General features: G+C 44.3%; 2 protein-coding genes and 1 long non-coding RNA gene across 3 annotated transcripts; all 3 read left to right on the forward strand.

Annotated features, from left to right (window-relative positions):
- Positions 1-2,132: 2,132 nt before the first annotated feature.
- Positions 2,133-5,579, forward strand: LOC115945648 (uncharacterized). Its single transcript, XR_004079935.2, has 3 exons — positions 2,133-2,756; positions 4,193-4,355; positions 4,674-5,579. It is a non-coding gene; the product is annotated as an uncharacterized lncRNA (long non-coding RNA).
- A 1,051-nt stretch (positions 5,580-6,630) lies between these two features.
- SMARCC1 (SWI/SNF related BAF chromatin remodeling complex subunit C1) lies at positions 6,631-94,452 on the forward strand. Its single transcript, XM_013127737.3, has 28 exons — positions 6,631-6,895; positions 14,549-14,668; positions 20,080-20,165; positions 23,772-23,853; positions 24,885-24,977; positions 28,101-28,170; positions 29,416-29,485; positions 31,019-31,094; positions 32,874-32,999; positions 33,686-33,804; positions 34,983-35,107; positions 35,898-35,957; positions 36,597-36,634; positions 37,732-37,853; positions 38,590-38,661; positions 42,968-43,081; positions 43,824-43,977; positions 44,284-44,397; positions 46,608-46,667; positions 50,836-51,094; positions 51,734-51,895; positions 62,158-62,213; positions 64,001-64,115; positions 64,993-65,147; positions 70,625-70,759; positions 76,276-76,534; positions 90,653-90,829; positions 92,452-94,452. The coding sequence occupies exons 1-28, from the start codon at positions 6,632-6,634 to the stop codon at positions 92,535-92,537; spliced, it is 3,369 nt and encodes a 1,122-aa protein (XP_012983191.3). The 5' UTR covers position 6,631; the 3' UTR covers positions 92,538-94,452.
- A 7,762-nt stretch (positions 94,453-102,214) lies between these two features.
- CSPG5 (chondroitin sulfate proteoglycan 5) lies at positions 102,215-109,857 on the forward strand. The gene is made up of 6 exons (XM_034063321.1): positions 102,215-102,325; positions 103,870-104,281; positions 104,372-105,118; positions 106,238-106,426; positions 107,216-107,288; positions 109,359-109,857. Exons 1-6 carry the CDS (start codon positions 102,262-102,264, stop codon positions 109,524-109,526), a joined length of 1,653 nt encoding a protein of 550 aa, XP_033919212.1. The 5' UTR covers positions 102,215-102,261; the 3' UTR covers positions 109,527-109,857.
- The last annotated feature ends 5,811 nt before the right edge of the window (positions 109,858-115,668 follow it).

The following is a 115,668-nucleotide window of genomic DNA, read 5'->3' on the forward strand; positions in this document are numbered from 1 at the left end:
CTTCTGCACTGGTTTGTGATAGTCAAAATAATGATACCTGATCACTTTCAATATATTGTGTTACATAGTTGAAGAATTGGATTGACCACTCTCTCCTGGGCACAGAGTTGCAAATTAAGGCTGGATATCTGTAGATTTTGCAAGGGGAAACAACTCATTTGCCCTGGATCCACCACAAACTCTTAATCACTTTTGAATAGTGAAATTGTTCCCAAATCTCTGACAGATTGGTTTCAGTGTTAAACAATAAGCACAAGCAAACTGTTGCTTTCTAGATCTCATCATGCAGAGTGCCAGTGGGTGATGGAGAGAGTAGCCATCACTTGCTGTTGCACGTGGTTGCAGGCTCAAATCTCTGATTTGGAATATCAAATAAGACAGCAGACGGATGTCTACAAGAAACATTGTGCTGCCAAGATAATTTTAGCCATCTGTTTTCTGTCTTGGGAGGTTCTCTGCAACCTATTAACTGTTTGGGTTTTTTTCTTTAGGAGAATGGTATTTTCTCTGTAGAAAAAAAAGGGTTATGGTGGAAAATGGGTCAAATGAAAACTTATGTTTATTTCTATGTGACTAGATTTCCTGGAAAAAAAAAGAGAAAGCCTTCCATCTCCAAAATGTGAAATGTGTTTTGGGGTTTCTTCTTTTAAGTCTCTCACTTCACTGCAGAATTCCCTGGAAACACTTGAGTTAATACTTTCAAAGTGCTTCTGAATGTTTGAAACAACTCTCATGTTCCAATTTGAAATTATTTTAATTGGTTGGGCTTTCAGTGTAAACTGCAGAACTTGTTCCCCTGGACTTTAGGGGGAAAAAGAGCAGAAGGTGTAAGTAGTTTTACTCAGCTTGAGTATTGTCCTTCCTCCTGCCCTTTCTCTGGAAGGAAAACTGTTTTACTTATTGTCCTTACTGCACATGTGTCTATTCTGTCTGGATAATGGCATTTCTTTTGCATTGGCTTTTATAAATCAAATAAGTTGGATGACTTCTTGGATAAATTTAAAACTTATTATTCATTTGGAGTGTAACATGCCTCTGACAAAGACAAAGAGCACTGCCTATATAGCTTTACTCCTTGCACACTTTTGCAGGTGATCCTGTAGGAGCTCGGTGAGGAAAGCCTTAATTTATCATCTATGACTGGTAGTGAGAGGGTCAATTAGACCTGCTTTGGGGGAGGGGGCTTAGACTAGGTGACCTCCAGGTTTACTTTCTAATCTAAATTGCTCTTTGATTCTACTGTAATCGTTCTGAAGGGCCTAAGGCTTTCCTAACAGTAGTCTCTCATGTAGCATAACAAGGTAAAGGAGAATGCTACCTTTCAGATGCTTTGAATCTTTTCTAAGTAACTGAAATTTGTCTAAGCTGTATTTCTGTATTTGTTTAACCAAATTAGCTTATGATTACCTTTAATGCACTGTTACGTTACTCAAGCAGTTATGTTTATACAGACATGAATGCCAATGTATGTAATAAGTTAATTGTTCTGCATACAATTTTCTTCCATTCACAAGAATGTGCATAATTATACCACAGGTGCTATATAGCACAGACTATATGTAGTCATTCATATATAGTTATTCATACAGTGAATTCATGATGTTATTCACACAGTGAATAACATTAGGTTTTCCTCTAAGGAATGCTAACTTTACAGCTCCTTTCTACCAATCTCTTTTACTGAAGAGACATTGTGAGAAACTATTAAGCTGTACTATTAGGAGTACAGAGATTGTCAAGAGAAATAGGATGTGGACGGTGCTCTGTGTGTGCCACGAGGCATATGCTGGTAAGGATGAAGAGGATTTGTGCCTGAAGCAGAAGAAACTGAGCTGCAGTGGCTGGCTCTCTGTCCCCACTATCAAAATGGATATAAACTGAAAGAAGGTAGATTTAGATGAGATATCAGGAAGAAATTCTTCCGTGTGAAGGTGGTGAGACACTGGCACAAGTTGCCCAGAGAAGCTGTGGCTGCCCCATCCCTGGCAGTGCTCAAGGCCAGGTTGGATGGGGCTTGGAGCAACCTGGTCTAGTGGAAGGTGTCCCTGCCACAGGGGATGGGGCAGGGGATGCCCCTGCCACTGGAACTGGATGGGCTTTAAGGTCCCTTCCAACCCAAACCATTCTGTGATTCAGTGATTCTGTGAAAGAATGTCTGCTGATGTTTTTCAGTTTAACAACTATCTTTTTTGGTATGGGAAGTAAATTACTTTGTTATTATCAGATGATAAATTGAACTCTTTGTTGGAGAAAAAACGTGTTATTTGTGGCTACAACATGCACATTAGCTTCAAGACTTTCTGCTCATAATTGACGAAAATGTAGCTGTTAAGAACCTGCAGTGTCTGTTTCTGTGGAGAATTAAATATTGAGAAATCGACATACTCCTTGGGAGAGGATGTAGCAAAGACTTAAAACACTATGAGGACAAAAAATCTGGTGAGAGCTAGCTGCTGGCCTAAGCTTTAAAGGAGTCTTTGGGCTTTGCAGCCACAGTAATAAACTCAGAATCACAACTTGCTATTCTTGCTCTGAGAGTTATTTTTTATTTGGTTATAGTTTGAATGCTGGCTTCTTTAGCAGAAGTTCTCTGATCCATGTGAATGTTGAAGAGGGATTTGGCAAACATAAACCCATTGGGAAGCCGTGTTGCTGTGTTGGACAGAACCCGCATTGCTGCGAGAATCCACCCAGTTTGCAGGTGCAAGAAGCGCAAGCATGTCCAAGCTACCTCTGTGTCTCACATCAGCAGGAAGGTAAGTGAATGCTTTGCCATGTGGTTCCTGAACTAGGCTGTGTCTTCATTTAGAATGTGTGGGCTTATTTTAGGATAATGTTGGACTTGGCTTTTAGGACAGTGCTTTTCTGAGCACTTTCTAATATTCATGTAGAATTTCAGAAGAAATTCCCAGATGTGTCACAGAAGTCATGAGATCTCTACATAACTGTGGTTTAGAAATGGATTCTAGATTTCCATTCTTAAAAAACAGGCAACTGGGAGGTTTTTGAGTATGTACCTCAGAAAACCACTGTGCACCTCAGACTTCAGTGTGCGCAACCACCTTCTGTGACTTACCTTTTGGAGTAGATTTTCTTGGAATTATCCAGGGAAAATAACCCACTTACTCTCCTCCACAAAAAAAGCAATCCCAACCCACAGCAGTACATAACTTCTGGGGGGTTAGGACCTGCCAGGCTGGTGTGGGATTCAGTGCAGCAGGGTTGTGGTTATTTGAAGGCTGAGCTGCCAAGCCTGATGAGATCGGTGCTCCTTGCAGTACTTAGCTGTCAGCCACTTGGTGATTAAAAGAGGTTTAATACATCAATTTTGACAAAGAACATGTGTGGTAACATCCATCAGTTAACATGTGGTACTTACACTGCTAGTATCTTGCTTGTTTGGAGCCTTTTCCTCAAATACTGATTTCCAAGTAGCAGGTGATTTAACAAGCTGCAGTTTTAAAACAAAAAGATTAAAAGTAGTGCTGCATTTCCCGGACTGATCTTTTCTTTCACCAGAGTGCAAAGCCTGTATGATTTAAGCCTGCTGAGGCTGTAGGTAAAAGTGTTATTAATGCTCCCTCTTCTGGTTTGACTGATGGTATGGAACCTGATTTACTTGCGAAGGGGCACTGGGTGTCTCCCAGGGACAGTGCAGAGAAATATGTTTGAACAAAGACATGTGGGCTATTGTGGTTGCAGTTTGCACTTGGAACAGGCAAGTGAGAAAAAGGGAAATCTAAGACAATACTGATCAGAAGGCCAAGAGCTGCTGGTGGTGGATTACTCACCAAGAGTTTGTGTCAAGCCAACGCTATCCTGGTCTGCATCACCAGCAGGATGGCAAAATCATCTGGGTTCAGCAGAACAGTAGCACAGCATGTCACAGTCCTGTTAAAAAAATCGTTTCATAGTAAGCTCAGGCTCTTCTGTTGAGAGCTTTGTTAACTGTAGTACTTGATACTTTTCCCAAACATTTTTACTCTTAGTAAATTTGACAGAACTTATTGCTACAGAAACTGTTTTCAGTTCATTTGCTGTGCCTCCTGTACCTTTCTACCCAGTGCTAGTTCTGTGTCCAGTGGCGCATGTGTTCTGTTTGCATGGGTAAAAGCTGAATTCTTCTCTGCCACTCCCTCAGCAGGGCTGTGTCTGTGTCTGCTCTGGTTTTGGAGAGTTTTGAATTTTTCAGATCCCTGCCTCTGTCAGAGGTGAAATTGTCTGATGTTTTAACAAGTAAATGATCAGGAGAGTGGAGAAAAGGACTGACACGTCATGCCGTTAATAATCCTTGCTTCTGGAGGAAGGCCACAACAGCACAGTCCAGCTGTGGAGGAATGTGGGTGTACCTCCAGGTAGTTTCAGCTGGAGCAGTTTTGCCTCTAGTAGCTTGTGTTTGGTTTTGTCTTATTTCTTTTAGCAAGGTTTTACTCTTGCTCTCTTCAGTCTCAGGATGAGTGAAATGGACTGTAATTGCCCAAGAAGCTATGAAGATCTTCGAAGATATGATAGCAGAGAAAGGGATCTAATTAAAGCGCGAGTTGGGCAATATTATCTTATGCCACTGCAGAAAGGGGATAAAGCTTAAGTTTTTCATTGTACAGTGATTTTATTTTTATTTGGATTTCTTGTTATATGTAACTGACTGTGCTCCAAATACTACTTTGCTTTAGGTGCTCAACCAAGCAGACAGCTGATGGAAGCGGCAGCCTCAGCCAGCATCCTCAGTTCCTGGATTTAACTGCCTTAACAACCTGTGAGTGCACTCTTCTGCTGGCTTGTGCAGCCAAGACTTGCAATGGTTTGTAGTCCCCCTGTGTACACAACAGGACCACAGTCCTTTCTGGCAGTGCTTTCACAGTGGTGCTTTCTGGCAGTGGAGGTACCAGATCTTCTTTGGAAATGCTTCATGAAGCTAAAGAGGTGAGGTTATACTGTCACAAATGTCAGCTGCGTTGAGCTTCCCACTGCTTGGTAGTTCATCTTGTGTGCTTGCTGAGACTTGGGCTGCCTAAGGATTTGGAGTGGGAGAAATTATTCTTTATGTCATAGCTTAAATCATTCTAAGCCGGTATTGACCCAGAATTTGAGCTTATTTCTAGTAGGTGGGACTGAGTCACTTACATGACAATGAATAGTTTCAGGCAGATTTTTTTGCCCTTTATTTTTGTATTTTGAACGATTGGATTTGTAAATAAAGCATTAGCAGAGACTCTGTCAAAGCTCAGTGCTTTTAAAAAAGGAGATGTGGGGAAAATTGCTTCATAATGACTCATCCCATTGGCATAGATGTGAATTATGAAATAAGGAAGAAAACTACTGAGTGTACCCAGTAGTGAAGACTGGGTGCAGATTTGTTGTATTTTAAAGCACTTGATTTTTAAACTGTAAGTCTGTATATACCAGTGAGTTGTCTCCATCTGAGCCTCTGTTGCCTCCTCTTAGCCTATCATCTGCATCCTGCATTGCCACAGGTTGGGCTGCTTCTGAATTTCCTTGATGATACATGAGAAAAATCTGGTTTACTACCATGTATATCCAGCTCCTCTCCACCTGCATAATGTATGTCATATTAAAAAGGAAATCTAGGTCAGATCAGATCTTGTCTTGGTATATAAAGGGTAGCCACAAAGAATGGGAGACTCCCTTTTTACAAGGAGTCCCATTGAAAAGATGGGAGGTGATGGGCAGAAGTTATTCCTGGGGAATTTTGGTTGGACACCATGAGAACCATAAGCTACGGGAATAATCTCTCCAGGGAAGGGGTGACTCCCCAGCATTGGACACTGTTAAGACTGGGCTAGACAGGATGCTGGGCCATTGAGCCTGCATCATACTTCGCCTAGAAAAGTTGGATCAGATGCCCCTTAAAGTCCCTTCCAACGTGGGATTCTATGAGACATTCAGTCTCCACAGCCCAGAACCACCAGGAGTGCTTGCCTACCTCAGCCTGGTCCTGTCGCACAGGTAGTGAAGGCTGAACCACAGAGGAAGATGCAGAGATAACAAGCACCCAAACACTCATCAGTGCACTGCTTGTGAAACAGGAGAAGGATTTGAAAAATTACCACACGGTGAGCTTGCTGTGGATAGCCCGGGCTGCCGTGACCAGCCGGGGGGAGAGGGTGTCTAGTCCCTGTCTAGGGCACTGACAGCCCTTGTTTGGGTTCTCAGCACACCGGGAACCCGCCTCCGCCAGTACCAATGGCGGTGACCATGTGTTTTCGGGGCGTAGCATACCGGGAACCCGCCCTCACGCCCAGCACCCAGCGCGCAAGCGCAGAAGCCGATAGGAGGAGGTGCGAGCCGCGCTGGAGGGAGAGGCTTGGGCTCGCGCCCGCGCATGCGCAAGAAGTGGGAGCGCACTTTCGCCCCCTCAGCACAAAGACCGGTAGCGCATGCGCCAAGATGGCGGCGGTGCCGCGTGGGGGAGGGGCGGCGGGGGTCAGGACCTGAGGGTGGTGGGGCGCGGATTCCCGGCGCCGCCGCGGGTTGTGGGGGGCTGTACCGTGAAGGAAAGGGGGGAAACGGAGCGCACGGCACCCGCCGCCGGTGTCGGCTTGTCGGTAGCGGGCGGGGGGAGCAGGTACCCGAGCATGCCTGAAGGGGCGGAGCGAACGGCTCCCAACGCATGCGCGGCGTGAGGCGGGTGGGAGGTGCAGGGCCGCAGTGGCGGCGCTCGGCGAGGGTAACAATGGCAGCGGCAGTAGCGGCGGGCGGAGGGACAGGGCCCGGGGCAGCGGCCACTGTGGCAGTGAGCGGAGGCCCCGCGATGGCGGCGCTGTCGGTGGCGCGGCGGAAGGACGGAGGCCCCACAGGGAAGTTCTGGGAGAGCCCGGAGACCGTGTCCCAGCTCGACTCGGTCCGCGTCTGGCTGGGGAAGCACTACAAGAAGGTGCGGCCCGGTGCAAGGGAGGGGATTTGCCCGGTCGGGGAGCGAGGGGACTTACCGCCGCGAGGGGAAACCGGCGGTTCACCCGTACCTTCTTGCGGGACTGGGTGGGGGGAGGCCCGGTACCACCGCTGGCCTTTGTCAGCCGCGGCCTCGCCGCCGCGCCCTGCCCCGCAGCGCGGCCGGGAGGATCCGGAGCCGTGCTCGTGCGGGGTGTCCAGACCCGGGCGGCGGCTCCGGGGTAGGCTGTGGTGGGCACAGGCGGGCCGAGGCCAGTGCTCTGCGTCCCTGTTTACACCGAGGCGAGTCGCAACGGTAACTTTCTTGTGCGGGCAAGTCCCCGCTCAGCGCGCCAGGGTTTTACACGGTTTCACTTAAACCGCACCCCTGAAGTGTCGGTGGGTTTAGCAAAGTGGGGGAGGAAATAAAGGAAAAAAAAAACATTCGTGCTGTCGAGAACCGCTTTTTGCTGGATCTGGTGGCGCTAAGAGCTCCACGCGTGTTGGCTATACTTACAGCAAGTTCACTTTGTGGTGGTGTCACTACTGACTGTGTATCGCCCATGTAGTCCTCTTCCTCTTTCATTTGGTTGGCTGTGCGCTCTGTTTCTTCACTTATAAGTGTTTTCCCTGTGTAATGTTTTTTTAAGTTTCAAGAGCTAAACCTTGAAAAATTACTGAGGTGAATGTTCCAGAAGAAAGATCTCTCTGCCTAGACAGCTTTGTAGACATCCTAGGATGAGGATTAGCTGGGGTAGAGCCACGTCAAGGAGAGATACTGGATAACTAAAGGCGCCTTAGCCTCTATTTGCCCGAGATTAGCAGTCCGTCCTCTGTTCTTTGGCCGCTCTAGTGTCAGTCACCCGCAGAGAAGCTCGGTTGTGGCTCTGTGGCTGCTGTTGATCGGGTTAGTTGTGTGGCTGTGCTCCAGAACTGGTACCTGAGCTGGGTTAAAAACCGGAACGGGCTCAGGGGTGTGTTTTACCGGTCCTTCCACTTTGCTTGTTCCAGTTCAGCCACGTACAGCTGTATTGCTGTCGTTCAAGCGAGCAGCTTTTATACTGCTTATGTTGATAAGGGAATTGTAACCTGAAAATACACGTTTCATTTGACTTTGTTTTGGTTGTCCTTCTCTGCTGTTTCTAGACTACCTAGGAGGTGTGTTCTTTAATTCCATTTTGTAACTGAACACCAGCAAGAGCTCAATAAACTTTTGAAATAAATTTGAACTGGCACCTACTGTGTTGCAGAAGAGCAAGTCATTTATTAAAAGCTTTAACGGTTATTGTCTCTTGTTGTTATGAATGAAAACTATCTAGACAAGCTGGTTCTTGCCTTACTGGCCTGGCAGAGCCTTTTATCTATAGTTCAGGGGTGGGAACTTTCATTTTGTATGCCAAAGAAAAACTCCATTATTATAATTGGTTTACACTGTATTATTGGTTATAAAGATTAAATGGTTCTATTTATTTCTTTAACTCTGGGAGGTAATGAGAGTTGGGCTAAGAAGAAATCTTTACTAGGCTGATGAATTTCAAGATACTGCTGTGTAAAATGTTTAAAAAAGGAAAATTATTCCTTTTTATTGGGAGACGAGCTGATACTACTCCAAATGGAAATGCGAGCTCCTTTTTGATGTATGGCAAATGGACCGTAGTTCATTTGTCATCTGTATTCATCATGCTATAGGTGCATGACTTTTCTGAAAGGTACCTGGTGATTGTAGCTGACTTGGGCTGGTTTGTGCTCTTAAAAAAGGACATGTGTCTCAGCAGTGAGGAAGCAGTCAGCTATAGCAGGTGTTACGTCCAGCTCTGCAGACATTGGGGACCAGTCAGAGAGAATCCTGAGAGTAGTGGAAAAGCCTGATTGAGGGTCCACAAGTTGCAATGGGCAAGGAGAGAGTTGGAGAGCTGCAACTACAGATCTTATCCTTTTCTCAAGATCAAGTCTTCCAATATTTGAGAGGCCTGCATGTCTCTAGAGTGTAAATAAAAAAGAGGTTTAAATAGTAGCATGTGAGACTTGGAGTGGATATTGAAAAACTCTCACTGATGGTGAAAAAAGCTTATTTGCAATTTCTTCGTGCTCCCTACTTTTGTGTGTGTGTGACATATGGAAGTCAATTTGGTCAGTTTCTATGCACTGGGGGTTGCAGGGGACCCCACACTTCCTCCCTGGCATTGGACTGCTGTTTGAGCCTTTCTTCCTGATAGTTGGAAATGGGTGTGTGCTGTGATTTTCAAGGCCTTGAGGAATCAGAGAATCCTAGAATGATTTGGGAATGGTTTGGGTTGGAATAGACTTTAAAGCTCATCCAGTTCCAACCCCCTGCCATGGGCAGGAACACCTTTCACTAGACCAGGTTGCTCCAAGCTCCATCCAACCCAGCCTTGAACACTGCCAGGGATGGGGCAGCCACAGCTTCTCTGAGCAGCCTGTGCCAGGGCCTCACCACCCTCATAGGGAAGAACTTCCTCAGATCCCATCTACATCTCCCCTTTGTCAGGTTAAAGCCATTCCCCCTTGTCCTGTCCCATCAGGCCCTTGTTGAAAACCCTTCTTCAGCTTTCTAGTCCACTGTTCTAGGTACTGAAAGGCTGTTCTAAGGTCTCCATTATATTTTACAGGCTTTCATTGCATTTGGGTAGACTAACGCTGGTGACATCAAGGCATCCACTATAAGTAGAAATCTAGAGTTCAAAAGTAAATTAATGGGCTCACTTTCTATTGTATTAAAGCTCAGTGATCTCTAATAATACATGTTATTTAGGTAGTTCTCTTGATATTAAGCAATAAATTGCTTGTATTAAAATAGCTTGTCATAAATCAGAGTTATTTCTTGTATTTGAAATATCTTCCTAAGATAGCTTGAGGGGTTGTTTGGTTCTTGTTTGGGGTTTTTTTCATATATATTCTGAAGGATGCAGAAATTAACCTTTTTGCCAGCTGTATGCCTTACAGACTGTTCCCAGTGCATCATGTCCTAGTCAATATGCTGGCCTGTGGGAGCTTCAGCTGCTCAGTGGCCCTGAAAGCTGTGCCCTCTGAGAGAGGAGGCTGGAAAATTGATCTTTTGGGGGCCAGTGAGGAGGGTGTTTTGGTTTGGTTTTTTGAGGAGACAATGGCACAGGCTGTCCATCTAAACACTAAACCATACAGTGTATGAAGAGGTATCATTGCTTGAAGGTCTGGGTGGTTTGTTGAGCAGCTGGGACCCACTTTCAGTAGTTGCTAGTGTAGAATAATAAGTTTTCTTCCTGAATTAATGGAGCATGGTGCTGTTGTGTGGCTTTGGACTGATGCTGGTGGACCACGTCTGTTTTACCACAGGACCATAACAACAGGCAGTGGTGTGGGATCCCTTTATGCCTGTCTTTTAATAAGCCTCAGCATGACAGGGAGGAGGGACGAGCTGCTTCTTGGCAGCTGTTATGAAATGGCAGTCATTATAGCCGAAGATGTCTGTTTGGAGACCACCTGCTTGTTCGCTGCCAGCCGGGAGCTGAATTGAGAGGATCTGTGGTTATCTTTCAGCTGCCTCTGACTTCTCATGTTGGTAGCAACCTTATCAAGTATTTCTTCAATGACTGACTTGGATTTAATCTGAGGGAGGATTTTCTTTGTGCCTACAGCTCTTTTGTGTTCTTGCCTTTAAAAAAGGGAGCAAGGGTTATAAACTAAATCAAATTATTTTAATGTTGGTTTTCTTCTCCCTGTTATTTAGCAATCTGACTTGAAATGTTCTTTGTTTTGGGGGAAGGAAAGGATTTTGTGCATCAGGGCTACAATGCAAAGCTGTGATGTGGTTATTTGAGGTCACTCATCACACCAAAGTGGGGCACATGAATCCATCCCTCAGGTCTGTGACAAAGGTGTTCCAGTGCAGCTATGATGCCAGGCCTTGCTGGTGAAGAGAAGTAATTGCCTCTGCTGCATGTTGCACCCTGTTCTTGAACGATTTGAGTTACACCGGCCATACGTGTTTTCTGCTTAAAGATATGTGGGAGGTGTTGTATATCTAATTGATGTGGAAATATTAGTAAAACCTTTGCTGTGTCAGTGGGCTTTGGTATTTCAGCACTTGAACAAAATCCCCTTATACCAAAGCTGTGTGTCTAGGAACAGGGCATTGTTTCTGTCTTCTGGAATTTGCTGTAAAATTATCCTCTGCTTCTGTCTGCTGTGGAGACTAGTGGAATACTCGTGGGTATGTTGTGACTTCAGTCCTCTGATAGCCACTGCTTGTTGATAAAATGATCTCGCGGGCTTTGCTGCTTTAAAGATCTATTTGTATGATCTCTCATTACTGTGCAGAAGTAATTGAGAGGAGTCTTCTGTGTTTCCTCTTGAAGGTGTTTTTTTTTCCTTTAGGGGGAACCTCAGAATGATGAATTTCATGTAAACAAACAAACAAACAAAAAAAACTTACAAGGTAGTGGCTGTGCAAAACAGAGTCAGGGGTTCCTTGTGTTTTCTTCCTTTCTGATAGCTTCTAGTTCCTGGTGCCTCTTGCAAGAGGTAAAAACAGGGTCTGCCAGCACAGGAATAAGTGCCTGGAAAATTTCACATGTCTAAGAATACACTGTCCAAGGTATAGTCTCATGTAAATGGTTGGGGTTTTATCCCAGAGGAAAACACTTGTGGGGAAAAAACAATACATTAAGTCAGTAAAAGAATAGCACCTCTTCTGAATTCATTCATTTTTAACTGAGGTTGCAGTCTGGGTGTTCCAAGTCACCAGGTATTTAGAGCAGGCGGTGTTTATTCACAAGTGACAAAGAAACCCTAACAGAAACCCTAAACCTTGGCTATTTCCTCACTGATTTTCATTTTCTGCTTTTGCTGGCTTTCTTTGTGTGAAGAGTAAGGTCCTTCTGGTTAGCTTTGTTATGCGTTGCCTTGCCATGGTTTATTGGATCTTCAAGCTGGGAGCTGAGAGAACTGTAGCTAGAGGGTTGTGCTGAAAGCACTTCTGTTTCTGTGCCCGGAAGAAGCTGTGGGTTTAAGTACACTGTGTGGCCTGAGAGGTGGATTAATGAAATTCCAAGGTTTTGGATTGGTAATTGAGTTTTTGTTTTATTTTACGTGATGGCCATAAGTACAGAGTTGCTTTATATTTCTGTTTTGCTGTTAGCGAGAGCCATCAGTGCTTGTTCTCTTCTTGTATTTTATGCATGTTTCTGGTACTTTATTAATTTAAGATATTGTGTCGAATTTAGTGAGAAAAGCTTTAAGTACAAGTAAAGGTAAATGTGGCAATACATAACTCATTTAATGGAGGAAAAGCTACAACGGTTATGAGGGGTTTTCCTCTATTCATTGCTGCTGAAATAAAGACTGTAGCTTCAGAGAAGATATGCAAAATCAATTTTCCTTTTTTTTTTTTCCCCTTAATCTTGTGGAGTGTGCCTCCCATGCAAAACTAAAGGCTTACTGCTGCAATGTACTGTTTTACTGGGCAAAATTACACCGTTCCAGATACGTATTTAGAGAAAGCATTACAGTGAAGTGAGTAGACAGTCTTAAATAGCTGGGCTTAAGTGGGAACCAGTGGTTTTGTTTTTGAAGCGTGTGTAACAGGTATGGCATGTGACTGTGTTCAAGACCAAAGCTGTCTCGTTAATAGAAATAGGATTATTTAATATGAAGTCTGGCACTTAGTCTGCTGTGCTTTTGTTTTCACATTTGTGTGAAACCTAAATCTGTAGTTTGGCAGAGAACTGGTTTGCTTTTATCTTTTAATTTAGTTTTGAATGCATTCTAATTGGCATAACTGAGCTAAAAGTTTAAAGTTTTATTCAGACTTGCATAAGGTGGTGGTGATACAGAGGCTGAATGTGCAAAATGGTGGGAGATTCACTACACGTGTGCCCTCCTGGGTGTGATAGCCACTTCTTTTTAAGCTATACAAAAAAAAAAAAAACAACATGAGAAATCTTGTATTAACAGATATAAAAATACACAACAGCATGTGCACATTGGTAATCATCCTTAGTTTAGCAGCCCTTAGGACAATGATTAAAAGGGTTCTGGCAAAGTCAGCAGTAGGATTTAAGTATGATTCTGTGCCTCCCTGCTGGAGAATTTTAGTACTGCTAACAACGGCAGAGAATGACAACTTCCTGCTGAGCTGCAGCACCTGGTGGGTTAATGCAGAGGCTGGGAGGGATTTTTTAGGGAAGCTGCCGGATTAATGGGAGCATCTGAAGAAGTCACATGCTCCATTTTGCCAATTCTGTCTAAAATTGGTAATTCAAACAAAAGATGGCCTAAACTGCTCTGGTGAATTCAGCTGCAGCATCCAGAGCTTCTAGTCCAAAAGTTATAAAGAGAGTAGACGCTAGCAGAGAGGAGTATGAGGGTCTAGAGGGTTTTTAAATGCCTAGAAACAAGAGTCTTTGTCTTAACTGAGTTCTTTACTGCTGCTTCATATCTCTGTGGTAGCTTGTGAGAATTGATAGGAGTTATTAACTGGATAAAATTGCCACAATTGCCTGCTTTTCCTCCCTAGGAGAGGGGAGGGGGCTAAAATAAAAATGCACCTTTGGAAAGTAAACCTTTTGTTCTTTATAGGCTGATGTTTCTAGGTTAGGTTTTGTGCACAGGGCAAGATACCTGGAGAGCCTTAAAGGTATTCTTATCCTGTGAGTTGTAGAGATTTAACTTCTCTACTATCTGTCTCTTTAACAAGTGCTGAAGAAACTTGAATCTTGAGATGGTCAGATATCATCAAATTCTAATGGAGGAGTGTAAGATCTTCGGCTGTGTAGATGGTGCTTTGGAAAGCTTAGTTAGATCTGACTGCTATTTAAGACCACTGCTTTAAACTTTTGAGGGTTCTGCCTCAAAAAAACCCCAGACATTTAAAGGGCTTTAGAAGAATCTGACTTGAGGGAAAAGCCAAAGTTTTATGACTCAGTGTTAGCGAGGTAAACAACTGGGATAGCTGATATTATTCCATATTCTCGGTGAACAAGTAATGCTTCTTCTGCTCTTAGAATTCTTCCAGCATGGTGAGAAGATTACAGCCAGTAAATGAATAGTTATATTAAGAGTAATGAAAACTCAGCAGCCATGGAATGATTTTTTTTTTATTCCATGTCTGATTTCCCTTTTTTTTATTTGTTTATATATATATATATATATATAGGTGTGTGTGTTTTGTTAGAAGTACAGCCTTGGGAAGAGCTTCAGTTGTCACAAAGCATCGCAAAATCCAGATCGGTTTTTTTCTTTGTACGTGACATGCTATATAGTATGAAATGGATGCTTTAAGGATTAGTGTAGTAGTTGATTACAGAAGGAGCTTGTGAAGTTGCTGTAGAAAGCTTTGTATATGTGTGGGCCAGAGTTAGTCTGTTTCTTTATTAGGAACTACAAATCAGATTGAAGTAGTTAATCTCTACCTGTATAACAGCTCTGGCTGTGGTGAGCTGATGATGATTTACAGATATGTGCTATATTTTAAGACTAAAGCTAGAAAAATGCGTTTGCTACTCCTTCTGTGTATGCACACCCACTTCCCAGCCATGCAGTGATCCTTCAATCTTAAAACTGTGCTGTGCAACTGATAAAGTCTGGAGAATTAGTAAACTAGTCTTCATGTTTTATTTTCCTCTATCCTAAGTAAGTATGGGGGTTTTTTGTCTTTCAGTATGTTCAAGCAGATGCTCCTACCAATAAAACACTGGCTGGGCTGGTGGTGCAGCTGCTGCAATTCCAGGAAGATGCCTTTGGAAAACATGTCACCAATCCTGCCTTCACAAAGCTTCCTGTGAGTATTTGTGTTAACCCATTGCTGTTACCACAGTGTATCTTGTTCTTCCTCCTGTATTGGGGCTGCTGCTTGCTTCCAGGAGATGGAGAGATCAGTGCTTTATCTGGGGCTTTGGTTGATGAATCCTCCAGAAGGAATGAATTATCATGCTCCTTAAAAACAGATTTTCAGTGTAAACTAGCTGATTTTCCTTACATTTGGAAATGATTCCCTGAATACTGTGGAAATGTTTTAATTTGTACTAAATGTAAGCTTGTAGATTTTAAGTGAAATCTGTTTAGATGCATTGTAGACTGACTGAATAATATGCACTTCCCAAAGCAAACAAGTTTCTGTTGGGCATTTCTGTTGACTAAACTTCAAACTGAAACACAGAGAAATGGCTTTATGGTATTCTGTAGTACTGCATTGTTACCTAATTAGTCTGGGACAGTTTTCTAGTCACTCAGGATATTGGTATGCAGAAGCAATATCAACATTTTTACAGGTTGTTTATTTAAAATTCAAACTTTGTGCATCATTAATAGTGCTACCTCAGTGATGGTGGTCAAAGATTAGTCCCATTGTGCTTGGAACTGTGCCAACCACCAAAATAATTTTGGCCACTTGAGCATGAAGCATAAACAACTTCAGGGATGTTCCCTCAGGGAAGAGGGATGCAGCAAATGGTAAGGGCAAAGTAACAAAGGGATTTCAGTTGTGAAGGGTATGGACTGCAACATGGTGTGAAGCACTCAGCTGGCTGATTCAGGGTAGGTTTTGTGTTCCAAGACAACTGTCATAAATGTATGTGTAAGCCTTGTGGACATCAGCAGGATGGTCATTGCTTATTTTTGGCCACAGAATGCTTATAAGGCATCTAAGGTGCAACCTAGGTTTCTGTTTAGATGTACATACTAAGTTGGAAATACCTGTAACTGATAACAATATAATAAACTGAAGTTCTTCTGAAACCTCTTGAAAATACTTACATCTTCTTTAGTCCATCACTTACAAAATAGTGTATTTTATTGTTTAATGGTGTGGTTTTTGTGTTTTGTTTTCCCCAGATGTTTTGCTTATCTAATTACTGTGAAGAATGTGAATTCGTGTGTATGTTCTTCAGGAGTGGGTTTTCAAACTTATGGGGTAAATTCACCCAAGTCACTAAGGTGAAACTTAGGACTTGGTACTTAGGAGCACTCACAGAAGCACCACGCGATGCTGTTAAAACATAGCTCACCATCTCTTCCATTCTGCTTAGTGGATACCCCATAGGTAATGAAAAGATTTAGGGACAGAGGTGAACATTGTGGTGCTTTATTTTGATATGGCAGTGTAGACCATAAAACTACCTGTGTTCAACCAGTCAATAAACCATTTGAGTGCTCTCAAGTGTTAAATCAATTTATCTTATCTTAAAAATGGGTCATAAAGATTTCAGTGGCATTGTAAATATGTTGTTCCTGTGTTTAACTGCTCTTACTGTTTTGAAGGTCTAATCTGATCAAATTTGCTCATCTTAAGTTTACAGCAGTTGGAACTGTTCTCAATTATGTCTGACCAAACAACTCATCAGGATGTCTTCCTTTGCATTGTTTTTAGGAGAAAATGCAGTATGTACTCTCAAGACAAGGTTAGCATTCATTTTTTTAGACATGTAATTCAGGGTGCTGGTTCAGGCTGCAAAGGAGGCTCTGTTATTCACCATATCACTTTGAAGACATGCTGCATGCTTCAGTTTTACAGGATTTTTTCTGACTGGGGAAGAGAGGTAGGGCGAAGGGGTGTCTTTAAGTGACATTGTTAACCTCCAAAAGTAATTGAAAAGTTATTGCAGGCTTCCACTGAAAAGAAAGTGAATGAAGCTACAAAAGGTAAAATAGCCTCTCGAACTAAAGTTCAAACATTTTACTCGGTGCCTTGAGCGGATGCCGTAGACCTTGCATTTAAGAGAGGGTTGGTAATTCTGTGTTTAAGCTCCTGCTCTTGGCAAAGGGTCCATACAGCACAGGGTTTATTAGTAGATGTGGATTAAATGAAGGACTGTTCATTTGCATCAAGACATGCTTAACTTCTGTGCATGTCTTCCCATTATTGCGTTTAAATACATATTGTCTAACCTTAATGATGCTCAAGAAATAAAAAGCTGGGTAATCTTAAAGGCAGTTTCGCATGTTTCAAATATTAAAGGCAGTTTTGCATATTTCAAATAAAGGTTATAGTAAGGTACTAACTCTTACAACAGCTAATTGTGAAATTGTTCCTCGATTCTATGGTTTTGGGCACAAATGTGATGGGAATCTGATTTATTGACAGCTTCATCTTTTCCATGAAGCAGGTTTTGTCTAGTTGTTAAAAGCCATTTCCTTTTATGCAAGTAGCAATGACTACAGTTTAATGAGAGGGTCTTGCTAGTGTCTGCTGACACTTTGAAAAAGTGACTTACGTCTAAGAGATGCGTATCTTGATTTTCATGGTTAAGTCTTGGCTGAACTTCCTGTGTATGGTCATAAAATCCTGACTTCCAAGAGTGGCTTCAGTTTCTTGTGCTGCCAGGGATGCCAGGGATCACCAAACCATGTGCCAGCCTGTGGGACCTGCCAGAATTGTCCTAGGAATGCAGAGAGGTGGGGCCTTGTCACTGAAAGGTTCAGTGTGAGCTGCTGATGGGAAGCTTGATAAAAGCAATGCTACAGCAGCAAGCCCTGAATTTTTGAAGTAGGGCCGGTTGGGTACATGGGGCTGTTTGCCAAAATATAGATGGGCTTTGCTGTGGTCATTTCTTTCAGTTATGTTAAGTGTCTGGCATGTCAGCAAAAAGGGAAAGGTCAATTCTAGATGACCATATATATGTTGGACAGCTGCAGATAAGTAACAGCGACTTGCATACTAGTGCTGTCAGTGGGCCTTCTGGTTTCATGTTGAGATTTTGGTTTTCTTTTTAGAGCAGCTCACATTTGCGTGTGTGTTTGTAAACCAAAGCTTGTATTCTCAGAGCCAAATCTTATGGCAATAAAATCATTCAGTGTGTTAAAACATTTTGGTTTAGTTAAAGCTTCTGATCAGAGACTTCTTCATCCATAGAGGACTTCAGTTTCCTGAGAACAGCTCTGAAATGCATGCAGCCCATAAACTGGCAAGTACTTGTACGGCAGCTCTGAGCTCTCTTTATTATTTTCAGTGCACAGCAGGGCTCTAAGCAGATGGTGGACCAGGAGCAGTTCTGTTCTGGTTGAATGCTTATGAAGGATCTTTTTTATGTTGTTTTTGGACACTGGTGGATTTGATATCACACAGAACTGCTTTGCTTTCTATTAGCCAAGGAAGGCAAAGTTTTGTTTAGATCCCATGCTAGCATTTTAGCTGCCTGCGGATTGAGTTTAAAATGCTTGTCAGCAGTGCAAAGACTGTAATTTGATGTTTATTCTGTGTTAGGAAATGCTCCTGAGGTGTAATATAAAATACTTTCTTTAAAGAAAACTACCTTTTCTGGTCTAAAAAGTAAGAAGCAAGATCAGAAACATTCCTTATGTAGAAAACTGCTAGGAAAGCTCTTGGCTGTGCAGTGTCTCCAACATTGTGCTTTCTCTAGTTTCAGAAGAAAGCAGCCTACAGAAAGCTGCTGGTAATTGCAGACAGTCATTAAACACCTCCCCAAGTTCTGTTCTGTGAATTGTCCAAGTTTATTTTTACTGAGAAATGCAATATAGACCAGTCTTGGTCTGTATGCTTAGTATGCATATGGAAAGATAGGTGTAATTTGTTATTCCAGTAAATAGTTGGTCATCTTGTGCTGGATGGAGCAACATCAGAAGAGCTCAGCCCCAAGAGTGCCCCTTGACATGGCCATTGTATGCTTCTGGTGGGGCTGGGAGATGTGGGGCTGAGCTTCTGTAGGTGGGTCCTTCCTTGTCGATGCCAGGGGATACAGACTTCATAGAATCCTAGAATGGTCTGTGTTGGAAGGGATCTTGAGGACCATCTAGATCCAAACCCCCTGCACTGGAAGCTGCTCTTAAGATCTCCCTGGGGCCTTACTCTTCTCAGATTCAACAAGCCCAGCTCTCTCAGCCTGTCTCTATAGCAGAAGTGCTCAGCTCTCGGAGCATCTTTGTGGTATACTTAAAGTCCTCCTGATACTATATAAAAGTTGCCAAAAACAGCTTGGTCCTGTTGTCAGTAGAAAGAAGTGTTCCAGAGTAGTCTCACTTGAGTGCATGTTTGTAAAGGAATTTTTGCATCTTACAAGAACTTAAAAAACAAACAAAAGAAACCACTTTTTTTTGTGGTTTAGTCAAATTGACTTACCAGTCATATCAGATAACAGTCTGTTACTGTAAAGAGAAGGCCTGGTGGATGGAAACCCAAGTTTTCATTTGTTCTGTTATCACGTCATGTGCTGCTTTCTTTATCCATGGTTTATCAATGCTGGTATACACTTTTCTTCCTGTTCCAAGCCTGATAAGGTGAACCTCATACATGTCAGTACTCTGCAAAGTATGGTTGAAATAGATCATGGTGTTGCCTTTCTCTAGTCCTGGCTTCAGCTGAGGTGTCTGGTTGTCATCAGTTTTGAAGATGACTCTGACAGCACCTTACTTTTCCTGAGCACATACAAACACCATGACCAGAAATATTGTAAAACAGCAGAGATAATGCTAAATTAAAATCTATGAGAGAACTGTTCCTTTCTGTGTAGGAAACAGCCCTGCTTCTTTAGTAACCTTTTAGAGAAAGGACTTGGTGGGACTTGGTAGAGGTTTTCAGTCTCCTCATGCTACTGTCTGAATTGCAGTTCTTGAATTCGGAGAACATGTTTATGAGTACATGACTTGGCTGTACTCTGCTAAAACTGGTAGTGGAGAAGTGAGTTGGATTTAGTCTTTTAGGGCAGATCTGTGTGGTGACCTTCTCAGATTTTCACAAACTTTTTGCTGTGGTAGAGGAGGAGGGATAGCAAAGGAGAGCTTTAGGAGCCGTAATGACTGTGGAACTGGGTTTTAGATGTTCATTACTAATGATTGGGTTTGGTTTACTTAATATGCATGAGGATCTTCTTAACTGGTACCTCCTATTTTAGGTTTAATTGACTGTGAAATGCATGTTCAAGGAGCAGTTTGGATTTCTGTTTTACAGCTATACAAGGAATTTTGTGCAAGCTACTTGCATAAGGAAGGACTTGGAGCTTTCGGATAGGTCAGGTTCTGCTTGTAAACATGAAGAATTCTACTTAAACCAGATGGATTTAATCTTCTCAAAACATTCTTAAAGAAGAATGTAAAATTCCAGAAGGGATTAATCTAAAAATTAAAACTATGCTTTTGATAAGTTAGATGCCTAAAACTCAGCTAACAAGTATGTATTTGTTTAAAATAATTACTTAAAAGTCAATGTCACTGTGTTTTCACTTTTCTGTTGGGTTCTAGGCAAAGTGCTTCATGGATTTCAAAGCTGGAGGTACATTATGCCACATTCTTGGTGCTGCTTACAAATATAAGAATGAACAGGGCTGGTAAGTTTTTAGTTTCGATTTATACACCTTTTGCATGAATTAAGCACATGAAATGCCTATCTATGCAAACTACTTAAATTTTAATACTTTCTGGAGAATTGGGTAGGCAAGGGAGTTGGAGATGGGAAGAGGAAATGGTTTTTCTTGTTTTGCTGATGGTAGTTTTATGAGACACCCACACACTTCTAAATTTAAAGATAAGTTGTCCAAGTTTAAGGTCTTGAGCCTGTAGGTTGGGAGTTAATTATAAGCTTCGGGCTTTTTTCTTGGCCGGTTACTTGCTGTATGACTCGCCAAGTTAACCAGTATCATAAAATCACTGTTTCCCATCTGTAAGACGTAAGTCTTTGTTACCAGATTGAGTGTAGAGTTTAGATATAATAGGAAAACATGAAGCACTCCATAGACACTAACAAATCCTAAGTTTTCCATTGCTTATCAGCCTTCATACTTGTGGAGTGTATGTTTTTAGAGATGCTGCCCACGTAGTGATTGACACCAGCATTAAAACTATTCATGTGGCATCCCAATAGTGTTTTGACCTGTGTGTTTCTAAGTTATAATCCTCTTTCCAAGACAGCAGTAGCATAAATTACTGTATTTGAGAACACTGGAAAAAATGTGAGGATGAAAAGTTGATAAATGAAAGTAAGCAGAGATTGTTCTTGTACATAAATTTAAATAGTTTCTGATCTGAGGCTGTGCAGACCTGTAAACAGCATTCCTGGAGTAAACTCTGTTTCTGTTACAAGAACAAATCAAAAGGCAAAAATGAAGTGGTTGGTTGTTTTTAGGAGCTGTTTATACTCTTATCAGCTAAATGGGTTCTGAGATGGATATGTCAGAAAGCTGGTATGAGTAAGCTGCTCTCAGGGTTTTTCTTACTCCAGTATTGCAAACACTTAAGATGCGATGCAGGTTTGTCATGTTCTGTGTGGCGTATCTTTCAGGCATGTCTTGCTGCCTCTTTGTCTTAAGATAAAGAAGTTAAATGGCTCTTACTTTATGAATATTTAAACTTTTTTTTCCAACAGATTTAGTTTTCAGTTGTTGAAATTTGTCAGCAAAACTTGTAAATGATTGCCTCCTCTCTTCTCACTCTTGCCAATTCCTCGAAACTAGTGTGGGTAGTGTCTTGTGTTTGTGCATGTGGGATGTAGAGGGAAGAGATACTTGAATTTAACTCTGAAGATCAGACTTAGAGCTTGGAATGTCTCCTTCACTGACTCAACCAAATAATATGTGGTGTTTTGCCTGAAATATGATTTTTTTTTAATGGTATGCATTGTCGCTCTTGCTTAACCTGTTTGTGAATGATCTGTCTTATAGGAGAAGTACCTTTCCTCGTCATAATAGGTATGTCTGAAAAATGCACTTACCCAGTGCAGCTGGACATACCTTGTCTATCACCGCAATTCCAGTAGTTGTTTGCTAAAACCTGTCAGAGGGTATCAGTTAAACTAAGGATAAGAAGAATTAGTGCTACTATTTTGTCTAAATGGACAACTAAAAAAAGTGAGATTTCTTAGTGTATTTGTGTGCTTCTCTTAAATTATGGGTTTCAAAAGCAGGCAGGAATTTGGGGACATATATAGCATTAACTGGATACATAATGCAGATTTTAGGTAACCAAATGTAAGAATTTTGGTCAGACTTCCATGCCTTAAGTGTCTTCATTTCATAGGGACTGAAGTCTTTATTAAGTGTCTAGGTTAGTTTGTTTATTGAGTATTTATATTCCTTCCCTGAAACCATTACCTTTGATGAGCATATGTCTTGAATACAGACTATGAAGCTGTCAATAACTGAATTCTGGAAAAGTGACTTGATCTTGGCTCTTAAAATCCAATGTGTTACATGTGTAAAATACTTCATTAAATTGTGTTGTGCAGGGAACTGTGGGACTTCTTGATGACTGGCCTTACTTCTAGAAGTCATTGTAAACTTTTTATCATGCACAACTCTATTTAAAGAGGTTGTAACTTTAATTTGAAATTGAAAGATACCAGGATATTATCTTCAACTTGTCTGTTATGTCCTTATTGTGAAGGGAAGAGCCTATGATGTTGTTTTTTGGCATAGAAGCTGTCATTCACTAATAGTGACTATTTCTAGTGCTGCCCACCATGGCAGCATGCTTACACAGGGCCACCTGTGTGGACAGCTTCTTTGTGAAAATGCTAGACCCTCAAGTGAATAAAAACATGGTGGTTCCACCTGAAGTGTCTTTACCTGAGTGGTGTTACAATGATGTGATGCCATCCTTGTGTGGTAGTGGGTTTTGCGATAAAAATTAGTCTTGCTTTAGTTTACCTTCATTGCATATTTTTAAAATTTAAAAATTGATTTGATGCGTTACTGGAAACAAGTATGTGTTTAAAAGAAACTCAGTAGAAATGGGCACTGGAATAAATTCTGTTTTTAAGTTGGGGTGTTAACTAAAAGCATGTCAGTCACTGCATGGTAATTACATGCATGGTATTTTCACTCTGTTAAGTGTACTGGCTATTTATTATATGCTGAAATCCTTTCTGCTGGTACTGCCACTGCTGAACACCAGCTCCACACTCCAGTTAAGAGCATTTTCAGACTCTAGGAACAACTTTTTCCAAAACTTGAGAGGTACAGAAATGCACCAGACAATGTTTTACATCTAAGAGTCAACAATCTGATTATTTAAATATATTTTCCTTTGGAAAACGCTGAATTGTTAAGGGCCAGGCACAAACCTGTTTCAGAGGCTCCTACAGTGCCCTGGCCTGCATGATAGTGCCAAGACAGACACCTGCGGGTGCTGAGCTTGGCAAGGGACTGGTGTTAGTCCTGTTATTGTCCCATATTCTTTTGAGTTGGTTCATCCATGGTTTCTGAACATATGTATGGTTCAGGTGCATACAGCAGAATGTTTCTGGGGGGCTCTTGTGCTTCTTCCCAGTAGAAAGTCTCAGATTTTGTGTAATCTCTCCCATTTCCGATAGACACTTAAATCTGCATTGTTATTTCAAGAATTTTGATTACTTTGTCAATGAAGCAGCAAACTTTAAAGTACCAGAGTCTAATAAAGAAGATGGTGAAGGCTTTACATAGATTATTAACTACCTGTGTGTTGGGTGTGGGGCGGCTTGTTCTCAAGTAGATAAGTAGTTTAGAAAATACCAGGCAGACAAATTGCTGTGTTTTTCCTGGATTAGAATCTGGGACTGGTGGATGGGTGCAACTAGAAGGAAGAGAAACGTGAGAGCTTGTTCATGAATTTTCTCATCTAGTTGTTGAAATCCATTGTGATCATTTGATTATCTTTGTTTAATTATCCTTTGTGACTGTAATGGAATGCACGACCCTGCTACAGGGTTTTGTTGGACAATGTCAACCTTCATTTTTCCTACACATTTCACAAATCAGTTACATTTTCTTGATTTGGTTCATTGTGATTTTTCTTGCTTGTGGGGGCTGCCAAGTGAAGCAAAAATACTTGTGATTGTGCTTTAAGTGTTCTTACATAGCTACCATGATACACTGTTGTTTTTTATGTGGAACGTGAAAGATTCTTGACTGGTGAGTGGAGGAGAGTTGAATTTAATATTTTTGAATAATTTTCCTTAACAGGCGGAGGTTTGACCTGCAGAATCCATCCCGAATGGATCGAAATGTGGAGATGTTTATGAACATCGAGAAAACACTAGTGCAGGCAAGAAACTTGTACATAAAACTGCTCTCCTGGGAAGGGATTCACTAGTTTTTGTGGACCTCAGTTGTGACCCATTGAAGAGTTTCACCCTGGTTTTCTGGAGGAGTGTTATACTCTTCCCCCCCCCCCCCCCCCCCCATTTTTGTCACAATTCCATGTTATCACTTGAAAACTTCAGAATGTTTCATTGATGTTCTTCAGATATGTATTGGCTGAGAACCACTTCTTTGTAAGGTAGGAGAAAGTATCCTGAGTGTTTCTGGCTTCCTGTGAAAGCAGCACCCTTAGGATTGAGTAACTGTTTCTGTACATACCTATTCAGTTGTTGACTTTCTTGAGACTCACCTTTATACAGGTGACTTTCTTCAGGTTAGGGTGCATTTTAGATGGTGTCACTTGCTTTTTTTTCCAAACTCTAATCCCAGGCTTAGTGTGTAATATCAAGATGTTGGAGGAAGGACAGCAAAAAGAAACAATCTTATGATAAAACTATTGCCATTGTATGGTGGTTTCAATACATAATAGAGTACATGTTATAATTCAAAATGAAGTTAACATATACCTGTTGATATTGTAGAAATGGATGAATCTGCATTTTAGTGACAGAGGGCAGATTCACATTTGGAAGTTGACACACAAGGGACTTAAATTCCCATTCAGGTGAAGTCTCCCAGGTCCTGTCAGAAATTATTTGAAATTGAAGACATTGTTTCCATTAAAAATGTTATAAAAGCAGGAACATGAGAACAGCTATACTGGGTCATGTTCCCTTTGTCTGCAGTGATGTCTTTGTTAGAGCTAACAGCAGATCTGTGGAGATCAGAAAAAAATCAGGATAGGACTTTGGCAAGGAGGAAAATGAAAGTGTGCTATCAAAAGGGTTTCTGTAGCTTGGGTTAGTATGCCATATCACGAACTGACACATGTTCCTTTTGAGCTCTTTTCAAGCGTTCGTGATCTTAATAGGAATTTTTTTATTTGTCACAGGTGACCAACTAATTTCTTATTTGACTTCCTATTCTCTCCACTAGAACAACTGTCTGAGCAGACCAACCATCTACCTCATTCCAGATATAGAATTGAAGTTGGCTAATAAATTGAAGGATATTGTCAAACGTCACCAGGTAACTTTTAAATAGTGTATCTTAAAGAACATATTTCAGCAGTTGCAGGATAAAATGTGTTTGCCTAACCTCAACATATCAGCTACATTTGGAATCTCTCTGACAATGCAGAACAGCAGGAGCAAATCACTTAAGACCAAAAGTTCACAGTTTGTAAAATGCAAGTAGTAGTTATCCTCACAAGGAGACTCTATTCTTAAAGTAAATCTGAAATTGCTATTGAAGTGAAAAGTACTTACGGCATCTCTGAGTTGGCTGCAGGCCTGAACTGATTCAATGCTCAGTACCTGCTTATACAAAACAGAAGCTCGCTGTTTGTCCAAACCTGAGACCAAAGAAGGTAGTGTGCAGTACAGCTGTTCTGGATCTGTGGGGACAGCATAAGGAAGCTTTGATCTTACCATGATTGCTACCCTTTTCACTTTATTTTAGTTGCTCATTTCTTGCTTGTGCTGAAAAGAGCACGAGCAACAGCAGTCTGTTCCATGTTAGGGAGTCAACATATTTCCAAGACTGTCCACATCTTACCATTGTAGTTTATTAAACTAAATGATGAGCTGAATAAGATTAACAGTTTCATCTATTAAAAATGTAAGCAGCCTTTATTTGTCTTGAGAGAAATATCCTGGAATGTGAACTCGAGATGGTCTGATAGCCTTTTGTGTTACGGCAATTCACAGCTGTAGCCAAAGTAAACTTTCTTTTCCAGATTAGATGTTTTTCCTGTGTTGTGATTATGAACTGTCGTCTCAATTTCAGTTGCATAATTTTTCACAAGTAAATTAGTCAGCTGAATCAGGATGTTTGTTATTCTTAAATTAGGAGTTAATGATTGTTTTCCTTTCATGAAGGAATTCTATAGTGAACTTAAAGCATGCTATATCCACAAATTATTTAAGGGACTTTTAAACCTGGTGGTTCTGTCTCTAAAGGGATGTGATGAACTGCAAACAGCAATTTTCCTTAATTTTAGGCTTTGGGCTTTCTTCCTTTGCCCTGCTTCTGAATTTTCATCTTATATTTGTGTTGCTACCCATCCTTGCTCACTATTTTGATTATTACTATGTTTTTTTTACCCTGCTGTTATCTTTTCTCTACCCTATGCCTTGTACTCGTAGCTCCCTCCTCCCTGTTATTTCCAAGTCTTCACTGCTCTGACTGCAGCCTGTGCAGAGACTTGCATCTATTGTCCCAGCACAGTGCTGGTGTGATCTCTGGGCTCATAAAAAGAGATACTGCCAGTATCACAAATGGTGTTTTAAGCCAACAACTAGTCTTTTCAAGCTTTGGACATTGAGATAAATGGTAGTGAGACTAAATTGCTGCATCGTTATATTCTGTAAGACAACCACTGCTTGTCTCATACAAAGGGATGTTAGTGAGATATTTGTTCTCTCTGCTGCTGAAGATGCTGCTACTGTTTCTGATTTTCTTTTACTGATTAAATGTTAAGGATTCTTGTGAGAGAGCCAGAACAATAATTTAGGAACTTGAAAACAGGTAATGAGTGAGATTTTAGCCTTTGTATCTGTGGGCCTCAAGAAAAGTGTTTTGTCACTAAAAGGCATCCTGTTATGTCTTTAGGTTCTAGTCACATTCAGTTTAGCAGAGACTGAGAATAAATCTTAAAACTACTTTCATCTTTCAGAATGCTGTTTTAGTGAAAGTCTATTCCTCCCTTTGTTTTCAGTCAAGATAGAATCTGAGAGACTTCATCTATTGTCTACTGGGTTTTTAAAAGGTCCGTAGGAAATAGATGAAACTTACTGATCTGATTCACAAAGCTCAGATTAGAGCATCTTTAGCTCATGGGGGATGAAAGGAGAATTTCCATTACTGTTCCTAAAACACTTTGCAGGTGGTTCTTCACTCATTCCTTTTCCTCTTACTTTACAACCTTCTTCCTGTTGCTCAGAACACCTCCTCTCTTTTTACCCAGTTCTATGAATTCTTGGTGTGGGAACTCCTGCCCTTTAGCCCCTGATACTGGAGTAGTCTCCAAATATTGCTACTGTAATGCAATGCATCTTCATGGAATTTTTATTTTTTAATTTTCCTCCTTTTGTGCTGTCTGCTGAATAAATTGTTTGCATATTGTTGGCTGTACCCTATCCCATGGGCTCTTCAGTCCTTTAAATAAATCTGTCAAGTATTTGTGGAATGTAAATTTCGAATAACATTTTCACATAAACTGTTCCAAAAAGGAGTTCCTCTGCAGAGAGCCTGCAGACTGTGAACTTCTGCTGTCCTTGCAAATGACTCTTTATGTATGGAGTCTGGAGGTGTCTCTGCAGCATGTGGGAGAACCCTTAGTTCTCCTTGTAAGGGACTGATCCCACTGTTCAGTTATTTAACATATACTGTATAGCAGATTTTTTTTTTGCATGGTGATGTAGGTCCAATGAGAATATAATTATGGCCTGCACACATATGTAGAGAAATTACTTTATGTACACTGTTGTTGTGGCATCAACATAAGCATGAGAATTACATCTGTTGCTTCTCATATGTCAAGAAAATGACAGCAAGAAGAAAAAGCAGTCTTGTGTTTGAATATTTGACAATCAGTGATACCATGTTAGTGTATTTCTGATTTATTCTCTTTGTTCTATGGTTTAGGAGGCTTTTCATAAAGAACAAGTGTTTAGTCTATCTCTTGACATACAGCCTTTATCAGATCCTAGGGATATTCTGTTGCAGGCAGCCGTTCCTAGTTAAGTTTTTCATATACTTTATATACGTTGTCATATTTAGAAATTGTTTTGAACCAAAATGTGTACTTAGTGGAAAAAAGTTACAGATGCTTTTTTACAAAATATTTACCAGTGAGTTTGTATGAGCTGATAGTTAAACAATTTGCAATGAGAACTGGGGCAGAAAGAGCTAGGGGGGAGGAAGGATTTGAGAACAAAGAGCAAGAGATGACAGTAGTTTGGTGGCAGTCTCAGAGTAACTGCCTTTTTCTGTCATTTTTTAGAGGTGGTATTCTCTGTAGTTGCATTGAAGTTAGCTGTGAGTACTTCTGGGCTGCATGGGATGTGAGTAAAAAGAAGCAGGCAAGAAGTTCAGGGTAATTTATTTAAAGTTTCTAATGCAGCTTCTTCTTTTCCCCCTTTCCCACAGGGAACAGTAACTGAAGAGAAATCAAAGGCTACTCACCATGTTTATCCAAGTCCTACCTCAATGGATGATGGTAAAGCTGCTTTCTAATTTTTAAGTGGAATTAGCCTTGTGACTAAATTCTGTTAGTAGTTACAAGAGCTTTTGCACACGGTATGTTTCTAGTCTGCTCCTGAGAGCCACTTGGGAGATATTTCTAGGATTAACAACTTGAAATAAAATTACTCTGTCCTTTGTCTAATTACTGGCTGTAGCAGTTACATTTTTAATGGATGCAACTTCTTCAGATTCAGGTGTGTAACACTGACTGCTCTTAAGTGATTGCATTGAAAATTGAGATGTTAACTTGCAGGCTGAAGGAGAGCAAAGCTAAGGGTCTGAAAGAACTTAGAAAATAGATTAAAAGGAAGCACAGTGAAAGTAGGGGGTTTAAAACTGTCATTTCTATTATTTTTTATTTTATTGCTTCCATGGTAGCCCCAAGTGCATAAGTGTGGGTCAGTATATTGAGTGGAACACGATTAGGAATCGGCCAGATATGAGAAAGGTAGATGCGAAAGTAAGTGAGAATTAATACAGTAACGCTTAGACCTGATAAAGGAAGATTGTGGGCTTTTTTGTAATGCAGTCTCCTTCTATATGAAGTACATAGGTTCCTCAAAAGCAATTTAACAGCTGCATCTTTCAGCAAATAACAAAAAATTGCTCTTATTGCTCTTTATTTATTCTATCTGAAATACATTTAATTTTCTAGCAGATCATTGCTGTTGAGTCTGAGCTTCACCAACATAAATCCGCTTTTTCTGATATGCCCTGGCATCTTATGGCCACTAGATGGAAGTGTTCACTTCTCTGTATGAATGATTATATTTAACAAATGCAGGTAGGGACAGGACAAGGGGGAATGGTTTAACTGATAGAGGGCAGATTTAGATGACATCTGAGGAAGAAACTCTTCTGGGTGAGAGTGGTGAGGCCCTGACACAGGTTGCCTGGAGGAGCTGTATCTGCCCCATCGCTGCATGGGTTGCAACAATTCTTAGCGTCCAAATTACTAATGTAACATACGCCTCAAAGTTAGCATCCAGATTACTAATGCAACATCTGTCATGCATGCAGAGCGCATGCATGTTTAGACATGGTAAAGGTAATGCAGTCAAGTGTATTAGTTCAGGCCAGGCCATTGTAATTGTTCTACAGTAGACTTCTATCAGAGATGATCACAATAACTTTATTATTACTGGCTATGGGAAAGCAAAATAGTGTGTAATGTGCTTTACAATCTGAATCTGATGCTAGATCTCTTTCCCCTTTGCAGATGAATGGTTGAGACCTGTGATGAAAAAGGACAAGCAGGTGCTGGTACACTGGGGCTTTTTTCCAGACAGGTAAAGTGGGGGAAGCAAGCAGACCCCAAATTTTACTGAAGTTTTTGTTGAAAGAAAAGTCTTGATTAAAATTTGCAAATAGTAAAATCTGTGTCCTCAAGCAAGCTGCTCCTTTAGCTTACTGAGCCTTACCTCTGCCAAATGCAGTGCTCTGTGGTTAATGGTAGTGAAACCACATGGTGAATGTCAAGCTGTGTGGACTTCAATCTTTGCTTGATCTGCAGAACATGACAGGCTCAGACCCATCTCAGGCTGGCTCATCTAAAAATTTGACCACATAAACAGTACTGCATTCCTCTTGTTTTGATTTTGAATGCTTGTACATCACCTCTCATATTATGAGACAAGCAGTGGTTGTCTTACGGAGTATAACGATGCAGCAATTTAGTCTCGCTACCATTTATCTCAATGTCCAAAGCTTGAAAAGACTAGTTGTTGGCTTAAAACCCATTTGTGATACTGGCAGATGGTGAAGGTTAGGAAAAGAAAGTATTTTCCTGCAGAGCCATTGGTATGGTTGCAAATTGAACCAGACTTTTAAAGGGTAGAGTGAGCCTTTTCTTAAAGTTAGTAAGACTTTAAAGCCAAAAGTGTTAACTATAGTCTCACCTAGTTAGGCTTCCTTGGACAGAGTTTTCACTCCTTAGATTGCCTTTAGTCAGGTACAAGTGACTGTTGAAAGCACATATTTGAGAAAGCTGTCTTGTGCTAGTTGATGTTAAAAGGTAGCATAGGTACAGTTAGTAACTTAAATGTATTTGTAATAACTGGTTTCTGAGTTCAGGTTATGGAAAACCTCGTTTGATTGATAACCTGGCATTTACTTCTATTTAAATAACTTTTCCAGGGTACTAAAATCTGCCCTGCTGTATACACAGAATTCTCAGGAGCCATATGCATATTTCTGTGGAAGAGTGCAAACAGTCACACTTCGTTCTTCATACAGATGAAAAAACTTTAAATATTTCTGTTCATATAATATCAGTAATAAAGTTTGTGTTGACTCAGTGTATATGTATTTGCAAATCTCAGTATGAAGGTGAGGAATGCTATATATACATCTTTTTTTGCATATGATGTATCCTAGTTGCTCAGTGCATGCTTAGTGTAGATTATAAAATATGGCTTTTGCTGCTATTGACTGTAGCTTCTTAGTATTTATAAATAGGTTTTTGAGGGAATAGCCTGTGGAAAAGTGAATGTAAATAATAAATTGTTTCTACAGTGGTAGGATTGAAGGAGAAGATGCATACTTATTTTTTCTAGGAATCCAGTAGCTCTTGCTTCAAACTCATAAGAACAGAAACAAGTTAATTAACTTAATGCCAGGGTTTGACAGGTGACTCACAAACTGCATTTATACCCCTGAATCTAGAGAGTAGATTTGCAATGCTAAGCTGGAGATGGCTTTTAAAATCAGAAAGCTAAAAATGTGCACATCCCGTAATGGCTGAATAAATATTCCTGCTGGTGATCTCTCTGGATGAACAGCCCAAGGGACCAATTTTATTTTCACTTGCCTCCTCTCATTAGCTATGACACTTGGGTTCATGCCAATGAAATAGATGCTGAAATCGAGGATCCTCCAATTCCTGAAAAGCCATGGAAGGTAAGTCTCTCGTAAAACAGTTTCCCAGAGTTACTGTATCGGTACAGCTCATGCTCAGGTGCTGCTAGATAGATGTTTTAATGTGCTGCTGAGTAACAATGGCTGTATTTCCATATATATAGAAAAGCAGAAGGATATGTCTAGAGACTAAATGAAAATGTCTAAAACATTTATTTGGGGAGGAATGCTGTTGAAAAAAATAAATTGTGAGTGAAAAGGACAGATTGATGCATCCTTGATAGTGCCCAAATTACCATTTTGGCCTAGCTTGAGGTGTTTTACATTAAAGTTAAGTCTTTCCTTTACTGCCAAAGTGTTGCCATTTCTGGGATGAAACCTGACAGCTCGTTAGAAGACATCATGGCCTTATATAACATTTAATGAGAGGAAGTGGGGAAAATACCATGCTTCTCCTATGGGGACAGACTGAAAGAGCTGGGATTGTTCAGCCTGGAGAAGGGAAGGGTCCAGGGGGATCTCAGAGCAGTTCCCAGTACCTAAAGGGGCTGACAGGAAATCTGGAGAGGGGCTTTTGACAAGGGCAGGTATGGACAGGACAAGGGGGAATGGCTTTAAACTGGCAGAGGGGAGATTGAGATGAGATCTGAGGAAGAAGTTCTTCCCTATGAGGGTGATGAGGCCCTGACACAGGTTGTCCAGAGAAGCTGTGGCTGCCCCATCCCTGGCAGTGTTCAAGGCCAGGTTGGATGGGGCTTGGAGCAACCTAGTCTAGTGGAAGGTGTCCCTGTCTGTGGCAGGGGGTTGGAACTGGATGAGCTTTAAGGTCCCTTTCAACCTAAACCACTGTGATTCTATGAATCCCTGAGGATCATATCTCTCCTTTTTTTTATGGAAAGGTTCAAGTTAATGGGAACTCTGTGCTTAACTGATGTAATGCCACAAAAAGTCAGTGCTTATCAATCTGTAGAATATGTGAGCAATCAAACCAACATCAGAGGCCTTATTTAGGTTCTCTAATCAGTTTTCTTTGTAGAGGAATGATTTGCCTTTCTGATTTATTTCATTGTAACAAGAATAAAGAGCACTTAGAATCAGTCAGCAGTAGCTACTACTTTATTATTCTATTATTGGACTTAATTCTGTGTACATTTCACGAGATGTTGTTCTATATATATGCTGTTTATCTGAACAGCAGAGTTAGAGCAGCTTCGGTCAGAAAATAACTTGTCTGCTCAAACATGGCTTCAAGTAGTTACCTGTAAATAACTGGAACTCATGGTTTTTGTGTATAAATCTTACTACACATAGTAAGATACAACAGCTTCTATAAATGATGGATTATCATTCTAAAGCTCAAGAATTTATTTTCAGCTATGTAAACTAAAACTTTATTTGAAGGTGGATATTTTAAGTCAAGATTGTCAATCTTTTCTTTCCAAGATATGGCCAACTCTTTCTAATTGTTTTGGTCTTTGTGGCACATCTGCTAAGGTGATCTCTATATTTAGAAGATTTTTGATGGTAATTTTCAGCATCCAAAGTATGCTTTTAATGCAGAGCTGTTGTTCTAGGTGTAAGAATTGACTTCACACTTCAGAAGGCTTAAAAATGACTGTGAGGGGCAGACATTGCATTCAGCATAGTTACAGTCACATTCATCCTTCTTTGTATTGCCTCATGAAATGGTCATGTGTTATGTGTAAAAGCATTACAAAATATTTGGTTGTTCAGACCTTGATAATCCAGTGAGGTCAGTTGCGGAGTTACTTTTTCAAAACACATTGGCATGTTAATATGTTCTTCTGTTCTATTCTTTAGGTTCATGCCAAGTGGATTTTGGACACAGATGTATTCAATGAATGGATGAATGAAGAGGATTATGAAGTAGATGAGAACAGGAAATCAGTGAGTTTTCGACAGAGAATCTCCATGAAAAATGAAGAGGTAGGTGGTTCTCTGCTTAATGGGTGACTGTCTCTGCATAAGTCAAAAACTTGGGACTTGAACTTACTGAAGTTAAGCTAGCTGAACAGTTTAAGTTGCCTGTGATAACATAATCTAGTTTAACTTTCTTCTGACGTAGTTCCTTGATTCAGAAATGTAAGTGTGCACTTTAATCCCCCCCCCTTCCTGAGAATGGTAAGAGATAGGACTTGCTCTGTGCTTTCTCATAAACGAAGCCAGGGGTGAGTTAAGCAGCAGCTGTCCATATTTGATTTCCAAATTCTCTATACTTGTTGAAACTAATTTTGGTATCCCTTCCAGTGCAGGAAGCCAGTTAGGACTCTGAAAACATGTTCATTCAACCTTCACATCAGGCTACTCACTGGGAAATCTCTCCTGCTGAATAGAATATGTTGAAGAAGTTGTGCATACGCTTTTGAATCTTGCTTTGTTTCAGAATCATACTTCTTAAGTACAAAGCCATTCCATCTTCTGGGGGATGGCTGTAGAAAATAAGGGGTTTTCACATTGACAATTGGAAGTATTTTGGAGCAAAATGTAGTATGTGTTGTGGTATTACTGCTTTTAGCTTCTTTGCTGTAGCACATACTAAGGAAGAGTGCAGCCTACAGCATTTCAGTAACTGTAGTATTTGGGATGACCTAACTACTTCACTTTTCTAACAGCCTGTCCGTAGTCCAGAGAGGAGAGACAGGAAAGCAGCAGCAAGTACACGGAAGAGAAAGCATTCTCCTTCTCCACCCCCCACTCCTGTGGAATCAAGAAAAAAGACAGGGAAGAAAGGGTGAGTGTCCAAGTTCTGTAGCTTGGTGAAATTTTTCTTGATAAAATGTGCTACACAGGAATCTCTGTCTCCTTTCACTTGTCTCTCCTTAGATTACAGTGGAATAATTATTCTACATAGACTTGAGTGATATTGTTTGTGCCGTATATGTAATTTCTTTACGCTTTTGTAGAAATATATTGCCTGGAGGTGGAGGAGAATATAGTGCAAGTTGTTTTATCTCTGTCAGTGACAGGGTTCATTGTTGCATCAAGAGCAGAACTTACAAAATGAAAAGTTGCTCAGCTGTTTCTAAAATAACTCAGACTAGTTCTGTTAGTGCAGTCATGCAGTACATGTACGGTTCTTGAAATACAGCTTCATAAGATACTGCATTTAATTGAGGAATTTTATCTGCATAGGAAGTATTTTAAAGTCCACTTCTCAAATGCAACTTTAACAGAGTAGCATTTGTGGACTGCAGTTTAGGGTGTTTTCCGATGCTAATTTGATCTCAACCAAAAAAACGGTCATTATTATATCCAAATAAAAGCCTCTTTATGAGGGTTTATGTGTGGATATGGATGGGAGCACTTTTGAGCTAAGTATTCAGGTCTTGTTTAACAGACTTGTTAGGCTCTAGCAAGACAAAACTGGAAATGTATCATTTGATGTGAGGAAAAAATGACTTGATAATCTGAATTACTTTTTTGTTCCAAATGTAAAGCCTGAGTTAGATCCTGCAAGGAGAGGTTTGGGTGATTCTGCTTTTGCTCTGAAAATGGCTTTTTTGGTAAACAGACTTGATCTTACAAAGCCAGCCTCTTTCATCAAACAAGGCAGTGTGCCTTGAAATGGTCTGTCACCTCTTCTGTGCAGCAGGTGCCCTTATTGCAGCTTTAGAAAGAATAAATGTAAGTGAATCACTGGATTGGAATGAAGATTTATATACAGTGGTGGTCTCTGGTCTTGAAACAATAGAAAAAACTTTTTTTTTGTAAAAACAAACAACAAACAAACAAAAAAACCCTTCATTTTGTTAATATACAGTGTTTTTCATCAACTCCACCAGCACAACTCCTACAGTTTTCATAGTTTCTGAAGTGTTTTGACCCAGTCCTTTAATCCTGATATCTGAAGAATAAGATGAGAATATCTGACAGTTGCAGTTGAAAAAGAATTTGTTTGATCTGTTTTAGACAAGCAGCCTTATATGGAAAAAGGAGAGGGCAGAAAGAAGAAGATGAGCAAGAAGATCTTACAAAGGACATGGAGGATCCCACACCAGTACCTAATATAGAAGAAGTGGTACTTCCCAAAAATGGTAAAATATGCATACACTGCATTCTTTGAATGTTAAGACAATTGTTTAAACTGCACTGAAAAATACACACGTTTTGTCAAATCTTTGAAATACTTGTGGCCTTAGGGCCAGGTGATCTGTGCCTATCTAAATTTATGTAGTCAGGGAATTGAATGTGATATAAGGATAGCAAATTCACCTTTTTGCTTTTGGAAATACGTCTACAAAAATCCACTTAAATGATTAGCTTCACCAGTTTTAGGATTTCTTTCACACCCTTTTACAGAGTTTGTTTTGTGGGGTGGATCTTTCTGGAGGAAAATATTTGTGTGCCAGATACTCCAGATAAGCAGCACATTAAATGAGTGGATACTCTAGCAATGTGCCAAATGCATTCACTTATTAATCCTTTTCAGAAAAGTGCTGATCTGTGCAATACCTCTTAAGTAAAGATAAATCTGAAAAATAATTCCTTTTACCAAGTCCTTGGCATCAAACTGTTCTGCGTGTCACACCATTTGTGCTTTTCTACCTGGTTTGGACTTGCATGTGAGAATTGTTGTGCAAGATGGGAAAAGTACTGTACTTGGTGCGCTAAATGCATGAATAGAAGCTGTTTTGTGTTCAGATATGATATTCCAGAGAAATCAAACAAATGCTCTGTTGTACTCAACCTCCACAGATGAACTCTTTTGAACTGCAAAGACATGACCAGCAAAACTGCTAATTGATAGGATAATAAAAGCATGCTAGACTTTGGTAATTTTATCTTGTGTGGTTATTCATCACAGTTTCAATCTTGTTTTTGTAGTGAACCCAAAGAAAGACAGTGAAAACACGCCTGTGAAAGGAGGAACAGTAGCAGACCTTGGTAAAATAAACACACCACCCTCCAGCACCCCATTCCCTAGATTTTATAGTAAAGTCCTGCTTGCAGGCCAACAGAGAAAATATTTTACAGCTCTCAATTTTAAACAAGTCTCTAATTCTACTATTTTATTGAATTAATTTAGTTTTCATATGTATTTCACATTGAAACATATTTATTCTTTCGCTTGTAAGGCTGTTGCCTTGTATGCACCTATGTTAATACGACACATAAGCTCTTTCCTGGCAGAATTTTTCTTACTGGGAATCAAGGTGAATCACAGGTTCCCTGAGTTTTGCTAAGCCTTTGACAGAAGAGTTATGAACTAGTGTCCCGTATCCTATTAAACAAGGCTACGTCTAGGTCACTGTGGAAGGTGGTAATTAGGTATGGATTCCTAAGTGTGGAAAAATTCTAATTATCGTTCCTCTGTATTCTTATCTGTTCCCTTGTGTTGGATAGTTGAGTGCCTGCATAAGGATGAGATTGCCTTAATGATGTGTGGTCTGCTTTGCTTTCCTCCTCACTTCCCTTCCAAAACAAATGAAATACTCTTTCCAATTAAGCAACGACATTGCTAGAGAGGCTTGTGAGCAGTCAACTCTTTTTATCAGTGTAATTCTCAATGCTTCTGCCTTTCAGATGAACAGGATGAGGAGACAGTGGCAACTGGAGGAAAGGTAACAGCCGCTGTTTCTTACTGAGTTAGATGGAAACTGAAATCATAGAACATCTTGGGTTAGAAGACACCTTTAAAGACCATCCAGTTCCATTGCCCCTACTGTGGGCAGGGACACCTTCTGCTAGACCAGATTGCTCCAAGTCCCATCCAACCTGTCCTTAAACACTGCCAGGGATGGGGCAGCCACAGCTTCTCTGGGCAGCCTATGCCAGGGCCTCACCACCCTCACAGGGAAGAACTTCTTCCTCACATCTCATCCAGATCTTCCCTGTGTCAGTTTAAAGCTGTTCCCCCTTGTCCTTGCTCACTGGTGTCTTTAAAGCCCTGTGTGAGCAAACTTGAGAGTGTGTTCACTCCCTGAGTGGAAGGAAATGCGGGGGCATGCAGAGTCACAGGTTGAATTTAGTATTTCCGCTTCACAAGGGAGAGATATCCAAGACTGGCTTTAAGATTGATCAAAATGAGTTTATCCAAGCAAGATCTTAGTGTAATGAGGTGCAGTTTTTCAGATGTGAAGCTATTACTGCTAACAAGTGTCTGCCATTAAAACTAGAAGTAATGAATCTGATTTCCTTTAATTCTTTTTTGAGGCGTGAGAAGGTTAATGGGGAAAAAGTGACCAAAAATACAGCCCAATTTAGACAATATTAAAAATTGGTGCAGTGTCAGTAACTGGAGGTGGCAGCAAGACACAGGATCACAACTTACAAAGTATTCTACACACATTACATGTGATTGCAGTATATTGCAGAATTGAAATACAGTGTCTTCTCCCATAGAGCATGCTTAACTTTATAAACAGGATGCAAAGTGTGATCTCACTGTACTGCAAAGTATGTTCTTCAGATCTGAGAGCTGGCTCTGTAAAAACTTCATCCTGGCCTTATGCTTTTTGTCAAAATTTATTATTTTTATGATGACATAGATTACACTTTCTCTGGTCCCTGAGATTTTCCCCACTGACCAGAAACTGCACTAGGAAAGGTTTATTCTGCAGAGGATCAGAAAGCACTTGTTTCAGGTTAACTTTTTTCTGAGACTTTATAGATATGTCTCTTACAACATACTCACCATTGTATTTTCTCCATGATACAGGAAGATGAAGATCCTAACAAAGGTGATCAAAGTCGGTCAATTGATCCAGGTGAAGATAATGTTACAGAACAAACCAACCACATCATTATTCCAAGCTATGCATCTTGGTTTGACTACAACTGGTAAGAAAGTATTTGGGAACTGGGTGAAGGCTTAGAGCTGTGGACCTGGTGTAGATCAGAAAAGACAACTTTGCATAGCTCGAGCTAATTGAGATTTGCTTTAAAGTGAGGTAGGTATATGTGGCCTCTGTGTTTCAATTCCTTCTCTTATAAAGTGAAGGTACAATAATACATCCATACTGAGAAAATTGACAGTAATAACATCCCTACTGTGAAAATTATGACAGTGATGGTGTTTTGTCATGAGATCACTCTTCTGTAGTGCTTGGAAGTGCCTTTTGGGAGTGACTGGTAAATAACGATTTGTTAAAAACTCTTAGATCTGTGCATTTGTAATAGCAAATGGCGCTCTGAGAGCTATATCAGTCCGAAACACAGCTAAGAGACTACTGAAGTACATCTGAAGAAACAGGATAAACTTCATGTTGCATTAGGTGTATGTGTTCTTCTAAAAGGCAACCTTAAATCATCTCTGTGGTGGCAGCAGTGGACGTGACAAGGTAGCTGACAGTTTTTTTTTAATGCAGCTTTGCTCTTTAATGAAATAGGCAAATTCAAAGGGTTATGCTAGAATGCTAGGGTTTCTTTAAAAAATAAAAATAACCCTTTCTATAAATGTTTTCTCTCAAAATAGTCTTTTGAAGGTGTGCAGAATACTCAAACATTATTTTGTATTTGAATCTGAGTTTTTTATGTACATTACATATACAATCTAAATTGTGTATTTCTGTTATAGTATTCATGTGATTGAACGTCGTGCTCTTCCTGAATTCTTCAATGGAAAAAACAAGTCCAAGACTCCAGAAATGTAAGTAGAACATGTGAATATATATGTTTATAAGAGTGTAGCAAGGTAAAGGAGCCTCCAGTTCCAGGACTCGTGCAGTCACTTCAGTTGTGCATGTGTTAAACTTACATAGTAGGGTCATAAAAGAAGGAAAGAGCACCTGTACCACCTCTTCTTCTTGTAGTTTGATAATATACGTGCATTATAAAACTACAAGAGGTAAAAGTTTAAATTCCAAACTGATAGTTAATAGTGGTTATCCAGGAAAAATAAAACAAGTTTCTCCCAAGTAATACTGAAGCAAATTCACGAACTTCATGTGATACAAGGCATGATCATCTTCCAAAGACATCTCAACAATTTCATGCTCCTAGAGAAGCTTAATAGTCATCTTTATTTTTCTGTTTCTTACACCAGGCTATATTTTTGAGGGAGTTTTGTGTAAGCACTGATCACAGAGTTTGTTGTAGGATGCTGTGTCATACTGGAATAGATTTTGCACAGTTATCTGTATTGATTTCATGGTTCCCTGAGCAACTGATGGGTAATGTCGAAAGCGCAAGTGAGGTTAGGAAAACTAATCTTCACAGGCCTGAGATGTAACTGTGTTCTCAAATACTAGGTAGTCTGATTTAAATTAGAGAGCTAAAGTTGCATATGGCTAGAAGTAGTATGTTTGGTTTGTTTTTTTTTTTCTTATATAGCCATTCTGAACCCTCTAGTGACATTTTAATTCTTGACTTTCCTGTTAAATGCAGATGGAGCTCTCAGTTGAATTTAGGTCCAGTTTGTATGTATTCCATCTCGCTGTGGGATCTGGTATCTACTGCAGAACTTAAATGTTCTTAATTAAAAAATTATACACACAGAGCTGTTTAAACAGCTTAAACAACTTCCCTGAAGCTGTTTAAATTAAATAATAAAAAAGGCAAGATTATAATATATTGTCTTGAGGTATTGCAGGTTTTTTCATGGTTAACTTCTGATCTGACTTAGCAGTGTAACTGCTGAGTTTGCAAACTGATTTTTTTTTTCTTTTCTCTTTCTGCTTCAAACTAATGATGGTAGTAAACCATCCTGCATTGCTCTTCAGCAGGTGGACAGGGCAGATTTTAGAGCATTCTTGTGCTTGCATCTCCTCTTTTCAGGCATGAATTATTTTGTGAAGATTCTGATCTAATGTTGAGGTAGAAATTAAAAACTAAGTTTTTTCAGTCTGGAGAAGAGAAAGATTGGGGAGGAGACCTTTATAGTAGTGGCTTCCTTTCTGAAGAAACCCCTAAGCAGCCTGGTCAAAACTTGGTCACAGAGCTGTAAGCAACCTGGTCATGAAGATGTTCTGGGGCCACCTGGTCATGAAGATGTTCTGGGGCCCCCAACCTGAGAAGGATGTGGAGCTGTTGGAGCGAGTCCAGAAGAGGCTACAAAGTTGCTCCAAGGGCTGGAGCAGCTCTGCTGTGGAGACAGGCTGAGAGCCGGGCTTGTGCAGCCTGGAGAAGAGAAGGCTCTGGGGAAAGCTTAGAGCAGTTTCCAGTGCCTAAACAGGCTGATAAGAAAGGTGGATATAGGCTTTTGACAAGGCCCTTCAGGCATAAAACAAGTGGGAATGGCTCTAAACTGACAGCGGAGAGATTGAGATGAGATCTGAGGAAGAAGTTCTTCCCTGTGAGGGTGCTGAGGCCCTGGCACAAGGTGTCCAGAGAAGCTGTGGCTGCCCCATCCCTGGCAGTGTTCAAGGCCAGGTTGGACGGGGCTTGGAGCAACCTGGTCTGGTGGAAGGTGTCCCTGCCTGTGGCAGGGGGTTGGAACTGGATGGGCTTTAAGGTCCCTTCTGACCCAGACCACTCTCATTCTATGAAAATGCAGTGGTTTGAGTAGGAGATTGGCTTAGAGGCACCCTGAGGGTCTCTGGCACTCTGAATGATTTTCAGCCCATAGTTCTTATTTGCAATCTCTCTGGAAGTCTCAGAATTTATTTAACACTTAACTAATCAGCATATTTTTGGGTTGGAATTCTAGGACTCAGTGTCTAAGACTGCGAACAGATTGAATTCCAAAAGAATCCTTATGTTCCTGTCATGCTTGCCACTGATGCTTTCATTGCATGTAATCCCATGCTTCTTTTTTCAGCTGTCATCATAACATCAGGTCTCCTATAGATCATCCATAAGCTGCTACTGGTTATTGGCTATAAGTGAAGCAAGTCAGGGACTCCTCCCAGTCCTGATGTTAACCTAGATTTGTATTTTTGTTGTCATGTAGGGATTATAGGAGTAGCATGAGCTCATGGCTTGGTGTTTTCTTTTCAAGTAAAATAGAAGCATCCTTCTGAATGAAAATGTTTTGCCTCCAGCTTAGTTTTCAGGCCAATGAAAATACTGTGTTTCTAAAGTGCACACAGGGTCGTTCTTCTGACTGTAGTGTCTGGAGGGTGGTTTCTGTCTTAAGAGGGGCTTTAAATACTAGTTGACTTCTCTTTCTTGCTCTTGACAGGGTTTAGCTGATAGGTCATGTCATTGTTGAGAACAGATTCCCTTCAGAATAAACTTCAGGGATGTTTCTGTCTTAGGCTTTTCTCTTCACCTAGTAACTTGACCTTAACTAATAAATATTAAACTAATTTCCGCAGCCAAGACCACTTTAAAGTACCTGTTCTTGGTCCAGCAGGTGGTAACCCAGTCCTGTAAAGGAGCATTGGAAGATGTTCCTGCATATTGCTCCATGGAAGCAGCAATTTTTGTGTCTTGCCTACCAGACATTCAAGGTGGAGCAGCCCAGCACCTAGTCACATAACGTATTTCCATCAAGTTTTATACGTGATTTTATCAGAATGAAGATGTAGGGTTTTGTCAGGAATGTGTATGTGCAGCAACCTGTCTTGCCTTTGAAAAGCACTAGTGTCCGTATCTGTAAGCCTTATATTTTTTGGTTACCAGCTGGTTTTGCACACCACATATGAGACATCCACATCTTGAATTTTCCAAAGGCAGAAATCTGCTTATAATAGACCATTTTAAAAACATATTTGCATAGGATACTTGCTTGTGTTCGGCAGGTTGGTTTTGTTTCATCAGGAGAACAGATCTGGCAATTTTATGGTAGTTTATTTTTTTCTGAACAACTTGCACAGGGGTAAATTCCAGAAATGTACTGAAAAAGCCTGTGAAGCAATGTCTACAGTGCAGGAAATGTGCTGAACTCCAATACATGTTTGCCTGTGTTCTGAAATATGGGCATCTCATGAAGGTCATTCCTGCTTTAACAGTTCCACCTCAGTGGGTGGGGAGTGCAGTGCTAGTTCCTGGATTCTTCCCCCCTGCTTTTCATAGATCTTGTCTTCTCCAATTTGCTATTTTGTAACTTTTCTGTACTGATCTTTTTATGGCTTAAAAACTCCACATGTAGAAAAAGTAGCATTCCATTTGGTGTACTACTTCCAGTTTTATGGTCAGCTCTGTTTCCTCCCAGGCTCTTGGAGGGGATTGACAAGGATTATTTAGCCTCTTTCCCTGTGAAGATCAGACCCCATTGGGTTTTTTTCTGCAGCTAGTGGTCTGTTGCACAAGTATTTGATTAGCGACCAAGCTACAGCTGCTATTTGTGTCATTTGCAGTTAAAGCGTGCTTCAATGTACTGCTAATCGAAACACTGGTGAAGTCCAGAATGAAAGAGTCTGGAACCAGATGGATCATATTCCATATATAAAAATAAATTCTACTTACCTTTTGCTTTTGATTCTTAAATTTCATTAATAAAAATTATCTATTGGTGTTTGCTTGTCAGTAAGAAAGGTTTGGAGGAGGTGAATCTGAAAGTACTATCTGTCGTGGTTTAAACCAAGTCCCCCAACTCCTGGAGAGTTAGGAAGGAAAATCCAAAGAATGTAGCCCCCACGGATTGAGATAAGAACGGTTTAATTGCTAAGGCATAACACAAATCACCACTGCCATTTACTACTACAAATAATAATGATACAGCAAACAGCAAGTGAAAAGAATACAGCACCCCACCAGCCACCGACCCATAACTCACTCCACCCTGCCTGGCCAAGCACCATGTGCTCCCTCCTCCATTATCCTCCAGAGCTCTACCCCTCCAGCTTTCTCTTTCCCAGTATGCATCCTGGGCATCACGTGCTATGGTATGGAATACCTCATTGACTAGCCTGGGTCAGGTGTCCTGTCTCTCCTTCCTCCCGGACTCCCCTCCTCCACCTGGCTGGAAAAAACCTTGAACAAAAAACACCCTCAAAACATGCTCAAACCATGACACTATCCTAAACTTCTAGACTTCAGTGTACATGAACTACTTATCAATTGTCTTCCAGATACCTGGCTTACCGTAACTTCATGATTGACACCTATCGCTTAAACCCTCAAGAGTATTTGACCAGCACTGCCTGCAGAAGGAATCTGACTGGAGATGTGTGTGCTGTCATGAGGTAAAAGCCATGGCTCTTTCAGCCACTGCCTTTGCTTTAATAAAAAGAAGTAGGAGCCGCATTAAAAATGGAAGTGTGCCAATATGACAGCATAAGTGTGTGCAATAGCCATCATACTGTTGATTAGCAGTTTCCCCACTTTTATGGCAACCAGGTGACTAATCTTTTTATTTATAATATTGTCTGCTTGCTAAAACGTGCCTGCAGATTTTTGGATCTTAATTTGTGATGAGTTAGGTTCTGCTGTTGGGTAAATATATGGATTTTTTTTTCAGAAATTCAGTTGTTGCAACTCAGTTTTGTCAGTTTCAAGCTGTGAGGTGCAGCAGAGCCCTAGAAATCTGCAGCTTCCTAAACGTCAGTTCAGTGACGAACAGTTAAAGACAAACAAGGGAAAGGGGTCAACATTTGTGCAGTCCATGCAATCTGTACATTGCCTGCAAATGGTTCTGTGCATGCAGCCCTAGCTTTCTTTGTCTACACTTAATTAATTTTCTGTTATCTGTAACCAAAAATGTCATGTTTTGATTTATGCAACATGCTGAAATGCAGTCAAGTCTGCACAAAGCTTATGCTGTGTGGTTTGTATTGCTGTCTGTGATAAGTGAAGGACTGTAGAAGATTCTGGATCTGTGTTTGATCCAGAAACATAAACTCCCCCATTTGCTGTCTCTTTTCTGTGGTGTCAAGCAAATCCAAGGCTTCAATTCTTAAGATCTTAATTTGTCACATTGTTTCATAGAGTACATGCTTTTCTGGAGCAGTGGGGTCTCATTAACTACCAAGTGGATCCAGAAAGCCGTCCCATGGCAATGGGCCCTCCTCCTACTCCACACTTCAACGTGCTAGCAGATACACCCTCTGGACTCATGCCTCTCCATATCCGCACTCCACAGGTGAGCCCCGCAGATTGCACTAATGTTCTAGGCAGTGTCATTTAACATCTTGGCAGAATAACTTGGTGACATGTTGCTTTTTGGGTTTTTTTTCTTTTGTCCAGCTAGGTTAAGAGTTTCAGGTAGTTTGAATCTCTAAGCTCTGCTAGCGTTGTATGCAAGTGATACTGTCTATGTAAAGTAATCTCTGTAGATTTCTGTTTGACTGCCTTGTTCAGTCCATCTTCTATTTAACAGTTGTCTGAAAACCTTGAATAACTTCCAGTTCTTGCCCCCTCATCTTTCTGGTTTAATGTTTGTTCACAGGTTCCAGCTGCTCAGCAGATGTTGAGTTTTCCAGAGAAGAACAAGGAGAAGCCGACTGATCTGCAGAACTTTGGACTTCGCACAGACATATACTCAAAAAAGACTTTAGCAAAGGTAAGTATGTTGGGATATTTTTCCCTGTCTCCTACTATTAAGATTTTTTCCTCAAGTGTCCTCTGTTAGATGACATTGAGATGACTTACGGTATAGATTCCTGGTTTAGATTTTGTTTCTGTCTCAGTGTAGGGCACTAAGATAGGCGATTGTGTTGGGTATCTGATGTTATAGGAAGAAAGATACGTACCTACCCCAAACTGGTTAATACTGTCAGTCTTCAGATGCTGAACTCTTGTTATGTTACTTCATATTTTACCTGAATGGTTCAGCTTCAAACTATCCATTGATTCAGTCCAGAAACAGAGATTTTTCCATCAGGGTCTTTATCCTGTTTTCCATGTCTGAGCAGGGTTTTCCAGACTGAGCAAACTGGACAGTTCTTGATTACCAAAGGTGTCACAAAATTGCTACAAGGGGGTATTTTAGCACTGTCACTGCAATGTATTCTATTAGATGAAGTTTTGAGATACCATTGCCCTGACCTTGGTAATTCTGTAACCTCTTGCCTGTCTCCTGCTATTGGATACCTGTGTTTGCCACCTGATAATGTTACTACTTCAACCTCACCTTCCATTTGGTAGTCCTGCTGGTTAGTGCTTCTCTAGGGCTCACACCTAAGAGTGTGTGAGCCCAAGAGGCTGCTTCTGTGTAATTGGTTAATTTTTCTGAGAGAGTATTATTGAAACCCACAAGATTACTTTGTACACTGTTGTTTATACTATTTCTACTTTATCACCTGAGAACTATTAAAATAGCACCCCCCCCAAATAAAAAAAAACAATCCACAAAAAAAAATAAAGCCAACAGTAGTTCTAGAGGTAATCATTTTTAATAAATCCTGACTCCATCATTACATTTATGGATTGACTTTTTTGCTTAGTTTATGGAGGTATAAATATTCATGTAAAAATTCATAAATCTGCTGATTCTAGACTCTGGTTCTATTTACAAACTTATGTACCAACAAACTTGAACAGACTTGTTTGCAGAAGTTGATTTCCCTTTTTGTTTTGTGTCTGGCAACTGCTTTTTTGGCTCTTCGTGCAAGCCTGTTTGAGAACTGATCAGCTGCTGGATGACTCAGTTTGATTAATGTTCTGTTTTGGTTAGTGATTTGTTTGTGAAATGCATCTTGATTTACTTCTCCTAAATATTTCTTTTGCTGTGGTCTTGCCCAGAGACATCCAATCTAGATAATGGTCTTTCATAAGCAGCTGAGAAGGTGCTTTTGTCCTTATTTGACATGAAATGGATCAGGGTGTCCAGAATCACAGAAGGGAAAGTTTTCACCAAGAGTTTGGTAACTTTTAGAAAATAATCACAAGGTATGGATTTGGGAACAGCAACCCTTGGAGCCAGTGATTGCTGAATATGCAGAGTATCTTGTTGTAATTACTTTGTCGTTTCACATAGCTCATCTCACTTGTAAAGATTTATTGGGTTTTTTTTTACTGAATTACTGATGAACTTTTAGATAAGTGAACAGCTTTTGGGACCAGCACATACCTTACACAGTCCAATACGTCTGTGTTGGAAGCTGATGTAGGCTAAAGTGACTTTGTCATAAACCTTATTCTGCTGGGAAAGGTGCCCTTTAATCTGGTAGAATCCCAGTTGTGCCTGAATCAAGTAATGCCATCTCATGGGACAGCAGCATCCTTCAGCTGTATGGCAGCTTGGGAGGGGGTTAGATACTCTGTCATGTCTATCTGCTGCTGTCCTTTGAACTGTAGGATGCTTTGTGTAAACTGCTCTGTTCTTTGCTTAATTTTACTGGCAAAAATCAAGCTGACCAGAATGCCATCAGCACTCCTAAGGAGCTTTTTTATTTAGGAAAATCTTCTTTGCTGTTTATGCAAGCAAAGATAGCCAGGAGAAAAGGATACCAGATCACTTTGCTTTAGCTTGGAATAACAGAATAGTTGCAAGTTCTCCTGGATGTGTTGGAAAGGTGGGATCTGTGGACCTCAGGGTCCACAGAGACTGCAGAAATGTACTCACCCACGTGCTGTAGCTACATAAGTTCGTCATGTGAATTGAACCCCTGTACCAGATAACATGTTTAGCTGTAGTAGGAAGGCTGTGAAAGGTACACGGTTTGCTGGATTAAGTAACAGATTATTCCCCCTCTTAATGTTTTTTTCAAAAAAGTTATGTGTTAAAGACATGTATTTCACTTTTTTTTTTCTCCCTCCTGTCTTTTATAGAGTAAAGGTGCAAGTGCTGGAAGAGAATGGACAGAACAAGAGACTTTGCTGCTATTAGAAGTAAGTTCATGAGGGCAAAACCAAAGTCTAAGAAACCAAAACATGCAGAATATCATTACACGCTTTAAAAACCTACATACAGATTAATCATTTCTTTGAGGTGGAGTTAGAGCTGCATGCTTTTACAGAGAATTGAATAGGGCTGGAGAGTTTATAGTGAGAAGCAATCTCTTGGGACTCCATTGTTGTAGCTGGAGGAGCAAAGTGATTGAGTATCTGTATGTAGAAGGCAATGCTGCCTGTCTCATTGTGGTTGTGTTTTTAAACTGGTAATAGGTTATAGCTCTCCCTCAAAATTATCTCTTTGATCATCACAGTTACAGAAATGTTATTACCAAAAAGGGTTGGCAGTAACATCTTTGTAATAGAGGGGCTTCCTGTACTTTAAGATTTAAATTCTAACCTGTACCTACAAGGAAGAAATAAAGTATTTGAGAACATTTGCATTAACTCAGGAACAGATCCTGCAGTGCAGAGAGGTCTTTTCATTAAACAGAATTTACTAACAGCAGAAATGCCCTTCAGGTAATGGTTTACCTGTCACTAAGATAAATACTTTGAAATTCTGATAATCTTTATAGGTTCATGGCTATGCCACAGCACACAAGGGAGGGAAAGAACTGATTTTTAAAGTTTAAATAGTTAAGAAACAGTTGAGGCTGTTTCCTGCCTTCTACCACAAAGAAGGGAAGCTCTTTATTTGGTAGTTCTTTAGTCCCATACATCTACTCATTCTTTTTGCCACAATGCTGCACTTGATGTAGTCTATCAGCTTTTTTTGGGAAGTCTGCAAGAAATACACATGAGATGACTTAAATGAGGTACTGTAAAAATGAGCTCAGAGAATTGCTAGCACACTTGATCAGGTTTTCATCCCTAGATTCCTTAATCTGATGCTCTTGAGCCACACTGTAATTGTCAGGTCTTTTGAAGTCCCAGAGGTACACTACAGAAGTTTGTTCAGTCTTCCACACTGACATCAGGGCAGCATTGTTTTTCATAGTGCTTCATCAGAAGAAGAATCTCTGGTCTGAAATAATTAATGTGCTGCCATTTCCTGTAAACAAATTATTATTACCTAGCTTTCTTCTAAAGAAACATTTTCTTGATGTAGACTGTGAGTGGTTGATTTTTATCCTTTTATGTAATTCAGGGTTCTGGCCTAAGAATTAAAGTTTGGGGGTTTATTTTTGCTGGTTTGTTTTTATGTGAAGAGAGAGCTTAAAGCAGACTGCAATTGCATGATTGTGCTGGCTTTTTTTGTCTTTACACGTGTCAGTAAACCTATTGAAAAGTTAATTTCATAAGGAAAAGCATGGACAATGGATCTTGATGGTGCTTGACAGTATTGAAACTTGTGTTGAGTAGCTTCTTCTCTGAGGTAGCCAAAGTGCCTCAGCACAGCAGTCTTTGATTCAGCCTTCACAGCTCATGAAAATGTGTTCCTCAAACAGCCAAAATAGAGTTTTGGTGGGGTTCTTTTTTGTTAGCTTGGCATGTGGTGTTTAGCTCGTACTTTTCTATTGCCATGTGGGAAAAAGTTTGTTTATAAAAGTTTGTAACAAAAAGCTAAATTCTCTTTCATGGCATTCTTATATGGAAAAGCAAGACGAATGTTTTGATATGTTGGCTGCTTTGCTTACTAGTAGCATTATTTAAAATTCAATTATAGCTTATGATCATACATAGCAAATGGTAGCCTAATGAAATAATCCAGATACCTTAAAAAAACACCAAACCCAAACAAACAAAAAACCAGTCTTGAGACTACAACTTTATTTAATGTGCTTAAATTAATAATGGTGTGGTTTTTTCTTCGTTCTTTGTGGATTTAACCTATGAATAAATCAGTAAAGAGTATATCAGTTCAAGCAGAAGTAATTCAGCTGTAACAAGCCAGCTCAGTCCAATTAAATCCTCAGGGTAGATTTAGGCAACTATATATGCAGTGATGTTCTGAAAAATAAATCTTATCTAAAATAATTACTGTCCTTCTGCCTGTTGACTGAATAAATTGGGGGAGGAAATACTGTTTTCCTTCCAGATTCCTCTTTCCTGCCTCTCCACTTGTCTGTATCTCCACAGAGTGCTATTCTTGCATAGTTAAGTGTATTTTCAGCTATTTATAGTAAGGACAACTATTGTGAAAGCTAGGTTGTCTAGCAGAAAAATAACAAGCAGTGAAGGAGAATGAGCAGAAAGCCCTCCATGGCCATGAAAAGCAGAGCTGATCTAATGCACTAGTGTGATTAAAAATGGATAGGCAGTGACACACAGCTTACAGCACAGAGACGAAATTAGGGAAAGTGAAATGAAAGTTGAACTAACTAAATATTTCCCCATAAATATTGCCTAGTGAACTAAGCAGTTTCTCATTTCTTTAAACACTTGGGCAAGATCAGGCAGAGGTCAGAAGAACAGTTCACGGGCAGTTAGAGACTACTGTGGTGTGGACCAGGCTGTCCAATATAGTCTGCCCTTGATTCATTCCCCAAAATGATGAATTGGGATGTACTCTCCACATGATGTCTGATAGATACATTCCAGCTCTGGATTCTGCCTTTACGCTCCACAAAAGGTTGTGGATGTGGAGAGTCATGCCTTTTACCATGAAGGCTGAGGTTTCTGGTAGTTGTCAGCCTTGTGAGAAAGATTTCAAGTATTGAAAAACCATTAACTTCATTTGTTCTTAATGTTCATGCTTAAATGGACATTGGTTGGGGAATTTCAGTTATCATAAGTAGTTTGATAAGGAGGAGGAGGATGTCTGTATCTCCTGAAATACATTATACCTGCAAACAGGTGCCTTAAGGTCCAAGGCAGCCTTTCTTATGGCCAGCAAGTCAGGGAGGGATCCCTCATGAAGTCTAATAACACCTATTTCAGATTGTTCTCCTTCCACCAGTTGTTGCTAAAATGCCTGCTCACTTGCCATGAAGCAAAGCAGTTGCCTTTATTTGTTGTAGGGTAAGTCCAGGGTAAACAAAAACCAGCGTGACTTCTCAGCAAAATGTATTGAAAATGAAAATGGGATCTGCAGCTCAGAGAGGTGTTTGCCACCCTTGCTCAGGCCTCTGGTATTAAATATTTTCAGAAGATTTCTGTTATGCCTGTAAGTTGCAGATCCTGTTTTCATTTTTAAGTTGGACACATTTGACCTAGATGTCAAATGACTTTTTACTTTTTCTAGGTGACTGGACAGTGAATCATCTGAGTAATGTAGAAGTTAACAGTTCAGGATACTAAAACACTTATTTTATGCTATCCAAGTGCTTAAATAACTTAAACAGTTTTCAGGAGAAAAAGCCAAAGCACTTATCAAAGGATAATATTCTATCAGGCTACCACTTTGTTTTTTTACAATACTAATGGGTTAGTTTTTCAGAAACTAGTGCAAGGACTTCAGCAGCTCACTGTTACTGAATTATTTTGTGAAGATCTTAAGTAACTTTAAAAACAACTGAAATGCTGAATTACAAAATCCTTGATTTAACTGGGAAGTTCTTTTATCAGGTGCCTTATCTACATAATAATGACTCATTAACCTGAATCCATGACAAAAATCAGACTGGTTAACAGCTGCTGGAGAACTGATCTCTTCTGGCTTCATGATATAGAATATCTTTTCCTCTTTTTTCCTGGAATATTGGTTTGATGCTCTTTTATAACACCTATTGGATCTAAAAACTGGACTTCACCATCCTAGCTAGTATACATGAGTGAAATAAACCCTGTTCCTGCCCTAGAGAGCTCAGTGTGCCAAGATATAAATGAGAGAACACAAGAACAGGGGGGAGTAGTTATGGAAATTGAAAGAATTGGTAAGATTTAGTAGGATAAGCAAACTTATTTATCTTGAAAGCTTTTCATGCTGAAGCAAAATGGGAAAGCACTGACTATGCAAATATTAGTAAATCTCAAATCTTCTGACTGTTCTTTTTGATATGGTAACAGCATAAAACCCATGTGATGATCCCCACAGCTTAAATTTAATCAGTGCCCCAGTCAGATGTTCATACTTCTTATGAAGAATAATTTTGCTACCAGAAAAAAATAATTTTAAATAGTTGTCTGATCCCAGTTTATTATTCCATCACAAATAACTAGTATTGGAAATATTTTTCCCCAGAGTAGTTAATGTATATACAATGATTTTTGTCTTTTGCAGGCTCTGGAGATGTACAAAGATGATTGGAACAAAGTCTCAGAGCATGTTGGGAGCCGTACACAAGATGAGTGCATTCTCCATTTTCTGAGACTTCCAATTGAAGACCCTTATTTGGAGAACTCTGATGCATCTCTGGGCCCGCTGGCATACCAGCCCGTCCCCTTCAGCCAGTCTGGCAATCCAGTGATGAGCACCGTTGCTTTTCTGGCATCGGTGGTGGATCCCCGGGTGGCCTCAGCCGCAGCAAAGGCTGCATTAGGTATGAATTTACCCCAGCAATTGTTTTTACCTTTGCTTTACAACTTTGCTCTCAGTCTGCTTTTAAAATCAGCTTCTTCTAGAGTTTGTTCTGGATCAGTTTACGCATATGTAGAAAAGAGGTCTACTGATACTCAGTTTTGTGTTCTCTTATTACTGAAACTGCCAATTTAGAGACTAGCTAGAATAGCTCTTAAAGGCCACCAAATGTCTAAAGATAGCTTTTGTGCTTATTGATTCTTGATAGTGTTTGCAAACACCACCTAGTAGTCATGTTACTGTGACCACTGTCATTAGTTTAGCTGTGTGTAGATGTATAAAGCTAAAATTTTTTTTTCCTTTTCTGTTTGTGTGCAATTACCTGCCGTAGTTGTATGTGTACCCAAACATAGTTCCTTTCACTTTTTTCCTTATTTTTCCATGTAAAAGACAATTTTATGTAATTGGGAAGAAATCCTTTCCTATGACATTTGAGAGAGTAAATTAATGACCTGTTGTGAAAAGAAGGAACTTACATATTTGAGAATTCCCTCTGTCATGAGATGTACCTGCACATCGATCAGAGAAAATCGTAACTTATAATTTGCCATAAACCCCTCACAATAATTCTTTTTTGTTGGTTTTCTTTTTTCCTTACCAGAGGAATTTTCTCGTGTCAGAGAGGAGGTACCGCTGGAGCTTGTTGAAGCTCACGTAAAGAAGGTACAGGAGGCAGCAAGAGCCTCTGGGAAGGTGGATCCAACATACGGTCTAGAGAGCAGCTGCATTGCCGGAACAGGTCCAGATGAGCCAGAGAAAATTGGTAGGCTGTCCATCAAAAATGCAGAAATTTCTCCCCATGAGGTTCCTTAGGGATTTTCTTCTGACTTGTAATATACCACAAGTTCACCTCCAATAGGAGATAGAAATCTTCATTGGTAAGGAGAGTGTGACAGGTTCTGCTTGCTGCAGGATTAGTAACTCTTGACACTGAATTAATGAATTTGGACTAGCTTTAGTTTCAGAGATAAGATTTGTTTTCTTGCTTTCACTCCATGGAAAGGCTATTGCTGTGGAAGCACAGGGTTGAGTGAGCAAAAATACCACAGCAGAACACTTCATGCTACTTCTATGGGTTTTAGAGTAGTTGGAAGATGCTGCCTTTCTGTCACTGCAATTATGATAAAACTTGAGTTTTATCAGCTCTTTGTGCTGCAGCTGAATCTGTAATGTTACATCATGCTTTTGGTAATAGGTTTTCACCCAAGTCTTGTACTCTGAGTATATTGCTAATTGTGATGGTAGCAGAAGAGGAACTTTTTATTTAATGGTAGACTGGTATATGATAATGCTATAGTTCTTGTTTCTAGTTTTATATTATACTGCTGTACTAAAAACATCTTGTTTAAGAGCTTGGTTTCAGCTGAGCTATATTCTGTAGTATTTGTCAGATATTCTGGTTTGAAGTCTCTTATCTGAAACCATGATAGGTTCAAACTGTTTACTCATTACTAGGGAAAGTAAAAGCATGTTCTGTGGCAACTCCCTATAAAATTAAATCCTTTCTATATAGCTCTCTTCTGGATCTCCTTTAACAGTAAAATAGGTAGACATGACAGTTTGCTCTGTACCTGCTGACTTTCCCAAAGACTTTAACCTCTTCAATTTGGTGCAGATCTGCCATCTTGTCAGCAGGTCTTTGTTTTCTTTCTAGCATTGTTGGCTGCTGTTTTGTTCGGTGTATCACCATTTTAGTGAATTCAGTGACTAGACTGGCAGGAAGTTTTTATTTGGGCTGTGCTTGTGTACCTCGTAGTTGACCTGCTTGTCACCCCCTCTAGAGACATGAGCCAGACCAAATTGTGCAGTAGAATTGTGAAGGACCTGGGTGCATTTGCTGCTAAGTTATCAACTGCTAGTCATACAGGTGAAGGTGCAGATAGAGCATTTATGGTGCTAAGTGTCCAGTGTAAAACTACACTTCTAAATTCAAAAGTACTGAGTAACTCATCAAGGTATTTTTTTAAATAGAGAAAAAGTTAACAGACCACTTAATCCTGCCACGTTTTTCACTTCTGCACTTGGTGAGACAGACTTGATGTGAGACAGCTTGGTGCTTTGGGAAGATGTGAAATATATGCTGAAAGCGGAACACTGGCACCTGGAATATCTGCTTCTCCCTGTTCCACAGCACTCTGTTGTGCAAAACTGACAGCAAGCATGAAAGCTCAGTTGAAAGGGTTTATTTTCAAGTCTGCTATAAAACAAATCTAGGTGTTATTCCCTTTTCCATATTCTCCAAGTACAGACGTCACCGTAATATGTTACAGACCTCTGTAATGTGTATACTACTTGGAGTCTTAATTGTTAATCCTGCAGCATGACCATAGAAGTTTACCATTACTATTCTGTAAGAGTCTTCTAAGAGAATTTGTGCCCAAGTTGCAAATAGGGATTTTGAAGTGGTTGTCCTTTAATATGGGGAGTTGGAGAGCAGATGACCATAACATGATTATTTCTGAATGAGCTATATGGTGAGTTCTATAAGTAATACTGTCCTGTTATAGCTAATGCGATTTGTATTGGGCTGTGACTAATGGAATAAATTAGGACAAGAGCAGATGGTTCTCCCTGGGGGGGCTTCTCAGTAGGAGTGAACTGGGTCACTTGACAATCTGTGGTGCCTTCCAGCTCCAAAACAGCTTTGTACTGGAGGGTGCAGGGGAACCCATAGCTTGCACTGGCAGAGGTGTGCCTCATGCATTGAAGTACAACATTGTGGGGTGCTACTGTTGAAGTGGAGCTGTGGTTTTGCATTAAATGTCACTACAGAGAACGAAAGATGTCTGCTTAAGGTTCCATATTATAATTAAAGTTCATCAGTTGTTATATTTTAGAAATAAAATTATATAACTTAAATTAATTATATTATTAGGCTCCTTAAGAATTTTAAAACCCTTAAAATTGGTGGTTTATAGGCAATATGGAATGCAAAAGGGGAAAATATGACTGGAACAGATTGCAGGAACTTAAAAGTAATATCCAAGAATCTCTTTTTTAACTTTTAACTCTTCATTGTTAGCGTTTTCTAAAAGCTGATGATTGTAGGATCACAGACTGGTTTGGGTTGGAAGGGACCCTAAGGCTCATCCAGTTCCAAGCCCCCTGCCACAGGCTGGGACACCTTCCATGGGACTAGGTTGCTCCAAGCCTCGTCCAGCCAGGCCTTTGAACACTGTCAGGATGGGGCAGCCACAGCTTCTCTGGGCAACCTGTGCCAGGGCCTCACCATCCTCATAGTCAAGAATGTTTTCCTTATATCTAGTGTTTCCTTTTAAATGAATTTAGGAATGCTTCAGTAGAGTTATCAGAAGACGCAAGTGGTTCAGATGCTGTGGTAAGCATGGTAGACACTGTCTTTTGCTTTCTAAGATAGTGTCCCACTGTAGGTCATTGAGTATGATAGAGGAAGCTACTCTGCATCAGTTTTAGTAATAATGGCTGGAAGAGACCAAAGAAGGGATCCCAGCTCTTGGGCTAGCAATTAAGCTCCAGAGAAAATAAATATTCAGTACACCTGTGGTACTTAGGCATTTCAAATTAAGTCTTCACTGAGGATGTGTGCTTTCTTAATGGCTTTCCAAAGGTGATTAACTACACTGATTGCAAATATGTGCACTGAGTGAGGCACAAGACAATCTCTGAAGTGCCTGTGTTGGAGGCAGTAACTTGTGCATTTTAGGACTTACTCTAACAAGTATTTCACTGGAAGTGTCTCCACTGATACAAATGTGAGTGCTTCAAGCTGTAGCTCATCTGTGATGGTGAACACTGAGGGAATGGTGGTCTCATTTATTGGGATCAGTACAACTGTAAGTGACTTAAACAGATGATTAACATGTTGTGGATGGTTTTGTACCATTCTCAAATACACATACCAAAAAGCTACACAGAAGTGTACATAAACATGAGAAGTTATTTTCTTTCTTTTTTGGCAGAGTCATTTCTCTTGTGGTCTTCAGGGTGTGCTTTAACTCTGAAATAATGCAAGCATTGCTAAAACTAATTGACTCAGAGTACCTGATTCACTTTGCATGTATCTAGGTGCCCATGAGCTAGTTCTGTGCCACTGGAGGATTGAGCCCATCAATTTCTTCTTGTGATGGACTCACACAGCTCACACAAAAGCTGTGGTAGCTTTCTATAAGCTCTCCATCCATCTCTGTGGATGCCCACCCAGTTACTGTATGCCTACAAGCTGTGTAAAGCAGAAACAGAGGAAGCTCCAGTGGCTGTGGAGTCCTGGCTTAATGTGGAAAATGTAAATTATGGTTTAAATAATAATATAATTATCATTGAGACTAAGGATTTTTCCATAGCTATAGGGTATTTCCTCTTAAATAGAAATTCAAGCCTGACTTCTGACAGGTGATGTGTGTTGCCTTAGTGAAAACAAAGGTGATTAGGATGTCCTGCAGGCATCTTTAAACTGCTGAGCTGAAGGTTATGCTAGTGATTCTGTGCATTTATATGTGGGATTTTGCTTATTATTCTTCTGACAACAGTGGAGGTTACATATCTGCTTGTGCTGCAGGTGTCTGTTTGCTGGTAAAGCAGTAAATTCTTACCATAGAAATATTGTGTGGGTTTTCTCTTGTTGACCTACAGTCAGCTTAGCTTCTCTGTAAAGTTCCTGGGCTTCATCAGAAGTCAGTTCTAAGTTCTTCATGTATTAGAAAACAGGGCTCCATGTTCCTGGAGATGACGCAAAACAGAACAAGCTTCCATAGAGACAAAAAATATTTGCAGTTTCAGATTGGAAGAAGGGCATGGAGAGGCAATGTCTCCTTGTCTGCAAGTGATTTCTCTCTCTTGAAAGATGTCTTGTGGTGTCTCACAACCATCTGCCTCTCGCTGATTTAAGAAGCATTGTTAATTTGATTCACCACATCCCACAAGGTACAATACCATACCTGCAGAATAAGGTTAAAGAGCATTGTTGGTACCATGTAAAAGGGATTAAAGTATCTTTCTCATTGAAAATAAGTCTTCCCCTTTTGTAACAGGGACATAAAGCTGCAACTAATCAATTCCTCTTTGCATTGGCTGTTATGTATTTTCATTGATCTCGTTAGATCATACAGAAAATCAGTACAGTTGTATTTGTACCTAGCTGAAAAGCAGGAGTCATTTCTGTCATCTCATGCAGAAAGTCCGAAATGGTTTGTTTGGGTATTTTTTTCTTTCATGTGTATTTTTTTCCTTTCATGTATATTCTTTCATGTATGAATTTGAGATTAATTTTTACAGGACTCTTTAATTGTTTTGAGGTACTTTCAGTAGCCTCTAATTTAGAAGCAAAAACCTGTTTCAACCCAGGTGAACTTACTTAACCCAAACTAATTATTGATAATTTTCCTTTTCTTCCTTACACATGTAGCATTTCACTGCGTTCCCCTTGATGTACACAAGTGCAGAATGCCAGTGGGGACTGCAGAGCTGTAGCGCTGTCACTGCAAATAAGGGCTTAGAGACTAATACAAGCAAACAGTTTTCAAAATCCATTGACTACAACCTGCCTAAAGTTGTCATCCTAATTTTAAAATAACATTTATTATTACAGCCAGGACTAGAAAAGCTAAGTTAAATCAGGATGTTTGCAATAATCTTAATGTCACACATACATACCTTCTGACTCCATCTGTAGCTGAATGTGTCCCTATGTAATATGAAAGAACACTTTGTTTTGCAGAGTGTCCCTCAATGTATTATGACACAAGGAGCAGTCCAGGGGCAGTTCTTACTGTGAGATGCTCTGTGTGCTTTTTTGAGAACATTTGCTCTAAAGGGTGGTTGGGAAGCAGTCTTTCTGTGATGTCCTGTTTGCCTTGAAACCTCCTCCGCAGCAGTAGCCGCCTAACAGCTCTTGCATTGGTCTATGAATTGCTCTACAAATTTGCCCCAAGAAGCTGTGGCTGCCCCATCCCTGGCAGTGTTCAAGAATGGGTTGGTCAGGGCTTGGAGCAACCTGGTCTAGTGAAAGGTGTCCCTGCCTGTGGCAGGGGGATTGGAACTGGATGAGCTTTAAGGTCCGTCCCAACACAAACCGTTCCATGATTCTGTGAAATAAAAAGGAATATTTAAGAAAACTTGTCCCAGCACTTCCAGGGAATTAATAGCAAGCACTTAGAATCTATGATAATGCTTGATGTATAGTGCCATGTAAACCTACATGAACCCATCCTGCCCTCATGTCTTCAACTGTGGCAGCAACTCAAGCGTTACTGGATGCTGCTTTTCTTAAAAACTTCACTTTAAGATGGGGAACATTGAAATGTGTTGTAATTGGAAAAAAAACCCCACACCATATTAGAAACTGAGCTTAGAATAGAAAGGCAGTTCAGTCTTACCTGAAAGACACAAGGACAAACTGAGTATCTGAGTAGAACGGAGAAGTGTGTGTCTTATAGGACTTTATTGTATGGCATTTGTAGGTGTGACTTACAAACTTTCTCAGTATGATTCAGAATCTAGCAAAGAATATTGTCACCTGTGATGTTCCGCATTCCTGTGCAAATCATGTGCAACTGTGTGGCAAGAACCTTCTAGGAATTTTTTTTCCTCTCCCTCAGAGGATAAATGGGAAGCTGCAGGTTTCTGTGGGAGCTTCTTTGGACTAGGAGCCTTCAGCAGATGAGATAGTAGCCTGGTGGTCAAGGTGCTCACTGCTGATAGGGGATGCTGAGACTTGAATTTCTGCTCAGACTGATTCTAGACTGGAGAACTTGAGCTCCAGGTTCTCATCTTCTGGAAGGGTGAACAAATTATCAAGTCATTAGTTTTTAAGAGACAGAGGCAGCCCTGTTTTGACTTAAAACTGTGCACAGACTAGAGCTTCTCTGGCCTGTTGCACTGGAGTTTTGGAGTTTTATATGAAGCAGAACTTGGAGTTGCTCCACTTCTCCCTGTCATTAAGTTTTGTCATGTTTATACAAAATTACAGACTTCTTTCTTTCAATTACACTGTTATCCCAATAGTAGGAATCTCGAAGTTCTTGGTGTTTGGGCTAAGCCACACCAGAATGAAAATTTGTGTATTTTGTGCACTATTTTCATAGTTGAGCTCATGATCTTCCACTTTACCAGTCCAAGCACACTTGGAATGTTCTGCACTTTGTCTCCACTTCTTTATGCTTTCCTTTAGCAAGAAACTCCTTTCTTTGTAAACCTTTCTTTCATTTACTAGGAAGGATGACACTTTGAGGCTCAGTTTGGAGCTGTTTCTAGGCTTGAAATAGCTGTCTGACAAAATCTGATCTGGGATTTCCCTGTGACATTATTAGGTCACTAAATCCTAACTCTGAGATAAAACTTCTGAGGAGGTATGTCCCCAGTCTCCATAAATTGAATTATGGTGGCAGATATTTCAGATAAGTAAGTTTATTATCTTCAAATAAGCCAAAAGGAAAACCACTGTCTTTCAATCAGGCATGTTAGTGTGTTTTTCTTATATATGGAAGGGGCTTCTGTAAAAATGTCTCTACAGAAATGTTGATATTAAAGCAAAACCCTTCCTACACCTGTTTTTCTTCAGTGTAGTGCATAGGAATAACTGGGAAAATTAGGATTACTGGAAATGAGCACCCAACACCAGCTAATGTCTTCAGAAGTTTAGAGATGGATCAGGGCTTTTCACCAGCAGTTTTATATGGGCATGGCAGCACGTGCTGGAGTCCATGGTCTAAATAAGCTCTTCTTTAATGCCCCCATACATTAAAATTTACCAGAACTTCTTTTCTTGCAGAACAGAAACTGAGATCCTAGTTGAGGAGTACAAATTTGTGCTGATGCTTCCCTCTTGTTTGTTCTTGCAGAACAGCTGGGTGCTGAAATAAATTGTGATTTCTTGGACTTCTAGATAATCCATATGTAAAATATCAGGAAGTAGTAGTATGTTGTTCGGCGACCTTCATGGTATTCTACATCAGTATGCTTATTGTTATCCTCTTATTTCAAGAGGCCTGCTGTCATTAGTAGGAACACTTTAAATGAATGCTTTATAAAGGAATAACTTCACGAGCCAAGGGCTAAGAATGAGACATGTCTCCTAAGCACAAGAATATGCTAACTGCTAATATGTTAAAACGCTCACTTCTCTTACGAGGTGCATGCATCCAGTACATGGTACCAGTGGCTTTTTTTTATTAATACTTTTACTACCTTTTCCTTCTTCATTTTGATCTGCCCTGTATGCCAGTTAAGATGTTACCTGGTTGTCTGTTGTAGATGCTTAAGTCAGGTAAGATGATGGCTGGTCAGCTGCTTCTCAAAAAAGCAATCTGTAGCACAAGGGCACCTGACTGTGTTTTGGCAGAATCCTCCAGATATCTCTGTAACAGCTATTTGAAAGCCAGACAGTAAATAGGAGGCTACAGGCTTGAAGAGCTCAGTCTAGTCAGTCAAAAGAACTAGCAATATGAGCAATAGCAGGAAGCACATAATTGTGTATTGAAGCTGAGGTTTTTTTCATGCCTAGCCATAGGGCACTCTAAAGGTGCTTGTGGTCAAGGTCAGGTTTTGGGTGTTGGCAAAGTCAGTTTGGGTTCTAAATATGAAAGCATAAGAGGCTGTACAGACCCACACATCTGTGGCAGTGAGAGGACCTGCCAAGCATCCAAACAGCTCTTATTACGTACTTGCAGCTTGTGACTGTTTCACAAATGACCTATACTTTTCTGTTTTGACCTCAGGTGAGTAACACAAAGACTGTTTTGCTCTAGATGGAGATTTTTGATGACCAGTTTGGAACTGGGGGCTGCAGTGGTGTAGGTGAGCTGACCCTGCTCTAAGTAAAGGTCTGCTCCTGAGCACGTGCTTGGCACGTTTCTCTTTTTTTCATGAGGAAGTACTTAATGGCTCCAGTACGAGAGCCTTGGCTTAGAGCCAGTCTTCACAGAGGCTGTCTTGTGCAATCCCTATGAAAATTCAGGTGATGGTGTCAGCAGAGATTCCATCTCCTGGAGCAGTCCAGGAAATTGTTACTGCACAGAGACCCCAATCCAATCAGCCATTACAATAATCTTGCCAGGGAAATGGTGGATTCCCCAATGTTGGACATTTAAGATTAAGCTGGACAGGGTGCTGGGCCATCTAGCCTAGGTCATGCTTTGCTTAGAAAGGTCGGACCAGATGATCCTTGAGGTCTCTTCCAACCTGGGGTTCAGTGATTTACAGAAAACCTTGTGCATCTTATGACATCTATCAGCAGTACCTGAAGCCACTGGGGAGAAGTAAGAGCTTACCAATGCTATTACCTTCTTCAGCATTAGCACTGGAGGTGCAGCTCAGTGCTTTTTTTCCTTTTAAAAAAGCTGGGAGTGGAGCAGGCTATCCTGTGATGACATTGTCAGGAGATGTTTGTTCAGCCTCAGTCTGTGTCTCATTTGTTTGGATGACTGTATTTTTGGATACAGAGGAAATTCAGAGCTTTCAGCTGGTAATTTATGTGCTTTTATTGCTTTATATCTAACCAACAACTGCCTCTTGTGCTCAGATGTGATTCATATCTTGTTTAGCACCTAACTAGGCAGTTACAGTTGGGGTCTAGAGGAGCTGCAGTACAGCTTTTTCTAGTGAAAGGGCGAAAAAAGTGTTAGGGTTTAACTTCAATCATTTCACTGCTACATTATGCAGTAAAACCTCACAGTTACTATCATTACCACTGAGAAAGAAGCAAGGGAATGAACAGTCAAGGTCTGAGTGAGAGCACTGCCCAGGAATATTTACCATAGCATGACACCTTTTTGGGCCAGTTTCTTTGATTTAAGATACATTGTTCAGTTCAGACTCAAATACTCGCTTTGCATGTATTTCTGAGGGCTTGGATACAGTTTCAGAGAGCTTTGGGTAGAAATGTGTTTGGAGGAACAGCACAAAGAGCCATACAGGACTGCAAACCAGCTGGTCATCATGTTTATGCAGAGCAACAGGTAGGAAGGGTGTGAAGTAAGGTTTCATTGTGCAGGGTTTCACTTCAAACCAGTGCTGAGGATAGCGGTTCCCTGCCTTGAACTCACAGAATGAGTTCAGGAAGAGACCTTAAAGCTCCTGCAGTTCCAACCCCCTGCCACAGGCAGGGACACCTTCCACTAGACCAGGTTGCTCCAAGCCCCGTCTAGCCTGGCCTTGAACACTGCCAGGGATGGGGCAGCCACAGCTTCTCTGGGCACCCTGTGTCAGGGCCTCACCACCCTCACAGGGAAGAACTTCTTCCTCAGATCTCATCTCAATCTCCCCTCTGTCAGTTTAAATCCATTCCCCCTTGTCCTGTCCCTACCTGCCCTTGTCAAAAGCCCCTCTCCAGCTTTCTTGTTTGGGGCCAAAAATAATGAGATATTTGGTGTTCTAAGAATAGTGTTGGTGCTTTAACAAATTTGCTAGTACTTAATGTTACTCTGGTCTTGAATAATTATTTTAAAGTCTGCACTGGAGAATTACGTTTGCACCACCTGCAAAATAGAATTTAAATCATCAGTTGACCTGCAGTGCATGACAATGCCTCTGGAGATAGACCTTTCATCAAAAGCAGCTCAGGGGATCTTGTGTTAAGGAGGAATTACAAGTCTGGCAACACTGTAATTGAGGTTAATCACGTAACTGTCAACCATCTACAGAATCAAATTGGCTGTATTGGGAAAAACAGTTTATAATGCTATGATTTAGCAAGAGATATTGCGGTGTGATATGAATACTGCAGAATTGTGTACTGAATTGTCCTTTATGTAGCTGCAATTGATAGATTTGATTGTTTCTCTCTACATGGGTAAACTGGGAGTTTCAGCAGGGCATAGATAATTTAATGTCTTGTCCTGCTTGTTGGACTGAAAAGAAAATACAGTTCAATTTTCAAGTAAATTTGATTTTTAATCTAAAATTAGTGTAATAAACTTTCAGTCTTCCAGGAGCTTAGTGCTGTGCCTTTCTTTAAACTACTGTTAGCAGAGAACACAAATTTTAGTTAACCCTGAGATAAATGTTGAATATGATAAATGAATGTTATGGCAATTCTAAATACTGTTTTCTCAGATGGAGCTGAAGAAGAAAAGATGGAAACTGAGACAGATGGGCAACAGCCTGAGAAGGTAAGCTTGGCTTAATACACGGATTCTGAAAAGATACTTCGAACACTTATGAATCTGAATTACTACATTCTGAAATATGTGATAAGAAAGGCAGACAGTAGTGTGCTGGTCAGTGTATGTGTCCACAGGGAACAATTTTCAGTCTCCATAGTGCTTTATTTTCTTAGGAGTCATTTAGTTTCAAACCATACAGAGACATTTCTTTTGCTGGGCAGACGGCAGTGAGATATTGGTGTGGTGTTTTCTAGTTTGAGGAGCAAAGGTTGGATCAGGAAGAAATGAAAACTGGGTGATACCAAATGAATTGGAGACTTGAGCTGCAGAAAGACACTGGTTCGTGATTTGTAATGGTCTAAAGTGTCACTTCAAAGTTTTGCCCTAGGAAAACTTACCGTGTGACAAATTGCGTTCCCAAAGAATGCAGCTTTCGATTCTGGCAAGATCAGGGCTTTCCAGGAAATGTGTGAGTTTAGGTTACTTGTGGTATTTGGCAACCATTTTTTAGTATAGTGTGCAGAGCTGAACAAATAAACTTAATGAAACTATTGCCCCAGCTCACGTTTCCCATGACAGTGCAAGTTACATATCTGCTCTGTGTGACCACGTGCAGCTTAATGGATGTGGGAGGATGAGATCTGTCTCACAAAGATGTCAGTTGCTGAGCTGGTCAGTGAAACTCCTCAATCCAAGAAGCTAGCTCTTCTTTATACACGTGCGTATTGTGTACTCTTGCTGTTAGGTATGATGCAACCTGCCCATAAGAATCAGATATTTAGAAATAAATTCAAGCTGTTGGTAATGCCTACAAGAACGCAGCTGTTTGGGCTTTTTCATAACCCTTTCTTTGTCTACAGACAAAGTATCTCTTTTCAGCTAGTCTGCTATGATGGCAGTGGCTGTGATTGTTTCAAATCTGGAGTTAAGCTAATATCCTGGAATTAGAACATCACCCTGCTAAATAAGTGGTGGTGAGTGTTTACTGAGTCTGCAGCAACAGGTGATACTTCTGCATCTCCTGCTTCGTCAGATGAGATAAAACTCGCCTAATGGCTGCTGAGTGTAGTTGGGATGTTATTTCTTGTTCTGTTTTCAGGTAGTTCTTTTTCTGCCTTTCCAATGAATAGCCAGGTACATTTAGGTAGATGTAAGCATAGAAGACTTGGTCACAACTTAACAAGATTAATTATTCTGTAGAGCAAGGCTAAATGACAAGCATTCAAGTCAGCCTGGAGTATTTCCAAGGGGAAAATGATGCTTCCAGTATTAAGCATGAAGCTGCTCCTTGCTTGCTTCCACTGATTCCTAGACAGAAGCACCTTCCTGTGTCACGTGATTTTGCTGCAGCATTTATTGACATAAGAGGCTGTTCTGGCTGTGGGTTATGCAGAGTTTGGAGCAGTGTGGATAGGTTAATTCTGTATAAGTTACTAACAGAGCAGACACTGGAAAGGATGTAGCTCTTACTCACAAACTGCTGGAATAAATGGGGGCAGCACAAGGGGCAGAACATATTCTTACCTGTCATCTTAGTTCAGGATTTCTTGTACCTTCAGATGAGCCCAGGTTGGCTGAAGTTATTGAACCTGATAGACTTTGTCCAGTATAGCAGCTACTTTGTTTATTCATATTTCAGTTATGATTGCCAAAATAGGCTGAAGTAGCAGACACCCTTTAAAATTTAATCTCTTCCTCTATCATAACAAATTAATTTGAAAGCTATAAAACAAAGTTAACAGTGAATGTCTTCTATAACTCTCATTCGTCAAACAATCTTTCATCCCGTTTAGGTTGAAAACAAAACAGAAAATGAAGTTGAGGAAGGTGATAAAGTACAAGAAGGAGAAAATGAGAGGAATACAGAAAAAGAGCAAGATAGCGAAGTGACTGCGGACACTAAGCCAGGTAATGGTTCCCAGCTGTTCTCCAAGCTGTGTTAGCTTTAATGGCCTTCCTCTAAAGCAGTTGGAATAGACCATAAACTCAACTGTGGCTGAAATATTTCCTCTTGCGCATCAGGCTGCTTCATAGTTCAGTAGTAAATATTCTAGTTTAATTTCACTGCTTCAGCGCGGGCACTAAATTCTTGCCTGAACTCATTTGAGACCTCAGCTGAGCTTTTTTCCACTGTGTGTAGTGACTGGGTGAAGAAATTGCAGTAGCAAAGAGAGTGTAGGTCATATAAATTACTTTCTTTTGACTACTGCACACCATTTGATCATTTTTGATGCAAAGAAATGGGACTGCTCATTTCTGTGCTTAGAAGTTAATGTGTTAGTTTAGTTTTCCTATAAAGGGATGTAGAGCCTTTATTTTGACAGGCTGAGTACTGGGGGTTATTTTCTACATAAGAGATGATTCTTACTTATTTTTGACATGTTTCCTTTGTACCTCATGAATGTATTGTTTTTTCCTGGAACTTGCATTCAGTATTTTAGGACCAGGTAGAAAAAGCAGCATTTGGATTTGATGGAATATGGAATTGATTTGGAAATGCAGCTGAAATGTTCTGATGAGAGTAAGCTGATGGCAGGAGATGAATTGACAGAATGGAAATTAAAAGTATTTACATTTTTCCTGTTTGCTAGATTGGATCCTCTTAACCTAGAGCTGTTCTTCTGTCACCATTTGGGCAAGTAGCAATACTATAACATAGGAACGTGACTGTGTGGATGAATTAATTTGACTAATGGAAGTGCACATAGTGCAGTTTCTGTCCTGACGTGATACTGTTAACAAGGGGAGAATGCACGTAAGGGACTTGTTGGGAAATCTCTTTCAGAAGAGAAGGAGGCAGAAGAGAACAAGGAGAACGTTGATGCAAGCAAAGACAAAGAAACCGAGGCTGGGAAGAAGAAAGTGGAACATGAAATCTCGGAAGGAAATGTAGCTACAGCTGCAGCTGCTGCCCTTGCCTCAGCTGCCACCAAAGCAAAGGTTTGTTTTATACAAATATCCATTGGCTTGGCTTCCAGTTCACATTCGAACTCTTCTTAAAATGGTCCTTTGTTCCAGATCTGTGTGATTTCTTACTCTAACCTCTAATACCTTGAAGCAGCACAAGTGCCTTCTTCAGTTTCTTCTGCTTGAACTCAAAAGTAAAATAGTGTACAGTTTAATTCAGGCAGCTACTTTTATGATTATGAAATCGATAAACATACCTAAGAAATAGCCCCAGGATGCATTTGTCATTTTTGGAAAGACTTTTCTCTGTTTGATAGATCTGGCTGTAATGCTGAGGGTGTAGTCCTGAGTGATAAAACCTACACTTTTTCTGCTCTGCTACTGCTGCTCTGTGGGCTTCACACAAATCTTCTGTGCTTGGATTCCTTGTCTGTAAGAGCAATGTGATTGATTCTACTGCTGCAATTTTTTTGATAGACAACTTAATGATTTTGTTGTTGTTCAGAAGAGCTGAGTGTTAAAAGCACATTCTTGTCCTTCTGTCACTAAACTTCTGTTTGTTTGTCTGTAGTGTTGTAATAAGCTGTAGTTTGAAACAGTGCCCTATCTAATAGCTTTTCTTTACCCTCTTACTGCTAATTGCATGTTGTCTTTCACGTTCTTTCTGAAAACCCTTTTCAAAATCTGCATTTTTTTTTTAATTCAAGTTGAAGTTTGGGGTTTTTAATTGCTCTTGAATTCAGTGCCATGTTCCATAGCACCTACTTTATAGGTACCAAAAGCAAAGCATTGATGGTGGTTATTTCCTGATGGATTTCCAGGTCATAAGGGTGGACATAACGAGGTTGGATGTGTTATACTGACTTTTCCAGTGTGATCTTTGACTCTTACAGCATTAGTTTGGGGTTTTTTTTCCCAGCTGCATGATACATGTTGAGGATAGTGTGATGATAGGTGTTGTCATCATGAGATTTGAGGATATTTTTAGTTACTACCTTATGAGCCAGGCTCTAAAATCACAAGTTGCATAAATTCAGCATTGTGTAATGTCAGAGATAGGCACCCTTGCTGTGTAGAACCCCGCTTTGCACATAAACTTCAGGCTTATTATTTTGGTAAAGCGTGGAGTCTGAACTGGCTCCCTTGTTCATCACTTCACCTGCTGGTGTCTGAACTTCCAGTGCTCCTAGCACCAAGCTCTCTTACCAAGAGTTACGTACTTTCAGTTCATCAGACTTGGAATCGTAAAATCACAGAGTGATTTTGGATGGAAGGGACCTTAAAGCCCATCCAGTTCCAATCGCCTGCCACAGGCTGGGACACCTTCCATGGGACTAGGTTGCTCCAAGCCCCATCCAACCTGGCCTTGAACACTGCCAGGGATGGGGCAGCCACAGCTTCTCTGGGCACCCTGTGCCAGGGCCTCACCACCCTCACAGGGAAGAACTTCTTCCTCAGATCTCATCTCAATCTCCTCTCTGTCAGTTTAAAGCCATTCCCTCTTCTCCTGTCATTACCTGCCTTTGTCAAAAGTCTCTTTTGAGATTTGCTACAGGTATTTTCAGCCAAGTTCCTGTTATATGCAGGGTTATATGTGTATATAAGGAGGCATGAGATTTAATCTCCGTTTTTTGGAAGGCTACTTGCTCCAAATAAAGATGATCTACTTTTCTTCCTTTGTGATAATAACTACTAGAGAAAGAAATGACTTGGCTAATGATGATTTTCATTATGGCAATAATATTCTAGACAAATTTTAGCTTTATATTATAGGAAATAATATAATTAGGATGTTCACACTTCAGAGTAGCATTCAAGTTCAACAGGGATTTCTCTTTCCACTTAAAAAGCCAAGACAGTGTTAAAGCTTTCAATGAGCTGTATCTTGTCTGAAAAAGTAATTTGATTCTTCATTATAAGCTCCAGACCTGGTCATGTGAAGAGCTGTTTTACAAAGTTGTTTTCCTTATAATTTTTATACTGGAGGAATATCGCAGTTGGCTTCTCAGGAGAAACAGGGGTTCAAGGTAGACACTCGAAGTGTTGTTTTTTCCGTTGGGATAAGTGGTTTCACCAAAGAGATGTGCTGTTTGAGAAGTGGTACATTTAAGGGTGAGACTCCGTTACTACCCATAAAATACAGGAACAATTTAAAATTTATTTTTGCAGGTTATGGCTTCTGTACAGACAATATTAGAATTAAAGTCCCCTTTCCTCATTTTCTTCTCAGATTCCTAAACCACTGTAAGGTATTTTTTCCTTTCTATGTGTAGGTAGCACCGTATTGAAAATGTCATCTCTGCTGCAGATTCCTGTTAGCTTTTGTCCAGTTGTGAATGAGCTGTAGAGCTTCTGCTGGAGCTCTTGATCTGTCATAATTTGACCTCCTGCATAATACCTGACCTCATGACTTCCCTGAATTCCTGTTTTGAGGTAGCTGTGATTGAAAGCATCTTTTCTAGAGACATATATCAAAACTGCCAGTGATACAAAACCTCCTGTGATTGTTCAGAAGTTTTTTCCATGGGTGGTAAACTTTGCTGTTAAGCTTTATTCCTAGTCTGATTCACTTCAACCACCAAGCACTGAAGTACCTTCCTTTGCCTGCTGAATGCCTTTGTTTATCGACCGTTTTTTTTAATGTATTGTAGGCGTTTAGAAAAGTAAGATTAAGGTATAGAAAGGACCCTGTTGCTAAAATTGTGTTTCTTTTGCACGCAGCTACATCCTATCTTCTGTTTATAGGCAAATCAAGTTGTCTTTAACTGGTTCCTTCTTGCTGCTGCTCTAGAAACTCACTGTAGGACTTTTTTCATCTCATGCTTGGAAGTATGCCTGACAGGGCTTATTTTTTCCTATTTTGTGCCTTAATTTAGAAAGATTTTGTTATCTGCCACCTTTGTTTCTTCTATTTCATGTATGAAAGACAGTCTTATCCGCTTCGGCCTCGCAAAACAAGAGCTCAGTGAAGCAGCTCATCTCTTCTCACAACAGAGGAAAAGGGAATCAATAAAGTGTGGTTTTCTTTTTCTCTGCCTGTTGCAGTTGCAGCTAAACTGTTGCATGTGGATGAGAATTCAGTGGAGAATTCCAGTTAGATGGATGCTATCAGTTTTCCAGAGGTGGTCCAATTTTACAGTTGTCCATATGAGTTGTCACGCTCATACTCTTGCTTTGATTAGCTAATTTCACAGCAAAAGCTGGGTTTAAGATGATCAGGGAATGGGCTAGGTTCTGTGAAAGTGCCTGTAATGTGTGTGTGCTTGGTCAGTAGCTAGTCACTGTAGAATCGTGTCATGTAACGGTTGGAAGGGACCTAAAAGCTCACCCAGTTCCAACTTCCCTGACACCTTCAGAGACAGAAGCGGAGACACCTTCCACTAGACCAGGTTGCTCCAAGTCCCATCCAACCTGGCCTTTGAACACTGCAAGAGATGGGGCAGCCACAGCTTCTTGGGGCAATTCCTCCCAAGTTGGTCAGCGTTCACCCAGAAATATAACTTCTGAGCAGTGGAACTGGAGTCAGTATTGTGGGAACAGGAACAAGCTCAGGCAGAGAGCCACTCGTGGCTATACTTGTGTTTAGGGCTCCTGTGCTGAAGTCATAAACCCCAGTGTCACTCTATATCCATTCTCAGCTGGGGCTGGTCCAATGGCTGGCTCAGTGATACTCAGGTCATTCAGAACCGCTGTCTCCCAGGATAATGTTACATACCAGCTGCCTTTTTGTTCATGACTTAAGGTGGATGCAGCAATGTGTTTATCAGGCAATTTAAATCACTGTTACTGTGGTCTTGTCATGACTAACTCAAAACTATTTATGTTCTTTGTCCATGTGAAAGCACTGGTTAATGCCAGGCTAAGAGACAAATCTCTTTGTCTCTCTAGACAAAATGTCAATGATGATTTCTAATGTGTATTTTGAGACCTGCCTCCTGATCACACGCCTTGCTTGATTTTTATGTTAATATGATTTCATTATTAAAACTGTGTGCCTCAGGCAAGGCAGAATGACTGCCAGAAGGTTGTGTGTGTCAACAAACATATTTCTGTCCAACTTTTTATACAAATGAGTTTTATCTACTGAGTGGTATTAATTGATGGCAAAATCAAGCTTAGAATGTTGAATGTGTGTTATTTAGATCTACTGAAGACTTATTTTATTGCTGGTGGGTTACCAGAGGTGAATCACAGAATGACAGAACACTGTCAAATGACACAACATACTGATGGAAAGAATATCATATGTTTTTAAGAAATTATGTTTATAATTAGGAATACCAGGGAGTTTTATTATGTTTCTATTCTCCACCTCAGTGGTTCTCCCAGTTCTGAGCCAAAGCTTGGGGCACAGCTTGCTAGATACAAGTTGCTGTTTGCAGCTTGAGCTGGGTAAGATCCAGCTTTTTCTTTTCTCCTTCCATCCCTCAACTCTCACCTTCCCCTTCTCAAAATCCAATCGTCCTTCCCACTCACCCTGTGGATGTGTCAGGAAGGCTTTGCTTGGACACTGTGTTTGGGAAACATCCCTTGATTGTTCATACAGAAACTCACAAGCAGTATGCACAATGGGTGTGTTGAGCATCCTTTGAACAGCAGGCTTTTAACAAAAACTAGTAGGTGTCCTTAACATGCTTTTCACACTTGGAGAGTGTGAAACACTTGTAGGCTGTCTCATGTATCACATGTATACACACATCTATATATTCTGTATCATTTATGTAGAAGTGTATATATGTAAATGGAGTAAAGCTAAAGCCTTGTAAAAGATCTCTTTGCCTTTTTCTGCAGTTTGCTTTTGCAGTTTAAATACAGCTTTGCCTTCAGCTTTCCTCTGCAATAGGAATATTCTGCAATCTGGTTATGAAAGGAAACTGGAGATTTTTTTTTTAACAGTTCCTTCTAATATCTGTGTAGAGATTTCTCTGCAAGCTCTTACTCACCCAAGGTAGAACTGCTGTGCTGAGAAAGCTTATGGTTTAGTGATGTGGTGGTGCATATAATGGGAATATGCTCAGCTGAATACACAGCTTCTCATTTACTTGAGCAAAAAGAATATTTGAATGGCAAAGGCATGCAAAAGTCATGTTGCTGTGGGTTGTTCCAGGTAAAAGCCTCTTGTGTGTGTTTTGGTGAAAGCTTTTTGGATGACCTGCAGCTGACGCAGTAGAATGGACCATGGCTCCCTCATTTGCATTTCCACTGAAACTGCTCTCTGTTGCGCTGCACTCACAAGGGTTCGAGGCAAAGCTGGGTTGCTCACAAGTACTGAGCATCCACAGTACCTCTTGTATTAAAACTTGACATCTATTTATTTGATTTAAAGCTTAACAGTCTTCCAAGGGCTTCTGATTCCAAGCATAAGATTGATAATCTAATGTTGTGTTTTCTGTCCAGAAGTGGAAAAGAATGGCTGAATCTAGATGGAGGCATAGTTGACCGAGTTGTTAACTTTAAAGCACTTTATTTTGTAAACGTGTGTAAAGCAAAACCCTGTGTTTTATCCTCAGCACCTAGCAGCAGTGGAAGAAAGAAAGATCAAGTCCCTGGTCGCCCTTTTGGTGGAAACACAGATGAAGAAGCTGGAGATAAAACTTCGCCATTTTGAGGAGCTGGAAACGATTATGGACAGAGAGAAGGAGGCGGTAAGCGGGGATTCTGGAATAATTCAGTCACTGCAAAAATTTATGTATGCTAACAGAAGAAAAACTAGCAACTTGAGCTCTTCCTAACCTTTATGCAGGTCTTTCTCCTTCAGTTAGAATTCATGATCATAGAATCATAGAATAGTTAGGATTGGAAAGGACTTCAAGATCATCTAGTTCCAACCTCCCTGCCATGGGCAGGGACACCTCACACTAAACCATACCACCCAAGGCTTCATCCAACCTGGTCTTGAACATTGCCAGGGATGGAGCATTCACTACCTCCCTGGGCAACCCATTCCAGTACCTCACCACCCTAACAGTAAAGAATTTCTTCCTTAGATCCAGTCTAAACCTCTGTTGTTTAAGTTTCAACCCGTTACCCCTTGTCCTATCACTACAGTCCCTCATGAAGAGTCCCTCCCCAGCATCCCTGTAGGCCCCCTTCAGATCCTGGAAGGCTGCTATGAGGTCTCCATGCAGCCTTCTCTTCTCCAGGCTGAACAGCCCCAACTTTCTCAGCCTGTCTTCATATGGGAGGTGCTCCAGTCCCCTGATCATCCTCGTGGCCCTCCTCTGGACTTGCTCCAACAGTTCCATGTCCTTTTTATGTTGAGAACACCAGAACTGCACACAATACTCCAAGTGAGGTCTCACAAGAGCAGAGTAGAGGGGCAGGATCACCTCCTTTCAACCTGCTGGTACATGCTCCTTCTTGATGCAGCCCTAGGATACAGGTTAGCTTTCTGGACTGCTGAGGCACACACTGAAGCTGGCTCGTGTTCATTTTCTCATTGACTAATACCCCCAAGTCCTTCTCCACAGGGCTACCATGAATTTCCTTTTTGCCCAACCTGTAGCTGTGCCTGGGATTGCTCTGACCCAGATGTAGGACCTTGCACTTGACATGGTTAAACTTCATGAGGTTGGCATCAGCCCACCTCACAAGCGTGTCAAGGTCCCTCTGAATGGCATTCCTTCCCTCCAGTGTATCAACTGAACCACACAGCTTGGTGTCATCGGCAAACTTGCTGAGGGCACACTCAATTCCATTGTCCATGTCAGCGACAAAGATACTAAACAAGACCCCTGAGGGACACCACTTGTTACTGGTCTCCAGCCAGACATTGAACCGTTGACCACAACTCTTTGAGTGCGACCATCCAGCCAGTTCTTTATCCACCGAGTGGTCCACCTATCAAATTGATGACACTCCAATTTAGAGACAAGGATGTCGTGTGGGACGGTGTCGAACGCTTTGCACAAGTCCAGGTAGATGATGTCAACTGCTCCACCCAATGATTAGTACACAGTAGCATTTGAAGGCTCTCCTTTATCCAATGTCTTCTCTTTACCATAAGCAGGGAACTGGTGGTATCCCAGATCTGCTTCATAATGCTTACTCCTGTCATCTAAGCATGAGGGTGGAATTTGTCCTGAGCCTTTATGTAGGCCTTATCCCATGAATGATACCATAGAGTGGTTTGGGTTGGAAGGGAGCTTAAAGCTTCCCCAGTTCCACCCCCCTGCCATGGGCAGGGACACCTTCCGCTAGACCAGGTTGCTCCAAGCCCCGTCTAGCCTGGCCTTGAACACTGCCAGGGATGGGGCAGCCACAGCTTCTCTGGGCACCCTGTGCCAGGGCCTCACCACCCTTACAGGGAAGAACTTCTTCCTCACATCCCATCCCAATCTCCCATCTGTCAGTTTAAAGCCATTCCCCCTTGTCCTGTCCCTACCTCCCCTTGTCAAAAGCCTCTCTCCAGCTTTCCTGTCAGCCCCTTTAGGCACTGGAAGCTGTTCTAAGGTCTCCCTGGAACAAAACTGAATTAACAAATGTAATGATAAAATGCAACTGAGGAGGAGCAGCTGGTCAAGCTAAACAAGAAAGCTGGTTTTTGTCCATGGGCTAGTGAGGCTGTAAGCCAGGATGCAGATCTTGGTTGAGGTCTAGCCAGCTGAAGAAGGTGGTGACAGTGAGAGCATGTATAGGGTACATCCCAAGCAGGGCTGTGTTTATATTGTACCACTGTTAAGGACACTTTAATAGAGACTTGCATATCCCTTAAAATAGGGTATAACATGTAACGGATGATGGCTGTGCCTATCAGTGCCTTGGTTGCACATCAGTTACAAGGTGTTCTTTTGTATATAATGTGACAGGCTTACAGAGAAACGGTTTCTCTCCAGCTACTGTGAAGATGACTCAAAACTTCAGTTTTTATCAGCTAGTGGTCATCATTTGATTTTTTCTGTTGTATAGCTTCTTCATTTTGTCGATAGGCAATTATTCTAGATGTGTTACAGATACTGACTCATAATTCTAGGGATTTTCCCATTTGCCCTACCATGTGAATTTAATGCAGTTTACACTCTCACATGGTTATTAATAGAATCACAAAATATCTTGAGGTTGAAGGAACCCACTAGCATCATTGAGCTCACCTCCCTGCGCCTCACAGAACTGCCTAAAACTCAATTGCATAACTAAGAGCGTTGTCCAGATGCTCCTTGACCTCTGAAAGGCTTGGTACTGTAACCACTTGCCTGGGGAGCCTCGTCCAGTGACTGACCACCCTTAGTGAAGAACTTTTTCCTGATGTCCAACCTGAACTTCCCCTTAATCACATTGATAGAGTTTGACAAACTGTTTTTTTGTTGTACCATAATGTCAGCAAGAATTTCTAGATAGCTCAGCATCCTCCATCATGTCAGTGTGGTGTTTGCCTCTCACACTGATTGGCAGCTCAAGAAATGGACCTAACTATTTTGAAAAGGTTCTCTGTGGATTTCTTTCTTTGGGGGATACATTCTATTAGTAACAGGTTGGGGTTTTTTTTCCATTTTGAGGGCTATGACATTTTCCTTTTTAAAAATGTGCATACCAATTTTTCCCTTGCCTTTTGGGTAGTTAAATTTAGTCCTTTCACCTGTCATTGTGGATATTTAGTGGAATAATTAAAGCAGAAAAATATCCTTGGTGCCATTGTACACTATTGTGTATGTCCATATTTTGCTGCACTGGCTTTTTTATTTGTAGTAAAGGTAAGGCGATTGTAAGTGTTGAAATTGCTCTGCTGCAGACTGGAGGGTGTTAGATTTTACATAAAACACATTTACTTCGGTGTGTAAGTGCTGCAAAATCTGTGTGTAACCAGGGATCTTGTTGGCAAGATCCTTGTTGACCCAGAATTTATAATAGCACGTGAATGCTTTCTTTATTGTTTCTGCTTGATGGAGGGGAGTTACTTGCTGAAGAATAAATTGGGGTACAGTAATAGTTATAGTGTAAATATACATCAGATGATTGTAATAGTCCTAATTGTGAATCATTTCACAACAGTGCAGAAACATGCTCTTGCAAATTTGAGGATGTTCAAGAGTGTAGGATTCATGACTTACATACCTAAAATTTTGACTGATTTCCTGAATCATGTTATGTAGGGAGATTGTCTGGCAAACTGATAGATGCTGATCTCCATTAAGGTGCCTAGCATCACTCTTGCCTGAGATTAGTACAGGTATAACTTGAGTTTTGAGAGTTGAAGAGCAGAGCAAATTACTGATGCATAGCCCACAAGAAAATGTGTTACTACCACAAATTACTACTAGTTGTCTTAATGCTAACCTGGGGATATGACTGTAGGTTGTGTCTGTAAACCTGCTTCTGAAATGACTACAGCTAAATCATAGAATCATGGAATACTTTCGGTTGGAAGGGAACTTAAAGCTCATCCAGTTCCAACCCCCTGCCACAGGCAGGGACACCTTCCACTAGACCAGGTTGCTCCAAGCCCTGTCCAACCTGGCCTTGAACACTGCCAGGGATGGGGCAGCCACAGCTTCTCTGGGCAACCTGTGCCAGGGCCTCACCACCCTCACAGGGAAGAACTTCTTCCTCAGATCTCATCTCAATCTCCCCTCTGTTAGGTTAAAGCCATTTCACCTTGTCCTCTTCTTACCTGCCCTTGTCAAAAGTCCTTCTTCAGTTTTATTGTTGGCCGCCTTAAGGCCACAATGATGTGTCCCTGGAGCCTTATTAAATGCAAGAATCTAATACAGAACCAGGTGTCTGGGGCTCTGCACCAGTTTTAAGACCAACTAGTGTTATAACTTGTGTCTTTTTCCTCTGTCCAGCTGTCTTTCTCATCCTGAGAGGAGGGAATGTATGGAAGGGAACTTTTCACTGGCTTTCTGAAATACAAGGTGTATTTGCAGGCACTGGCTGCTGTTTGGAGATACTTTGTAAAGATTTTTTTTTGTCAACTGTAGCAGGGTAGGGTACCCTGAAGAGAGCAAAGCAGGAATACAAAAGGACTGTAAAAAGCATGGTGTAGCCCTACTTCTTGCCTAAGCCTTTGTTTCAGGTCATTTGCAGTAATTTTTCTCTGAACTGCCTGCCACCTACAGAGTTTGTTTCCACACATGAACGATTACACCATTGGTGTACGTGCCTCTTTGTTTTATCAAGTTCTCCCCTCTAACATATCAGATTGGTCAAGGAAAAAAGAGTCACGGTAGCATGAATAATCACATTGTAGTTCCCACACGCAGAAAACCAGCCCCCAACAAGGAGCATGTATTATTCATTAGACACTGTCCCCATCTGGTTCTCCTGGTGAATGTGTGCTCTGTAGTATTCTGTTTTCGTCCATGCTTTGTCAGCAGTCAGACTGCTAACACAAAGTATTGATGGAGCTTTGGGATTTTTGCAGAACTTCTGCTAGGTGGAATTCTCCTTGGCAACCTGCTTTTGAGATAAATTATGGAGTATACTGTAATATACTCATTAAATATTTGTAAACCAGTCACGCAAATCCATGTGTCCAGTTGCTTAAGAGTAGTAGATGTAGAGATGCATTATGATTTCTTAAATAAGTGACACACATTTCCTCAATCAGGACAGTGATCAGTCATATAAATGCCCAATAGCAAGAAATATTTTCTGTAGCTTTTTTGTCTTTTCATTTTGGGCTTGCTTACTGTCTGTGTGGCTTCATAATCAAATTAGCCTGGTTTATGTTAATTGGCCTAAACTACATGAGCATTTTTACATAATACTCAATAGTGCAAATCATTGCTGCCTGACTCTCACGATGTCCAAGTCCTACATTTAGAGGCACGGAGTAGGATCCTCCCTATAGCCACAGAGCTTGTGCTTTTGAACGCATATTCTTCTTTGGTCTTGCCCTGGAAAATCTTAGTTTCCTGTTCCCCCTTATACCTACATGTGCAGAAGACAGAAAAACATTTAATTTCTTCTAGAATTGTTCTAAGGCTGAATGCTCTGCACAGTACTCATCAAGTAGTGTTTTGTACTGCTGAGAGATTCTTCAGGACAAAGCAAGGTGAGTTCATCTGTTCCAGCTGGGAAAATGGCCTGGACCCTTTACCAAAACTTGCTGCAAATCAGACAGTTGGGTATCAGTAGGATGGGCATTTGATTAGCAGAATTATAGTCTTAAGTGTTTGATTCCTAACTTCGCTTTGCCTTTTTCCTCCTATTTTTGATACAGTTAGAGCAGCAGAGACAGCAGTTGCTAACAGAACGCCAGAATTTTCACATGGAACAGCTGAAATATGCTGAATTAAGGGCTCGTCAGCAAATGGAACAGCAGCACAGTCAAAACCCACAGCAGCCTCACCAGCACTCTAGTGGGCCTGGGATGAACCCCCTTGGGGCGCCAGCACATCCAGGCTTACTGCCTCATCAACAGCCCCCACCATACCCTATGATGCACCACCAAATGCCACCACCTCACCCACCGCAGCCAGGTAAGAAGGAGAAAATCCCCTTATGTTGATCACCATTCATGTTAGAGTAAAATCAGAGGAAGAGGTACTGCTGGGTAAAATTGCACAAGGTGTAATAGATGGGCTGTGTTACATAGTGTTTTATAATGGCATTGCTTATAAACCAGAAAAGAAACACAGTTTAGTAGGACTCTCTGTACCGCAGCTTCATTTTACAGCTTTTGTCCCCATAGATGTGCAGAGCGAGCTGAGGGGGAGGTATCTTATCAATGGGTATGACCACCCAAAAGGAGGGAATGAAAGAAGGCACCAGGCTCTTCACAGCAGCACCCAGTGACAGGGCAAGAGGACAGTGAACACAAAACACATTGAATTCTATCCAGGCAGAGGAAAATACTGTTTATTTCCTCTGACGGTTGTCAAACCCTGGAGCATGTTCCCCAGCAAGGCTGTGGAGTCTCCATCCCTGGAGATCATCAAGCTCTAAAGTAAAAAGATGGAGCTGCCCCAAGCATTGCTTTTGAATACAAAAAAATACTTGTTCCTATTCTCTTAGACTTTTTTATGCCAAATGACCTGAACAGAGATACTCCTTCAAAAACAATCATTTCCTCAGATTTTCCAGTTCATTGACACACCTAACTGTGTAAAAATAGAAAAAAGTTAAAAAAAAAAAACAAAAACAAAAAAGGGGGAAAGAACCAGAACAAGAGGAGGAAGCAGGAAGCTCCTTTAGCAGTTTCCTTTGTCAGGACACCTCATCCTAGTGTATTTCTCTGCTCTGAGGCTTTGCTTTCTGCCTCCTGCCCTTCTGTTTAATGCCGGGTGAGAGTCACTGAACCCTATTGGTCAGAGGGGTCACTTGAAAGTCTTCAGTCTTGCCTCCTGCTCAGAGCCATGTCAGTTGAATCAGATTGCAAGGGACTTTTCCTCTTGAGGCTTGGATATCTCCAAAGGTGGAGGTATTCCTAATCGCACAGGATAGAAAAATTAGGTGGCAGTGTGGCTTTGGTTCTCATCAGAATGAGGAGCATCTGTGCTCTGCACAGAAAAAATACCTGTTTTAACCAACTGTTTGTGCTTAATGACAAAACTAACAACCCTACTGGTAAGTAACCAAGTAGCTTAATAGTATTTGGAGTCTCACTTTTAAAGCATTTTGCTATTAAAAGGTATTTGGACCACCAAATATTGTGCTTTTGCTCAGAAGGTGTTTATGGGAGTTAGAATTGGTGCTTTACTTACTTGCTAAATGTTACTGAATTGGTAATATAAAATAGAATAGCACCACCTGGCTTGTAATCTGATTGTCCATCTGGAGCACAGTGGAGGAGAAGAGCTTTTAACAGTTTTCAGCTGCTTAACCATAAACTACTCCAAAGGCAAACCTGATCAGTTATTAGTCAAAAATATTTTGGAAGATTTTTGCATAGGCTGCTTGCTGAAGAAGCTGAAAATTTGGGGTATTATAATCAAAAGCAGGCAACAGAAAGCATTCAGGAGCTCGAGTTTTCATTTTGGGAAAAGGCTGGTGTTAAGGTATGGCTTGGAAAAGAGTGAAAGTGCATAGTAAACAAGCAAGACTTACAGATGACCCTGAAAATATGAGGTATCTAATCCAACTGTGTGAATCTCCACAGTAATAAAACTTGATTCAATCAACAGATGCAGACTAATGCAAATTGGACAGGCAGGTAATCAGCTGGGGATCTAGGTGTTTAATCAAACATGTCTTTCCAAGGGACCAGCAAGTTCCTGGCTTTGTTGTGGACATGCGGACGAAAAATGCTGATACTGCTTTGGGAGCTGTTTTTGCTGAAATTGAGTTGGGAGCATGATAAAATATGGTCTTTTTTCTTCTTTTTTTTTTGAGATCCAAAAAATGTTGTAGCTCGATATGTCTATTGTATGCTGTTTGACAACTTGGGTCTATTCACTTAACAGTAGAATGAAGACACATTCTGTGAAATGGAGAAATGGCAAACTGATAACGGATTAAAGGGGAGGAATCATTGCATATCATTAGACTAGCTCATACTTAGAAGCTGCTATTGAGACTCAGAATGAAAGAAGATTAAATGCATTGTTGTATTCACTAGGGGACTAATACAACTTAATTTCTAATATATTCGCATCTTTGTTTCACATAACACCCTATTATTTCAGCCCCATCATAATCATCCAGGCCCTCTATCCCCAGTGATCCCTTTCAGTGTGTATGGTGGGCAGTGTGGTGCTGTGGTAATTAGTAAGTACATCTTGCTTTCAAATTTTATTAAAGTCAATCAATAGGTAGACTTTTCCACCACCACCCCTCCTGTTAGAGGGCAGCAGACTGATGGATGAGGTGCTGCATTCAGGCTTCTGTGGCAGTGACGCATCAAGTGCTCTCATGCTATACAGGTACAGGACTAGGATCTTGCCTTCTATTAGTCTTGACAGTTTGCTGGTTTGATACTTTCATGAAGATGAGAATTCAGAAGGCCTTTTGGAGTTTGAATGCAAACTCCTTTGCTGCTTCTACCATACTCCAACTGATCTTGCCTAGAAAGCAAAATAGGCTCTTCAGTGGGAGTTTGTTAGAAATGCTTGGGAAGTCCACAGGTGCCAAAGTTCTTCAGTTTCACAGTGGGGTTTTGTATAACTTGAGAGCAAGGAGAGAAAACAGAAAGGTTTACCATTTCCTCAAGTGAGTTCAGCACTTAAACTCTGAGTCAGTCCTGGGGAGAGGGGGATGTGTAAATAGTAACTTCAGGATTCTTTGGTCCCCAGAGATTAGTGATTCATGAATTGACCTGATTTTCCATTTAGGTAGCTTTAAGATGCCCAGATTTTGACTTCCCTTGACAAATCAGTACATCATCACAGGGCGAGTCCCTGCTGCAAATACCGTTGTTGCATGCTGCAGCCTCCAGAAATCTTACTGACATACTGAAGCAGTCAGCAGTTGCATTTTGTGTACAAAACACACACACACACCCCACCCTGTATATTATGTACATTAAAAAATAATCCCTTACCACATCAGTGCTGTTGAATCTGTGATAAATGCTACAGAACTTCTGTTGTATTCTATGTATTTTCTTACTTTCACATTTTTGGGGCAATTGTTGTGTGTTTATCGGACTTAAATGTTTTGGAGCATTAGGAGTCCAGTCCTTTCGTGACAGATCTGTGCATACATAGATCAGCAGCAATTTTTGCTGCTCAGTTGCTAATTTGGGATCCTTTGAAACAAACTGGTGAACTTCTACATGTTTCCCTGCTGCATGCTTGCCCTTGAGTCTCCTGGAGTCTTTGTGGAGCTGCCAGAATTTGGAGTCTGTGAGGAGATGAATTTCACCCTGCAAGGGAGGGCTGAAGTACACTTAAAGATGAAAACCGAAAGCTCTTTTTTGCTGCTCATAGTCCTATAGATGAAGCTCCAGCTTCAGAACTATTGGTGTACAGCTTGACATGTTTTTGTAAGAAGATGCAGTTTCCTTACCTGAGCTCTTAGCTCCTTTCCAGTAACAACCTGCTGTCCCTGAGGTAGCCAATTTCAAGAGCTCTCGATAATGAAGAGACTGTTCCTCAATGATTCTGGAGACTATTTTGTTCCTACTCTGTTTCCCTGTTCAGAGTACACTGAGATGTCACTTAGAAGCATGGTTTAGTGGTGGACTTAGCAGTGTTAGATTACAGTTGGACTTGATCTTAAAGGTCTTTTCCAACTGAAATAATTATATTAATACTGTGGCATAACTCTTCTTTCAGATATAAAGATGTTACTGGAGGCTTAGCTAAGTTGCTGCCTGCTGATTTGTCTAACAGCTCTGCAGGAAGAACTGACCCATTCAGTTACATTTGAGACAAATCCCCAAACAGCTTAGTAGTAACTGAGAAGTGCCAGTGGGCAACCTTCCAAAACACAGCCCTGAGGGTAAGCTGGAGATGGAAATACCCTGCACAATTTCCTGTTCAGCTGCATGGTTTTAACTCCAGACTTTACCTTGGTTCTCACTGATGTTTTCAAACAGGTTTCTGACTTTAATAGTGACTAAAAGTGTAAATGTTGGTTCAGTAGACCATGAACAAAATGCTATGTCAGATGTCTTTAAGGTGATTGATGAAAACTGAAGAGATGGTAGGAAACAAAAGTGATGAAAGGACATGAAAAGGCACTTATAAATGGAAAGGCAAAAATCCTGCTTACTGCTTTTTTGGATTCAGAAGCAGAAGCAGTGAAACCAAATCTCTTAAGTTAACAGTGAAGCTTTTTCCAGAGAAGCGTTCTTTAACTTAGATGTCAGTCTCTGGGTGCAGCTGTAGAACATCTCCAGTTGAGGGTCAGTCTTTGCAGTGAGCCTCTTTTCATAGTTATGGCCATGCCAGGTTCTGCTGGGCTGTGGAATTCACTGGGACATACTGAAGAGCCAAAATCAGTCCAGAGGCCAGCACCCGTGGCCAGGTTTGGTGAGAGAGAAACCAGTACCAGCCAGGAGAGCTCCTCCAGAGAGGAGAGCTGTTGGTGGATTCCACATAAAGCAGTAATGTTACCCTGTCTGTGCAACACACAACCATAGAGGCTTCTTGGAAGCTTTTGCTGCTCCTTACAAAGCTTTTCTTTCTGGTTTACTATCTTTTTGCTATCCATGATAAGCAACGTGGGATGATGGTTAAGGTTTCGGGTTTGAAAACTAGAAACAGGGCTCTGTTGTCAGTTTGCTGTGACATACAGTTTAACTCAGTGCCTGCTTCTCTAGTGCAAGCCTGTGATCTGAGTCTGTCTGCATCCTTTGTCACCTGGGTGTGATGAGATTCTGGTCAACTCGATGACCAGAAGTGTGTTGCAGTTCTCGGGCATGGGCACTGATTTCAGTAAGTCCCATTATTTTCCCACATCCCTCCTTTCCCACAATTTTTACTTCACCTTCATTTTGACTGAGGTTATTTTCTTCTCTCCCCTGAAATGCAGACTTTCAAAGTAGCGAAATAAAATTGGATTCTAGTTCCACTGTGAAAGACTAAACCTTGTAATTATAACAGAAAATAAAATTCCTGATTTCTTCCTGTGTTACCTGTCTTGCTGCTGGTTATATCATATGAAGCACATTATTGATTTCTCGTTGTGCACTGTTCTCATTATCTGTGAAATAAGTGCCTTGTGCTAATGATACTCGTGGTAATATGAGAAACTTCTTGAAATTCTTGGAGGAAGAGAGATAGATGTATATTAATAGCTGTCATTAATGAACTCTTCTTTTCAGAGGGGATTTTCAGCTAGTAAATAATTTCAGACCCAAAGCAGAAATGGCATAAGGAAGAAAGGATACACTTTCCAGTACAGCTGGATGAGTAACTTTAATAACTTCTTCCCCCAATATATTGTGCATAAATTTTCTGTCAGTGGTTGAAATATTCAAAAGAATGTGGTTTTAAATTGAGCTGCTGGATGCTCTTTCCTGTTGGACCTACTGCAATTCCAGTATTTTTTGGTAGAAATAAGGATTTTGAGTTCACTTTCTTTTGGCAAATATTTTCCATGAACTGTCAGTGCTTGCTGTTTATCCATTGTACCTAATGAGCTTGCTGGCAGGAGACACGCAGGGAATAGTCAGATAAAAGGAAAGCAAAGCCATATGGGTAGTAAATTCATCCACAGTGCTGTAGTATGTGTGTAGTTGTGGGGGTTGCTAAGGGGTTACAGTGGCTGGTAATACAGAAACGTTAGAGCCACGCTGGGTGCTCTCTGGTATGTTGTTCTTTACGGTATGAAAACCTGGCCAGGCATAGGTGTGATGGGCTGGAATACTAAATAAGAGTCAACCACAGTACAGCAGTTCCACTGAGGATGATGGATAATATTTTAGGTACTCGCACTGTGCTGTCAGAATAACATCTGCAGATCTTCTCTAGTAAGTTTGAACAGCTCTTAACTCCTTACAAAATTTATTATTGAAGATGTGTTAATATTTGAAGGCTACCAGTACTGCCCTGCAGAATGGATGTCCTTGCTGCTGTGACATCCTGAGCAGCTTGTTGACAAAGTATCTTCCATCATATGTGCTTTGTCGTAGAAAAATAACAGTGACCTTGGCTGGGAGGTGTTGTGGGTGTCAGGGCCCTGCAAGCCCAGCACAGTGCACCTCTGCATTCGGAGGTGTCTGACTTGAGCACACCGATGCCTCCACTGTCGGTGAATCATGCCAGAGGGGAGTGACAGAAATGCAATATGCAAGTGAAGTGGAAATTCTGCCTCTCCCCTGAGATGCAATGCTAAATGAGTTATTGTGGTTAATTATTCACAGTTCTTTGCTATGGAATTCTCTGCTGCAGTGTGTGTGTGGAGAGGACGTGCCGACAGAAGGGATATGTCTGGGAGGTTGGTTAGAAATACAGATTTCCGGGTCGTCTGAAAACCGTTCCCAGTGGGAAGGAGCACATCACTGCAGAGCAGCTCCACAGCACTGCAAGAAGCTAGCTGGCATTCCCTGGAGCCATTCTCTGCTTGTTCCTGTATCAGGACTGTGAAACAATTCATTCAGTAGCAGGAGAGCAAGATTTCAATGAGGCATGTCCCTTACAGAGATCAGAGGAAGTCTTTGCTCCTCTCAAATGTTGGCAGCCAAAGGAGAGACTCCCTTCACATAGCACTGGCTGTGTTTGCAGATTTCCTCTTTGAAGGGTAAATAAGGAGAGGTGTGCAGGAAGATTTAATAGGCTCCAAGCTTTCTGCAGCATGCTCCATTGGCTGCTACAGTGAAACAAAAACACTAAAACTGTTTACCACTCCAGTACCCCTCAAGTAGCTGATTTAATAGAGGTAGAGGCTTATTTAATAGAGATAAATACCTTGGAGGTCTTTTCAAAACCATTCCTCATCCGTTTCCCTGTAATGTAAATCTGCAGTTGGCATTTGCTAATAGTGGAATGCTTCAGAGCATGCATTAGAGAATGTCTACAGTGTAACGTGTAAAGGACTTTTTTTTAGTCTGCTAGATCTCATTTTATTGAACCTTTTGGCTTTATCTCTTCCTGCGTCTCCTGTTTTTAAGCTCACTCCTTATGTAGGTCACACTTCCACATTTTATGCTTGAGCCATTCTCTTGAAGCAATATCTCTTGTAAAATGAAAAACTACTATCTCTATAGAAATAGGACTTCATTTTTGCCATAGAGGTGGTAGTAATTTCCCCTTGGTTAATCCGTTTAGTTGGGTATTACTTGATTACTGCTCAACTTCAGCATTTTGGAGTTCTGGTTTGTGATAGGATTGTTCCTTTCCAAGCTAATCCATAGATAAAATTGTTGCAGACCATGCCAGGAAGGCAAAAAATGGGCAGCCAACCCTGCACTCAAACACAGAGGAGCTGCTTAGCTTATGGGTGTCTTCAGAAAAATGGCAGTGCTGCTTATTTTTAAGTCTCCCAAGATTTAAGAGAGAAGAAAAGCTCTACAGACTCCTCGGTCTGGGTAGCAGGATGCTTGACAACAAACATCATCATGAGATTTGGAGTCATGACACACTTTGAATTTATGAACAAACTTTTTTTAAGTTGTTTTTTAATGGTGACTTTAACTTGGCTGTAGTTGACTTGAATATAGGACATTGTTCTTGGATTTGCGGATTTGACAGCCTTTCTCTCACTGAAGAAATACTTCCCAATGTTACAGCTTTTAAGACCTCCTGTGAAGCCACTCAGTGTGTGGTAAAGCTGATCCAACTTCAGGTGTTGCAGAAGAGCTTTTTTAATATTAATCACTTCGTTAGTGTAGAGAGAATCTTGTAGGCATGTGGTGTTAGAGGGAGGATGGCCAAATTATGGAGAGGTTGAGGTTCCTGTCAAGCGGCAGCTCCCAGACTGGGAATTTAACGGTTCCCAGCTTTCTGGTTTGCCAAAACACAGCTGTGTTGTTCCAGTTTTTACATTTTTATTCCCTAATCAACCTTAATTTTCCCAGTGAACAACATCCCTCATAGCTGTGAATATCTCCTCTTTTTGCTACAAAGCCCTCAATGCCTTTGGGTGGTAGTTTATGTCCAATTTCTTGTTTTTGTGTGATTCAGCCCTTGCCACCTTTCTGCCCCCAGCAGTTTGAGTTGCCCAGTATCTGCTTCTACTTGTCTGTCTTTGCTTCCGCATGCTTGTAGCTGCAATCATTTCTGGTTTTGGGGGGTTGAAAAATACAGGAGTTAATGAAAAATAAAAGACCTACTCAAGCAGAGTTATTAAGAGCATAGTAATGTTGTCTTGATGTACCAAGTGGCTGCTCTTCTTTTGCAGTACCCTTTCACAGTAAATACTGGAATCAAAACGTGGGAGGAGTGTGAGGATGAGGACATACAGGGAAGCAGTGCTCATCTTGCTGTGTGAGCTAAGCTAGATCTGGACACAAGTTTCTGATGCTGAAGCTTGGTACACCATCTCTGTTGCTCTGTTCTCCAGCAAACTTCACTTTTCACTAGTAGGTTTTGAGTGTGTGCATATCCTGGGTCAGCCCAGAGTTTGATGTCACTGCCTTTGACCGGACAGATTGCAAATGCTTCCTGTAGACTGTTAAGAAACAGGGTAAATGCAAATCAAGCCTTCCACAGTCATGTTCCTCGAGCATTTTGACACTGGTGCTTAGGGGCTGCTTATAACTGATGGACATGTTGTCTACCTGGACTTGTCAGTGACATGGACAGTGGGATTGAGCGCGCCCACAGCAAGTTTGCCAATGACACCAAGCTGCGTGGTTCGGTTGATGTGCTGGAGGGAAGGAATGCCATCCAGAGGGACCTTGACACGCTTGTGAGGTGGGCTGATGCCAACCTCATGAAGTTTAACCATGCCAAGTGCAAGGTCCTACTCCTGGGTCAGAGCAATCCCAGGCACAGCTACAGGTTGGGCAGAGAAGAGATTCAGAGCAGCCCTGTGGAGAAGGACCTGGGGGTGTTGGTTGATGAGAAAATGAACATGAGGCGGCTTCAGTGTGTGCTTGCAGTCCAGAAAGCCAACCGTATCCTGGGCTGCATCAAGAGGAGCGTGACCAGCAGGTCAAAGGAGGTGATCCTGCCCCTCTGCTCTGCCCTCATGAGACCTCACTTGGAGTATTGTGTGCAGTTCTGGTGTCCTCAACATCAAAAGGACATGGAACTGTTGGAACAAGTGCAGAGGAGGGCCACGAGGATGATCAGGGGACTGGAGCACCTCCCATATGAAGACAGGCTGAGAAAGTTGGGGCTGTTCAGCCTGGAGAAGAGAAGGCTGCGTGGAGACCTCATAGCAGCCTTCCAGTATCTGAAGGGGGCCTACAGGGATGGTGGGGAGGGACTCTTCATGAGGGACTGTAGTGACAGGACAAGGGGTAACGGGTTAAAACTTAAACAGGGGAAGTTTAGACTGGATATAAGGAAGTTCTTTACTGTTAGGGTGGTGAGGTACTGGAATGGGTTGCCCAAGGAAGCTGTGAATGCTCCATCCCTGACGATGTTCAAGGCCAGGTTGGACAGAGCCTTGGGTGATATGGTTTAGTGTGAGGTGTCCCTGCCCATGGCAGGGGGGTTGGACCTATATGATCTTAAGGTCCTTTCCAACCCTAACTATTCTATGATTCTAACTAATGTGTTCAGAGCCACTAACAGACATGCCCTCTGCAGTTTGTGTTGGCAAGTTCCATGGTTTAAATTTGGTAAAAGCAGGTTTTTAAACTTGCAGCATTAGCAATTGTGATGGTCACCTTTAATTCTGTATTCGAGGAAACTAAAGGCTTCCCATTTGCTTTTCCCATGGCATGTGTAAGATCATAAGAGGTGTAAGCTGTCATCTCTTCCCCTATGCAGACTTTCTTCCAAGTACCCTGATGGGCATCAGTTGTGTCTCGGAGTCCCTACACTGAGTCCACTTCTCTGTTAAATAGTATTTTGAGTCCACTAGAAGACTTCAAACTGACCAGGAATACACAGCCTGTCAGTACAGTGAGGCAGATCCTCACATTCTCTGCTTGCCTGTGAAACAAAACCAGCCTGCAGTGGTGTTCTGTTGTGGACCCAAAGGAAGAGGCTAGATTTGCAAGGGCAGCTTCTGAATGTCCAAGCTGCTCCTGGAGCACTTCTCAGGTAAATGGAGCAGAATATAAATTTTTCCTGGAAAGTAACTACTTTGGGTTGTTGTTGCCACGATGTTTCTTTCATAAGGGAAGAGAGCAGGGCATCAGTTACCAACCTGGCCATGGCATCCCCCTTTTCTTCTTTGCAGATTGAGATTGTTGGTGAGACAGGATTTTTTTTCACATTTCTTTTAGTAGTTCACCCTGAACTTCCAGCAACTGAAACTCAAGCTGCTGCTTCATATGCTGTGACGGTAGTGCCACAGGTCAGAATGTAACATCGGGCATGTCCTGAGTTCCTACAGCTGTCTTCTGTAAATCAGGGGAAAATCCCAAATTCTGGAGCTTTACCAGCTGCCATTGTGCAGCTGCATCCTCTGACAGGCTGTGCTTCAGAGCTGATCTTCAGGCTGGGACCATATGTACCCCTGGGCTTGTTTCTGCACACGGGCAGCCTTGTGGGGTAGAGAAGAGCTGCTTGCTTGTCTACCTGCCATGCTTATGTTGGAAGCTCAGCACTAGCACAGAACTGATTACAAAGAGCCTGCAAATAGGAAGTCTGGGGCTGTTTGAAAACCCACCAGCATTTTGTTTCTTAACAGCACTGATCCTGTAGCTCTTGACCCACTTCTAACACTAATAGATCACTATGTCTTTTAAGTCTCAGCCCATGCCTGGCCATTACTTTCAGTGACAGTGTTCTCATGTTGCCTGCCATACCCTCTCTGCTCAGTCCTCATCTCACAGTGAGCTGGACCAAAACAGATGCACAGATGCCAGCAGCAGCAAATTCATGCCGCATCTGCTTAAATCTTCAGTTATCTGCATATTATCCGTTGATACGCTCGAGGGCAGGGCTGCCAATCAGGAGGGCTGAGGCAGGCTGGAGGAATGGGCTGACAGAAGCCTTGTGAGATTCAGCAAGGACAAAGGCAAAGTCCTCTACCTGGGAGGACTAACCCCAAGCAGCAGCTCTTCAGAAAAGGTCCTATGGATCCTGGTGGACAGCAAGCAGAGTGTGAGCTGGCAGAGACTGGCAGCGTTTCAGGCTCTACAAACGGGAACACAGGCAACAGACTGAGGGGTGTGATTATCCCCCACCCTGCTCACTAGTTGTTAGGCAGCATCTGGAGGACTGGGTCCTGCAGTGCAAGAAAGCGATCGATCAAAGTGGACTGAATTCAGAGGGCCACTAAAGATGCTCTGAGGGCCTGAGCAATTTCCCCATAGAGAGAACGTACCAGCAGCCCTACAATACCTATGAGGAGATCATCAAGAAGACAGGCTTTTCAGTGAAGGGGGAGCAGTAAAAGTGACGGAGATAACACTTCAGTCATCTTAGAGTGCTGCTGCTTAAGATGGTATGGTAAACAGGCAACACTGAGGAACATCCAGCTCAACTTGTCTGTAAAGGGAAAACCAGTCACTGGAGCTCTTGAATGCTGGTCCTTGGTCACCTTGAGTTACCCACAAAGGCATGCCACATAATTTTAGGATATGTCCCACGTTTCAGCTGTTGACTGGAGGTGCAAGGATTCCAAGGGGCTTCTTCAAAACCACCTATTCACCATTACCAAAGCAGAAAATATTTTGTTGATAGTGGTTACAAAGGAGGATTAAAAGCTCAGATGTATACAGCTTTTCTGGCTGGCTGCTGCTGCTGCCACTCTGTAGTATGTAGCGATGGAAATTCCATTATGTGTGCTGCAGGCCGCCGATCAGCGATGGAATGTGTCCAGGGATAACTTTTCCTTTCCTTTGTAAATGTTTGAGAAATACAATTGTTTCTGTAGAGCTTCATATCTGCTGCTTGCCAGTATGCTGGTCTTGCTCCTGTAATCAGGCAACGTCAGGTTGGCACACAGACCTCTTGCTTGTATAACCTGGAGCTCCAATACTGTTTTCATGGTTCAGTGATTCACAATTCCTGTGAATTTAAGATTCTTCAGTATCTGCCAGGACTGTGTGAAGCCAGCAGGCTGTGGTGTGTTGGATTCTTTTTCACTGTTTAGTGGCACTGGTTTCAGAAGCAAGTACTGCCTTATACTCAGAGTACTGCATCCAGCTCTAAGGCCACCAGAATAAGAAGGCACATGGAGCTGTTGGAGCAAGTCCAGAGGAGGCCATGAAGATGCTCCAAAAGCTGAAGCACCTCTGCTATGGAGACAGGCTGAGAGAGATGGGCTTGTTTAGCCTGGAGAGGAGAAGGATCTGGGGACACCTTAGAGCATCTTCCAGTGCATAAAGGGGCCAACAAGAAAGCTGAAGAGGGGCTTTTGACAAGGGCAGGTAGGGACAGGACAATGGGGAATGGATTTAACCTGACAGAGGGGAGATTGAGATGAGATGTGAGGAAGAAGCTCTTCCCTGTGAGGGTGGTGAGGCCCTGGCACAGGTTGCCCAGAGAAGCTGTGGCTGCCCCATCCCTGGCAGTGTTCAAGGCCAGGTTGGATGGGACTTGGAGCAACCTGGTCTGGTGGAAGGTGTCCCTGCCTGTGGCAGGGGGTTGGAACTGGATGGGCTTTAATGTCCCTCCCATTTTTTGATTTTATGATATTCTGGAAGGATGTGGTTTAGCAGGGCAGTCTTACGTGGTTAGCAAAGGCACCAAACAGCAGGGAAGTGGAGAGAGTTTATGTGTGTTGTTTTTTTTCTTTTTAAACTGTTGTTCAGTAGGTAATTCTGCATGATTGGACTGTTCTTCAGTGGTCCCTCTAGCTTTTTGATGGAGGTGGAGAAGGATTTGTGATGGCTGCTAAACCTTACCTCTGTGAGAGCCTGGGTTGTGGCTCTCAGGCAGCTGTTTCTGTACAGGCATTACACAGTGACAGCTCTGAAGGAGCAGGGTTTGCTTTTGATCACTGGTGTTAAAGTGCAGATTATTACTCTTCTAGATCACAAATTCCCAACCATTCAGGTGTAGCTCACCATTTCCTCTTGGGCAAAGTGAAGACTTTGCTTTGTCTTCTGTCTGCCGTGGCTGTATGAAGTTGCTTGTGGGGCCATGTGGTCCTGCCTCTGGCTGGAGGATGCTGGCTAGGATCTGTAACCAACCCATTCCAGGCAATAGCTTATGAGCTTGGTGCAGTTTCCTCACATCTTACAAAATGGAAGCAACAGATACAAGCAAAATATTATTCAAAGCTCTCGTTCCAAAGCTGAGCTTAAGAGTTAATAGTGTTTGTGCTAAAGTATTGACTTGGACACAAATCCAGAGGTCTGACTTTCTTGGCTTTAACCACAGGTGTGGCTGTTATGCTTTTAATGTACGTTCAGAGCCTCTTTGTAGTTGAGGGTTCTGTCACCATATTTTACTTCCCATAATCACCTGAGGTTTGGGGTGGAATAAGCTCTCCTGAAAGAAGTCTTTACAATCCATGCCTAATAGCTGCTTTTCTAACTAAAATACTGTACCTTCGTGTAAAAGTTAATGTAATTGGATTATGCAAAATAATCTCTTATAGTGAGGTTTTAAAGCAGTTAATAATAAGCAAGTTGGAGGTGTCTAAAGCTGGGTGATGCCAGCAGTTCCTTTGTGCAGCTGAAACGTAAAAGGTCTCTTACAGAGCTGATATGTAAGAAAGACTTACTGGAACCCTCTCTCACATTAAAATCAGGTTTTTAAGAGTAGAAATTTCTCTACACTGAAACTTCTAACTTTATGATTTCAGATCCCCCATTAAATTAATCCATTAAGCTTTGTGGCTGCTCTGTTTCGTCACGTGCTCTTAATTTGATGCTTCGTTGTTCTAATGTAATTTGTTTCCACTCCCTCTTTAGATTGTTATCAAATGCCTTTTTAGCGGGGGTTTACTTAAAATTCTGGGGTTTGACTGTGTTACCTCCCACTTGCTTCTTGATGTTTGAGATTACAAGGTTCCGAAGGCGCTCTTCCCAAAGGGAGTGTGTTGATTTGGGGGAGGAGAAAAAGGTGTTTGGAGCATGTATGGAGTTGCCCATCATTCAAAAGACTTTTTCCTCACTTCTCAGAGAACAACTAGATTCTGTTTTTCTCCTCCAATCACTTCCATGAGTCTCACATTGTGTCTCTTCACTGCTCTTGTAGGTCAGATTCCAGGGCCCGGTTCGATGATACCCGGACAGCCCATGCCAGGCCGGATGATGCCAAGTGTGGCAGCCAACATCCATCCAGCTGGTGGTGGTCCCCCCCCACCTGGCATGTCACCGATGACAGGAAATCTAATTGGACCTCGTGTTCCTCTAGCAGCTCCGAATGGCATGTGTAAGTGGATGTCCAGCAGACAGCATTTCGAATATATCTGGTGTGGCTTTTTCTGTCGCTTACCTTGTTGCTGCAAAACTCATTGCAGTTGAAACCCCTTTATCTGCTGCAGGAATAATAGGATCTGTGCATGTTGGAGGCCAAAGACTAGTGCCAGAGGTGTGCTTGAAGCTTTAAGTGCTTGTCTCCCCTCTAGGTATTCAAACATATTTCATTGTCCTGTATTTTATTTATAGCATCCCTTATTTTATTTATAATGGCAGTAGGGCTCTGTGGTCATCATCAAAAATTGCTTCTGACTTGCTCTGGAAGAATGCACAGTAGCGGTTCAGGAATTAACAATATTTAAATCCTTACATAGCGGAGGCAAGAATACAGTTCAGTTCAACAATGCCTTGCTGAAAACTTGGCATTCTGATACTAGAAGGAAGAAGTCCTAATTAGGAAGAAGCAAAAGGTATATTGGGAATGTTCCTTACACAATATAAATACCTACACCTCCAAAACTGAAGCTGATTTATGCCAGCCAAAAAAAGCAGTAGCTCCTGTGTGGGTGTTACTTCAAACTAGTGTGAGAATTTGGCCAAAGCCAGGAAGCAAAAAAGAAGCTGGTGTTGCCGGTGTAGGATGCTCTGCTGTGAATTCCTCAATGTATTTGTCTGTATTAGCTGCAGCCTGGGACAAGCTGCTGATCTGCTTCAGCACGTCAGCCTTAACCCCAGAAATGTTCCTCGGCACACAGCTGTCACCAGACAGGCAAAAGTTGTGATGGCTTGTAGTGTCTCTTCCAAAAAATAATTGGGAAAAGCCATCCCGTTTTAGCCTCAGCTGAAGGGAGTTGCTGAGGAATACTGACTCATTGGTGTTAACCAGCATAAGCATGAGATACTCCCCTCTGATGCTATTTTTGTTCAAACATTGCTCCTTATTCTTTTGGTGCTGTAGCTTTACTTAGTTTTCCTCCCTTTTTTCTGAGCCTCTACCACTGGGAATATCTTACGTCAGGTTACATTCCTGCTTGCTCTCTTCCCTTATCTTAATTTCTTTTTTCCCCTCCCCTACTGAACAAGTCAGTCATGTTCCATTAACATCTCCTCTCTGTGCACGAAAGCTGGCCTTTTGTATCCTTCATTTCTTTCCTCCTACTTGCTGCATCTGTGGATTCCTCTACTTTAACCTACATACACTGCTCAGAGCTTAAGTGCAGGCTCTGTTTATATAAAATCTATTGTTCCATCTATCTTTAAAGAAAAGAGACATAATCTAAAGGTTCAAGCACAGGGGTGGGAGATGAGAAATGCTAATTCCAGCTGAAGGCTGCTTGATGTGAACTTTGCCAGCTACTGAGCTGTCATCTTTTCCGTAAAATATGGGAATCTTTTTTCCCTCTTTCACAGAGTCCACACAGTGCTTAGTGGTTGAAGACCACAATAAAACATGCAGTGAATCTTCCTTGGGAAGCTGCAGTCATGGCCGTTTCTGGGAACAGTCCTTGTTGCTCTTTCCTCCAACAGCCACATCTTCTGTGGCACATAGACACCTGGGCATTGGCTTTGGGTTCCTTTTCCATATTCAACCCTTCCTGGTGTCCTGCTCACTGTTTCTCTGCTGTTTTTCCACAGATCCCCCTCCAGCACAGCCACCTCCACCAGCAGAAGGAGTGACTCCACCTCCAGCAGCAGCCCCACCAGCCTCAGCCGCTCCCTAAAGCAGTCAAGGAAGAAGGAACTTCTACAGCAACATAGTGGTGACCAAAAATGAATTCCTCAGTTACCTCCTGTTGGCCTGCCCCAGTTGTGTATGTGTGTATATGCATACACAGATACAAGCACATTATACACAGCATCTGCCCACCACTACGACTACTCGTAACCTGGCAATAGTCTGCATTGCTTTGGGAAAGCTTTAGATCAAAGACGCCAGTAGTGCCTCCATGTTGCTGGTGGGAAGTCCTTTATGCTTTGGTCTGCTTGCCTTTCAGGGTGTGCTCAACTCTGGTTTCTTTCATCTTGGTGTTTTGAACTTTAGGTTCTCCTGGGGTGGGTAAAAAAGAACCAAGCTTGCACAGTGTAGGCATGAGCTGAGCTTTAGGAAGGTGCATGTACCCACTCCATCTGTGATCTAATGTTTTGAGTTCTCCAGGTAGAGCAAAGCATCAAGGTTGATGCCAAACCAGTGTTTTGAACAGAGAAGGAAAAGAAGGGCATGCTGTAGCACAGAAGGTGCAGGAATGCCACTGTGTTCATCACAGATATCTCATCATCATTAAGGACAGTAGCTGAGTCCTGGGGCTGCCTCACTAACTTATTAAAGAAAATATTGATCCAGTGCAAATGAAGCCAGGAGTGAATCAATTGGAATAAAACCACTCAATGGTAGGAGTTTTCTTGCTCCAGTTTTTACCTTTCTTTTGCCTTTGAAGGTGGTAGTTGAACCTCTTGAGTAGTTTGGTACAGTAGCCAACTGAGGAATAAACCCATGGTTTTTAGTCCCTCTTTTTGGAGCATATACTTTTTACTTTTTAAAATGAACAAAACAAAAAAAAAGTAGATAGCGAAGAAGTGCTAGCATTTGGGATTGGGTTGGGATGGCTGGGATGCAAATGCCAGAACTACCTCCTGTGGACAGCTGAGGTGGGCAGAGTCAGCGACCGTGGGTCACATCTCCAGGACAGCTCACACATCACCTTCCACTCACTGAGCTTCCATGGTCTCTGGGGGGTTGAGGTGTGAGGGAGCAGCTTCAGCAGGCAAATCTAGGAGCACTCATTGAGACCATCACACACAGACCTTCAGGCTGCCAACAGCTGCCTCTTTGCTCATCGTTAGTGACTGCAGAAAATCTTTTACCCCTTGTGGTTTGGGTTCTCTGCTCTCTTCCTGGTATAAGAGCGTTTGCCAGGTTTCCTTGCAAAAAGCCTGGCACCTGCCTACTTGTTTAAAAGGTGGCTTTCAGCAACCAAGTGCAAGGTGGTGGCCTGAGTATTGATCGGAGAGAGAGCTCTCAAAAATCTGAAACCTGCAGAACCACCTATACCATTAAAAACAAGGTTTTCCTTTGAAGAGCACTCAGGTGATCGACTCATCAATGCTACTGGTTGAATTTCCCAGGTCCTGCAAGCACATGAGTGCAAATTAACCAGTTCTGGGCTGCATGCTCAGATGATCATCTGCAGCCTTGTTACTTCCAGCACACAGGAATGACACTTTCCACTGTCAACCTCTTAAGAATCCACAGTGCCTAGCAGAGAACGGTCAGGGCCTGCCTGCCTTCCACCTCCCACAAAGGAAATTCAGCCCCAATGTTACCTTTCCCTCCAGGATCTTTGGGGTGAGCATGGGATTTTCTGGTTCAGACTGTAGTCCAGTTTAGCATAACCTCAGGTTGTTTTTAGCGTGATCAACTTCAAATATAAAGGATCCTGATGGAGACTATTTTTTACTGTACTAGTGATGTTCCTACAGAGTACCTGAATTCTTGACACTGTTGTGTTTCTGTATAAATAATACATGTGCTGACTTTTTCATCTGATCCTATGTACAGGGCCGGTTTTATTCCTGCAACACAGCCTCCCAATTTTGTGAAATAAATCAAAAAACAATGTGGTTTTTGTACAAAATTTGCGCCACTTTGTCTGGAGTCTCCTTTCCCTCCGTGTGTGTTGTGGATGAGCTGAGAATTGTTAATATGATATGGGGTTATTTTGGGGCTGCATTTTGACTACAGTGGAGTGAGCGCAAAGCCTGATCTTGTTACTCTGCGAGGTGGGAGATACCAAAGCAGTGCAGGCAAGCAAAGGCCTTTTACAATGCGCTCGGCAGTCCCCTGCTTTGGAAAATGGTATTTCACATTTAAAAAGCTTAATGAATGTGGACAAGGTAAAACGGCATTTGAGGCCTGATGGGATTATTTCTGTTTGATTCCTGCTTTCCCCACTGTTGTGCTGTGGACAGTCGCTCGGGCTCGTGTTCCCAGTTGAATCACACACTTGAAAGAAGAGCTCTGAAGTGGCAGATTTTAATAGAGGAGGGCTGGGCATGCTGACCGAGCAGGATCCCACTGTTCCTCTATTCCCATACCAGCTTCGCTGTTAATTGTTTAATTCAGATGCCTGTTCAGATCTTTTGTCCTCTCCTGTAGGGGTCCGGAGGCTGCCAGGGTAGTTTGCCTTTTTAGTTAAACTGAAACCAGGAATCCAATCAGGATTATATCCTAAATGCTGTTGCTACTTCCCGTAAGAGCCTTTTCCTCTGAGGAAGTGTGCTAATGGTGCTCCTTCGCAAGCATCCCACATGTAATACCCACAGTCCCTAATTCCCTGAAGCTGGAGAAGGAAAAGCAGAGGGGTGGAAATGTGTCTTCAGGTCCAGGACACCCCATGAAAGCCCCATCTGCAGTTGGGGAACCCTTTTTGGGTGTCATGAGAAGTCTGGGGCTGGGGTCCTCTGCCAAACGCTCCCTTGGTGGGCTCCATGATACTGCTCATGTTGGGTCCAGGTGGGAAGGTGAGGAGTGCAGCCTTGGCACTCTGGGTGCCTTGGGCAGGCCTTGTCCCTTATGATTGCACCCTTCTCATCCTGAGATTGTCATTTTCCCTTCTCTCAACCTTTTTCCTAAGGAGCATAAATGGTAAATCATAGCATCAATTGTTGAATGCTTTTTTTTTCTACTGATGGGCCTTTAAAGCTTTGCGTCACCAAAGACAGCTGAGGCTGGGCCATTACCTTGACTGGGTGTTGGTCTGGATGCAGTTTGGGCCCACACTTGCTGTATGGATGTTAGATCCCCCCAGCTGGTCCTGGTGATGGGGTGGGAGCAGTACTGAAGGGCTTGGCTCACTTTGGCTGCTGGGGTGTGAAGCAGTGATGGATTGGAAAGAGCAAATTCCCATTGACAGCTGTATGAGGGGACCACAGTAAAGCTTGAAGGCACATTTAGGACAGGGCCCTAACCTGTAGCTCTTGAAACTGGTGCAGTGTCCACTCCAACACTGCGGTAGTGTCTTTGAGGCCAAGATGGTTTTGGATTGTATGGAAGCTCATCTTGGTGCCAAACCTTTCTGCTGTCCTCAAAATACTAGCTGTCCTTCCTGTTAATACACGCTGCTAGGAGGAGGTTACATCTTCATCCAAATAATCTGGTAGTGCCAGAGCCAGGGATGGGACGTGCAGGTTTCTTTTAGCACTGTTGCCTTGTTGGCACAAGAGGTGATGCGGCAGTGGACCAGGAGCGGCAACAGGCATTCGCACCCCTGCCTGCACTTGGCTCAGCTTCTGGTAATATCCTAAAACTCCCTGTTGTGGCTGTGTGCTGTCCAGCCATACCAGCTCCACCATGCGGTTCCTAATAAGCTGTTTGGGGTTTTTTCCCCTGGGCTTATTTAAAGCCAAAAATGCACATTAGGGCTCCTAAAGAGTTGGGGTGCAAGTGTGCATTGTTCTTCAATGCGTTTAGTTCAATTCCTGTGCCTTTCTCACAAGAAATTTTTAAAACAGAGGATTTGGCAAGGCTGGAAACCTTTTCAGACTCCACAGGTTTTATAGCAACAAGGGGGTAACCCCAAAGGGTAGGATCAGACACAGCACCCATCCCATGGGCTAATCCCCCCAAATCCTGGTAGGAACCAATGTGCCCCAGACAATTGGTGGCAGTGGGTGACCTGCCAATGGCTTGGGTGTGCTGGAGCTGGTGCCCTGCCTGGCTCTCTAGGAACAGCGTTGCTGTTTGTCTGCACCATCTCCTGCCTGCTCGCATGTGCTGTCTGTGTGGGATTTTCATTGGAACCTCCCCTCCCCTGCTAGGGCACCCTTTTCTGCATCCCTGGGAGCGGTTGCCTGGAGGCTGCAATGGGAAACCCAGGGGTGCTTACCTGGATTTTTTTGCCCTTCCAAGTTAAAGTGTAATAACCCCAACCCAGTCTCCATCAAAACCAGCAGCCTTCCTAGCATCCTCCCAGGTTTCTAGCACCAGGTTTGGATTGGCAGTGTTGATGGTCACCAACACAAAGTCTGTGGTGCTGAGGTGACTGAGTGCCATGGGGAGGAGCAGGGCTCCAGTGCCAGATGATCCAGCAGGCAAAAACCTGGACCAGCAACTTCCACAGCACACGGTTCAGCCCAGGTCCCACTGGGTACTCCCTGAGTACCGGTTCATGTGCAGTTGGAAGAGCCACCATATCCCTGCAGGATCCAGTTTGTGGAAATGCCTTGCTCTGTCCTAGCACTGGGGATCGGGGAAAGGCAGCTCTGTCCTTGGAGGATGCTCAGCAGAGTTATTTCTGCAAACCCAACATAGAAGGCAACATGGGGCTGCTGGAGCAAGTCCACAGGAGGCCATGAAGATGCTCTGAGGGATGGAGCACCTCTGCTATGAAGACAGGCTGAGAGGCTTGTTCAGCCTGGAGAAGAGAAGGCTCCAGGGTGACCTTAGAGCAGCTTCCAGTGCCTAAAGGGGCCAACAAGAAAGCTGAAGAGGGGCTTTTGACAAGGGCAGGTAGGGACAGGACAAGGGGGAATGGATTTAAACTGACAGAGGGGAGATTGAGATGGGATCTGAGGAAGAAGTTCTTCCCTGTGAGGGTGGTGAGGCCCTGGCACAGGTTGCCCAGAGAAGCTGTGGCTGCCCCATCCCTGACAGTGTTCAAGACCAGGTTGGACAGGGCTTAGAGCAACCTGGTCTGGTGGAAGGTGTCCCTGTCTGTGGCAGGGGGGTGGAGCTGGATGAGCTTTAAGATCACCCAAACCATCAAACCCAGCAGCCTTTCTGGTTTTCCATTCCACATTACAGCTCTCCCACCTTCTCCTTCTGCATCTGTAGAGGAGCATGGCTCTAAAACAGCTGTTGCAGGGAGAGAATGAGCTGGGGGCTCTGCCCTTCCAGCTGGGGCTGCTTGGCCAATGTGGCTCTGCCTTTGTGACACTGCATCCTTAGAACCAAAGGTGCCATCTCCCTGTGCAGGTCAAGGAGTTTATTTTCCGATGATGCCAGCTGCAGCACCGCAGGGCGCGCAGGCACTGTGGATCCATGTGTGTCTCTACCTGGTGCTGCCAGCATCCTTCCCCGAGCTGCTCCTGCAATCCTAAACATAGCTCGTCTTCTGAGGACTTTGAATCAGACCAATTTTCAGATCAGCGCGGTGTCGGGAGCGGTTCGGGGTGTGACTGATGTGTGGTGGGTGAGTTTGTTCCCTGCTTCAGGCTGAAGGCAGCGGGGGAGCGGGGCCTGCAGGAGCACAGGGGAGGCTGAAGGCTCAGTGTAAGTCTCGCAGCTGCAGCAGCCAGCGGCTTCCTCCAGCTCTCGGTGTCGCATCAGCGCTCGTCACCTTGGAGCCGTGTCCTGGGAGGTGCCAGCCCCAATCAAGGACAGAGCTGTCCTGCTACAACCCCGCCTGCCTGGGCTGAGATTGACCTTGGGCTCAAGCTCACCGCTGAGGATGCTCTGAGAGAGGGGAGAGCTCGTGTGTCCAGGGCGAGCAGTGCCTGAGCTGCGGCAGAAAACACCCGGCTCAGTCCTGTCCAGTTCAACATTTCCTGAAGCTGTGATTCCTTTGCACCTTTCCAATCCTTGTTACTTTAAGGAAAATCGGGAAAAGGGTGGTTTGAATGTCTCCCATACGTGGATGAGGATGGAGGATGTCAGGCAGCAGCCTGGGGAGAGATAATGCAGGAAAGAGAAGCTGGTGGAGAAGTGCTGGCCCCAGCCCATCCAGCCCCCACCATCGACCCCTGTTATCCTGCATTGGTTCTGGTCGGTGCGGACACTGACATATGGGACAAAGCTGATTTGCCCTGTTCAGCCGATGCAAAGGAGCTCAGTCTGTGCCTCCTCCTGCCTGTCTGTGTGTCCCCATGGGGTCCCTGACCATAATCAGACCTGTCATCTGCACCCAGCTGGATGCCGGAGCAGATCCCTTGACTAGAGGAATGTGCTGGTGTGTGGCTGGCCCATGGCTGCCAGTACACTCAGGGAGCTGCCCATCAGGATGAGCTGGGATGTGGGGCTGAGCTGAGTGCTCCCCATGGTGTGGGCAGCATGAAGCAGAGCATGTCTGGGGGGGAGCAAAGCCCCCCATGGGTTTTTGGGGACCGTAACGTAGTGCAAGACTGTGAGCAGGGCTTTGCTGGGCAGAGGAGGGATTTGGAGTGAGATCCTTTCCCAGCTGCATGTGATGAGCTCCCTGGACAGACAGAGGGACAGAGCTCACACTGATTTGCTCTGGAAATGCCCCAGTCAGACCGTCCGTGCGGCTGCGTTTCATAATCTCTTAATTCTCCTCCAATGTTTTCAGTAATTCCCTCAGGAAAATACGCACTTGGCGGCAGCAGCCTGTGAGGAGGGAGCTGCTGTTCAGTTCCTTCTGTGAGACTGAAGCGAGCGCAGCCACTGCCTGTCTCTGTCCCGCAGCCCCTCACCCAAGCCTCTGTTGCTGTTCCTGCTTCTGCCAGAGACAAATCTGAGGCAGGTTTGTAGGAAACGTGGTGAAATCAGAATCACGAGGTGGCTCTGGATCCCGTGCTGTGCTCGGCTGCCTTCTCTGCTCCTGAATGTAAGCGTAGTGATGGAGCCTGATGCATTAAGGCTCTGCCACACTTTACCCACTGCATGTCCTGGGGGTGCAGGAGGCTCCAAAATTCAGCGCCCAGCTGGATGATACCAGCTGGATGGATGGTACCACCCAGCACATCCCTGCCTGGAGCATGGCATCCACCCTTGTCCTCCCCTCTCTGCTGCTGCAGCTGAGCTCTGCCCACAGAGGGTGGCAACACCCTTGGTCCTCCCTCACCCACCTTAGTTTACTGATGGGGCCTAATCCAGAGCCATGGATAGGTGCAAAGCCTGCACCAGGGGGAGGCTCTTCCCATGGTCTGCATGGAAATGTGATGGGCTCCATCCTGTAGAACGGGGGGAAAGCAGCCTCCAACAGAAGCTGGGGCTGCCAACACCCCTTTATCACCCATGGGATCCAGGGCAAGGTCCGTCCTCCCTGTGGCACTCAGCACACTGGGGTGATGGGACACCAGCATGGGCTGCCCCGAGGGCTGGTGGAGCCTCCAGTTATGGAGATGTCCAAGAGCCAGACAGATGTGGTCCTGGGCAACCTGCTCCAGGCTTGAGCTGGGCTTGGCCCTGATGGTCTCAGGGCTTCTGCCAGCCCCATAAGCTCCCTGCCCCCAGGAATTACTGTGAGCACTGGAAGCTTCTGTGGGCTTGAGAAGCACTTGAGCATAAACACCTTGAGCCATCGTTGCTGCGTGCTGGCACTCTTCATGGGGAACGGTTTGGGTGCAGGATGGGTGCTGCTGCCCTGCCCAGGCTCCATCTCCCTGCCCCATGTCGCTTCTTCAGCACCATCCCATCCCCAGGATCCCACCCTTGGCCTCTTGCTGGGATGGCAGGGACACAGTGGGGGGGACCCCCATCCCTGGGACCCCGATGCCCCTTCCTGACCCTTTTCCCTGGCTGTCATGGCTGTGTCCCCCCATCCATCCCGGCGGCCCCTCGGCTGGTCCCCTTGGAAACGCATCCAGGGGCGGAAGCACGGGGAATATTAAGCAGGTGCAGCCCCTTCAATCCCCCTTTGAGAGGGGACAGAGCAGCGCTTGTTCCCAGCACAGGGAGCTTGGCCAGGCGCGGCTGCTGATACTGGGGGAGAGGGGACCCCGGCCCCCCCCAGCCCAGCACCCCCAGCCCCTGCAGCCTTCCCCCCCACCACCCCCCCGTGGCTGCCCCTCTGTGTGGCCTGGGGTGGGATGGGGTGCACAGTGGATGATGGGGGGGGTCACAGCTGAGCTGATGTGGGTCTCACACAGAGGCTGGGAAGTACTGAAATGGGGTCCCCCAGGAGCACCCACTGCTCCCCAAAGCCCCGGCCCTGCCCCGAGCATCCTTCTGTGCCGCGGGATGCAGGAGCAGCCATGGCTGGCACATTCCTGTGCTGTGGGTGGAGTAGGACGTGTGTGACCTTGGAAAGCCTCCGCCAGCCGGGAGCTCACCCCAGCCCCCTGAGGATGAGGTGGGGAGGGGTGAACGGTGCAGGGACAGCGGTGCCGCAGCCACTCACCCATGCATGGGTCCAGGCTGACCCCCCCACCCCGTGCAGCTCAGGCTGCCTCCCATGCGTGGGGGTCCGGAGCTGCCGTGGGTGCACCCCCAGCCGTGCACATGCCCGGCTCTCCAGTGTGTGCTCGTCCACGCTGCTCTGCCCGCTGCCTTCCCGCAGCCCCTCTGGGCTCGCCCTGGCCCCATTTTTAGGCTGGTCACGTCTGCGCCGCTTCTCTGCCCGCTCCATGCGGCCGCTGTGCCGGCTCAGCCCTCTTGCAGCACACCGGGCACCCCCTGCCACAGGGCACCCCCTGCCTGCACCCCTGCCTGCGCCTTCAGCCCATCCTGGTGCCCACATGGGTGATGGGTGCACCAGTGGCATCTGGGAAGTGGCACCGTGGCTTGTGGGGTGCCCACGTGGGGACAAGGGGGGATCTGACCCGAATCTGGGGTCTTTCCCTGGGGAGGGGACCCTGCCCAGCACCCAAATCCCATGCAGTGAAGCCTCACCCCGGATTTTGGTGCTGTGCCCTCACCAGCCCAACCTGCCAGGGCTGTGCATGAGGACGGGGTCAGGGCTGCAGGGTGGGGGTTCCCTTGCACCACTTGGGATGCTGGAGGGCCCCCCCCCCAATGCAGAAGCAATTTTGGGGAATCAGGGAGGGAGCTCTGTGCTGGCTGGGAGCAAGGAGAGGCGTTTGGGAATGTGTGTGTGCTAATGAGGAACCCTGTTGCTGAGGGGGAATTCGGGGGGGGAAGGGGGATGGCACAGTGCAGGGGTACCCCCATGCACCAGCAGTTTTAAGGGAGCTCAGTGAGAAGTGCTGGTGCTGATGGGGGTGTCCCGGTGCTGGTGTAGGACTTACCCCCATGCAGTAGCAAATCTGCAGGGGGGGGGAGGGTGTCGGGGGGGGGTGCCAATACGGGATCCTGTGCAGGTGGGGGTACGGGGGGAGCAGTGTGGGGGGCTCCATGGGCTGGCTGGGGGACATGGGGAGGTGTCCCAGTGCTGGGGCAGGGATGCCCCCAGTACAGCACATTTGGGGGTGTCAGTAAGGAATCCTGGTGCTGGGGGTTGGATCCTGATGCAGGGCAATTCTGCGGGGATCCCGGTGCAGGGATGTCCCCCCGTGCAGGAGCAGTGGGGGGGGGGGCTCAGGGAAGAGCTCCCGTTGGAGGGTGCAGGGATGCTTCCCCCGGGAAGGTTCCGTTGCCTGGTCCCGGTGCTGCCGGCGGCGGCCCCGGTCCCGCGGGCGGAGCCGCCGGCTCCCGCCCGCCCTCTCCCGCCTCCCCCGGCCCCCCCGGCTAGGCGCGGAGCGGGGCGCGGGGCGCGGGCGGAGCCGCTGCCGGTGCCGGCCCCGGTGGCGGAGCCGCGGTCCCTCCATGCCGCCATGGCCCCCGCCCGGCCCCGCACCGCCCGGGCCCTGGCCCTGCTGCTGGCGATCGGCGCCCTCGGTACGTACCGGGCACGGGCATGGGAGGGGGCACGGGGGGGGGGCTGCGCCCGGGGATGGGGCCGGATCCTGCACCGGGGACCGGGGGGGGTCGGGTCCGACCCCCGGGGCTTGTCACCTGGGGGGGGGGGCGGATCCCAGGCGGCAGCGGGGGGGCCCGCGGTCCCGGGCGGGGGCTGCATTCCTCTGCAGGGAAGGGGGGGTCCCCTTGCCGGGGCTCTGTCCTCTTGCAGGGGTTGGATCCCCTTGGAGGGGGGGCTTGATCCTGCTGGAGGGGCTGGATCCCCTTGGATGTATGGGGTGCATCTGCAGGAGCCAGAGAAGGGCTGGATCCCCTTGCAGGGGTTGGATACCTTTCGGGAGGGCTGGATCTCCCCGTAATGGGGCTGGGTACTCTTGTAGCGCGGGCTCGATTCTGTTGGAGGGGCTGGATCCCCTTGGATGTATGGGGTTGCATCCGCAGGAGCCAGAGGAGGGACTGGCTCCCCTTGCAGGGGTTGGATCCCCTTGTGATTTATGGAGTGCACTTGCAGGATCCAGAGAGGGCTGGATCCCCTTCTCAGGGGACTAGATTCCATTGCGGGGAGAGGGGGGAGCTGGATCCCTCTCTAGGGAGGCTGTATCCCCTTGCAGTTGGATTGATCCTGCTGCAGGGGCCGGATCCCCTTGAAGGGGATGGATCCGGTTGTGGATATGGGATGCACTTGCAGGAACCAGAGAGATTATTCCCTTTGCAGGAGGGTCTGGATCCCTTTGGAGGGGCTTGATCCCGTTAGGAGAAGCAGGGTGTGCTGGATCTTGCTGTATATATGGGATGCATGTGCAGGAACCAGAGAGGGCTGGACCCCTTGTGAGGGGGCTGGATTCCATTGCGGGGGGGCTAGATCCTGTTGCAGAGGCTGGATCCCGTTTAGGGGTGGGATAGATCCCATTGTGTGTAGTGGGTGCCTATGCAGGAACCAGAGGAAGGGTGGATCTATTGGGGAGGATCGGGGGATGGAGGGGTGGATTCCGTTGCAGGGAGCTGGATTCCCTTTTATATGTATGGGGTGCACTTACAGGAACCAAAGGATGGCTGGACCCCTTGTAGGGGGCTGGATTGCATTGCAGGGGGAGCAAGATCCTGTTGCAGGGGGCAGGATCCCATTGTGGCGGGGCTGGATCCCACGATGTGCATGGGGTGTGCATGTGCACATGCAGGAAGTAGAGGAGGGGCTGGATCCCCTTGCAGGGCAGCTGGGGGGGTCTGGACAGGGGGAAGCGTGGCTTGGGGGGGGCCGTGTCATGGTGGGGGATGTCACAGATTTGGGGGAGATGAATGGGACTGTCATGGGTACTGGGGAACCCACAGAGCTGGGGGCTTCTGCAGGGGTTGTGCCTTTGGTGCCCAGGAGAGGCTGTAAAAGACTCGGGTGCAACCCCCCTCCCCAAAAGATGCCTTGTTCTGGTGCGGGGGGGTTGAGATGGAGCAGGCGGGGACACAACGATCCCCGCCAGGGGTGCGGGGCACCTCTGACCCCTCTTCCTCTCCTTGTCCCCCTCCAGCATCCGAATGGCCCCCCCAAAACGCCAGCGAGGCTGAGGGGCGAGGCCAGCGGTGGGACCCGGTGAGCGCAGACCCCCTGGGGGGGCCCAGCAACAGCTCCAGGTCCGGGGGGGCCGCGGCAGGGCCCCAGCTGGAGCCCCCGGGGGTGGGCGCAGCAGACAGCACGGACACGGCGGCGGTGCCGGAGGGGTGCGCGGGGTGCGCGGCCGAGGGTGCAGCCAGCGCCTCGCCCCCCAGGACGGGCCCGGCGGAGAGCGGCGGGGCCGCGGTCACCTGGGCCGGGGATGGGGCCGCGGTGGCGCTCGGCAGCCCCGAGGAGCCGGGGAGCGGCGAGAGGCCCACGCAGGCCTCCCTGCGCAGCCCCGCGGGGCTCGGGGGTCTCACGGCCGCCCCTCCGAGCCCCCCCGGCCCGCAGCTCGCCACCGACCCGCCTGAGTCCGACCTGCTGCTGCTGGCCGCGGGCTCGGCAGCGCCGCGGACCCCGGGGCCCGCTGAGCCCAGCCCCGTGCCGGCAGCCACGGGGGACTCGGGGCGGCCCCCGGAGATCCGGGCGGCCGCATCCAGCCCGGCCCCGGCGCAGGGGGCCCGCGGCCGGACGGATCTGACCTGGCTGCAGGAGCCTGTCACCGCCACCCCGCGCCCCGCCGAGCACCCCGCAGACCGGACGGCCTCGGAGATCATCGACGTCGACTACTACGACCTGTTTGAAGGGGGCGAGGGACTGGGGGGCTTCCCCGGGGGCGGCCGGGGGGCGGCTGGCTCGGCACGGCAGCGGGAGCAGGATGGGGCAGCCACGCCATGGGCCATCCATGAGCTCTATGATGACTTCACACCCTTCGACGAAGCTGATTTCTACCCAACCACCTCCTTCTATGCCGATGGGGATGAGGAGGATGAGCTGGAGGAGGAAGAGGAGGAAGAGGATGAGGAGGAAGAAGGGGGGCTGGAGGACGAGAATGGATACCGGCCGCCCACCTCAGCCCTGCCTGGTGCCCAGCCGGTGCCTCGGGGCCCCCGACCCACCGGCCGCCGCGACATGGCCCCACCACAGCCCTCCGGTGTCGTGGGGGGCAGCCCCACGGCGTGGCCAAGGCCTGGGGAGCAGGGCCAGCCAGGGAATGGCACCGAGTGCCGGAGCGGTTATGTGCGGCACAACAGCTCCTGCCGCTCTGTTTGCGACCTCGTCCCCAGCTACTGCCACAACGGCGGCCAGTGCTACCTGGTGGAGAGCCACGGGGCCTTCTGCCGGTAAGGGACGGGGACCCTGTGGGTCTGTGTGGGTTCTCCATTCCCATACATCCCATTCCTGGGTTTTCCAGCTCCATGTGCTCCATCCCTGAGTTCTCTGGCCTTCGTGCACCCCATCCTCAGTCTCTCTATCCCCCAATGCAGCCCATCCCGGGGCCCCCCATTCCCTGTATCCTACCCTTGGCTTTCCAGCCCCCTGCACCCCAACTTTGGTCCTCCATCCCTTTGCATCCTGTCCTTGGCTCTCCATTCCTGTATATCCCATCCCTGGGCTCTCCAACTCCAAGTATCCCATCCCTGTGCTCTCTGTCCCCCATGCACCCCATCCTCAGTCTCTCCATTCACCACTGCAGCCCACCCCTGGGCTCCCCATCCCCTGTACCTCATCATTTGCTCTCCATCCTCGTACAGCCCATCCCTGAGCTTTCCCCACCACCCATACCCCACCCCTGGGCTCTCCAACTCTGTGCACCCCATCCCTGAGCTCTCAGTCCCCCATGCAACTGACCTGTAGGCTCTCCATCCCCCTGCACCCCATGCTTGGCCTCTCCATCCCCATATATCCCACCCCCGGGGTCTCCATTTCCATGCACCCATTCCCACTCTCTCCATTCCCCTGCACCCTGTTCCCAGGCTCTGTCCCTGTACACCCCCTCCAGGTCCCTGTGCCCCTGCAGCCCCATCCCCCCAGGACACAGAGGGGCTTTCCCTGCCTCCCGAGTGGCGGCTGGGCAGGAATTAGGTCAGGGCCATGCAGGCTCTGGGGCTGCCACACTAATCATCCCTGGCAGATTGCACCCGGGGAGGGCCGATGCCGGCTGTGCTGCACGGCTCAGCACGTGTTGTGTGGCTGGCACCGAGCCTGCCTGCATGGGGGGACACGGGCGTCCCCAACTGCCCCCACTGGGCAGTTGCTGGGGCTGAGTGGGGCTGGGGAACACAGGTGTGGGGGACGAGCATTGCCCTGCGCAGACCCCAAGGGGTCACTCTCCTCAGGGACCTGTTAAACTCAGCCCCCATCAGATGCCATCATCTCCCCCATTACAGATGCTGGTGAGCCCCCCACCATTTGGGACACACATTTTGGGGTGGGGGTCCCCTAACCGCCTCCCCTTGCAGGTGCAACACACAGGACTACACGTGGCACAAGGGTACGCGCTGCGAGGCCATCGTCACCGATTTCCAAGTGATGTGCGTGGCCGTGGGCTCGGCTGCCCTCGTGGTGCTGCTGCTCTTCATGCTCACTGTCTTCTTTGCCAAGAAGCTCTACCTGCTCAAGACGGAGAACAGCAAACTGCGCAAGACCAAGTGAGTGCCATAAGGACAGCCTGGCACCCCTAAAACCGCCCCAAACCATGGGGGGTGGCATCCCCATAGCTGCAACAGTTTCAGTGGGCTCAGCATCCTGGCTGGATGCTGTCCCATCCCCGTGTCTGTGAGACCCCCTGTACTGACAGGGACAAGGTGACGGTGGGTGGGAAAGCTGGAAGCTGCCCTGCGGGGACATGGCTTGTGGCTCCTGCTCCGTGGTTAATCCTTTAAAGCTGCTCCCGACTGGCACCAGTTAATCTGCTTCACTGGGAGCTGGGGCCACCGGCTGGGCTCACCACACTGCCTGGGACCACTGGAGATGGTTCCCACTGCATCTCTGGGGACAGGGCTGGGGGTGAGCGACAGAGCTGGCATGGGTTGGAGGTTTGGGTCATTCTCCACCCACCTCCCTGGATCCAGGGAGGAGAAGGCCCTGCCTGCCTGCGTCCCTAATGAGCTGTTATGTAGTGTTTGGAAGAGCCAAGTGTCATTAGCAGCAAAGCTCCCTGCCAGCCCATGGGTCCCCTTCTCAGGCCCTGGGACCATGTGGCTCCTGCCTACCCTGGGTTGTCCTCACTGCTTCCCTGCCTACATCTGCCTGCACCTTCCCAGAGCTGGGGGCATTTAGCCCCAAACCTCCATCCCTGGGAACATTTAGCCCGCAGAGTTCCAGTGCTGGGAGCATTCATCTCTCCCAACACCACGTTCATCCCAGAACACAGGGGCATGGAGGATGCTTGGTGGCATCCCCGGTCTCACCACTGTGCTCTCCTCTCCCCACGGCAGATACCGCACCCCGTCCGAGCTGCACAACGACAACTTCTCCCTCTCCACCATCGCCGAGGGCTCCCACCCAAACGTAAGGAGGCTTCTTGGCACCGTCCCCTCCTACCCTTGTCCATCTGTCCAATAATGTCTTGTCTGCCCTCTCCATCCATGGTTCTGGCACTTCCTGGGTGATGGCATCACCACTGGATCCCTCTGCACCCTCGTGTCCCCATCCTGCCATGGCCACCACTCCATCCCTTCACTTCCTGCAGTGCCACATCATGCACCAAATACCCAAACTGGCCCCAAGCCAGGCTGGGGGTCGCTGTCATCCCACTGTGCCCCTACCCCATCCCCTTCCCTCCAAGTTCCTGATGGCTTTGGCTCTGTGTGGGGGATGGCTGAGCTGGCGTTTTCAGGGAGGAGACAGCCAGTGCAATATGGCTCTGTCAAACCATGCTCCATGCCTGTGCCATCGCTAGGGCAGGGCTGGCAGATGACAGCCAGCAGCAGTGGGTTATGCTGGAGGATGGAATGCTCTGGGATGCTGCTGGCTTGGTCAGGATGCAGCTGCCGGCATCCCCCAGGGCTGCCCTTCCAACCTCCTGTCTTTCGAATTGGAACAGAGAGAAGCGAAGGGCTTTGCGGAGCGGGAGCCGGAGCCGGAGGAGCGTAGGTCCCTCTAGCCTTTGCCTTAGCCCACCCACTGCCAGTCCTCCCTGTCTTTCGACTGCCTTTAGCAGCCATAGCGTCTGCCACTGGCCATCCTGGCAGGAGGCTCCCGGAGCTGGCTCACTCCCTGCTGCACAGAGGATGAACCTTGGGATGAATTCAGTACCACTCCACAACGTCTCACTGGGCTCTGACCCATCCCTTGTCCCCTCCCGGATGTGGAGGGCTTGGTCCTGCAGTGGCACACGCACCTGGGATGCAGCACACTGAGGATGTGGAGGGGACAGTGGGGTCAGTACCCCGGGAAAGAGGTTTTTGGGGACATGCAGTGCAACCCTCTGCTGGGCAATGGAGCTTGGTGCTCATCCCATGGGATTTGTCCTGGTGCCAATGGCACAAGCCTCGGACTGACTGAGCACCTCTCATAGCATCACTGCATAGCAGGTGGAGGTTTCCATCCTCATATGACCATGGCTGCATGACACTGGCCCTTGGGTATCTCCATCCATCTGCCACTTGCCGGGCAGCACTGGGAGCACCGTAACCACTACAATGCCAGCAGGTGCCTCACCACCATGGCTCATCCTGTCCTCACAGCCCACCATGCCATAGCTTATCCCACCCCACCAGCACCAACGATGATGCCGGGACTGTCCAGGAACAGACATTACCCACCAACACAGCTGGAGTCTGGCCCCGGTGCCAGCAGTGTGGCTCTCCCCATGGATATGGGACAAACTCTGGGCACAGCCCAACTGTTGGGAAAGATGCTTCTGGCACCTGTGGAGGGACATCAGGAAGAGGCATCCATTGGGAAGAGGTGGATCTGGCCAGTGGCATGGTGGGGCCAGCTGTACATTAACTGCAATAAATCCAATCCCTTGGGCCTCCTACCAAGTGCTGCTCGCTAAGGGAGTTACTGATTCTGGGGATGATGAGATGAGCTAGGCTTGAAATGGGAAGAGAAATTGGGTAGTGGGGGTGGCTGAAAGGGGATGGGTAGGATGGCTCCTGTGGCCAGCATGGCTCTTGAGTGGCTTTGGGTGCTGGAGGTACCCCGTGGTGGGGAATCTGTGGTGGGGATGGGCAGCGAGTCACCAGTGTTCAAGGCCAGGCTGGACAGGGCTTGGAGCAACCTGGTCTAGTGGAAGGTGTCCCTGCCCATGGCAGGGGGTTGGAGCTGGATGAGCTTTAAGGTCCTTTCCAACCCAAACCAGTCTGATTCTATCATTCTGTGACCCTCTCCCTCCCTGCTGTGAGCTCTCTGCTCCTCATGTGCTGGGATATACATTGCATGGGGGGACATTTTGAGTCACCTTTGGGCAGCCCTGCCTGCTGCCAGGGGCTGCCTGCAAGGAAACAAAGCCCCGGCTGGGATGCCGGTGGGGACACCAGTGCCTTCACCCAGTTCTCATTGCCAGACACCCTCCATTGCAGCAGTGTCCCCCATGTCACGATCATCTCCTGACCCCTCCATCTCTCCTGGCAGGATGACCCCAATGCTCCCCACAAGCTGCAGGACTCCCTGAAGTCCTGCCTGAAGGATGAGGAGCCATTTAACATCCACAACTCGACGTCGCCCAAGCACGATGGCAGCAGCGGCAAAGGGGAGCAGGACAGCAGCGAGCTCAACTGCCTGCAGAACAACCTGACGTGAGCAGGGCAGGAGAAGGAGAAGGCGAGAGCGGGAGCCAGCCCTCCCGTCCCCTGCTGTACACGTCTCCTGCCTCCTCCCTGTCTGGTATCTCCCGTCTGGTATCATTTTCCCACTCCGTGGCATGCTTTGATGTGTTTTGTACAGAGGGAAACGGAAATTAATTAATAATAATAATAATAATAACAAAGCCAAAGGCTGCACATGACCTTTGGCTGCGTCGTGGGGGTGTTTGGTTCGTGCTCCGTGTATCTCGCTTGGGTTAGTTCAGCGCTGTGATTTCTAAACCTTTGCTGTCCTGCAACTGACTTTTTTTGTACTTTGCCCCACTTTTTTTGAAATACAAGTAAAAACAACAACAAAAAAAAGGGAAGGAAGATCTTGAAATAAACCATTTTTTTTTAAGTTAAGCCTCTTGCCAGTGATCTCCTGACACAGAGAGCACATCTCACTCCCTGCTTCCTGAGGCTCCCATCTGAGCATCACCCAGGGGGGATGGCGGCTGCCTGGTCTCCCCTCCTTGACCTTCCCAGCTTTGCTGGGCTAGGGGTGCAATGCATCCCACCAGAGCGGCATCCCTGTGTGTTGCTGCCATCCCAGACATGCTTGGGGACCGCCTGGGATGTTTGGTGGAGGTGCCTGGGCTGCTCCCTGCTCACAGGGGCTGCTCCATTCCCATCCCAATCATGGGATGGGTTCACATGGGATGAAGCTGTCACTGGCACCATCCTCACAGCCGCCTCCTTGCAATGGAGCAGCTTGGGATGTCAGTGGGATTTTGGGCTCTGCAGCCAAAAACACCCCAAGGTTGTCACCTCCCCAGCTATCTGTTCCCATCTGCTCAGGGAAGAAACTGGCACTGCTGTCCCAACAGCTTTGGCAGTGTTGGCCTTGCTTCTGCTGCTGTAAATGAGAAGCAGCCCCCTGCCCCCATTGCCTTCACCCTGCCCTGGGACTGAGCGTGGAGGGGGGTCTCTGCCCAGGGCACCCCAGCACTGCCACTGCCCTCCCCTCCAGCTGCGGCTCCGTCTCACTTTCCACAAGAGCCAATTTCTTCCGGAGACGGATTCAACCACAAGCCAAAACCCACAGCTCCTCGGGAGAGAGGAAATGAAGCAATTAATCAACATACAATATTAAGCGTGCCACACGTTAGGGATGCAGCCAACGATCTCCCTGGGGCAGGTAGGAGCTAAAGCCGAAGCTCAGCGTGTTTTAGATGCTTTCTTGGGCTGCTAAATGATTCATTTTCAGCTCATTCAGGAACATTAAATACTGAGGGGGGGTGGGGGGGACCCAGCAGATGATCCTGGGGGTCACGCAAAGTGGAACAAGCGGCTGACCAGCACCACTGGGGCTTTGCTTTTTGCCATTGTCCTTCCAGCAGGGATCTGTATGACAGGTAAAATCATGGATAAAGCACCTGAGCAGCACAGGCACAGCAGCAAAATATGGCTGGAGACAAGCCTGTGCAGAGAGTGATGTGCTGGGGAGCAAGAGCCCTGCTGAGTGGAGAGGAGATGCTGATGCCCAAGAAAGCCTCATGGAAAAGCAGGCAGCCCTGGTACAGGCAGAGACTGAGCTTCCTGTGGGCCTGGGTTGGATAGGAAGGGAGCTGGAGTGAGATGAAGGTTGCTATGACAGGAGGGAGAGGACCCATGCTTGTGTATCAAGAATGAGGGGAGAAGAAATGGTTACAGCCATGTGTAAGTAAAGGGATGTTGGAGGGCATTTGAATAACATGAGGTTGCGGGTGAGAAATACCTGTGGGGAAGAGGAGAGAAGGGGCACTGTGGGCATAGGGGAGGGCACCTTGCTTCTCCAGTTGCCCTTGGAGGGAGTCAGTGGAACCAAATACAGGGGAACAGCAGCCAAGGAGTGAGACCAACCGTCAAATGTGTGGCTGCATGGTGGGCTCTGGAAACCATCTCCTCCTCGCTGGGATCCTTCCTCATGGTGGTTGTGGGTCCAGCAGGATGCTGTCTGGAGAGAGAAGAAAATCTTTGCAGGGAAGAAGCAGTCAGCATAATGCTGCTCTCTGGATCAGACAGAGAAACCTCATCCCTGATTTGCTGCCCAGAAGCAGGCAGGTCTCCCGCCTGGAGATGGGATCACCCCTTTGGATGATTAGGAGGGATGGAGCAGCCATCCCTGCCATGCTCTTTCTTCTGCTTGGAGGTGAGGCACAGCCCATCCATCCCAGCACAGCCCATCCATCCAGAATCTGCCCTGGCTCAACACAGAGGTGCCCACCTTGGGAGCATCCCAGATAAGCGAAGTGGCGACTGGGGGTGCCCATCCTTGGCCACTGATTTTTCATCCTTCCAGATGAGCCCAGCACATGGCTGAGGTGTAGTGGGCAGTAGGGGACAGCCTCTCCACAAAGCTGCAGTGGTAACTCCTCAGGGATAACCCCTTGTTTAAGAGTAGGAACAGGTGGAACCAAGGAATCAAGGAGATGGGTATTACCCTCAGCGCTCTCATCTCCAGCTACTCACCCATACAGGCTGCAGGGACTGATGCCGATCGAGGGCAACATCGGGTCACAGGGATTTAAGCAGGTCTAAGGATGCTCCTGGTCAAAACACACACATTAGAAGAGCAGAGGGTGCTTATTCCCCCTGTCCCTCTGTTACAGGGTATCAGTCTGACCCCCATAATTCCCCTCCTTGCTGTTCCCCCTGCTTCAAACCCTACTCACCTACCCAGTGCACTCCCACTTCCTGCAGGAAGACGCAGCTTCTGTCCCCCATCTCACTCCAGCTGCCCATGAGCCCCGGAGCCCCTTCTCGCCCCAGGGCCGGCATTCCTCGCTGTGCCTCTGTTTCCCCCCTGGGTGACAGCATGTTCCCAGCCCTCAGGCTCTCCTCCTGCTCTGGCTTTGCCAGAGCACTAAGGGAAGGAGGAGCATGGTTTGCACACGCGGGTTCATTAGGGTTACCAGAGGGGCCAGGCTCCCTGTCAGCACGTCCTCTGACACAGGGAGAACAGAAGGGACAGCAAAGTGCATCCGCTGTGTGCCGTGTGCCGGTCACCAGAGCTGATTTCATGGGCCCTGTGGAGGAATTTGCTTCCCAGCCAGCAAAGCAACACATGGTATTTTAATCAAAGGCCTAATCACTGTGAAACGGTGGGTTGCAGACAGCTATTAAATTTAAATGCTTGGTTAGTTTGCAGGGAGGGGAGGCGGCCTTTTGTGGCTGGGCAAGGGCTGGCACAGGACACCGGGTGCAAAGGGACGGGAATTGGCGGCGGCAGCGGGTCTGTCCTCCTGGCTCTGTCATCCTCTTTTCTCTTGCAGACACATAACAGGATTAGAGCCACAACCCCAAGACAAGGCTCCTTTTTTCCTCTTGATGAGCTCTGGCTGCTTGGAACGAAATAGCCGAAGTCCCAGTTCACCGGTCGAGCCCTGGCCGGCAAAGAGAAGGAGGGAGAAGGGATCGGAACGCCAGCTCTGTGGTCCCGGCAGGCTGTGTGCACCCCAAGAAGTCTCAACACCCCTGGTGCAGGATGCTGCTGCTTTGGGACCCGTCCTTCCCATTCCCAAACCTGTGGGTTTGGCTGTCCTTCCCTGAGCTGCTGGGAGCTTTCCCTGGGAGCAGGAGCTTTGGGTTTGTCTCATACCTGGAGCTGGTGAGATGGGCTCTCTGTGCCTTTGTCCTCTCTAGCACCATCTCTTTGCTGGCTTGGGTTTACACACACCAAGCAGCTGGGTTGCCTCCTGGCTTGTAGGAGCTTTTACCTGGTGTTTGCATAGCTAGAAAGCATCATGAGTATTTTGTAATGGGAAATAGCAATTACTCCATTATTCTCATTCTCATTGTAACAGGGAACGAATCCAGTATTAAACTGACCCTGTGTTGGATTTAAAGAGAGGAGAAAAGCAAAATCCTCTTAGCTTCCTAAACTGTGAAATGCTCAGTGTGGGAAAGAACAGCTGGGCATGCGTGTGCTGACACTGGAGAAGCTCTCGGGATGGCTTTAGCCATGGCAGCCCCTGTTTGTCACTGCTTTGTGCCACACACTGGCCAGCACAGATACTGGGTTAACTGGTTCTGCTGAGAGAGGAAGAGAGTAAGGCACAGCCATCGGCTGGAGACTGAATAGAAACTTAAAGGCAGGAGGCAAATTGGCCAAGGCTGAGTGTGGGGTGACTGAGCTCACAAGCCTTATGAAGAGATGTGGAAGAAAAGGGAAATAAAGAGAAAGGACCCTGAGGCACTTGGAGAATGGGTAAGTAAGATCTCATGGGAGGCACGTTTAAAGGTGAAAGGAGCGAGGAAACCGGCGGTTCTTCAAAGCCATGGTGCAAACAACACACATACAAGCCAACCCAGGAGGAAATGTAGTAGGAACCAGCTTGGCTCCATCACAAGCTCTTCACTGACCTCAGGCTCAAGAGAAAAAACATTTATAGAAAGTGGGAACTAGGTCAAATTACTAAGGACAGTTGTAAGAGTAGCATAAGCATGTGGGGAAACATCAGGAAGGCCAAAGCACAAATTGAGATGGAAACAGTGAGCATCATTCTTCAAGTGGAAGAAGAAAAGACTACAGGAGGAGAATGAGCAGGGGAGTGTTGGTGCAGACTCTGAGAAGAGGGATGGCTGCTGACAGAGGCTGAGAACTCAAGGGTTTCACTGTTTATTTTTTTTCTGAAACCAGTCTTTAAAAATACCAACTGCAAGCAGCTGCCTACCACAATGAGTAAGATTTTGTGCTCTCCACTGGGAGAGTGTTAACTGCAATAAATAGCGCTCCCAGACTGGGTAGGTGTTTGCTGAACTTCACCCTGTGGTACTTAGAAAACCAGTTAAAGCCACCTCAGGCCTATCAGGTAGCACAAGGGATGGATAAGGTTTTACAAGCCCAGCTCCAGTTTGGGCCATGCCACTCCAGGAACAATGCAGCCCATGGGAGAATGTGCAGGGGAGGCAAGAAGATGAGAGATCCAGAGAAGACAGCCTCTGTGGAGAAAGCAGTGTAGAGAACTGATGACTAAGGGAGCCATGAGAACAGTCTCAAAGGGGTGTAAAGGGCTTCTTCAAAAAGGCTGGGAAGAACCAAGGTGTGTGGTGGAATGCCAGAAGGTGCCCCAAAATAGGGTGAATGTCAAATGATGAGCTTCATTTGCCAGAAAAGATAGTTTGGAGAGACAAGAGGAAGTATTTCCTACCTGTGATAACAAAGAACCATAGGACAGACTGCAGGGGAGGATGGGCAGCTCTCCCTGTAGAGGTCACCAGGAGCAGATCAGATCCATCTCAGGCTGACAAGAACTGCTGATTCCTGCATGATAAGGCACTGGGAGTGCTGATCACTCAGCTCTGGTTTCTGCCATTCCGTGTCTTCCAGTGTACCACTTCTTTGCACTGACGGAGGTGGACCAGAAGGGTAGACCAAGTCTGGCTTCTCTCTCTGCTACACACTTTACACTCCACTTTTGGCTTCTGTCATGCCCCAATATTACTGATTCAGGAATATTGCTTAGATCTGTGTATACAATTTGCATGTATTAAATGGATTAGAAGTCGTTCTGCACAAGCACCTGGGAGTCTTGGTCTTGAATGAAGCTCGCCCTTCGCTGGGTGCTACAAAAAGGCAGCATGAAAATACGGTTCTTGCTTTATAGTGCTCAGGATTTAACTGCAAGGCAAGAGACAGCAGATGGAGACAATCTGTTGGGTAGATAAGTACAAAGAAACAGTGAGACAATACTGGCTGGCATGGCAGACAGTGGGGCTTAGCATAAGATGAGCCAAACTTGCTGGGGTTTTGTGCAGATGCTGGAATAGAGGAGATTTCAGGAAGGGTTTGGGAGAAGATACAGAAAATCTTGCATAGCTTTAGGGCTCTGTCTTCTGCATAGTGACTCAGGCCAAGGATACAGATGTGAGGAGAAGTGGATCTCTGAAGCTGTCTGTATCATCCTCAGGGTGTTGAAAGGATGTTGTATGTGAGATATAGGAGAGGGCAGGAAAAAAGGAGGTGCTGGAGAGTGCTGAGTGAGAGTTGGGTGGATGAGAAGGAAGAACTGCAAAGGGCTTATCAGAGAGGCAAGAAGAAAAAGAGGATGGGGCAAAATGAGGCACAAGTAAGAAGTGTGAAGGATGAGGAGGTGATGGTGGATTGAAAGGTGTCT

This window comes from Melopsittacus undulatus, chromosome 1 (assembly GCF_012275295.1).
Source record: "Melopsittacus undulatus isolate bMelUnd1 chromosome 1, bMelUnd1.mat.Z, whole genome shotgun sequence".
In the NCBI taxonomy this organism is placed as follows: domain Eukaryota; kingdom Metazoa; phylum Chordata; class Aves; order Psittaciformes; family Psittaculidae; genus Melopsittacus; species Melopsittacus undulatus.

Excerpts from the sequence above, each read along its gene's own strand:
- SMARCC1 (XM_013127737.3), top strand. The coding sequence starts at position 6,632 with ATGCGCGGCGTGAGGCGGGTGGGAGGTGCAGGGCCGCAGTGGCGGCGC. Across the intron at positions 28,171-29,415 it reads TCCTACCTCAATGGATGATG|ATGAATGGTTGAGACCTGTG; the intron begins GTAAAGCTGCTT and ends TCCCCTTTGCAG. Across the intron at positions 51,095-51,733 it reads CGCAGCAAAGGCTGCATTAG|AGGAATTTTCTCGTGTCAGA; the intron begins GTATGAATTTAC and ends TTTCCTTACCAG.
- CSPG5 (XM_034063321.1), top strand. The coding sequence starts at position 102,262 with ATGGCCCCCGCCCGGCCCCGCACCGCCCGGGCCCTGGCCCTGCTGCTG. Across the intron at positions 104,282-104,371 it reads CCTCCGAGCCCCCCCGGCCC|CCCCGTGCCGGCAGCCACGG; the intron begins GCAGCTCGCCAC and ends CGCTGAGCCCAG. Across the intron at positions 107,289-109,358 it reads CCGAGGGCTCCCACCCAAAC|GATGACCCCAATGCTCCCCA; the intron begins GTAAGGAGGCTT and ends CTCTCCTGGCAG.